A 144,179-nucleotide genomic window follows, 5' to 3' on the forward strand; every position below is an offset into this window, starting at 1 on the left:
ACTACTTGGTGTGAAATTAATTTCAGTGAGACAGTTTTCCTTGCTCCCCCACTTCATCTCATATATTCTCAGAGCCTACTTCCTTTCTAAACTATATAATGTAAAAAGTATGCAGTTGACTTATAGCCTTTGAAAAAATTGAACCTGCAGGTGAAATACAAATGTACAAGGACTTAAACATTTATGGGAGAGAGAGAGGGAGAGACTGAAATACTTTATCGTTTTATTCTTCTTTCATCAGACCAGTCGTCTCCTGAAGCCTTGGGAAATCACAGTGCTTTGGTACCTGGAGAGAGGTGAATGCAGAGGCATATCTGCAATTTTTATTTCTGGTGGGCCTTTCTTCAAGACAACTTTACGATCTTCCCCATGGCAAAGCCTTTCACTGTGATTCAAAAACAGAGAGTCTTCCAAAGGTCCGGCGTGGATCCCACATGCTTCTGCATGCTAAGAGAAAAAAACAATCTGCTGTATATCACACCAAAAATCACTTTATTAGATTAAGATGGAGGTTGCCCAAGAGTTTTTCTAACTGTTCCTGTCAAGAAGGAAGGTCTAGTGGGCAGAACAGTATCCCTTTTTTAAAAGCAGTGTTCTCACTGGAATCTTCCAACCAACAGGAAAAGCCAGCAGTGTGGGCTGCAGACTATAAACTTGGGAGTCAGATCCCTGACTTTTAGCTTCATGACTTTTGTGTCCTCATACAAGTCATTTACCTAACATGAGACTTCATTTCCTCAAATGTAAAATGGGAATTATTAAAAGATTCTTTGAGTGTTGAATAAAACATTATATGTGAAAAACTTTTGGCAACTACTAAGTAAAATAGTTATATAGTATGTGGCTGCTGCTGCAACTGCTGCTGGATAGATAACAGCTGCTTGAAGTTATTATGGTAATTGTACATCTATTTCTGATTCTTTGATACTGCTGAACAGCCATCTGGCCTGGTCTTGGGGTGCAGCTCCCGCTCTCCTATGCTGTGTTCTCATTTTTATGTTGTTAAATAGCTATATCATCTACTATAGGAAAAATGGTAAAACAGAAAGAAAGCATAGTTAGCATTTATTCAGTGCACATTCACTTCGTTGTAATTCTCATTTAATTATCACTTTTACTCTGTAAGGTAGAATATTCCATATACCAGTTGCTAATTATATTTTTTAAGTTGTTAGCAACACTGTCAACTAAATTGCAGACGTGAAATAACAATGAAAAAATTATGCTCACATAACTCTAAAGAGTAAGGTCAAGACTAATAGAAATGTTTTGATGCATTGAAAACAATTCTTCATTGCTGACTTCAACTCAAGTTTATACCCTGTGGTTCTAGTAAATGAAAAATATAAAGTCAGTACTAATATGGTCACCATGCTAAAGCTATTTAGAACATTGAAAATGACTTGATAAGCCACTAAGTTACATGAAATACAGCCTAATATTAAGATATTAGGAAGTCTTCATAACCATATGAATTTGATGTTTGTCTGTTGAGTCGTGATTTCCTTAGCTTTTTGTTTTCAAAATATCAGATAAAAATACATATAAAATAATCATCTCAAGGCAAATGGCAGCCTTTGTTTATTACATTGTATGTGTGCATTTTATAAGAAAACAATTGAGCCATATTTTATATTTTGTCATATATTAAATAATATTCATATTTTGCGATACCATCTGTGTTGGCAAAGTATATTCTTATTCAACATGAGTTGCTTATCCATTAGAAATTTGGAAATTTCTAGGAATTCCTTTCTAGGAATTCTAACATGAAATCTCCTCTTATTGCCTGATTATTACAAAATATTATATTTTCCATTGAAGAAACAATTTACCTTTTCACATGTGAATGGTCAGCCTGAACTTGGAAAATGTTTTGAAACTATTGACTACTGAATAGGAGCATTGAGTGGGCAAGGAGCCTTATTTGTAAATCTAGCCAAACTGTTCCCATAGCTCTCAACCTGAGTATGCAGTACAACTGTAAAAATACATGCTCTGTAAAGAACAGACTGGCGGTTGCCAAGGGGAGAGGGGATGGGGAAGAGTTGGACTGGGAGTTCGGGGTTAGTAGATGCAAACTATTATATATAGAGTGGATAAACACAGAACAATAAAAAGCACAGGGAACAATATTCACTGTCCTGTAATAAACCACAATGGAACAGAACATAAAAAACAATATATATATATATGTATAACTGAATCACTTCGCTGTACAGCAGAAATTAACATTGTGAGTCAACTATACTTCAATTTAAAAAAATACATGCTCTGTACTGTAGCTTTAATATTAATGGCGCCTACTTCTGATGAACTTCTTAGCAACTGTGAGAAGGTAAGACATACGTAGGGAAAACGGTAGACATATTTCTGAAATCTTTCGGTTTATCTATTTTAAGTTTGTAATTGGGTTGTTTGAATAGATATTGCTATTTAACTTTTGTTTGCAAGTTTATGTGAAAGCACATCAGTTTTTGTCAGAATGGTGGTTGCCAGGGCCTGTTGGGAGGGAGAAATGAGACAAAGGGTATAAACTTTCAGTTTTAAGAAGAAGTTCTAAGGGTCTAATGTTCAGCATAGTGACTACAGTTAATAATACGGTATTGTATACTTGAAAGTTGCTGAGAGTAGGTCTGAAGCATTCTCAATACAAGAAAAAAAAGTGAACTGTATGAGGTGATGAATGTTAATTACCTTGATTTTGGTAATCACTCCACAATGTCTATCAAAGCATCACATTGTATACTTTAAATATACACCATCATATTTGTCTATATTCCTCAATAAAGCTAGAAAAAATGAAAAATACATTTCAAAATAGCTTTTGTAGAGTTATATATATCTATTCACAGATAAATAGTATAGTTTTTTTTTTTATTATGAATACTTATAGGAAAATACCTTCAGATTCACATTCCTGAACTGCATGTTTTGTTTCCAAGGCATTATATAACGTCTTGGGATCATCCCTTGCTTTAATGAAAACCGTGGCAAATGAATCTCATCACACCTGAAGATTAGGAAAGCAAGAAGAAAGGATATCTTTTGAGCTAAATGCAATTATTTTAGCATCATCCTAGGAAATGGAAACAGTTGTGTTGTGTACGTGAGTTTCGGACCCCCGCAGCTGCAGGACAGAGCTGTCACTGTTTGAGGTTCACCTAGTAGATAACCAACCCATTAAATCCGTGAGTACTACCAAGATCAAGAGTCCTGGCTGGGTATCTGTGCTTGTAACTGCATGCTGTCCTTTGCAGTTTGCTCATGTTCATTTTGGCCTGATTTTAAGGGGGCAAATAACACACCATGATTTGCCTCAGGCCTGCTCATTGCCTACAGGAATCTCTGGCCCTTCACAAAAACCAGTAATTAATTTAGCTTCTGAATTTAGTACATACTCTACACTCAGGTCAGACTTGCTTTCTCCGCACACATGTTGTTTTGATCAGGAACATAAAGCTTTCTATACAGATGCCAAGGGGGAAGCACAGAATTAGCGTCATCTGTGTAGCTCTCAGATTGAAAACAAACAAAAAAACACCTGAAAACCCAGAACCCTTAAGTCCTCACTTATTAGCAGGCTTATATGAACTCTCATCAGAACCGTTGTTGGTGAGCTTAGGTAAGATAGGACGAGTGTCTTTGCCTGAAGCCATCACTGCCAGTAAAGACAGGAATTCTCATCTAGAACTTCACTAGCCTACTAGTCTAATTATGATGACATTACTGCCTCAGATGTAACAATGTTTTGCTAACTTCACAACAACCCATAGCAGTTACTTTAGCAGTTAATTAAGAGTGTGGAGCTTACAGCTATTTTCAGTGTTTTTTTAATACTCCTTGAGTACGTCATCATTCTTATCATGAACACTTAAAAAATGAGGATGCTTGCAGACATATTACAAATTTGACAGATATTAGAAAATATATTGGACTAAATTATTATTCACAAATAATCACTTTATATTAAGCTGGTTTTCCTCTTTACATACTGCACATTATATGTCCCATTTGTTCCACCATTATTTAGACACAAAGAGTGTAAATCAAACTTGCTTAAATCCAAACCAATCCGATCCATTTTATCCCCTAAGATCTGAGTTATATCGCAGAGTATCTTAGGTAACAAAACTCATTTTAATAAAAAACGGTTATGACTGAAGATGAGCACATAAATTACTAGGTCAGAGACAGGGAGGATTATTACTGTTAATCCTACTAGCCAGCAAGTAGGAAAAATGTTAGGCTGAGCAGGAAGAATGACTGCAACGGACACTGGTTTGGTGAGAGTATTAACTACATACACATCTGGCAACAGTCTGCAGAGACATTCCTAGATCTGGATAGTCAGGAAGGTTTAGAGAAATGTTAATAAGACAAAGCTTTACAGAACCTTAAAAACTGAAGCACTGATTTCTATATATAACATTAGGACGTAATACAATCCAGAAATCTGTGTGGTTTGCAAATATTAAGGAAATAACAACTGATGAAAATAAGCCAGGAAGTGGGGAATGAGGGAGGAGCAATCCACTGAAGATTAAGTAGCCTGAGGCATGAGTGTCCTTCAAAAACTATAACTTCCGCTAGAAAAATCAGCAATATTTACATGGATGTGTGGCATTTAGATTTCTGAATGTTGCTTATCTTTCCTAACACACTATACCTTTAAAATCATCTCACATAAAATAATCTCAGGGACTGTGGTGATCATTTTGCAAGGCATAAAAATACTGAACCACTGTTGTACACCTGAAACTAATGTAACATTGTAAGTCAATTATACTTCAATTTAAAAAATTCTTTAAATAAATAAATAAATAAATGGTTAAAAAGAATCTCAGGGACAATATTTACTTACCTATTTAAAATGTTTCTTTCCTTCATTATAGCAATTTTATGAAAGAACATTTGAAATTAAAAAATAAAATCACTTGAAACTCATTAAGGACTGCCAGAATTCCAATTTTATTTTTGCATTCTTTATGAATAAAAAGTAACCCATTACCATTTTCCTCTTCTTTCCCTGCCTAGATACTTAGCTCCAACTTCAATGATCATGTATTTCAGAAACTACTGAATGACTTCAAGTACACTGCTGCAAAGAACAGTTAATAACTGCTTCCCATGTATTTTTGCTTAATCTATTTTGTAAATTCTAATCAACTCTTGGAACATCTTAGGCAAACTAACTTTATTTCCTTAAATAAAAATGAATAATTTTAAACATCATGCAGATGAAACATTTTTAATACCTAACTTCTTAACATAAGGTAAAAGTCTTAGGCAGGCTGCCACCGGGAATTTTCTAAATGTTATGGTAACTATGCAGGTACAGATCATATTCAGTATTTAATATATGCCTGAGGTCAAAACAAAGATAAAGTTAAGAACAGATACTTCTTTGAAAAGCTTCTGATGTTTATTTACTTCTGGACAAACAAGTAAGTGGGAAGAGCCACTAGTATAAACCTATTTTTAGTCTCTATCATTAAAACTGCCTAAGAGTTCTTAGAACACAGAAAAACTAAATTTGAATGCATTTGTAATAGCTTAACAATTTGTCTTAGGATCTTTTAATGGAATGTTGTGAAACCAATCATAATTCAGTGCAAAGATAAATCAGAAAAAGAAAATAAACTTTTGAGTGCTATGTTATATTGACCTGGACAAAACTGATTATCAACTAGTAATAATTAGCACATGCAACAGACAGAAATTAAATCCTCTGCTATATACTTTTAAGTATTTTGTCAGACATGAGAAAGTTTTAAATGTTCTTATCACATTCATTTCCCACATACTCAATTTTATTTAAAACAAGACAACAGTTTTCTCCAGATTTTTGTGTTTATCAGTGCAAAGTAAAATAAAGCAATCTCAGTAGAAATGGTTTATTACAATGTTATCTTAGAGAGGCTTATTCCTCAAAATGTACTAAAAGATGTCCAAATCGTGCGAATGATCAACCTCAATGGCTTCCTCTGCATCCAACTTTGTTTCTCCATGTCCTTCCTGTGATTCATCAAGAGAGGCCAGGGCCTCATTTGTGTCACTTGCAAAAGTCTCTCGTGATGTATCATCATCTTCTTGAAAATTTAGGCTTTTAATAGCTTGTTTCATCTTTTTTCCCAACACCTGTGTTCTTCTCTTCCTAGCAGCCTTTTTATTTTCATATTCCTTTTGATTTTCAATGTAGAAAATGTCCTACAATAAAGAAACAAACTTTAGTAAATAAGAACTAACATTTATTAAAAGTTTCTTACAAGGCAGACTCTTTACATTATCTCCATTTCTCACAGAAAACAAACATTAGACTTATAATTGGACACAGAGTCCAAGATATTCAATAAATCTTCAATGCAAGTTGAGGATGAAGCTGTGATTCAAACTCAGCCTAGTGTTAGGTTTAGGGTCCACACTACTACCATACACATCCATTTAAAGGTTTTCTAAATGGAAATATACAGTAGGAAAATATTGTTTAGGATTTAAATAAAATATAATTTACCACAACAAAACAGACGTCTTTGGTATAATAATTTACTAACTCTGAAATGCCATCACAACCATATGTGATTACATATGCTAAGAAACCAGCCAGGCCTGAACTGTGTAACTAAGTATGATCATGTAACCTACACAAGAAAAATTCCATCCCTTAAACACTGCTGTAATTAACATGTGAGACTATAAATCTCTGTCAAACACTTTTATCACAAGGCATAAAAATGATATAGTCAGCACATGGATTCTGATGCCAGAAAAAGGATTTCATATCATGAAAACAAGAGAATATTCTAGTATAGGGTTTTTCAAAGTATGGCACTACTAAAACTGCAAGCCAAGCAATTCTTTGTGTAGCAGTCTGCTGTGTGCACTGTACAATGTTTAGCAGCCTACCTAACCTCTACCCACTAGCACACCAAAAATTGTGACCACCAAAAATACCTCCAGACATTGCCAAATGTCCTGAGAAGCAAAACTGCCAGTGGATGAGAATGGTTCAAGTAGAAAATACACTTCCATTAAAACACTACATGGAAAAACAAAACTTCTGGGAATCTTGATACAGATAGATAAATGTAATTTTAGAGGATATCAAAAAAAAATAGGTCAGGGATCTAAAGAGAAGGGAAAAATGACAATGCTAATACAGAAAAGATTCAAAGATTTAAAAGAGAAGCTAGTACAGGCAGGACTTTTTTTTTTTTTTTTTTAGGACACACTTTTGACATCCTATTATATTCTAGGAAGTGACTCTTAAAAGCTGTAGCCAAGCCAGTCCCTATTATATTCTTAAAGTGCATAAGGAGCAAATTCCTTCTTGTTTATATAATACAATATGGAGGGGACTTCCCTGGTGGCGCAGTGGCTAAGAATCTGCCTGCCAATGCAGGAAACACATGGATTCAATCCCTGGTCTGGGAAGATTCCACATGTCGTGGAGCAACTAAGCCTGCCCTCTACTGAGCCTGCCCTCTAGGGACCGCGTGCCGCAACTACTGAAGCCCGAGCGCCTAGAGCCCGTGCTCTGCAACAAGAGAAGCCACTGCAATGAGAAGCCCTCGCACCACAACGAAGATTAGCCCCCACTCGCCACAACTATAGAAAGTCTGTGTGTAGCAACAAAGACCCAATGCAGCCAAAAGTAAGTAAATAAATAATAAATAAATCTTAAAAAAAACACAAAAAACAATACGGAGGATAGTAAGATAAAGGGGGCCCTCTGCTTCACTAAATAGTAAAAGCAGCACACAGAATTAACAGAAGGAGAAGTAAGGACCCCTGAAATGAAGGCGATAAGGGAAAGCTTCAGAATTTGAGAGCTCTGATGAAGAGAAGGATGAAAGTATCTGCTAAAGAAATGAGGAAGGACTGGGGTGGAGGAGGAGGGTACACATTGAGAAAAAAGTGCAGGAAGGACAAAAAAGGTCAATTCAGAGGAAAACGAGGCAAGCTACCAATTTCTGAATGTGCACTTTTATGTTCCAGGCATTATGTTAAGAACTTTAAACAGGTGTTCACTCTTCATTTGCATGAGAACTTTATGAGGTGGGGATTATCCCTGTTTTCAGATGAGGAAAGCGAGGCTCAAGATTAGAGCTAACATGTAAAGGTATAAAGTCTAACCTCATAAATTATTTCTTCAAGTCCATATTCTTAAACCCTATTATGTTGCCTTCACGACAGTGTGATAATTCACAATTTTTTTAAGAGTCTACTTACCTTCAAGTAGAGCAACAGTAGAAGTATTTTCATTTTATATAGAAGCACATACAGACATCTTGATAAAAACAATTCTAACCAGTACAATGCTTGGCAACACTAAATAAAATTATGAAGTCCCCCTTTTCCTTCCAAATAAGGCAACCCTTATTAAAAAGGAATGTCATTCCCATGGGTTATGAATTTAAATAGAACAAGCTGGGGAATGGCCCAAAGAAATGTCTTTGTAGCATGTTGTTAATGTTGTGACAACAAATGCAAACAAAAGATAATATGAGAGCAATTTTTTTCTCCCATCCATATCTCTGTATAATTAACGCAACAAGTTAAGAACCTGAACTGTATACTATTTTCAGAGGGAGACCACTATATCCAGACTTTTAAAAAAATACGGCAAGTTAACTTTTTTTTTAAACGCAGTCAATTTTATTCTCCTTAAACCACAAAATAGAGTCTTTGGTTGTACAAACATCACTCGTTACAGTCTCGCCAGGTGGTCCTGGCTGGGGAGGGGGCGGTTAGCTAGTGGCCAGAACTCCTGAGGGGGACCTCTTTAAAATGCTAGCTGCCAGCTTAAGACTTGAGGCAAGGGTAGTGTTGGAGCTGGCAAGGCCCCAACCCCAAGTCGCAAGAAGCACCCCGACCCTTTAGGAGGCACCATGGCGCGGCGGCTGCTGCACAGTGCCACCTCCCCCGGGGCCCACGGCGCCTGGAGAGGGCCTGCCCAGAAGCACCATGGCCCCCTCTTCATCCTCCTCTGGCAGACCCAGGCTTGGAGACGGTTCCAAGGACCTCAGCTCCTCAGCAAAATCTGGGGACAAGCATCCCGGGGAGATGTTGGTCTGGGGGCTGAGGTCCTCCAAGAGGGTGCGTGATGGGGTGGGAACAGGCGAGGGGGTCTTGGCCAGGCGTTCCAGGGGTCCCTGCTTAGCAAACTGACTTCTAATTATTCTTACTCTTTTTTTTCTTCACAGACTTTGTATTCTCTAAAACAAAACTTAAATTATAAGGCTGCATACCAAAACAAAGTCAAACGAGAAAAAGTTGAAAACAAGCACACTCAGTTCAGTTCTGGGTTCCAAATTCTACAGACTGTGATTGTTAGCAATACAGTGACTAAAAGAACAATTACAACACCATTATTTGGATGGCATATGAAATTACCTATAATAAAATTATATCTGTCTTCAGGTTTTTCCCTCTATTAACAAAGATAGTCAATCCATGTACATACAAAAAATTTGGGGGAAAAAAAAAAACCAGAAAAATCTTAAAAGCCAAAACATTTATAACCCTTTCAACAGACCAACTCATTGGTAACATTTTGGTGTTTTAACACCAATCTATTGTCCTTTCCCCAATGGGTATTCATCCTGTTATTTTTTCATCTATTCCACGTTTGAAATTTTTCACTAATAAAAAGTTAAAGAATAAAGGAGTAGAAAAAAAAATTACATGCTAAGAGACCAGGAAAAGTTGCCATAAAAGAAATCCTGACATTGGCTCTGAAAGGGAAGAAAAAAAGAGGAGGCAGTGCTTTACCAAAGGCACAAGTTTTACTTGAAGAGAGACAATGAAAAAATTGGTCAATACAAGGCAGAGCAGGTAATAGAGATCAGAAGAAATGAAGCTAGAGGCTGAGTGGGAGTCAAATTATGATGGATCTTAAAAGTCAAGGACATTTACCTTAATTTGTTCCTCACTGATACTAGGAGTGTTTTTCAGAAGATTCAAGAAAACTCCACCTGGTGTTCTTCTTCGACTACCATTCTACAAAAAAGAAGAGAAAAATTATCTTGTAGACTCTTCCAGTGAATGGTCAAAGCAACTTTTAGAGTCATTCCTAAGGAGTTATTAAGGTTTACTGTACCACTCCAGTTTAACTGCAACATCCTTCTCTCCAGACTTCCATTTGCTCTATTTATCTTCCCACAACACGTATCACTTTCTAGCATACTTGAAGATACTACATTTATTCTTTGTAGACTGTTTCCCTCCCACCCCCCACTACAACATAAGCTTCCTGTGTCTAAAACAGTGCCTGGCACACAGCAATAAATAATTGTACAAGGAAAGAATGCACCAAAAGAAAGTGAATTTGGACTTTCATCTTCCCAACATTCAGTAGATTTCCATTAGCTCACTGGTTTTATTACTACAGTATTAAAACTTTGACATAGGGAATTCTCTGGCAGTCCAGTGGTTAGGACTTAGCACTGTTACTGCAGGGGGCCCGGATTTGATCCCTGGTTATCAAACTAACATTCCACAAGGTGCATGGCACAGCAAGACATTTTAAACATTTAAAAAAAAGGTAAGATATTGATATAATCTATAACTTTGTGCTTGACTGAATGAAAATCTAAGTACCTGAGACAGTGACACAAACAGGGGTGCCAGCACATTCATGATTATTACAATTTGTTTTGTTAACCTCTGGAATCTATGTTCACAGGATGTTTCCTCACCCAGTGCTATCACTTCTAACTGGTTTCCTTTCTCTCCATTACCACAGCATAATATTGACTTAGTCTCTTGTGATGTTATTATTCAAATTCATAAAGAACAAATAAGAAGGAAGCTATTCAATCTTCATCCTCACCCTGTGGTGAAAGCTCACTTAAATGAGATCTGCAAAACCATTCATTCTATGGGATAAACTGCTACTGCTTGGGATCTGGCCCCAGCCACAGAAGTACTCTTTCTGCCATTCTGGAACAATAAAGCGTTTTTACATTTTTGCTTCCTCAACCCCAGAAGCCTCTTTAGACATTTTGTTTCCTGTTCATCCCTACCATCCATGAAATTTTACTACCCACAGCTATACTCTGTATCTAACTGTACTTTTTACATAACAAGATTTTATTTTATTTTATTTTTTGGCCCCCAAGAATCAGTTTCTAAGAATGCTTGAATTAAATGAACCAAAAGTAACGTTTCTGTTTACCACTGCTAAGTTCTGGGCACTACCATAAGTACTTGATATGCATTATCTCATTTAATCCTTATAATAGAGGATTAATCCCATTTTATAGCTGAGACTGGGGTCTGAGAAGTCACGTATCAATAAGTTAGCCAAATGTCACACCTAGCAAGCAGCACACCCAAGACTGAAAACAAGGCACCCCAAATTCCAAAACCCATATTCTTAAAATCTGAGTTTCCAGGTTCTCACCCAGACTTTTTTAAAAAAATTTCAGCCTCTACCCTTACTGAATCCTATAAGAGATTTGTTGTTGACTGCCTACTAACAGGTTACAATTTAGCTATATTTTTTATAAGCAAAGTATCAATTGCAAAAACTGACCATACTGAATTTTAATATTCTGTTTCCATTATTAGTGAAGGTTTTTTAAAGTCTGAAACACACTGTAATACTTTATAAATAAGAGAATCAACAATCAGAGACAGGGCATTTTTATTAAAAAATCACATGAAATAATACAAAACCAGAAAACAACGAAGCAGTCAGTCTTACCATTATAAAAAGGCCACCATTTTGTTCAACTTCAGCAGTTTCCATCAGAAGCTCAATTGCCTTTTTGTTCCCAATTATCCTCACTACTCGGGCTATCAAATCTTTCTTTGGTTCCTGTAACCTGATAAGGAACAAATGAAATATTATTAATCTCTTTATTTGTTGCATAAAGTTGAGGAAATCTACCTTAGTCTCCAATTCAGTTCCCAGCTAGAATTAACAACCCATTCTAGTAACATCTGCTTTCTGAAATCATCAATATTTAATCTTGGAATCACTGACATGGAAACATTCCTATCTTGGGTCAGCCAAGGAGATAGTAACCTCAAGGTTCCATCTCAAATCTCATAATTGGCCTCTTCACTTTGCCTTGTTGGATTATGGCAGATTTCAAAAGAAATACGCATACACACAGCAAGGGGGATGCAAGCCTAAAAGCAAAAGAAGATACAACCAGTCTACTCTGGTCAAAAAAAAATAACAAACATATACCATGCTTTCTAAAAGTTAGCTCTCCTAACTCTAGAGATGTCTAAGAGCTTTAAAATGGATTGGATTTTTCCCTCATGGGCTCCCTGCCTCAGAACAAGAGCTAATATTTACCAAAGGCTTATTATGGGATAAGCACAATCCTAAGAACTGCATATGCATTATAACTCAGTTAATTCTCTCAACAACCTTACGCAGGGGATATTTTCATTTTACTATTGAGAGCTAAAAACACAAGGAGCCTAAGTAAGTAGTACTTCTAACATCAGAGCCCATACTCCATAGAGATGAAGGAGCATTAATATTATAGAAGCTCCCTATTAGTATACCAGTTCCCTAAGCAGCTCTGGCTTCTTTTGTTTCTTCTCTGTTGTGGAAAGAGCAGCAGACTAGGAACAAAGGGACAAGACTTTAGTTCCAGGTCTGACATTTACTAAATTTTGGACTTTGAGCAAGCCACACAACCTACTGGACCTCAGTTTCCTATTTGTAAAGTGAAGACTTTGGTTTACAAAATCCCTAAGTTCCTTTCTAGCACTCAAATTCCGAACTCCCTCAGTATTTAAAAAAGCCAGTACTAGCATTGACAGGCTTGCCTGGAAAATAAATACTTGTTTTCCTACTAGCTATATTACTCTTGAACCATACCTGTTTTCAAATTTGTGACACTGTTCACTAGTGATTTAGAGCTAATAAAAACTAAACAAAATTTCAACTATTTATTTATTTATTGGCCACACCACCTGGCTTGCAGGATCTTAGTTCCCCCACCAGGGATCAAACCTGGGCCCATGGCAATGAAAGCACCAAGTCCTAACCACTGGACTGCCAGGGAAACCCTAAAACTTTAACTTTCAATATTTCATGTTAAAAATACATGAAATGTAAATTTATCATACATCAAGTAACTCTACTCCTATTTATCCAAAAGAAATGAAAATCCATGTCCAAAGATGTGTACATGGAGTTCATAACAGCATTATTCATAATTGCCAAAAAGTGTAACAGCCAATAAGGATGTGTGCGTGCTTGCGTGTGTCTGTGTGTAAATAAATAAATTGTTGATTCCGGCTACAACATGGACGAATCTCAAAAACACTGATCTAAATGAAAATAACCAGGCACAACGGACCACATATTGTGATTCCATTAATATGAAATTTCCAAAAAATGCAAATTGCTAACAAGAGAAACTAGATCAGCAGTTAAGTGGGAACAGAAACAGGAACTAACTTTAAATGGGCATATGGATATGAGGGATCTTATCGGGTGATGGAAATATTTCAAAAGTACTTTATGGTAATGGTTGTACAATTGATATATTTACTAAAAAAATTAACACTTGAAATGGATGAATTTTATCACATGTACGTCATTCCTCAACAAAGTTGTAAAAAAAAAAGTCATGAATGCTTGAAAGCACTCCAGAAAGCCCACATGATTTAAAAGGATATGTTTTTATCTAAAGAGTTCTATAGCACTCAATGAAAGAGTTGCTCAAAAGTTCATAAAAATCTGCAAAATTATTCTATCAGGTCTACCCAAATTTAAGAATACCCAACTGTATTCATATATAAGTCCGGAGTTCATGCCTTAAACTTAAAAATCTCAAAAAGGAACACCATCATCAGTGTATTTGGAATCTATTATTTCTTACAAATGGATGACAGTTGGTCAAGTGCTCACTTGTAGACAAATTCAAATGCTCACCTGAAAGAAATTTCATCAGCCACTTTCTCTTGAGAATCGTCCTCTGTGATCTCATATCGGCCTTTATAGTTCATTTCTAGTCTGTCTCCTAGTCTGTCTTTGACAGGTCGTTTCCTTTTGAGATGACCTTGCCCATTTTCCTCCTCCTTTGATTCCAATTTTTTGCCATCATGCATATATTCATCTAGCTCTTTGTCTAATTCTTTTGTATGTTCTTGAGATTCCCTCTTAAGTTTCTTAGCAAGCAAGTAATTGTAGGTCTCGGATTGTCTGCTTCTATCAATAGTGCCCTCCATTCCCAAGATACCAAGTTCAGTGGCCACTGCATCTTGATTCTGTTCCTGCAGCACAGCACCCCATATGTTGTTAACCTTCTTCCCACCAGCACTAGACGATTTCTGGCTGCTCTGGCCAAACTGAAAAGGCTCTGGTTTGGGAGGAGTGTTAAAACATTTCTGTCGTTTGCGTTTCCAGAGAGAGCTATCATCATCTGAATCCGAAAAACTCTCTTCACTTGAATCCACGCTCTTAACAGTCCGATAATGTGATACTGGAGCACACACTGTTGCAGTACCCTGGAAGGGCCTCACTGCACAGTCCCCACCTAATGCTTTCTGCAAGTGAAAGAAAATACAATCAATTCCACAAAACACTAACTCTACACACCATATGCTATTTTAAAAAAAATTATTTAGGGATTCAGCTGGACCATTTCGAAGCAGAAATGATCTTCAAAGAGCTCTGAAACCAACTGAGTCCCTGCATTTCTAAAGGTCTACATGAAATCTTTTTTTTCCCCTTTCTTCTTTTTTTTGGCCTTGCCATGTGGCTTGCAGGATCCTCAATCCCCAACCGGGAATTGAACGAGGGGCTGCAGTGAGAGCACCAGATCCTAACCACTACACCACTAGGGAACTCTCTGGAATTTCCATTTTTAAAGCCACAAATTCTTATTTCTATATCGCTAATGCAGCACTTAGTTCTAAGACCTCTTTCTAAAAAATTACCAAAGCTTTTAATTCTCACCTTTAGAAGATTTCCAATCTTTTCAGTTATTCTCAGAATGTCTGAAAATGACATAATTGTTACTAGCAGTTAAAACAGAACTTGTTTTCTTCCTTTCCAAAGATGCTTGCCATGCATTTGGACTCATAAGCTGCCTTTACATGGTTTTGTGACTATGTTCCTTTTAGACTAGACAGTAAACTCCTATGTGTAGAACTCTCTGACAAATTACTTTTAAGACGGCAGAGTCCATAGCATTAAGATTTCTAAGTCATGGGCCAACCTGTGTAAAACAAACTGAAAGAGACTTAAAATACCCTGATACCGATTTCCTAAGACATTTCTATGCAAAAGGAATCACCTTCGCTTTTTCAACTAAACATTAAACAAAGTATTTGTTGAGCTCCTAATATGTGCTAGAAATGGGGGTGGCATCTTTTAATTCTAGAAGGTAAGTCTTCCTATCTTGAAATAATAAGAGCACTAACACTTCTCAGCCATTACTCGGGCTCCACTGAATCCTTACAGGCACCCTGTAACTGTCGTACTGTCATCATTCCTATTCTAAAGGTGGGGGCACTAGGCTAAATACTCGGTTACAGGTCTCACAGTGGCGGCGCCAGAATTCGAACGCGGGCAGCCTGGCCCTAAAGCCTCCGCAGAAGAGCTTGCTACTCCGTAGGGCGGCCGAGACAAACGCCTATTTAGAAACCTAGGAAGCTGACGTAAAACCCAGTGCCACAATATGGCGTGACGAAGCTCCGTTCCATGGGAATATGGAAGACAGGCCCCTGAGCAAGTGATGAACTTCATCCCTGGTCCTCGCTCCCTTTCTGCTCCGGGCGCAAACAGGCGCCACAGACTGTTTGCGGGCCGATGTCCCCAGGTTCTGCATTTTGGGCGAAAAAGGCCACTTTTTCGGAACAACACAGCGGCGCCGAAGCGGGGAAGCCCACATGTTTAGAAATCGAGGAGCGGAGCACGCAAGGCGAGGAAGAGGCAGCCGCCCGCCCGCCACGCGGGACCCGCCTCGCAGAGAGATGCCGGGCTGGATTCGCCCTGCCCGCTGGCCCGCCACTGCCGCCGCCTCCCCGGCTCCGCGCGCCGGGCCGGGGACGCCCGCCCCTCACCCTCCGCGCCGCGCCGGCTCGCGCGCGGGGCCCGGGGACGCCCGCCTCTCAGCGTAGCGCAGGCTCCGCGCTCCCGGCCCAGAGTCGCCCGCCCGCCCCCCGCACTCACCGGCACCTGCAGCGGCCTGTCGCTGGGTGCCACCGTCATGTCGGAATCCGAGTCGGAAAGCTGCCCATCTTCCATGTCGCCGGCCTCCTGCGCCATCTTCGCGCGGCCCGGCGGTCCGCGAGAGCACTTCCGGCGGAGCGGCGGGCGGGTCCGGCGGGCGGTGGCGCCTCGGGCGCCCCCGCGAGGGGCCGCTTGGCTCCCGGCGGCCGGTGGGGCCGTGGTGCAGACGCCTGGGGCGACCCTCCCAGGTGTTGCGTCATCCCTGCAAACCGCTCACGCGGTAGTCGGGGAAAAAGAGTCCCCTGCGGCTCCAACACTCTGGCACCTTTTCTGCCGACCTGTTTCCGTCAAACCTAAAGATGCGGCTCGGTTGGCAGCCGTGAGAGAGTCCTCCCTCCGCCTCACAACCTTCACCTGGACGCTCCGGGCAGGCCTTCCTGCTTCCATTCTTGCTCTTTTGCGATCCACCCCGCAGGTAGCTTCCCGGGGAGCCTTCCGGACGGGACGTGCGGTCGCCGTCCTTCTCGGACCGCACGAGAAGGCCTGAGTTCTCAGCAGCCGGCAGGGCTGCGGGTGTGTGCCTCTGTCTGGTGCCCTCCTCCGGCTCTCCAGCCACGCTGGCCGGCGCTGCTCACGTTGTCGTTCCTCGGGCACACTTTGTCCTTTCCCGGCCCAAGGGCTCTGCAGTTGCCGTTCCCTCTGCCTGGCAGGCCCTCCAACACCCCGACACCCCATTCTTCCACAGGTTATGCTGTCTCGTGGTTCAGGATTCTGATTAAATGCCACCTTCTCAGAGACGTCTTCTTCGCCCACCCTCACCAAAACAGGGTCCTCTACTGTCACTCTCAAACCCTTTTTTTTCCTTCATGGCATCAATAGTCATATGTGTATTTGCTTTATTTTTTGTCTGAGTTCCCCACTAAAATAGCAGTCTTATTCACTGTTGTTTCTACCTGCGTCCAGTCCAATGACTTCTTGTATGTAAAGATGGTCAAGAAATATTTGATTTTTTTTTTTTTTTTTTTTTTTTTTTTTGCATAAAGGGGATCGTATTGCTTGTACCTTTTACTATTCTACAGTCTACTTTAAAAAGGAAACAATATTGGGAATTCCTTGGCTGTCCGGTGGTTGGGCTCTGCGCTTCCTCTGCTGGAGGCCTGGGTTCTATACCTGATGGGGAACTAAGATCTTGCAAGCCACATGGGACGCGAGGAAAAGAAAAGAAAATGTGAGAAATAAATCCCCCACTTGTCCGATTACCAAAGAAAGGACATGGAGGCACGGGGTACAGCGAAGTGAGACTCTAATAAAGGTCTTGCAAGAGCGGATGTCTGTTGGAGGGACAGGCGCAGAGATGATTACAGCAATCCTTTTAGCTCCTATTCCGCAAATCCCTCCCCTGGTTCCTCATTGGCTGAGTACTTACTACAGGGTTCACGCCTTTCCTGAAGGTCGCCTACCAATGAAGTTACAATATGTACTTTGTTACTATTTGATTGGAGGGCTTAGACTTCCCTCATGACAAGGTAACTGTTACCATGTCGCCCTTTGTTCTGTTACTTCTGGCATGAACTTTTGCCCGTTACTTTCTGGTCGGAGCCTTTGGTCACGTCTGCAAACTTTACTCCATTCTTTGCAAATGAATAATCAGACATCTGTTCTCTCTCTTATAGAAAAGAAAAAGAAAAAAGAAACAATATAGCAGTTCATCTGGACCCGTTTCTATACCAGAATATAAAGCTCTAGCTCTTTCTTGTTAATGACTCCCTAGTTGTGCATTGCATGACGGTAGCATCATATTTTAGGCTCTGATGGTGTACATTTAAGGTGTAGCCAGTTTTGCAATGAACGTGTCTTTTTACAGTCTTTTTTTTCTTTTTTAATTATTTCCTTAGGATGTGTCTCTAGACTGTATGGAAAAAATGAATTTAGATTTTTGAAATGTGAATTTAATACCTATAAAGGAATTTAGAAATTATCTGGGCCAATTGATTTTGATAACTAAAGAGAGATTACACAGCTAAGCTATTGAAGACCTGTGTCGTGACTCCAGATCTGCTAATTCTTAGGCAACTATTTTACCTTTTCTGCATAGAATTACAATCCCCCTGGAATTGATTTTTGTGTGTGGTGTGAGGTAGGAGTACATTTTCATGCTATTATTAACATTTTACTATGTGGTATGGGAGGCAGCTAAATATGATATAATGCATATAACAGACCCTCACACTAAAGACTTTCTCCAGTGCTTTCCACTAGAAGTTTTAGAGTTTTACTTCTTACCTTTAGGTCTATGGTCCATTTTGACTTACTTCTTGTATATAGAGTGAAGTAAAAGTCAAGTTTCTGTGTGTGTGTGTGTGTGTGTGTGTGCACGCGCACTCCATAATATCCAAATAATATAGCACTATTTGTTGAAAAAACTATTCTTTCTCCCTTGAATTTCTTTGACACCTTCATTGAAAATTGACTATATATGAAGGCCTAATTTTGAGTACCCTATTCTGTTCCATTGATCTTTATGTATGTCTTTACACCAACGTGACACTTTCTTGATTACTGTAGCTTTATAAGAATTGTAAAATTGTTATAATTGTTAAAATTAGGTAATGTAAATTTGTTCTTTTTTTTCCCCCAAAACTGTTTTGGTTTTTCTAGATCCTTTGCCTTTCCATTTAAACTTTAGAATCTGCTTGCCAATTCTGGTATTTTGGTTGGGATTGCATTGAATTTATAGTTTAATTTGGACATTGGGGAGACTATCTTAGCCTGGTGCCATTGAATGCTGGAATCATATACCGCTAATCAATAACTCTTATTCTAAATTCTGGGCTCATTAAATCACTAGATAGGTAGTATGTACCCTGGGATAGAATGCAGTGATTAGAGGATGTGAATGGTTAGTCCTTTCTGAGAATAATTTTCACCATCAAATAATAAGCCAGCATTTTAGTTGCAGCATCATTTTTTTGGTTTGCTCGATTACTATGAGTCTGCCCAGAGCAATAGTTAGTGTCATTCGCCATGTTCTGACAAATCAGTTTCTGAGTTTACAATAATGAAATTGTATCCTGGGTTGTGGTGATTTCTCCAATTTACTGCTGCCTTGGGGCAAGCATGCATTATCAGATCACATCCCTCCACCTTCTGGCCAGTTATTGCTGAAGAGTGAAAACAGCTAGTGTTCACTGAGGACTTCCAAGCACAGGTCATTTTTACTTATGCTGTGACTCCAGAGTCTTTGCTATAACCACCCTATGATGCCTTTGATAAGTCATTTAAAAAGCAGAATTGGCCACTTGCTTACTTCTCCACTTTTAATACAGAATTGGCTCAAAGTGTCCTGAGTTTAGTCAGTACATTTAAATTTCTGTAGGGCTTTGCAATTTTTATATATGCTTTCATGTATGATCCATTTAGTTCTTTTTCAGGTGTGAAATGTGCTTTCATATGATTCATTTAATTCTATCTCTTTGTGCTTTGCCCCATCAAAATTCATTGTTGGTGATTTTTCGTGACCTCCTATTGTCAGGCTAAGTGAGTTTTGAAAAAAGAAGATGGAAGAGGAGTGCAATCCCTATTTTCATATAGGCAGTTGCTGGTGTCTATCATCCCAGAACTGGTTTAGAGAGACAGCCATGAACCGCTCTTCTTATTGAAGAGAAGGAAGTTAACATTGTCTGAGAGCATTATGTGCTGCTTCTAAAATGTAGTGCATCTGTAAATGTCTTTTCATTTTTTGAATCAAATGGAGGGGAAAAGAATGGAAGGATGTGGTGTTGGGATATGTGTGCAAAGAACTTTACTGGCAGCCCAGAAAGTGAGGAGAGTTAAATTCTCCATTAAAATGTCTGAGAATTAAAATGAAGGAAATTAGTGCCTCAGTCCTAGGGGTGGATGGAAAAGAGTAGTTGGGTTGTTGATAGAGATTACCAGTGCTGTACAGGGTATCCTTGCTTTCTACTGCCGAGGTGTGTTTATAGGTTCATTTTTTCATTGATGTAAATGGATGTGATCAGCCTGGTAGGATGCTGAGAATTGTGGAGCCATGCAAGGATGAGTCAGAAATGGTCCTCACTTTAATGGGGAAAAATATAACCTTTTCAAGTGGAAGCATCATTCAGGTATCTCCAGCACTTACTAAGTTTCTAGGTAGGTGCTTGATACATGCCGATTTCAACATAATTTGTTGAAATAGTTTGTGTCATAAGAATGGAACAGATAAAGCTCAAGCGTGAATACAGAGATGAAAGGAAGGGTTTTACAGATGGAGAAAACAGCAAAGGCAAAGACCGTGAAAGGAAAGCCCAGGCTTTGTATAGAAATATGCAATGACTGTCTGGTTGCAGTGTGGAAAGCCACAAAGCAAATATTGAGAAGTAAAATTTTGGAAAAGTAGGTTTGGAATCACTGAGACATCTTATTAATTCAATAGATTTGAGTGTGTGTGTGTATTTTTAACTCATGCCCAAATCACGCTGAGTGAGATGTTGCTATTTCCCTCATAAAAGGCAGGCCCTACTGTGGAATTAGATGGGAGATGGGATGGTGAGGGATGGGGTGGGGATGGAAAGAATATTGCAGGAAGACAGAAGAAATGGAGCATAAAGGAAATTGATCACAACTGTCTTTGTTCTTCAAAAGCAAGAATATACCCAGGCAGGCTATTTAGAGGGAAGTACCACAATTTAATATTTTTCATTAATTAGGGAACTCTAATTTGTAATTTAACAAAGCGGCAAAACAAACAATCTTCTCTCCACCACCAAAACCCCCTCTCCTTTGGCTACTCCAGGAAACAGCAAGTCACCATCACTTGGGAACTGGTTAGAAATACCGACTCTCAGACCTCAGTCCAGACCGAAGGAATCAAAATGTGCATTTAACACCATGGCCAGGTGATTACTTGTACATTACAGTCCGACAAACCCTGATCTAACCTACTGTATTTTAGAGCCAATATTTTTCTGGAAAAAAAAAAACAAAAAAAAACCTAGCCGGTGCCGCTGTTCCCGGCATCTTTCACCAGATGGCAGTAGCCCGCTCACTTCCTCCCAGCTTCAGCCACATTGTTTCAGGCCGGGGTTAAGCTCGGAACTGCTGCTGCTGGCTCCTGCATGGCGACGGCGGGGGGCGTGCCCCGTGGGCGGGGCGGGGCCTGCCCAATAGACTCCTCGGAATAGGGGGCGGGGCCCTATTTCAGCTGTTCCTGGGGCCGCAGGCGCCGTGGACGTCCCTGGCTCAGCATGTGGCGCGTCCCTCGTCTGCTCTACGTGCAAGTTGCAAGGAAGAGCAAGCTCTCGGGACCTTGGAACAGGCCTGCCGCCTTCATGTCCACTCTGCTCATCAATCAGCCCCAGTATGCTTGGCTGAAGGAGCTGGGGCTCCGCGAGGAAAACGAGGGCGTGTATAATGGAAGCTGGGGAGGCCGGGGAGAGGTATGTGGGCGTCCCGGGCAATCTCTGCGGCCTCCCTTCGCTCCGGGAGGCCCGACAGGCACTGCCCAGCTCGAGTCCCCGCGGACGCTGTCGGCGGCTGTGCTGGGTGGGACGTTTTGAAGTCCGCAGTGAAAGTTTCTTCGCATAGAATGTCTTAAAAATACCCTTAGGTTTTAGGTCTTGTGTATTGCAGGGACTCGAGTTCATTTTGGAGCTGGTTGGGTTGAACTTCCCACACACGCTTGGCGGTGGAAATTATCCGAATTTTGTGCTTGACTGTGGCTCCTCACATGTGACGTGCGCCACAGGTAGTTCTACGTATAGTTTTATCTTTTCTGAAATCCTTTGGAATGCAAGCTCGGACTTGCTGAATATCCTGTTTTCATTGGGCTCTGAGCTTCCTTGAGGGCTGGGTTTTCAGCATTTCTCTGTTTCCAGAGCCTGACACCCAGTTAATTTTCAATAAAATGTTTTCTAGACTAGGATGGGAAAGTAAGGTTATTGTCACTCAGATTTTTCTTTTTTTGGAGAGTTGTATACAAAAGAAAGCTTTTACAAGAAAATGTTATAAAACATCCTGACAGTTTGTTGAATGAACCTGCTTTGTTAAAGGAAACAGCTTTTGGTTTTCTGGGACTTTAGGAGGTGCAGGTGGTTTTAATTGTTCCCCAAATTCCCCCTCCCCCGTTGGTGGTTTCATCCCGTTTTTCCTGTGGTATCCAATCATTAGATTCATGGATAAAATACCCTCTCCTGAAAACCTTTTTAAAGCTACACCTGGGTTTTTTTCTTTCTAGTTGATGTCTCCAGTTTGTGTGGACACAGGCCTTTCCCATGGTTGTCTAGCCTAGGTCATTTCACCTCTGACCAGAGGGTGGGCAGAGTAAGGGAGAGAGGAAATAAGTTAAACTTGTTACTTTGGTCTCTAAGTGGAAGAAGGGGCAAAATTACTGATTACATTTAGGCTTTTGTTTAAATGCCTAATATTTAGAAGGGGAAGATGGGTTTTTCAGAAAACGTGGTTCTGAATGTTCAGGTCAAAAATGAAAGAGTTGCTTGTTTGTAGCAAGTTAATGTAAAGATTCTGAGTTTGAATATTGTATTTTAGTCTTTTTTTCCCTTCCCCCAATTAGCCTGCTCCCCTAATTTGGGATTACATTTCTATTTATGGTGGCCCTCTTTTTGTTTTAAGGTTATCACCACCTATTGTCCTGCTAACAATGAGCCGATTGCAAGAGTCCAACAGGTAGGTGGGGTTTTTTAAAAATGCAAAATACCCACAGGGAGTTTGTGTCAGTGATGGGGAGCAATACAAATTTACAAAGTTAAAGAATAATGTTTCTTTTTAATGTAACTTTTAAGAATGTTTGGGGGAGACCCTCTGCTCGAGGGGGTGTGTATGCCCCAGAAAAGGTGAACCCTAGAGAGGACTCGGGAGGGGGTCCCTTGAAAGCCATGCTTCTGGATCACCTGGGAACTTTAGTTAGAACCAATGTTCTGACCTCTGGGTTGGAGCCTGAGGTTCTGAATTTCTAATACACCTAATTGCTCACAGATGAGGCTCCTGGACCTTGCTTTGAGGAGCAAGGTTTTAAAAAGCACAGATTCTAACTTACTGAATTCCAGCAAGTTTTTTGAAGTGTAGGCTGTGAAAATCATTTTAAACCACAGATCGTAGGTTTTAAAGATGTAGGTGTAAAATCTCAACCTGGAGATTTTACAATTCTTTTCCAAAAATCTGTGTTCTTCGAAGATCATCACTGCCTTTTCCTTTTCCCTTTGTCTCCCTCTAAATCTTTATTTAGGCCAGCATGGCTGACTATGAAGAAACTGTAAAGAAAGCAAGAGAAGCATGGAGAATCTGGGCAGATGTAAGTATGGAGGCCGTGGCACGATTACCTACTGTAATGACAGTGAAATAAGAGACATCTGATGAGCAGGCCAGTGCCCCTTTGCTGAAACAGGAGCTCCTGGGGGGCTGCAGTTATCTCCTCTGCTGTCATCCTAAAGCAGTGCCTTTTCCATATTTGGTCTTCAGTAATTGGGTAATTTTAAAGGGAATAAAACTGTTGAAGTAGCGTAAACTTGATCTATGAACATTTTATTCTGCAACTGAAGTTACCTGAATTTATAATTAAGCAAAGAGAAAGGAATATCTATGCTAAAAATACGTGTATGCTCCTTCTCTCTCTCCCTGCCAATTTTTTTGGGGGGTGGGGGGTATCTTAGCATTAGGTCGACACTCTTGGTTCAGAGGGCAGCGGTGGCAGCAGCACTTCTTACAGGGCCTGGGCTCCAATTCCTCAACAGTCTGATGAGGCTTTGAGGCCGGTTCTGCCTCCTTTGTCTCTGTCTCCACCAGGAGTTCTGTGAGCAGGTGTGGGAATTTTGACTGGAGCTGGGCTGGGTCACACTGAGCTATCACTTGATAAGGGCCTGGCTCCGGGAGGAGGAGAGAGTAAAGAGCTGGCCTAGTCTGGATCTTCCAGGCCTCCCTCACCTCCCCCACCCTGAATATATCCCTTTCCGTCTTCCAAAGATTCTTGGCCTGAAGCTGTAGGAATATCCTGGATGGTTAACCCAGCTCTGCCTCTGGATACGGTACTTCACCTTAGTGTGCTTTGTCTTGTAAAAAGGGGAGACCAGGTGTGCTTACCTCTTGGGTTATTGTGAGGGTTAAATGAGTTAATCATTTAAAGTGCTCACAGACAGGGGCAAACCTCTCTCTGAGTTTGATTTCTGGAGCCACAGTGCTGCTGGGTTTGGGGGTGCTGAGCCTCCATGGTTTTCTCCTGAATCAGTGATTGCTGTGGGGACTTGGGGAAGGACAGGCTCTCCAGGAGAGCCCTGGATTGGATACAAGGTTATTGTCAGCCAAGAGGTCATCTGTGTGCAAAGCAGGAAGAACAGCTTTCCTTTACTTTAATTCTGGCTGTAAATTATGCTCAGAGTTCCATTATATACAATCAGAAATATCCTTGAACAAAGAAAATACAACTTCCAAAAGTAAGCAGTGTGGTAAGTTCACCTTAGCAGGATAGAGAATTATGACCAAAGCAGTGCCAACTTATTTTAAATCAGCTGGTTCTACAGCTGGGGGTCTCACATCTGCAGATACGGAGTGCTGACTGTTCTCTGCCCCTGTGTAAGTGACTTGAGCATCCACAGGTTTTGGAATCCGTGGGGACCTGGAACCAATCTCCTGTGCATACTGAGGGACAATTGTACTGTTTTGTTTGTTTGTTTTGTTGTTTTATTTCTTAATTAATAGGCTATATTTTAGAGCCATTTTAGGGTGAAACTGGAAGGGAGGAAAATTTTTTGTTGCATTCTAGTTTCTTTGGCTGCTCTAATAATTAAGTCAACATACAACAGATTAACAGGGGAAAAATAAATTTTAATTTTGTATGAGGGGGAGGCACAAAGATATGAGACCCAAAGGCAGGCAGGTAATTGAGGCTTATATATTGTCCTGAGCTAGGAAAGGGATTGGGGCCTGGGGCTTCAAAGAGGATGAGGATTACCTAATTCTGACTTTCTTCTCAGCTCTTGCTGCTCTTACTAATTTTTTCCTTGGAAGCTGGAGGCAAAAAAAAAAAAAAAAAAAAAAGCCAGGTTTGAGTGATCTGGGATGGAGTGTAGTTTAAACCTTGAGTGGTGGTTCTAATGTGTGGCCAGGGTTTTGAGACTTGATCAATTACTGAATCTTGAACAGTTTGAATTATATTTCTCTCTGTTGCTATTTTTGTGGTTCAGACAGCCACCATCTCTTGTCTGGGCTCATGGTTTTCCTGCCTGAGTCTTTTCTCCTTGGGTTCCATTTTCTATACCACATCTAGAGTAGTATTTTAAAATGCAGTGATTTTCTCCTCACCATATAAAACCCTCTAGTGATTTCCCCACTGCTCTTTGGAGCCTTTACATGGTCCTTTGCAGTGTGGTCCCTACTTTCCTCTCCTGCCTCTTTGAAGTCTTTATAGTTTTCCAAAATGACCATATTCTCTTGCCTTTTAGCCTTTGCATACGTTATGCTCCCTGTCCCCCCTAATTTTTCTCTCCTTTCTCTACCTCTTCAGCTGGCAAACACCAATCATGCTTTAGGTCTTAGGTCTCAACTCTAAACTTCTTTAAAAAGCCACCTTCCTCGCCACCTCCTTGCCCTCAGAGAACGCTAGGTTAACACCTGTAGGTGATCGCTTGTGCAGTCTAGCTCTATCATGGTGCTTACCACATGATATTGTAATCTCCTGTTTATCATCAGCTCTAGGGAGTGTGAATTGTAGCTGCCTTGCTTCCCTCATATCCCAGGGGTTAGCACAATATCAGGCACATACAATATGTGCAGTAAGTGGTGGTTGAAAGACTAATAGAATAAGTATGCTAAGAATAGCCACTGAATTGGCCCCTCAGAGTTGAAAGTAACCAATTTGCTAAGCTTATAAATGCGTGGGCTACATTCGATTGAAACATTATTAAACCCATTCCATGCCTTAGAAAATACATAGGATCTGTGCTGCTTCATGTAACATTAAATTTTTTGGTTACTGCTTCCAAAAGTGTGAGTATATCTTAAAAATGACAAATGTTGCAGACATATAAAATGTGGAGAATGAAAGTCTGTTATGCTTCCATATCCCAGAAATTACAACTGGTAACATCTTCTTATATATTCCTTCAAATTTAAGCAAAAGTTTACTTACCATATGCATTATCTTGCTATTTTTTATTGTCCTGTTATGGCTCCTAAAATTTTTTTCTTATAAATCTACTTTATTCTTTTTAGAGAGTGTCCAGTATTCCATTTTATGGCTATTGCATAATTAACCAATCATATACTGATGGACATTTAGATAGTTTCTGTTTTCTCTACTGGAAACAACACTGCAGTAAATGCTGTTATACCTCTACTTCTGCACACTTATGTACATGCTCAATTTCTAGAAGTAGAACTTCCAATTCAAAGGAGGAGGGGACATTTTCAATGTTAATAGAATGCCAAGCTACCCTTCAGAAAAACTATACTAAGACATTTGGGGTACATTTGGGAAGGAGAGAGAGCAAAGAAGAGCCCTGAGCTCATAGTCAAGCTCTGGGAAGCCTTCTCTGTGAGGAGGGTGTGGCGGGACTGGCTCTAGCCTGGGGGGTGGGAATGGTCCTGTTAGTTGCCTTTTGAGGGAGAGCTGGAATTAATAATCAGTAAGAGCTGAAAGGGAGAGAAGGGGTGACATCATAGTTGGCTAAAATATGTCTCCATTCATGCATCACATCTCAAACTTAATATGGTCCATCCTATACTCTCTACCTCCACCAGAAACTCCTGATGCTGCTTTCGAGTCATCTTCATCCCTGTAATTCTACTTCCATCTACCTAGCTATTCAAGCCAGAGACCTGGGAGTCATCCATAGTGCTTTCATTTCCCGTACCTGTTCCACTCGTGTGTTCTGTCCATTCTACTTCCAAAATAGATCCTGAATCCACATTTTGTCTCCTTGCTTCTACTCCTTTCCCCTCCAATTTATTCTCCACCCATCAGGAGCTGATCTTAGGAAAGGTCAAGCAGATCATCTTATTCTGCTTCTTAAAAACCATGAAGACTTCCCATTGCAGTAAGATTCGGACTGCTTAAAGCTCCTTTTAGCTGTAGGCATAGTGTCCTTCCCAGTCAGCCCCTCACATATGACAGGATTTTATTTTCCATGGATCTCTTACATGTTTTTCTTTTCCTTGGGAAGAATATTCCTATGGTTGATTTTTCCAACCTTAGATTTCACCTTAAATCTCACCTTGGAGATTTGGGCTGACAGCCTTTTAAAGTAATGTACCCATTTATTCTCCAAGCTTGCTGTTTTCTCTGTCTTTGTTTCTTTGGTCTTGATAGCCCTTGTGGCAATTTGTAATTATTTGTTGCCTTTCCCCCACCTCTGTTATTAGCGCCATGAATGCTACTAGATAATAACTGTTAGCTCCATGAGTGCCTCACTTATTTTAGCCCCAGTGCCTAGTATTACTGTAGTCACATAGTAGGTGCTCAGAAAATATTTGGTAAGCGACTGGTATGATTTGAATGGATTATGGAATACCAGCTTTATAAGTAAGCTTAATTGAGGGTTTGGACATGCAATCAGTTTGACCTATATGGAAACATTACTGGGAATCATAAAGGTTTACAGGTATGTAAGGTATTCTGAGCTTTCTGGAGTCATCCCCAAAACTTGTGTTCAATCTGAATTTCTCTCTGTATTTGGCATAGTCCCTTGCTCACCAAGAATGTATCATCTGGATATTTTTTTGGTCTCTGGTATGGGTTTTAGGGCCTGCCATGTCACTTTTTTTTAAAGTACTTGATTCTATTTTATTTATTATTTGTTTTAGAAAGGACTTTTTTTTTATTGGAGTATAGTTGCTCAATATTGTGTTAGTTTATACTGTACAGCAAAATGAATCAGCTATGCGTATATATATATCCCCTCTTTTTTGGATTTCCTTCTTATTTAGGTCACCACAGAACACTGAGTAGAGTTCCCTGTGCTATACAGTAGGTTCTCACTGGTTATCTATTTTATAGATAGTATCATGTCACACTCTTGATGGGATCAAAACAGTTGTCTTTGATGTGCTTGTACTTTGTTCTCTTACAGCCCATTTATCTAATACTGTGTTATAGACGTGAGCTTATACTTTGAATCAGACACTAAAATTCCATCCTTTTCTTAGGTTCCTGCTCCAAAGCGAGGAGAAGTAGTGAGACAGATTGGTGATGCCTTGCGGGAGAAGATCCAAGTACTAGGAAGCTTGGTAAAGTATTTTTGTAGTAAATATACAATTCTTTGAGTGAGGAATAAGGCTATCTTATACTTCTGTGTTTAAAATTGTGACTTTCAAGAAAGTAATTTAAATATTTCAGAAATCTTTTCTTTAAAGAAAAGATTAACAAGATAGATATGAAAAAATAAAGGCAATTCTTGGGTTTTAAAATTCTTCACAAAAATAAGAATGGACTTTCTGAAGTTTATTACCATCACAAAACAAAATATATTTTGCTTTCCCACCACAGATTTAATGTTTTAAGTGTGAATTCTGTTGGAAAAATGCTGCTTGGTTTTTTGTATTTTAGGTGTCTTTGGAGATGGGGAAGATCTTAGTGGAAGGTGTGGGAGAAGTTCAAGAGTACGTGGATATTTGTGATTATGCTGTTGGCTTATCGCGGATGATTGGGGGACCCATCCTGCCTTCTGAAAGTAAGCAGTGAAGTCAGTTCAGCTAAGAGGTTTTTATTTTATTTTATTTATTTTTAAAGTTTTGTACTCTAATACAGAGAGCTCCAAAAAATTCTCTGGCAGTGAACAGTTTGCAAAAAAGGAATTTCAATAATACAAAAATATGAAAATTAATTTCTTTACTAAGAAAGGCAGAACAGATGAAAACATCCAGTTAAGTTGCTTAAACTTTTTTTTTTAATTTTTAAAGGTAACGCTGAGTGTTGGTAAGTCCGTAGGTGAGACAGATACTTTTTTATAGGGACTTTTGGCAACGTGGATCACCCGTCTGTCTGGAAAACAATTTGGAAAAATATCTATCCAGAGAACCTTAAATACTTAATAGCAGTTTCCAGAATCTTGAGTGAATAGTCTGAAGTGTGACTGAGGTTCATGCGTGAAGATCTTCACTGTCCTATCAATGGGGAACATTAGCAATAACCTAGAACTTCCTAGGTGGCGCAGTGGTTAAGAATCCGCCTGCCAATACAGGGAACACGGGTTCGATCCCTGCTCCAGGAAGATCCCACATGCCGCAGAGCAACTAAAACCTGTGCGCCGCAAATATTGCACCTGTGCTCTAGAGCCTGTGAGCCACAACTATTGAGCCCATGTGCCACAACTACTGAAGCCCACACACCTGGAGCCCGTGCTACACAAGGAGAAGACACTGCAATGAGGAACCATGCACTGAAATGAAGAGTAGCCCCTACTAGAGAAAGCCCATGTGCAGCAATGAAGACACAACACAGCCAATAAATAAATAAATAAATACATTAAAAAAAAAAAAAAGAAAAGAAACCTAGATGTCAAATCATATGACAAAAGTTGAGCAAATAATTTTTACAGTCTATTAGCGGGTATTAAAAAATCATGAAGATTGCTTTCCCCAGCCCCAAATTTTTTAGGAAAATTGTATTTACTTATTTTTGAATTATTTTAATGTTTTTTGAAGAGGCGATGTATTCATGTCACAAAATTAAAAAGGAATTAAAGGGTAAGGGATGAAATGTTTCTCTCCTCCCCATGGAGTACTCCATAGCATCTCCACAGAAATATTGAATGTTTCTTGTTTCTTGTGTAACTTTTTAGAGCTTTTATTCATGTGCAGGCAGACATAAACATTAGCAAACTGTATGTTCTGTTCTCTACTTTTTTCCCTACTTAATGTGTCTTAGAAATTGTTTCACATTATTCCAATGAGGTACGTCCTCCTTCTTTTTTTATGATTGTCTGTTGTAAGGATGGCCAGTTCCTAAAAGACGGATATTTAGGGTGTTTTCAATCTTTGGCTGTTAAACTGTGCTGCAAGGACCAAGCTTGTACTCAATGATGAGGACAAGGAAAAGTCCCGGGGTAGAAGTCTGCCAAGGTAGTGACAGTGGTTGGTTGTCACGGCAGAAATGTTAATAGTTGTTACTGTCTTCTTTATATTTTTCTGCATTTTCCAAAGTTTCCACAATGGGGATTGTGTTACATTTATAATCAGGAAAAGAAATTTTAAAAAAATCATATTTTCCTATTTTTTCTTGGAATATTGGGCAAACTCCCTATTTGTAGAAAGAGGGGATTCTTTTCAAATTTACAGTTATTGTCCTTAATGAGATACATAATAGCGATTGTCATTAGTAATTGTATGTCATTGAACAATTTTCATAGGTTTTTCCCGTTGAAAAGGTAAACTGCCAGTTTGGGGAGATATATATGTGCAAGCAAGTAACCTTTGATTTTTACCTCCTGTGATGTCTCCCTCACCAATTAAAATCCTTCTCAATTGTTTACACATTAAAAAAATAGATTATTCATGTATGCAGAAGCTTTCGGGTAACTTTGACTTCAGTAATTTGATACTGAGTGTCTGCCAGGTGCAGGATGATCTAATAGGTGATACTTGGTCCATAAGGCATAATCCTTTCCCTCAAGAAATTTATAAACTTTTAGATTCCTTACGATTCCTTACATTTTAGAGCAGAGAGGGGCAAGTGGGAGGTAAGCAAAGGGATAATTACTATGTAGCGTGGTAAGCGCTATGATGGGGGTGAAGGGCAGGATGTGGGCCCACGATGTGACTGTAGGGGCAGTCAGGAAAGACCTCCCAGAGAATGTGATCCCAGGTGAGGCCTCAAGGCAGAGAGGGGTGGAGTCCTCAGGCAGGGGTGGTTTTCAACTGGGAAGAAGCCTGTGTGAAAGCTTGCAATTGGAGAACTTGGCTTATTTGGGGAACTGTGTTACTTCAGCACTCCTGGAGGGCACAGTATGAGGGGAGAGATGGGTGGAGAGGGAACCTTGAGAAGGGACTTTTCATGGAGTTTGGACTTAAATATCTTGAGGGCAGCTCCTGTACTGATCTGGACACTGAAGCGTGGTAGATAAGAGAGGGATGTTGTCAGAGCTACACTGGCCTCCCTGGGGAGAAGGATAAAGCCAAGGAGGGGCAAAGAGGAGGAAGAAGCCCTGTGAGGCTGTACCAGCACATCATCTCCAGGGAGATTAGGGTTCCTAGACTAAGGAATGGCCTGGAAATAAGGTGCAACAAGTGGTGGGTTCCCTGCTTTTGTGAGCAATGTGAGCATAGCCAGAAAGGTGGGTGTTGGCAGTGTGGCCTTCCCAGTGCTTTTAACCAGGTTTTGTGAACCTTCAACACTCCTTGCTCTGGTTCTTCACTGCTCCAGCTGCCTTTGATTAAAATAAGGACCTTGTGGGCTTATGGTGCTTTAAAGTTTAAGTTTAAAGTTAGTCTATAAAATACGAATGGTTTAATTTGTATTTTCAGTTTTCCTGTATGTATATAAAGATTTGTGCAATTCATTCATTCAACATTTATATAATTATTGTAACTTTTTCCCCCTGTACATGAGCCACTTTGTTTTGAATTTGGAGAGGTTAGCTGAGGGCCTCATTGGGCAGTGTCAAGAACGCGGCTCTGAGAGTCATGACTTCTGTGTTGCGGTCATGCTCTGCCCTTGGTGATCACATCACCTGTGACACGTCTCATCTACTCTGAAGTTTCCTTGTCTCCCAGATGGGACTGACACTGCCTTGATCCACACAGAGTTCCACGCAGAGGCATAATGGATATCCTCATGGTTTATAAGATAGTGTGGTAATAATGACAGCTTTTGTTGTGTGCCAATTGATGTACCAACCTCCCCCAGCTTTGTAAAGTTGGATCTTTGTAAAGATCCACTACAAGGCATCTGCAATCCCCACTTGGTTTGGTGCACCTTTGTTCTGAAAGTAAAAGGTTGCAGACTTTGTTCTTATTACCTCGACAGGCATTAACGTGCTTAAGCATGTTCCCCCCTTTCCCTGTCCTCAGGACCTGGCCATGCACTCATTGAACAGTGGAATCCTGTAGGCCTGGTTGGAATCATCACTGCGTTCAACTTCCCTGTGGCTGTGTATGGCTGGAACAACGCCATTGCCATGATCTGTGGGAATGCCTGCCTTTGGTAAGAACGGCTCATTTTCTTAGCCAATAGTTACGTTGGTAAAAGTAGCTGTTTGGAGGTACTACTGAAAGTATTGCAAATGTACCGAAATGTTTTCTACTACTATTTCAGTTAACATAGTTAAGTCACACCTGCTAGTTGTGAAATGCTGATTTTTAATTATGACATACTTTACCATTGGTAAATTTATATTTTTTGACCTATTTTTTGACACAGCCTTGTCCCCTGTTCCTTCCAGTTATTTCCACCCCAAGTAGGTGTACTGTAATTCAGTTCTGATACTACCTGGAGTCAGTGTCAGGCTCCCTCTGTTTAAGGGCTCAGTCTTCCACAAGACTGCCTCTGCTTAAGATGCAAGCTGCAAATGTTCCCAGTCCTCAGGACGTCTGCAGTTCTGACCAACAGTCTACAAATTTGGAGGTTCCCATGAACCATGGGTTTCAGTAATTCATTAGACTGGAATATTTAATGACTGCAGTTTTATTGTAAAGGGTACATATAGGGCATTGTCTGGAAGAGTCCCAGACGCAGAGCTTCCCTGTCCTCTCCCTGACACATCACGTTCTTAACCAGGAGGCTCCACTGAGCTTTGGTGTCTGTCCAGAATTTTTATGGGGGTTTTATTATATTGGCATGATTAAGTCATTGTACATGTGATTGAACTTAAGTCTTCATCCCTCCTCCCCTCCTCATGGTTGATCTTTCTGGTGACCAGCGACCAGCCCCCATCCTGAAGCTACCTTGGGGGTGCCCCGCTAGTCACCTCATTAGCATAACAAAGACACTGTCACTCAAAATTCCAAGGGGTATTGATACAGGCTGTGCCAGAAGCTGGGAGTGAAGACCAGATACAACCTTTATTATACTATACTACACAAACAGGAAACTAAGTGAACAGGTAGGAGAGGAGAAAAAGAGCTTACGATAAGTCACAATCTTCTTTTAAAAATTTGATTCTTTTTTTAATTCAATAAAAATTTGGTAGTGAATTCCCAAGTGATTCTGAGACACTTGACCAATATTCCCATCAATGCATTAAATGTTACATCGCTACAAAATATGTGATAGTAAAAGTTAGCTGGAAAAATGTCAGTGTTTATAGATGACAAAACAGTTGCTTGCTTTCAGCTTTCACGTTCAATGGAGGAACTTAGATCAGGAAAACCAGGAGAATTGTCTTTGCCCCTTTTGCATCTGTCCCACTAATGTGTACTGATCTTAATGTTGTATTCAGTTGAAGGTACTGAAAGACTATGTGAAAGCAAGGGCATACTTGGGAGGATTAATGATTGGGCACCATGTTGCCAGAGGCTAGTTGTGTAGTTTTCCTCAGCCCTCTGAAAGTTCATGTTGATTGATTTCTTTTTTACTCAGTTTCCATAACTAGCAGAGGTTAATGCAACAGTTCCTGTGGTCCATGCAGCAAGCAGGTTCAAAATTGCTTGGTGCCATTTTTCTGTGTATAGAAGTTTTACAGTTCCTTAGGTCCCAGAGGTACCAAGCTGAAGGATGAATTTCTCTTTCAGTTACTAGGCTCAGTTGTTTAATTGGAGAGAACTTTTTCTCACAAAGACTTCTGCTTGAAAATAAAAGGCATTTATGATTCCCACCAAATTAAGCTGGCTTTTTGTTTTGTTTTTTAACCCTTTCAAGGAAAGGAGCTCCAACAACTTCCCTCATTAGCGTAGCCATCACAAAGTAAGTATGTGTGACTTTCTTTTTTCTGGGTGTGGAGGAATCTTAAAAGGGTGATTGATAGGCACTGAATTTTTAATCTGACATGCAAGTGTCATGTTTATTTTAGCATGGAGTTTGGATAAACTCTTTCTTCTTTGGTTGTAATAACATTTTTATATCATTAGGCAGTTTACAGAGCTTTTTCAGAGCCATATCGTTTAAGTCTTGGGAAACATGCCACATACTGATATAAATGTTGAACTTGAACTCTTGAAACTTTTTTTTTTCTTTTTTGTCACTTGCAAAATAAAAACAAATCCAGTGGAGAGGAAATAGTCTTGCAATTTAGGGGCTCTATGCTATAACTATTCAGCGTGTTAATGGTCTTGATTTCTACTCACCTAATACTTTTATTGCTTTTGTTTAATAGACCATTAGCAAAGCAGGAAGAAAGGGTTATTCTATGATTCCACTGATGTTTCTAACACTATCTAAAATGTAGTTCATCTTGGTTTAAAAAAATTAGTTTTGTTTATTCGTATTTGGAAACATGACAACTCTGATTAGGTCATGAAATCAGTGTTACTAATTTATTCCAGAATTTAGAGAATGTGTAGAAGAGACTGCCTTCCCATGTAGGGTGACAGTGGGCCTTGACTGATATTCCAGTGTTTGCATGGTCTGCATTCTCTGATTTAAAGAGTTGTTGGTAGAGAGTTTGTGATGGATTCTGTACATAAGAGGGTCCTTAATGTTGAGGATCGTTTAGGAACACTGGCTTAGGAAGTGAAAAGTTGGCTAAAAAACAGTAGTATGTGTTAGTATTTACTTGAAGGGAATATGTGATATTGAGGAAACTATCTTTCAAGGCAAGGGTGTTCAAATTAAATATTAAGAACTGATATATAAAACACATAAAAATGATGAGATTCCCCAGGCAATTTTTAAAAATAATCTTTAAAAAAAAAAAACAGCAAAAAATAATTAATGTGGACATAGTGAACTGACTTACCAATTGTTGTTAAGTAGCTGATTAAATTATTATTAATTTTGGTATTAGTTCTAAGTTATTTTTGCTTTGTGCTTTTAAATATTTATTTATGTGCTTTAAACCTTTGAGGGGTTTAAGCTCTTCATGGGAACATGGGCTGATTCTTTTTTTAGATAATTGAGAATATTATCTGATTTTGTAATGGAAGACAATAAGTAAAATGATGCTAAATTGTGGTGGAATTAACCAAGGGTGCTGCAGCATCCACTGGGAGTTCTTACATTCAGACTCATAAGATGACCATGTATCGTACCTCTGTCTGTTCAGAAGGCTATAGGACAGGAACATAGTTTGCCCGGAGAATAGCATTAGGTATTCCTCTTCATTCATCGTCATTGTAGCAGTTTATTCAGGGCAAAGGAGTTGAGATCTACACTAGACAGGCGTGGGGGTTGCCCTGGCTTAAAAGCCTAATGCCCCACAGGAGCCGAAATATCTTGTAATAATTCTGTATGCGTGGCTTTCAGCCACCCACAGGGGACATGCAGTTATAAGAGTTACTGTGCTCAGGGAGGGGCAAAAGCATGAGGTTCCCAGGTCATTATTCCAGTCCAGGTGTGGTGGACCAGTCAGGGGTCGTTTTTACCATGCGCCATATTATCTAGGTAGCGTTGTTGACACTCTGCCATTTATCAGGTAACCTGGAAAACAAAACTAAAGAATTAACCCAGTCAGATTCTTATGCATTAGAGGAAAAAGGTTTAGCTGACTTGTACCCACAGGCGCAAAGCAAAATCCCTGCTCTTCAAGAGTGGTCAGTCTACTTGTACAGACAGTAAGACAGTATATGTACCCTGAGTCCCTGGAGAAAATGGTCCAGCCTGGCACCTGGTCTCAGACATGATAATTACAGTGTGATCCTTGATTAGATGGAGGAAAGAAAACTGCGGCAAAGGACATTTTTGGGGACATTTGGAGAATTTACTTAGGTATGATTATGGTATCTTTTTTATGGAAGTGGGTATAGGATTTGGATGGTTTTGAAATTTAAATTAAACAAATTAAAAAGTAGCCAGCAGGTTGCGATGTTTGATCAAAAAAATTCTTGCCCTATTTTGGCCCATGCTTCTCAGGAAGCTCAAAGTCAATGAAAGAATCCTCTTTAAGAGATATCAGAGTTACTGGAGCCAATATTACAACTCAAAATCAGATTTAAGTAGCATTAAACAGTATTTCTTATTTTGACTCTTAACAGCCTAAGTTGTGAGGATACTAATTAAGAAAAAGCTGTGCTTGTCCACAGTGCTTTAGCCTGGAGTATGCTATTTCCTGATTAAGAGGTTGATGTGAAGCTGGTGGACACTTGTCCTGACCTTCTTTGGGGTTCTGCAGGGCAGTCCAGCACCCTCAGCTCTGTCTCCTCAGCATCGTCTCTAGGTTTGGGGCACCTCTTTCCCTTCTCATCTCGACCACTTCTCTGGCTGGCTCTGCTTTGCAGAGATGCATCAAAACCTCTCAATGGAGGGAACTCCCTGGCGGTCCCATGGTTAGGACTCTGAACTTCCACTGCAGGAAGCGCAAGTTTGATCCCTGGTTGGGGAACCAAGATATCCCACAAGCTGCGTGGCATAGCCAAAAAATAAAACAAAACAAAACTCTCATTTGCTAATGGAAACTATCTTTCATTTTCTTCATCTTTCTGGGTTTTATTCCATATTTCCCTTTTTATTTCTTTAACATTTTAATAAATTTGTGGTGAGAAGCCAAATAAAACCTGAAAATGTCCTACGATCGGTCAACCATCTAGATATGTCTTCATAGTTTGCCAGAAGATACTTGAGAACAGTGATCACTTGAACTTCCTGACCAATGCTTTAGGTCGTCGTCTTAGGTTTTTTTTAGGAAAAAAAAAAAGAGTTCTGCTTTTCTGCATTTAAGTGTTTGAAAACCTCAACTTTAGTATATAAGGAGAAATCTAAGCCTGGGGATATTTGCGGGATGGGAGAGAAAGTTGAAAAAGAATGTCAGGTATTTGGAACTTATTATTTTTCAAAAAATGGTAAGAAATTAAATCACTCCCTTCCTTAGTAATTGTTTTTTTCTTTTCTAGGATAATTGCCAAGGTTCTAGAGGACAACAAGCTGCCTGGTGCGATTTGTTCCTTGACTTGTGGTGGAGCGGATATCGGGTAGGTCAGTAGGCCCAGAATGTCTTTCTGCTGCTAGGCTGATCAACTAGAATCATCTTTACTAGAATTTCGAAACCCTGTAGAGCTAAGGAGGTGAGAGTGGTTTTTTGGAATCATTATCGCTATGGATCTCACTGGGCTTTACTTCATTAAGCTGTGGCCTCTGTAGGAGGATGAGTGAGAATTGTCTTTTTCATTGCCCAGAACTACTGTTGTAAGGTGTTTATATCCTAAAATAACACACTGCTGTACCGGTGTGCAGTCTGTGGCTTCCTGACACTTGGTTTTTCAACTGCTCACTTCCAAAGCAAAGCTGTGGAATTACGCTCTGGTGTCTCACTCCCCACCAAGGACCTAGCCTCTTCTCTGGGTTCTTCAGCTGACCAAAGAAGGGAACCCTGGAGACACAGCTTCTGATTTATCGTTTTTTAAAAATCGTCCTGTAATTCATATACCATAAAGTTCTCTCTTTAAAAATGTACAATTCAGTGGTTTTTAGAATAGTTACATTGTTGTGCGACCATCCCCATTAGCTTATTCCAGAACATTTTCTTTACCCCTGAAAGGAACCTGGTACCCATCAGCAGTCACTTCCCCCTCCCCCTCCCCCGACAACCACTAGTCTACTTCCTGTCTCTATGGATTTGCCTGTTCAAGATATTTCATATAAATGGAATCATATAACATGTGATCTTTGTGTCTGGCTTCTTTCACTTGGCAGAATATCACGACCTCTTTCAGCTGGAGTGGACTGTACTTTCTCTGAACCATGGTGAAAGCTGGTTTTACCAACCTTGACTTTGATTAGGTGACGTTTCATAGGAGTCAGGTTTTAGAACCCTTAACTGTTGTGGTTAAAGTGTTAGTCTCCTTCCAGCACTTTGATCACACTGTTGCACTTACTGGGCAATCTCAAAAAAGAGGAATAAATAACTCCTTTTTTCAGATAAACGAGAAAATACTAGAAAAAACAACTCCTATATGAAGAGTACATAGTGAAATATTACCCAAATATCATGTAAAATATGAATAGTCTGTCCTTTGACCCACTCTGTTCTTATACTTTGGGCATGCAGTCCTTTGTGTTAACCTTGGAATAGCTCAGGTAATAACAGTAGTGTGTGCAGGAGGGCTTTAAAAACAGAAGCAGCTCCTTTGAGCATCAGTGCTTATGTGTGCTGTGCTGACCTGGGGAAGCCTGCACGCACAGTCTAATCAAGCAGTTGCAGCCCTACATTGGTCTGATGCTGTGGCTGTCTTGCTTGGCCCACACCAAGCCCTGTGAAGCACTGAACTGTGAGCAAGGGGGTTCAGATCAATGGTGTCTGGTCTACATTCCTTAGAAACAGCTGGAAATCCTAGCACAGCCTTTGTGAGTCAGCTTCCATGAGGGATACTTAGGATATTTCCCTGTAGTTTTTAAACTTTTAATTTTTAAAGGAATCTGTTTTAAGAGACCGCAAAATAACTGAGATGCTTATCGAGGAACTGCTACGGTCGTATTGTGTCATATTGTTCAGTCATCCATCAGTTGAAGAAGGAATCTTCCTTAACAACGTCCTCGAGGTGATTTCTGTTTCTGGAGAGCTCACAGAATGGGTTAACCCATTTTGCTGTATGGTGCTCCTTGTGAAAATCTAGTTCATGTTCATGAAAACCTTCCCTTATTCCCTTGGGATGGATCCTTGTGTCTTTGACTGACTGCCTCTCCATGACAAGGGCCCACGTCAGAGTTTTCTGGCCTGGAACTGTCGAGCACCGCCGTTGCTGGGTTTCTTTGCTTGAGTGACTGTGTATGTTCTCTTGCAGTACAGCAATGGCCAAAGATGAGCAGGTGAACCTGCTGTCCTTCACCGGGAGCACTCAGGTGGGAAAACAGGTGGCCCTTATGGTGCAGGAGAGGTTTGGTGAGTGTTGGCTTTATAATGAGCATTTTTTAATTCCCTCAGTAATGGATGTGAAAAAAAGGTTGGGTTTTTTTCCTTTTGACCCTTTCCATGAAGACACCAGCCATGTTTATTTGAATGTCCAAGTAAGAGGAAGGGTGCAGTTAACAGTCGGTTAATATTAGGGAGATAGCAAAGTTAATAGCATAATTTGGAAAAGGATGGCATTCCCTCCCTGACTATAGTAGAATCATATCAAATGTATTTATCAATTTCTTTCAGACCGGTTTGGCAAATAAAAACAGAAAACTTGCAATTTTAAACAGGACCAGTGAGAGTACAGGACCTAGAGTGAATGTGGTGTAGAGGAGTTATATCTGTTCTTCCCTCGTTTATAATTCATGCGTATATGACTGAAGGTGTTGTTAAGACATAGCTTTGTATGCTCCACTTTATGGCTCATGAAGGAGGTTTTCTAGGATAATATTTACTGTCAGTTTTTGCTTGTTTTGCTGAATTTAGACTCTAATCCTAGCATAAGATGAGACTTGAATAGTGAATCTGTCGGCTATTTTGCTGTGTGGGCATTGCTTTTAAGAAGGAAGTTTACAAACTTTTAGAGCTTATAAACAAGGTCGGGAAGGTTGCAGGATATAAAAATTAATTGTATTTTTATACGGTAACAATGAGCAATCTGAAAATGAACTTCATAAAACTATTTCATTTACAGTGGCATCAAAAAGAATAAAATTCTTAGGAATAAATATAACAAGTGTAAGTCTTTCACACAGAGTACTGCAAAGCATCATTGAAAGAAATTTTTTTTTTAAAAGACCTAAATAACCTGGTAGCTTGCTGAGCGGTCTCAGACCTAGATAAATGTAAAGAACTCCCTTTTTCACTTTTTGGAAACAATTTAATATTACTACCCAAGATCAGTACTGCCCAAGTGATCTGCAGGTTGAATGCAATCCCTTTCAGAATGTCACTTGGCTTCTTTGTAGAAATGACAAGTTGACTCCAAAATTCATATGAAATGAAAAGGATCCCAAATAGCCAAAACAATCTTGAAAAGAAAAACAAAGTCAGAGGACTCACACTTCCCAATTTCAGAATTTATTACAGAAGTATAGTAATCCAGACTATGTGTACTGGCATAAAGATAGAAGGATCAATGGAATAGAACTGAGAGTCCAGAAATACACCTTACATTTATGGTCAGGGGTGCCAAGACATTTCAGTGAGGATAGTCTTCAACAAATAGTGCTGGGACAGCTAGATAGCCAAATATGTATGTTTGAAGTGGGACCCCTACCTATCCTTATACACAAAAATTAACTCAAAATGTATCAAAGACCTAAAGGTAAGAGCTAGAACTATAAAACTCTTAGAAGAAAACATAGAAATAGGTCTTTGTGATCTTGGATTGGGCAATGGTTTCTTAGATATGACACCAAAAGCAGAAGCAACAAAGGAAAGAATAGATAAAATAGACTTCATCAAAATTAAAAGCTTTTCTGTTTCAAAAAAAGCTTTTAACCATCAGAAAAGTGAAAAGAACAACATACAGAATGGGAGAAAATATTTAGAAATCCTTTATCTGATAAGGAATTTGTGTCAAATATATAAAAAACTCTTACAACTCAGTAATATAAAAGACAACCCAAGTAAAAAATGGGCAAGCATTTGATGAGGTTATTTCTTCAAAGATAAACAAATGGCCAGTAAGTATATGCAGTGGTGTTTAAGATCATTAATCCTGCTTCTCCTACTAGTAGATACCGTCCTACTCCCTTCCCCTTCTTACTCAAAGGGGTAGTTTGTAGTTCTCTCATGTAGTATCATTAGCAGGATTACAGTTTGTAAATGATGCATCTACCTGTCTTAAGTTGTGGGTGCTCTTCCTGGAAGGGGTTGGTGGTTTTGGACGTGGTTAGGGGACACATAGAGAATTGGAAGGATATAGAAGGTACAGCTGGAATTGTTAGATCTTATGGTAATACTGTGTTCTTGGTAAATTGTCATACAGTATTCCACAGTGACTGCACCATTTTATGCTAACTGTCTGGAGTTTTGGGGGATGTAATTTCAAACTTAGAGAAATTCTGAGACTAACACAAGGAATTTCTATATACCCTATATATTCCTATATAACCCTTTTACCAATTGCTTACATCTTGCCCCATTTTTAAAATCACTTTCTCTCTAGCAACACAAACACACACACATGCATACACACATACTGTGAGAGCATATTATTTTTGAACCTTTTGAGACAGTTGAAGACATTGTATTCCTTTACCACTAAATATGTTTGTATATTTCCTAAGAACAAGGACATTTTGACATTGATGCTCGTGCTATGTTCTTTTCTTGACATTTTTTTAAATTGAGGTATAGCTGATTTATGCTCATGCTATGTTTTAAATCAGAAAGTAAATTAAAACAATTGGGATAAGCTATGATTTGAGGCCGTGTAGCTGTGTGCATTAAACAGTGAAATAGGCATTAATTTGTGTTAATACATCTTTTAAAGGGAGAAGTTTATTAGAACTTGGTGGAAACAATGCCATTATAGGTAAGGCTGCTTTTTCTTTTTTGTTTGTTGTCTGTTCAGAGTGTCTTCTAGTAGCCATCCTGAATGTACAGAACTTTTGTAAGAACTCATCCCTTCTATGTTGTGTGTGTCTAAGATCTAATTGCTGTGTTTAGGAACTTTACGTGTGAGACAGGACACAGTGGTTTGAAGGCAGAGATAACGAGGAGGGAAGTGTTTGGAAAATGTTGCCTAGGACTTAGAACCGGCATATGAGACCTTCTAATGTGGCATTGTTTCTTGTTTTCCTTCTCCTGTTTTTTTGAAAACTGGCCACATGTTTCTCTAGAATAAATAAGTAACTCTTATGTAACCTGCTGTTTCCAAAAAGATTAGTTTGTCTTCAGATGGAGTATTGAGTGCTTTTATATTGGAAAGGAACACTTCCTTAAGGCAGTTTATCATTTACCTAAGTCTTGGAGATTAATTCTCCTTTTCACTTCTTTGACACAAAAGGGAAATAGTCTACTAGTGTAACTTCTGGATAGTAAAATGAACACAAGTTGGTTGAGACTTGATAGACTCATGAATTTTATGATAAAAACTTGCTAATTGTATATTGCTATCATTATCATCATGTTTAAATGGTTATGTGAGAGTTGATTAAAAAAAATATAGTTAGCATTTATTGATCAGTGGATATTTTGCCAGGCACTGTGCTCAGTTGTTTCATATGCAGTATGTCATTTAATCCCCACAATAATCCCATGAAGCAGATACCTTTATTAATCTCATTTGACGGTTACACTCTGAGGCTTAAAATGATTATGTGCCTGAAGTGACAGTGCCAGCATTTGTATCCTGGTAATCAGACCCCAGAGCACAGCTCTCTTCCTAAAACTCCTTGCTATTGTCTGTTAGTACCCCAGATAATATTATCCCATTTTATGGATGAGGAAACTGAGGCTTAAAAAGGTAAAATAACACAACTGAAAAGTGAGGATGGATAAGAACTCTGGTCTGTTTGGTTGTACAAACCACCTTCTTAACCATCATGCTAGTCTGAGAATGCTGTTAGACTGGACAGGGGAAAATTGAAGATGTAAGAGGGAATTGGGACTGTGAGTTTCTGGAAGGGAGAGAAAGAAAGGAATTATAAGTAATACAATGGACTAATGGAAGGGTAACCTTGTAAAGACTATGCTAGTTTTTTCTTCAGAGGGCAGAAGAGGAGAAGGAAGGAATAGACAAAGTAGAGAGGAGTTTGAAAGTGACTTCACATTGATCTCTTCAGAGTTGCAAAGGAAGCAGGAAAGGGCCTTGTGTGTGATCACTTTGAGATTTTTTGTGAAGTAGAGGGTGAGGTCGACTGGAGCAGGAGTAAAGGGCTTGAGGGGTTTGGGAGATTTGAAAAAGCTTCTGTAACGGGGGAACAAGAGGCATTTAAGGGAACGGACTGATGCAGGTGAGGGTGCAGAGGTTGTTGGGAGAGCTTGGTTTGATGGTGGTAATAAATCAGAAGGGTCCCATTGGGCTCTCTATGGGCCCAGGGAAGCTGCCATCTAAATGGGCCATGGGCCTGAGACTGGAGGCAAGTAAAAGTGACAAAGATGATGGTGGTCTTAGAGAAGAGACCACACGAGGGTGCAGAGGAGGCTTAGTGAGCATCAGAGACTTCTGAGAGGTGAAAGATGAAAAGGTCAGAGGAGGGAGAGCTCATTGCTCTATTCTCATATCATTTTCCCTGCGAGAAAAGTTGCCTCTGCAGTATGAACTTGCTTATTTTACAGGGATAGTTCTGATGTTCTTATTGCTTTTCTAAAGGCATCATCTTATACCATTTATTAAAGTACCTTCTCTGCCAACTTCACGACAGTGATGGGTATGTTGCTTCTTCCCTAAGCTTTTGAGGATGCGGACCTCAGCTTAGTCGTGCCCTCAGCTCTCTTTGCGGCCGTGGGGACAGCTGGCCAGAGGTGTACCACCGCTAGACGCCTGGTGAGTGTGTCTGTATGGGCACGTGAGTGTCCTGCTCTTCCAAAGCCACTTTTTAACACACTGTACTGTTAAGGAGGTGTTGTAGAAATACTGCTAGAAACATGTATTCCCTGGATGTGGATGGCAGATATGTGGCCCTACTGCTGTGTCCTGTGCTCATGGCAGGTGCTGCTGGTCAGCCAGGGACTCTGCCTTACCTCCGCCCCAAGCTGCATGTGGTCTGGCCCTCAGTAATTGGAGTTGGACTTGGGCAATGAGACCTGCTTTCAGTCCTGCACCTAAAACAATGTGGACAAAGTCCCATGTCACTTAGAGACTGAAACAAGCTAGACATTTGAAAAATTCGAAACTATTTGCTAAAAGGTAGACAGTCTTGGCTCCCTTGTAAAAACATTTTAAGTAGTAAAATATTTTTAAAATTTTTAAATTTTTGGCTTTTAAGTCAAGCCTTAGATTTCACTTGATGTAGTTCATTGGAAAGTAAATGTATGTGTGTTCTCTCTATATAAACGTATGTCTGCACATGTATAAATAGGACACATTAAGTACATATGAGGAGAGTGGTTTTGCTTCAGTATTCAGGGTTTGGGAAGTTTAATCTCCACACTTAGATTTGAGCTGGATTTTAAAATGTTTTTGTATGGGATACAACCTTTATTTTCATGACTCATGCTACTGAAAAACTATGCCAAACAAGTTTGATTAGGTAGAAAATTTGTCTATATTTGCCTTTTAAAAAATTATTATTGTTGAGTTTTCCTCCTATAATTAAAAAAAACAGTTTACAATTGAATTATGGAGGAATTGGCTTTGGGTTTTTCCTATTACCCATAATGAGTGTGAACAAATTCTTTATAAGGTTGACATAATCTAAAATAATTAGAATATTATAAGAAATACAGGGAAATTGTCTTTACTTTTGCCATAACTTCGTATTCAATGCATTTTACAATGAATGAATATCCATCTTTCCTTTCTTTTTACATTACTCAGTTGAAGTTCTTAAAAAAATCTAAGCTATGATATTCATAAAGTACTATATTTATAATTTATTAAATTTGTTCACCTTAAACATTTATAACATTAAGACTAAGGAAACAGGGGTGCTCCAAAAGATTATAATCTTATTAATTACATGCTAAACTATGAAATGACATGAAAGTCAAGCATTTATATGGTCAACTTTTTTTTCCCTTTGTGTCCTGGAGCAGATATACACAGTCATAGCCCAAATCAATTTTTGTAGGGACAGTAGTGGTATGTAGAAAAATCCATTCCAGTACTACCGACCTCTCTGTGATTTATCATTGGCCCTCTATCCATGGTTCTTCCACATCTACAGATCCAACCAACTGGGAACCGCGGAATCCTGTAGCGTTTACTCTCAAAAAATATTTTTATACAGGTGGACCCATGCAGTTCAAACCCATGTTGTTCAAGGGTCAGGTGTATAAATCAGTAGTATTAAGAAAAAGTGTACATTGTTAACAATTCTGTGCATTTATTTGTGCTATTTATATGTACTATTTAATAGTACCTTTATATGTACTAATTAATCCCTTGAATATTTTTTTTCGTTTAGTTTTTACATGAAAGCATCCATGATGAAGTTGTTAATAGACTTAAAAAGGCCTATGCACAGATCCGTGTTGGGAACCCATGGGACTGTGAGTATCTGATTGACCTCAAAAGTGTTTCTTTTTGACAGCTGGTGTTACAAGAGCTTCTGATTTTCTACTTACTTTTTTTTAATCCCCTTTCCTGAAATGCCCGAGGGAATACTAAGCAGGTTATTGGGCATTTGGGGTGATATGTCTGCTCCCAGGTTCGGATCTGAGTGTTCGATGTGGGCTGGTGGGTGAGCTTGGCAGGTGGCGCTGAGATGGGATGAGTTTGAAGAGCTTTTCCCTCTTCTCTTCCGTCTTCCGAGCTATTACCATCCTCCCTCAGACGGGGTTGCAAGGGTCACCTACCTGAGTTTTCTGCTTCCATTTCTGTCCTCCACAGTAACCAAAGTAGTTTTTTAAAATGTAATTAGATAATTCACTCTCTTGCTTAAAACACTCCTTGCTCTTCGACTAAAACTTCGATGCCTTTTGAGACCCTTTTTGCAAGCTGACAGTCTTCCGTGCTCTGACCCTTGGCCACCTCCCCGCCCACCTTCCGACTCTCTCTGCACCATTTGCTCCATTGCTCCCTGAGCTCCAGCTTCTTCAGCGTTCCCTCAGTGCTCTGGACATATCAGGCTCTGCCCTGCTAGAAATGCTCTTTGCCCAGCCTCTCCCGCCTCCTCACTGAGGCCTACCTAAATCTTCCTCTTCTTCTGTCCCAGGGTCACGTTTAATGCTCCAGTGTCCGGCCCCCATACGGAGGGAGCATCGGCCTCTTCCCCTTAAATTGTTCACCGACTGCTGGGCCTGTGAAGTTCTTAGAGAACGATCACTCTGCAACGCATAAGCAGGGCCTATATTTTTACTGCCGTGCTCCGATGAATTGAGAGCTGTTTCCCTAGATTTGGCCATCCATATTTCTGTACAGAAAGCTTAGGAGGACCCAGCCATCCCTGCTTTTTTGCTTATTTTCTGTGGCTGCTTTTGTGCTACATTGGCAGAGTTGAGTAGTCATGGCAGAGACCACATATGTCATGCAAAGCCTTAAATAGTTACTGTCTGGCTTTTTGCAGAGAAAGGTTGCTGACTCCTGCTCTAAATTGAGGAGATATATGAAGGGATTGGTCTGTTCATTGGGAAAGCTGTTATAATAATAAAATGATGCCATTTAGAGTGAAATGAAGAGCATTCCTTTTTCTCTCCAGCTAATGTTCTCTATGGGCCACTCCACACCAAACAGGCAGTGAGCATGTTTCTTGGAGCAGTGGAGGAAGCAAAGAAAGAAGGTGGCACCGTGGTCTATGGTGGCAAGGTAATGACAACTTGAGATCAGGAGTAACAGGTTCTTTCTTTACCTTTCGCACAAGCAGGGCTCTGGGTAAATTGATGAAGGGTCTCTGGGCCACCTTTCTTGTCTCTATCCCTTTTATAACAGGGATACATATTTTAAAGAATGACAATGTAACATGCATGGAACATTTATGGAAAGACGCAACTCAGAGCCAAGGTTGCCTTTGAATTGAGTCCCTGGGAATTTGTATGGAAGGGAGACCTCTTTTTCATGGTGCAGTAGAAGACTGTATTCACAGCAGTTTAAAATCTGCATTTAGTAGTGATTTTTAAGTCATTTAAGGCAGGGAATCAAAAAAATATATATACCAAAAACATTTTAATTTAACACATATTATTATTGTCGATGAAAAATTAGTTGATTTAAGAAAGAAATGGAAAACTTTGAGTCAACTGTGGATTATAACCTAGGAGCGGCATCTCAGAAAGCTCTGAGAACTGTTTTGCCTTTTAGACGTTAAGGCAGTTATATGAGTTTTTTAGACAGAGGGTTGTACATTAAATGACATATCTTTGACAGTTTACTCAATTTAGATCTAAGTGTCATCATGGCCCCTTACAAGATAAAGAAGGAAAGTTAGCTTTGTAAGAGTTGTCTTGATGGTGCTAGTAGAATGTTGCTCTTCATGGTTTCGCAGGTGTTCCTGCTGATGGGGAGGTTTGGTTTATGCGTAATACAGATACACAGTGCACAGTGTGGGGAGAGAGGAGGCCATAGGGCAGAGAAACCTTTTGATGTTTAAATTTTTCTTGTCTTGCCATAAAATATGAATTTCGTTTCACACCATATTTGTTTGATTCTTGAGATGTAGATCCAAGACGCTTTCTTCATGTACGATAGGAATTTGTCTTCATCCTTGAAGAAACTATACCTGTAATTTATTACCTACAATTTAATTTCACTTCTTTAAAAATCACTGAGAACTGATTCTCTTGCAGAGCTCTCTGAGGGCAGAATCCTCCCTAGGCTCTTAACACTGACATACCCACATCTCATTGGATAGAGATGTGGATGCATTTTTTACTTTTTGTTACTTATTTACCTTGAATTTTTTTAAGCATTTAACTTAATCTTTAGAAGTAGCTCTTTTTTCCCTTTGTGTAATATTTACTTAAGTTATATAATGCAATATGGTATTATAATAACAAATGCAGTTGCCATGCACCGGGTTGGGACTAAATACAGATGACTCTTGGTAAACGTACAGCTCAGAGGGTGAGAACAGAATTACACAAGCACACTGGAGAGTTGACCACCAGCCATGCAGCTAGCTACAGGCATCAGAATATTTTATAGAAGTTAAGGGGAGATGAACTAGCAGCTTGGTTATGTGGAGGTTAGGTAGGGGAGTGTCTACAGTATACCCTTTTAGAGCTTTGGGTTTGTGTGTTAATGTGTATTAGTTTGCTAGGGCTGCCATAACAAAATATCACAGACCGGGTAGCTTAAGCAACAAATTTGTTGTCTCATAGTTCTGGAAGCTGAGTCCAAAATCAAGGTGCTGGCAGGGTTGGTTCTTCCTGGTGAGGCCTCTGTCCCTAGCTTGCAGACAGCCACCTTCTCTCCGTGTCCTCACATGGTCTTTCCTCCTTGCCTGGAGAGAGGAGGTCCCTGGTGTCTCTTCCTCTTCTTATGAGGAATTCTTTCTATCTGATTAGGGCCTCACCTACATGACCTCATTTACCTCCTTAAAGGTCCTGTCGCCAAATTTAGTCACAATGGGGGGTGGGGGTTAAGGCTTCAACATAAGAATTTGGGGGTGTGGATGTGGGCACAATACAGTTTGCAACAGAACGGGTATAGATTACCTCTTTAAAATTACCTGAAGTTAAAAATAACCACCTGTAACAGCATTTTCCCACTGTAACTTGGTTGTGATGCATGGCACAGTTCTCTATTCTTGACTCCTTTTTCTCTTTTTTTTCTATAAGTTAGAACAAATAAGAGGCAGAGGAAATTTTCATTCATGATGGGAAGTTGTTTTGGAGAAATAATTCACTTATAAATGGTGTTTATTTTTTTCCTCAAAAGTATAAGCAAAAATGGTATCCTCTAACGCCAAGAACCAGGAAATAAATTGCTCATTGGGCTTATTTCCTTTCTCTATTGCAGGTGATGGATCGCCCTGGAAATTATGTAGAACCGACCATTGTGACAGGCCTTGACCACTGCGCGTCCATTGTACACACAGAGACTTTTGCTCCGATTCTTTATGTCTTTAAATTCAAGGTAAAAAATGGATTCCTTCTCTCTTTTCTGTAGTTTAACGTTGAAACAAATGAGAAGACTAGGAGAAAATAAAGGCATATTAAATTTCACCCAGTTAGCCTTGAGGGTGGTTTTAGAAAGTCACTCCAATTAGTAGAGATTTGAAGGTTAAGGACAAAGTATGATGAGATGAATACTATAAACAATAGAGCAGGTTAAGCTAGCTGCCGGGAGAGCTGAGACAAGCAGAGGGTCAGTGCTGAAATTTATGGAGAATGTGGCCCTCATCACTTGTATCAGCTGATTCGGAATGGTGTGGACTATGAAGTCAGCTTCTGCACAAAAGGGACCAGGCAGTTTGATAGACTGACTGCTGAGTATCAGTGGACAAAATGAGAAGATACAAGGGCAATCTACAGGCATACAGTTACAACCTGTATCAGAGAACAGGCTGTGGAGGTTTTAACAGATAAAGGTAGCTAGAGGGTCTCCTTCCCAGCGTGTGACAGGCCCCTACCTACCATGCCAGCAGATGTCTAGAGACTGAATCAAGGCTTATCTGTGCCATGATTAACAGTTAAAGGATAATGAGTCGTATACCTTGTTGCAATTATATGATTACATTAATTAAAATCTTGCTTTAATTTGTTTATTGTTTCACATAATGTGACTACAAAATGTAATTTCATGTTTTTTTGTGTGTCTGTGACTATAGTTTCTGAGCAAATCATTTAGCCTCTCTTGCCTAACCTGTACATTGGGGATAATAGAGAGCCTGGGTCATTGGGTGGGGATTAAATACATAAATGCATGGTCAGTGTGTTATAGTAAGAGCTCAGGAAATAATAGCTCTCACATGTAGTGGCTTGAATGGAAGAATGTACTCATGTGTTTTTCTCAAAATTCAATTAAGGGGCCGATCCCACAAAGCCCTGTACAAGAGAAACAGAATTAGGATGGTCTTGACTCTTTCCTTTTGTGCACTAAAATTATACTGGTAAATTTCACAAAATGAGTTTACCATTAGTGAATTTGGACCTGAACACTGTGTATCATCTAACAGCTTCCAATGTCTGTTCTTTTAGAATGAAGACGAGGTCTTTGCATGGAATAATGAAGTAAAACAGGGACTTTCAAGTAGCATCTTTACCAAGGATTTGGGCAGAATCTTTCGCTGGCTTGGGTATAACTGTCTATTTTAAAAACTTATATAAGTCTGATTTGTGTGGTGAATGGACCTTAAAAAAAGAAAATGAAACCATAATAGGTGAAAATCTTTTTTTTTTTTTTTTTAAAGCAGTGAGGCTCTTAGAGGTTCTGTTTGGATTTTTTACTTATTCATTTTTGTATATTTGTTTTGTGTGCGTGTGTGTTTTTAACTTTTCTGTATTTTGCTTTCACTTTGCCTCCCTTTTTACACACAGACCAAAAGGATCAGACTGTGGCATTGTAAATGTCAACATTCCGACGAGTGGGGCCGAGATTGGAGGTGCATTTGGTAGGTAGAGAATCCTTTCTCCTTTTCCATGTTGGACAGTGTATTAGTCTGCCAGGGCTGCCATAACAAAATACCAGACTGGGTGGCTCAAACAATAGAAATGTATTTTCTCATATTCCTGGAGGCTGGAAGTCCGAGATCAAGGTGTTGGCAGGCTGCCTTCCTCCTGTCTTTGCATGGCCTCTTCTCTGTGTACACACATCCCTGGTGTCTCTTTATCTTCTTATAAGGACATTAGTCCTATTGGTTTAAAATCCCACCCTTATGACTTCATTTAACTTTAATTACCTGCTTAAGCCATGTTCTAAGAAATTGGAGGTTAGGGCTTCAACCTATGAAATGGGGTGCAGGGGGAACACAATTTAGTCCATAACACGTGGCAGAGAAAAATCACTAGTAGCTTTTAGAAAAGTTCGACTAAGATACTGAAATAATAATCTTATCTGGTCTAACATGCTCGAGAGAGCTTATGCTCTATATTCAGACTTATTGTTGAAGGTCCTACATTTTATTCTCAGATGCAGCATCACATTAGAACTGGGGTCCTTAATCTGAATTATGTGAACCCCTGAAATGGCATCTGTTTTCTTGGAAGAGGTTTGAAGACCCCCAAAAGATTGATTCTCTGCTTTAAAGCCAAAAAATTTCACGTGAAAAATTCTGGTTTTTATTTGCAAAGTGGGTATGGTAAATATTACACATTATCTTTTAGATAAAATACTAAGTTATTTTCATTGGGCCCAGCTCCCCTTTTCTCTTAATAAGCCTAGGGCTCTTGATGCTTAAACTTAGTACTAATAGTAAAAGCTTTTTTAAAAAAGGGCTTCCCAACAATTATATATGAAAATTAAAAATTATCCAAAATATAGTAAAAACAGATTGCCTTGTGTATACATATATAAAAATGCACAGAAACAAAACATACATTAATACCTGTACAAATTTAAGTGATTAGAAGCTTCCTTTTATACGTTTTAGAGCAAAGAGGACAATTACTATTGAGTGTAGAGACATTGATAAAGGTTCCTGGTTTCAGTTTAGCCCTTTACCTCTGCCTTCTGCTTTTGAGTGAGTGTCTGTCTCTTCTGGAGGCCTTCAATCCCTGTTTCCAGCCCATGCCTTCTCTCTCTAATTGACTCTTTTTAATTTCAGCCTTTACAGTTAATTTTTAAAGTTTTTTTGAAAAGTCTTATAATGGAAAAAGCAGTTCTGCCCCATACTTTTCCTCTTCCTCCTCCTTTCCCAGAGATTCTTACTGAAGAAAATTGACCTGTGAACTTACTTCAGTTTTCCTAAGTAATATGCTGTAACTGCTCTCTTTCACAACTTTAGACATTATGTACTGACCCTTTGTTATCATAGATTAAGTGTATTAAACCCTCCCTCTCTTTTCCTATGAGACATTATTACACAGGGTGAGGTCTAGAGGAAACCAGATACTAAGTATCTGGCTCCTAAGTCTTCTCCCAGTGGAGTCACAGAAGATGTTCTTAATTTTTCCTGCAATGGATTGTGACAACATGTGGGAAACATTGTCTACCAGGAAAGCATGGAGACTCAGTACCCAAGGCTTTTACTGGGAGTTGGTCACACAGGCACCCTCCGCCTAGTGCACCCAAATTCCAGGCTCCCAGAAGGAAAGTAGGTATTTAACATAAACCACATTATTTGCCCAGTGAGACAGTGTAGGGAACTGTTTAGCCTAAAGTTTCCAGAAGCCAGCAACATTGTAAGCAGACCTGCTAGGTCTGCTTGTAATTTTTTCTCAGACTTTGGAAGCTATAACTTGTCTTCTGGTTTCCATTACTGTGGTTGAAAAGCCCAATCCACTTTGATTTCTGATCTTTTTCCCCCCATTTCAAAAAATTTTGGGTCTATTATTTATGTCTGATGTTTTGAAATTCTTCAGTAATATGCCTCAATGGAGACCTTTGTAAATATTTTCGTTAGACAGTCAATGGGCCAGTAATTGGCCTTAACATTGGGACTCACAGTTTTTAGTTCTGGGAAATTTTTAATAGTTTTGTTTTGATAGTGTTTCTTTGACAATTTTTTCCCTTTGATTTTTCTGTGTTTTAATTTCTAGAACTCCTATTATTTGAATGTTATCTCTTGAAGGATTATCTAGTAGTGTTATTTTTTCCCTCTTATTTTCCATCTTGTTAGTCTTTTGGGGGGGATTTCCTCAAACTTTTTTCCTAATCCTTCTATTAAGTTTTTTCCCTTAAACAGTACCCTTTTCTTGTTTTAAGGAATCATTATCTTTTTGTAACCTTTAAAAATATTAGTATAACATTAAAAAATTTTATTACAAAATCAGTTTATGTATACAGTAGAACATTATATACAGATAAACATAAATGGGAAAATAAAATTATATTTCCCCTGTTCAGAAGTTTCTATTCTTAATACCTTGGTCTAATGATAGTTTTTTTTAAGGTTTTCTTCTGCTTCCTGACATTTCTGGGTTTTTTTGTTAATTGCTTTTACTTTATTTTCCAACTTAGTTCCGTTTTTCCTGTTTGTTTTGGCCTCTTTCATTTATTTGTTTGCAGAGGAGATCCTCTGGCTACTTGTAAGGTCAGGTGGCTCTGGTCTCCTGGTGTCTTCATTTCGTGATGCTGAGTAGGAGCCCACACAGAGGTACTGCTCAAGATTCATGAGCTGCTTGTGTGTTTCTCTAGGAGGAGAGAAGCACACTGGCGGTGGCAGGGAGTCTGGTAGTGACGCCTGGAAACAGTACATGAGAAGATCTACTTGGTAAGAAAAGGCTTTGGGAAAACAGTTTGGCCTCACAGCCTCTGGAATGTGCTTCTGTACTCTTCTGCTTTCTGCTCTGTGTTTGCGCAGTTTCTCTTGATTTTATGTTTCTAACAGTCCACAGCTGTCCGCTCCCAGAGCATCCATTTGGTACTGTTACTTTCCCACCCATCTGCTCAGCTTCAGCTAGTGCCCAGCACCTGACTGTGAAACCACCTCGGTAGTGTTTCTGTCGAGAGGCAGCACAGGCGCGGGACACGTGGGGTCAACCAGCAGGAGAATGTGGAAGAGGCCGTCCTTTCAGTTTTTCTCCTTGGGTGCAGTTACCACCCTTGCAGACTGCCGGGCCGGTAGGACATGGCGGTGGGCAGGCGGGCTGTGGGCCTGGCTGGTGCGCTGGGGGATACAGCTCCGGGAGCAGTGAGCGCAAGCTTTGAAAGTGGTTTGAAAGTGGATTAGCGTGTTTGCCCAGCACAGGGAAGCTGGCAAGGGAACCTGTTGCTGGGAGGTTGACTAGGAGCTGCTTTTTATTTGTTTTCTGTTTTCCTTCCCCCTTGGGTAGAAATCGCTTTATCCAAGTGCAATAAAATGGGATGTGGGTCAGGCCCATGTCGTGTTAGGTTGTAGAAAGAGCACGGGGTGAGGAACCAAGTCACCGAATCGTTTACGGCTTCTCGCTGGCAGACCTCTCGGGGAGGGGGTTTCCTGCACCTTTGCTCGTTGTTTCCTCAGCAGCTTCATGTCTGTGGGGGATTTTTTCCCCACCAGCTTCATTGAGGTATAATTGACAAATAAAATCGTGCTATAGTTAAAGTGTGCAACATGATGGTTTGACATACACATACATTGTGAAAAGATTCCCACAATCAAGTTAGCACATCCTTTACCTCACAACGGTGCGTGTGAGAAAGAGGGAATAGTGTGTGAACTCTTTAAGACCCACTCTTAGCAGATTTCAGGTATACGTCAGGGGTTTCTGAGGTGCTTTGGCTGTGGCTTGTTTAGGCTCAGACACATGCATGCTCTTTGCCTGAGTCCCGTTCGTTGACGTCAGTTAAGCTCCTTTTACCGTTCTTGTGTACTTGAACTCTAGGGCACTGAGCGTGTAGCTGCAGCCCTTTTGGAACCCATTTTATGGAGACACTTTCTCTCAGGAGCAAAGCCAGATGGCTGACTAAGAAGGGATCTTTTATTTTCTAAGTTATTATAGTTTTATTTGTATCAGAATGGGAATATCTGTGCTTTTCTTCCTAATTTAGTACCAGTTATTGAGACACATAAAGATGAAGTTATAGTCCCCATATTCTTGTGCCCAGAAAACCATGACTAACACATGCTGTCTTTCCAGACTTCTGTTTCTCCTTTTTTTTTTTCTTTTTCTTTTATAAAACTGGATCTATACTAACGTTTTTTTGAATCCTAATTATTTTTCTTCACCAACTTATAGCTTGAACATTTGATCTTGTTAATATATGCAGATCTCTACATTTTTTTTAATGGCATAAAATTTCCTCTATTACGTGTGTACTATCCTTCATTTAATTTTGTTCATTTTTTCCCCCCTTAGTACCATCAACTACAGTAAGGACCTTCCTCTGGCCCAAGGAATCAAGTTTCAGTAAAGGTGCTTTAAATTGGCATTTCAAGTCTTTCAGGCATTGTTGCAGCTTTTTCTTCTGAAGAAGACAAAGATAATTAGTATTTGCCTTGAATAAACGCATCGTTTTGAATTTGACAGTGGCTAATCCCTTATGCTCCCGAAGCCTAAATCAAGAGACTCATTTTTTAAAAAATAGAGATTTTCATGACATAGCCAGCCTTAAGTAATAAAAGATGAGATGGATTTTTATGTTACTAGTAGTTAGTGATTTTTTTAACTTCAGCATTATTTTTATAATTTAGAAAAAAATAGTACATGCCATGGTAGGAATTGGGAAAAGTACAGAACGTAATAGATAAGAAAATAGGTCTTGGCGGTAGATGCAGGAATGTCTCCTGAGCAAGTAATCAGTGGTGAGTATTGATTCACGTCACCCTCCTCAGCATGTATTGGAAAGGGTGTGGTTGAAGGGAGTGTCCCTTGTTGAGGGAGGACCACAGCACAGTATCCCTGTGGAACGGCTTGCCGTTTAAGATGTCTGAGGGCATTCATCACCATCACAGCTTCTCTTGCTCAGGATGGCTTGTGTCACCACAGAAGAAATTTGTGGGGTGGACGGAGATTTCGCTTCTGCCCTGCCTAGGACCTGCACCTGCAGACTGCTGTGTGGAATTCTGTGCAGAACACGTCTGCATTTCTTACGCAACCTCAGACCATCTTCTTTAGCTGTTAGGCTTCTGTAATTGCCCTTAGGTTTGCTCTCAGAGAATAACCAAGTGTGTAGCAGCATGTGTTCCCAGTGAACTCGGCACAGCTCACTCTCTCTTTGCTGGGAGTCCACTTCTCTTGTGAAGCTGCCCGGGAGCTCCTGGAGTGGTTCAGCCCAGGGCCCTGTCGCGCTCACTCTGGCTTCTGCAGTTCTGTCTTCCCGGCAGCCTGGGCTCCCCTGACGGGCAGCAGCCCCCAGCCCCTCCACTCCTGCCAGACTGGACTGGGGCAGAAGCCTCAGAAGAAGAAGACATTTGTAGAGGACCTGATGTGTCAGGATATGTGCAGAGATTTAGACAACGGGCAAAGAGCTTGGGTGTGAGTTATGTCAGAGAAGCAAGCAAATGAAAAAACCAAGCAAGTATCAGTGTATCAGGGAAGGAAAGGTATTCATAACATATTCCATGGCCCAGCCGTGACTACTGTTCACCTAGGCGTGCTGTTGTCCACCTTGAATATTAAGCCGAACATGGTGATAGGCCTTTTGAGAGCATGTTGGCAGGAAACGTTCAGGTTTTGATGGTGGATCAGAAAGGCCGTTAATGTTCTATAGTGGAAAATCGATAATGCCTAAAATTACAAAAGCAAGACATAGCAACCTAGGCTTATAAAGACAGGTAGCTAAGCCTGTGAACCACGACTACTGAGCCTGCTCTTTAGAGCCTGTGTACCACAACCACCGAAGCCCGCGCGCCTAGAGCCTGTGCCCCGCAGCAAGAGAAGCCGGCGCACCACACCGAAGAGTAGCCCCTGCTCACCACAACTGGAGAAAGCCTGCGTGCAGCAACGAAGACCCAATGCAGCCAAAAATAAATTTTAAAAAAAGGGAGGTAAATTCTGAAGAAAAATCATTGCTTCGGGAAAGGGCAAATCGAGGGGTGGAGCATGGAGACAGGAGGGATTATTTTCCATAGCAAGTCTTGTGGAGCTATTTGACTCTTTACATCAAGAGAATGTATAACTGATTAAAAATTAAAAACAACAACAAAAAATGTCAGAGAATCAGATGCTTGTAATCGTACGTTTCCTGATCCCCTTTCCCCCACCCCCTCTCCCCAGCACACACACATCCACGCCAGTCTTCCCATTATTGACCTAGGGACTCTTATTAAACATCTCATGAAAGAATTGTGCTGAAAGCCAATCATGTTTTGGAGTTTTCTTCTATGTTTTGAAGTTCAGAGTAGACTAGATTACCTTGTATTGATACATACTTTTTAATATAAGCAGTTGCTTAAGATAGTTACACAGTTTGGGCATTTGTTTAAAAAACCTTACTGTGGTTTTTAAGTCACAATGTTAGGTATTGTAGCCCTGTCTCTAGTGTCAATAAAACTGTCTGAAGAAAGTAAAGCAGTATTTAAAATATTGAAACCATGTAGTAATTGGCTATTTTCGTTTTGTGAAATTGAGATTTTTGACTGAAATTTTTTATATCCTGTTTTTTCCAAGCATACTATTTTTTATCAAGTATTCCGAAACACAGGCTGTGTTGGTGTTTTAGTTTTTCAATGCTTACATCTGTCCCTCCGTCCTCCTGTGTATTTGCTAAAGCCACGCCATGGTGGCCAATTTGGAACAATAACCTCCAGTATGCTGGTGAGAGGGGAACCAGCAGGTCTAATCTGAGGTATAGAAGTCAGGTTAAACTGATTCTGAAAGCTTTCTTTGAAACTAGTTCACAAGTTTTCTGTGTGTTTCTAGGACAAGGACATTTTTTGTTAGGATGTTTTAAAAAATTTTGCCTTCAAATGTCCCTCTTGTTTTTTTTTTTTTTTTTTTTTTTTACTGACTTAGTAAGTTACATTTTAGTACTTTTAACCACAGAAGTTAAAATGTACATGTGTACGTGTTATTCCTGGCCATGTGTTTTAAGGTACTGGCAGTCCTGTACTGCTGGTTACTGGTTACACTGAGCCCCTTGTGACCGTCTACCCCTCCCTGCCTGCGTCCTGTGTTGTAGCCATACTGCCAGAGTTCCCAACTCCCACGCTGGGCCTGTGGCTGTGCTTAGTGTGTCCACTATATGGGACGGTAATAATACCCATCCCAAACAATTGTTAAAAAAATCGCAAAAGTAACCTGATGCCTGGCAACGGTAGGAGCTCAGTAAATGTTCGCTATTGTTATTAGGATGTTTTCCATATTTTGCACTTTTAAATATTATCTTCTATTTGTTTTTGTTTATTTAGCTGCGCTGGGTCTTAGTTGCAGGACACAGGGTCTTCCTTACTGTGTGTGGGATCTTTAGTCTTGACATGCGAATTCTTTGTTGATGCATGTGGGATCTAGTTCCCTGACCAGGGATTGAACTTGGGCCCCCTGCCTTGGGAGTGTGGAGTCTTAAGCCACTGGAAGTCCCTTGTCTATTTTCCTAAGTGCAATTTCGAAGCATTTTTCAGGTTTTTGAAAAGTGAGGTTCTTTGAGATTTTTATTGAGATCACAAATTTATAAATAGAGAACCAATTTACAGTATTCATCGTTTTTTAAATCTAGGTATATGGTATGTATTTTGAATACAAATATTTAACAATTCTTAGCAAAATTCTTTTAAGTTTATTTCTATATAGTTTATGATTTTAGTTATTGTCAATTGAATTTCTCTCCTTAAGTGTAAATTATTGCAGAAGCCATTTATTTTCCAAGGTAGATTAGGTATGAAAATACGAACACAGATTTAGTAATTCCTCGGTGTTTGCTATTTGCTGGTTGAAGGTCTTTTGACTGGCAGTTCCACATCTGCCAGGAATCAGATATCAAATTGTCTTCATGGTGTTGACCTGTAGGTGGTGCTGTTGGTCAGAGCAAGCGCCTCAGTTTGGCAGGGGAGCGAGTTGTGTGGACTCTGGTATCCAGGAAGTCACCATGGAAAAGGTTTTATGTTAGGCAGACAGATGTGCTAAGCTCAGTGCCCCAGTTTTCTGAGAGGCTTTCCATTCCAACACTGTTGGTTACCTGCCTTCCCTACCTTCCGTCTGATTACACGGATCATCTCAGCTGCAGTTGATTACGATGCTTAGGTAAAACATGAGCCCTGAAATGTCAGAGAAAAAAATGGCTATAATCACAGAATAGTGTCTTTTAAATTAAAAAAGCGTTAAATACGTTATATTTGCCATCCACCCCCCCTTCCCACAGTGAGGTTACTCCATTTTTAACAACTCTAGGGGACATCGTGTTATACTATGGGCTAGGCACTTTTCAAAGCACTTAAATATAAACCCATTTAATTCTCATAACAGTTCTACAAAGTAGGTATTATTATGATCCTCATTTTACTAATGAGGAAACAGGTACAGAGAGGGTAAGCAACTTTCCCCAAGTCCCACCGCTGATAAATGATGGGGATTGAGATTTGCACCCAGTCTGGCCCCAGAGTTAGTGCTCTGCTGGTAGCAATTGCAGTTCCTGAAACTGGAACTCTTACAATGCCCACCTTCCTGACCTGCCTGTTTCTCCATCGCCGATCTTTCCTTTTTTTCTTTTGTGTTGTTCTTTATTTCCGACATAATCACAAACTTAAACATGCAAGCACAGTACAAGGAATCCGCCCCCCCCCCCAAACTATGAGAATATGTTGTTGACCTGACTCTGCATCAACTCCAAATACTTAGCATATATTTCCCACAAACTACATTTTCCTGATACCATATACAAGCATCAAAATAGGGGCATTGTTAATGTTACTAACATTTTAATTCTTAGATACATTCATCTTTTGTTGTTTGAGCCAGTAGAATCCTTTATAGCAAAAGGGGCCAGGTTGTCATATCTCCTTAGTTTCCTTTAGTCTCTCTCCTTAACTTTTGTGGCCTTGATACTTTGGAAATTAGGGACCACTCAATTGGTAAAATGACCCTCAACTTGGTCTTTCCTCATGATGAGGTTTAGGTTGTGCGTCGTCTTCAGCAGTACAATGCAGAAATGATGCTGTGTTCCCCTAACTGCATCCTATCAGGTGGTGCATGATGGTATTTTGCCTATTACTCATGTTACTATTGATATTTTGACTAGAGTGGTGTCTGCCAGCTTTTTTTCATTGTAAAGTGTTTCTCCTTTGTAAATTAATAAGTCTTTTGTTGGGGGGCACTTTGAAACTGCCTGTATGTTCAGTTCTCCCTCAAACTTTCCATTCATCCTCATGTCTCTCCTATTTTCCTTTTTTATCCAGTAAGTTATAATTAATTTATTTCATTACTTATTTGGATGCTCAACATGCACTTTGATGTCCCTGATTTGACTAGCAGGATTCCCTTCAAGCTGTCTTCTGTGTTCTTTGGATGTGTACCCATTCTTTGGGTGCTTTCTTGCTGTTTGAACCAAGATGTCCCAGGTCATCCTTGTACTTTTGCTGCTCCAGCCCTGAAATCAGCCATTTCTCCCAGGGGCCCTGATTCCTTTTAGTCAAGAACTGTGTTTAGAAGCCAAGATCTGGTGTAGGTATGCCTATTGATGTGAAGATGTCACTGCTCCTAGGTCCTCACAGAGGACAGAGCTGGGAAATATATGTACAGTTGACTCTTGAACAACACGAGTTTGAACTGCGCTGGTCCACTTACACTGGGATTTTTTTCAATGTCATTACTACATACTGCAAAATCCATGGTTGGTAGAACCTGCAGAATCAGAACCTCACATACAGAGGACCGACTATAAGTTTATACGTGGATTTTCAATTCCACGTAAGGTCTGTGCCCTAATGCCCATGCTATTCAAAGGTCAACTGTACACACAAGTATGTCTGTATTTACTTCTGAATCTATCTGCTTATACTGAGAGCCAGGTGTTCACATCAAAACTTGTATATCCAACCAAACCTCACAGAGTTCATTTTAGTTTTTTCCCTTCCGGTATTTGCAACTCTTACCTCTGATAAGAAACTGCCACTCATTACTGGAATGACCATTATTGGAATAACCAACCTCCCATCCTTCTGAGGACACCTTCACCTTCTGGTTCTGAGGGTGCTGGTCTCATCTCCCACATGGATGTCCTTACCCAACTCAGGCATCCCATGCATAGCTACCCCATGTGGGGACAGCCTTGTCATCTGCCTAATGGCTTTAGGACTGAACTGTTCTGGAAGAAATGAGGTAGAGAAAGAGGAACTGACCTTTCCTTAAATGTAGAATTTTGAGTCAGAATCAGAATGGTACTTGACTCTCCCCAACCCTGCCTGTTTGTTTTGGAGCTGAGATGCTTGGGCTTCAGCTGGATGAGTGGGTGGCATGGGTCTGGGAGGTAGAACACCTGTGTTCTAGGCACATCTCTGCTTCTAAGGGGCTGGATGCTCTTCGAGGAGTAAACTGACCTCTCTGTGCCCTAGCTCTTTCATCTGTAAAATGAATAGGCTGTACCAAATCTGAAGTTAAAAAACTAGTGTCCCAGTGGGTAAGACTCCGAGCTCCTGGTCAGGGAACTAGATCCTGCATGCATGCTGCAACTAAGACCTGGCGCAGCCTAAATAAATAAATATTTTAAAAGCACTCAAAAGAAAAACAAACTGGTATCTGTGGGCCAAAATTGGCTAAGTGCTTGATTTATACTTGGGAGTTAGCTTTCAGACAAAATCAAATGTAAATTTCTTTAGATGGAGGCTGTGCACGCCATTTCGCCAGCATGCCGTTTAGCCACAGGTGGGCCACAGCTTGGATGACCTGTCCCAACTTCACACATTTCCTTCCAGCCCAAGGATTCTATGGCTTTGTTAGGCTCTGATGAATCAGGCTTGCCCCAGTCTAACCCTTCCTGGCTAAAGACGGTGTTTCTACCAAGAAGAGTGAAACAGCTTATAGACTTCCAGTCAGGGCCCTGGTATTGTTTAGGATATGATATTAGCTGCTCTAACAGACTACAAACAATGAAGGCTCAACAAGGTAGTTTCTCGTTCCTATTTAACAGTCCAGGTGTAGGTAGTCCAGGGTGGGCTGGTGACCCCAAGGTGCCTGGGCCTTAAGCTTCTTCTCGTTGTTTTCTGTTTGGTGAAAGATGGCTCATCGCTACCACCTATGTAATTAGGGGAGGCCACTCCTCCACTTTAGGGTGTGACCCAGAAGTTGCAAGCCTCATTTCCACTCACATCGCATTGGCAGAACTTAGTCACATAGCACATACTGTACAGCTGAATGGGAGGTTGAGAAACAAACCTTTATTTTTGGGAGCCGTGTACTCAGACAAAACTTGGGTGTTCTATTATGTTGAGAGAGGGAGAGAGGACAGAATGGATATTGTGGGAAAATTAGCAGCTTCCACCACAGTATTTGTTAAAAAATACTCTCCTCTGCCCACTGTCTGGAATAGCCTTTGCTGCATGTCAGCTGCTTCCTATGCTATCTGATGATCAGCCAATTAAGAATTCATTTAGATTCTGCTATCATTTCCCAGGGCTATCTGTCATTCACCCCTTTGTAAAAAATAGAAGTAATCAGCTTCTGAAAGTAGCCAGTCAGAGAAATTTCAAAGTTAGGACAGAGTAGGAGGTGGAAGAGATAAGTTTGGCCAAATGAGACAGTTGGAGGTAGGGCTGGCAAAGACTGAAAATCCTGAAGGGAGCCAAGAGGCCAAATGGAAAGAGTGGGTACCTGGAAAAGTCAGTGCTGGTAAGAGAGAAGTGGGAAATGGAGAGAGGCTGGGTGGGAACCAGGCGTGAGCTTCCTCTGCTCCATTTTCTACTCTGACTCAGTGGATTCTTTTTTTTTTTTAAGAGCTTTTATTGAGATACAATTGACATACAATAAACTGCATATATTTAAAGGTACAATTTGATATTTCTTATTAGTAATGTATATATGGCAATCCCAATCTCCCAATTCAAACCCCCCAACCCCCCCACCCTACCCCCCACCCCCCGCTTTCCCCACTTGGTGTCCATATGATTGTTCTCTACATCTGTGTCTCTTTCTGCCTTGCAAACTGGTTGACTTGTACCATTTTTCTGTATTCCGCATATGTGTGTTAATATGATATTTGTTTTTCTGACTCACTTCACTCTGTATGACAGTCTCTAGGTCCATCCATGTCTCTACAAATGTCCTAATTTCGTACCTTTTTATGGCTGTGACTCAGTGGATTCTTAATCTGTTGCATCGGGGCTGTCAGAAGAGCTGGATTCGATTCCCAACTCTGGATCATGTAACGTTGGGAAAACCACGTCTTCTAAGGCCCTCGTCTTCCTCTGTAAAAATGGGCTTAGTCTTTCTACCATGCTTCTTTTCCCAGCACTATTGTAAAATACAAATGCAATATTGGATACAGGAACATTCTGTGTAAAGTGTAATAGACATATGGTGTTATTGGTAGAAGTGGTGAAGCTCCATGCATTCCGTGTGGAGCTGGTCTAAGCCTGTGTCAGCCCAGGGGCACTGATTTAATGAAGCGAGGCTCAGAGGTCTGAACCAATGGAGGTCACCCCTGATTGAAAGGTCATTCCTTTGGCAGGTAGGGTCTGGGGGAGACCACATAGTCTTGGGTGGGGCGGGGTTAGCCCCTATTTGGCAGGTCCGGGACCTGAGCTGTTAGAGTAGACACCTATCTGGAAAGGAGGAGGAGGAGATGGGCATGTCTCAGGTGTATGATCAGAGAGAAGCACATTAGGCTGGGTGTGGTAGGATCTCCAGTGCTTTGTCTGATGAGCTCAGAGTCCCTTTAAGGCAGTCTTAGCCCAGGACTTTTGAGAGAAACCCAAGAACCATGGCTGGAACTGGTTTGATCTTGGATTGAAGAGCGCCAGATGCCATACCAATGAATCTCTCTCCTTTTGACCTGATTTGAGCTGGTGAACTCATATTCAGATTGTTTGGCTTTCATCTGCAAAAATCTTCTGAGTGGAAAGAGGAGACAGTTTCTCCAGTTTAGGGATCATTCAAGTATGCTATTAAAATGAGGACATTCAGCTGTGAGCCAGGAAATGCACTTCACTCATGATCTCAGACAGAGCCTGTGAGCCTTGTGCTCTGTGAGAGGATTTGCCCGTGTCCTTTTTTGGGGAGGAGATGACACATTACCTTATCTTTTCTGGGGATAAGATGAGGGGACAGTATCTCAGGGATGCATTTTGTTTCATTTAGAATTGCAACTTGGAGAATCAGATGCTAGTTTTACACTACTCTCAGAATTAACAGCGTTCATTTAAAAATAAACTAGTAGGAATAACCAAGATGATTCATTGAAGAGTTTTCTTTCTTGCCTTGAAATAATGATCTGCCCCAACTTAAAAAAATTATGCCTAATTATTGCAATATTTCCTGTTGTTTTAAATCCAGACTCCAGCTACCCCCAAACAGAGAGATCAAATAATTTTAACCTCTTGAAATGGAAAAGAACCTCTGAGGAAAAAGTACCAGGAAACCTACAGCTTCTGGACTGTGGACCCTGTGGGGATGACCCATTGAATTTTTATCCTCGCAGTTTGCCCTGCGCCAGGAGTCAGACGAAGAGATGACATCCTGTCACCTCTGCCCACCTCTGCCGTCCACCTTAGCTGCCAAGTAAACGGCAATCATTGCAGTGTCTCCCGGGAACGCAGGTGCCTCCTGGCCTCACTGCCTGTTTGTATTTTTTGGCCTCTACACGTTTAATGAGGGCTTTCCCGTGACCACACGGCCTCCTTTTCTCCTTGAGGGATTTCATTGTATTCCTGCTCAGGAAAGCACAGAGCCACGCTAGCTGCAGCTGGTGTGGCTCTCCCCCGGGCCTCCCGAAAGCTTCCGCCCTGCAGAGGGAGCGCCCGCGCCCCACCCGCCCCACCCCCCCCACGATGTCACGGTCTGTGTGCTGCTAAGGCTAAGTGGCTGGAGTCACGACATCCCCTCAGCCCTGGGTCTTTACAAAGAACCTAGTCAGTGTGCTGCCCCCTTTCTCCCCCAGCAGGATTCCTCTCTGTAAACTGCATTCTCTGAAGAAGGGAAAAGCCCAATTGTTCCCTCTAAGTTGCCTAAATGACTTGAAGGGCTTGGATGTTTAGTAGCTTCCAGAAACAAAAGGGGCTTTGTAACTGGACAGATGATTTCCTCCAGCGAAGCCTCCCTGGCTGACCTTTGTTTACCATTAAGCAGCATAGTGCCCTCCTGTCTGTGGCTCAGAATCCAATAATCACTACAGGAAATTCGCTTCAGGTTATTATTGGACTTACAAGATCCACTTCTGTTTTGTTATTTTTTTTTTTTCTTCTGTGTTCCTTAACAACAATAAGGAAGGTTACAAAAAGTTTATATGATCATCCTCACCCCAGTGTGAAACTGACTTCTCTCTCTCTTTGCGCCCCTCCCCGCCCCCTGCCATGCACCCGTAATTGTTAATGTCTGTTTCCCTCCAGAAAGGAAAGCCTTGTGAGGGCAGGACCTTGCCTAGCTTGTTCAAGCTCTTTGTCTCTCCTGGCACAGCGTGGAGTCGGTAAATGTCTGTTGAAGCAGCACATAAATGGATGCTTTATGGAGGTTTTGGCTTCTGTTTTTTTGCTTTGTTTTGTTTGAAGAGAATCCTTTTTTGTTTTTAAGTTTATTTATATATTGGCTGCGTTGGGTCTTCGTTCCTGCACGTGGGCTTTCTCTAGTTGCTGAGAGTGGGGCTACTCTTCATTGTGGTACGAGGGGTCATAGTGGCTTCTTTTGCTGTGGAGCACGGGCTCTAGGTGCGTAGGCTTCAGTAGTTGCGGCACACAGGCTCAATAGTTGTGGCTCACGGGCTCTAGGGCACAGTTTTAATAGTTGTGGTGCACGGGCTTAGTTGCTCCGTGGCCTGTGGAATCTTCCTAGAGCAGGGATCGAACCCGTGTCCCCTGCATTGGCAGGCGGATTCTTACCCACTGCGCCACCTAGGAAGTCCTTGGCTTCTATTTGTATGTGTGGGGAGAGAAAAAAAAATTCCTCCTCCCTCTTTATGTTCTTTCACTGGGACCTGTGAATTCAACTGCAAAAAAGATTAACAGGAAAAAAGAAAAATTTCATTTGATACTTTAATTTTTATGTACACAGAGGCCTTACAAATGAAGTGAAGACCCAAAGAAGCAGTTACTGTTGGGGGTGTTGCAGAAAAGAACTGATCCCACGAGAAACCAAGCACAACACTCAGAGAGTTGGAGAACTCAGGTTTATTGAGCCGGCGGACCCAGGCGAGCGAACGCTCCAAAATTCTGGGGGCCCCGTTTCAGGGGAGTCTTCTCCTTATATAGGTTAAAACATACAGCTATAATTGGTACAAACGAATTGGCTACAAATTACTATAGGTCACAGGCAGTTACATAGCGGGGGAGTTGCCATGGGTTACGCACATAGTAGGGGGTCCTAACAGCAACTTGTGGGAGCCGGACATTCCATTCCTATCAGGACTAAGGTCCCAATTTGCATTCTCACATTGGTTGCTGGTTGAAGTTAATGGTCACTTAACAAGTCTATGTGCAAAGGGTCTCAAACAAAGGCTTGGGGGGGGGGGGTGGGTGCCTGAGAGGAAGACAGTCTTCCCTTATCTGATCACTCTTAGTCATTCATTTTACTGTTTCACTGAGAGTGGCGAGCAGGCTTTTGCAAGATAGAGGAGAGTAAGCAATTACAAGCATGGAAGTTTCACTTTCCTCATCATTCCCTCCTCTTGACGCCCTTTAAAGTTCTTACAAGGCGTCAACTTCTTGGTCATCCAGGCCCAGGGGCTGGTAACCTCTCAGGGCTAGGAGGTGTGCGGTGGCCCCCCTATCCAAGGTGGCTTCAGCTAGGCTGGAAATTATCCTCATGAGTAAGGGCAAGAGGCAAGGTAAGAGGAGGCAGGTCCCAAGGAGGAGTAGAACTATTTCCACAAGAGTTTTAATCCTCCTAAGTAAGAGAACCATCCCCCAAATAGCTCTCCGATATTCCATCCCTTCCAAGTCTGGATTGGGGCATGAACTATTTTAGTCATCTTGTTGATTATTATTTTCCATAACCTTGCCCTTATCATTATCTGTAGACAACAGTTACTGAGACTGAACTTCCCATAGATGCCCCCCTCTGCAGCCAGTAAGTAATCTAAGGCCAGATGATTCTGATAAATAGCATTACACATCTTGGTTTATTGTTTTATCAATAAAATAAATTAAGAGCCTTGGCCATTTCATTAGTAATGATTTCAACTACTGCCTGGAGCCGAATAATTCTGTTAAGCATGTAAATTGGGGTTCGGAAGCCCCAGGACCCATCTTTTGCCCAAGCCATGTGGGGATTTAGTGCTTTTCTAGATATGAGAAGATGCAAGGGTTGGGCTCCTAAAATCAGCTCCTGAAAACATCGAACTATCTAAAGACCTGTTCCACCCATCCTCCAGAGCACAGAGTGCCTCATTTCTGGTCTCCACCCTGAATTCCCTTCAGGGGATGTGGAAGGTCAGTAGCTGCAGCAGCACAAGGTGATTTAGTCCTTGTACAGGCAGATGGCACGTTCCAGTTTGTAGTTGACAGGGGCCCCTCATGGTCATAAATTCGACCATGCTTTGGGAGGCATTTTATGACCATTTTGTCCCACGGTGCTAGGAAGGCTCATTCCTAGGTCTGATGAAGAGCTTGCCGATAGGCCACTCAATGTGCCAGTACTGGGCTAGGTCTTTATAACAAAAGCCAAAGCTCTCTGGACCACCTGTATTCCTAATCTGTTATGGTCCAGGAAAAATTCCCTTTTGTTGCATCTTCCCATATACAGAGTTACATTATTACAATCATTGATCACATACAGAACTATATATTTGATCAATTGCCCCAAGTAGCCTAGTCATCATTATTTTTGTTGGCCAGTCACACATTTGGTAATACGAGAAGCAATAATCTTGAAAAGCAGGCAAAATACAAATAATATAGCTAGTAGCATCAAGAGTTACCAGTAAATACTTAAACCACGAGCTTCCCATGCCAAACCAGTTTTGAAGAGGTCAAGACTTCACAGTGGGTTGCAGAAATCTGAACAGGTATTATTAATTGGCCAGGCAAGGGGATCCCCGAACAGGACTATAATTTTTTCTTTTTTTTTTTTTTTATAGCAAACTTCCTAAGGGCCCTCCAAGTAGAGCCTTGGAGGGGAGAAACCCACCAAGGCAACCCAAAAGTACTAGTCATAGGTAATTGGCCGCAAACCCAACAATCAAATAGATTTTCAAAATTAGCATAGGATTGTGCCCATGATAGGAAAACATTTGAAAGGTCCAAGAAGTCAAGAAAATATTATAAATGTTCATATGAGTCAGGTCCAGCATCTTGGGCTAGCTGTCTACTTCTGATGTCGGCTTCTTCTCATCCTAGTGTGAGTGTAGTTTCTCCTTTGATAAATGTCCTTCCATCTAGGTTGCAGGTTGTCCTTTAAGTTACATCCTTTTAGTATCCATAATCCCCTGGTTGCAGGTTGTGGGGCATCTTGTTTTCATCCAAAGATAAATTAATGAGATAAGCTTCAGAAACAAACTTAAGAGTGTCCTTTTAAAAACTTAGTTGGATTTTACATTACTATAGCGCAACAGCAAGGAACTTTCCAGGGAGTGAATCTTAGTAAATACAGACCTCCATCAACAAAACTGGCACTTAATATTTATTGAAACATAATCTTCTCTCTAAAATTACCCTCATTTTTACCTAATATGACCAGATTAAGGCTAATTTGTTTGCAAAATAAGTCTGGTCTCAAAAGAAACTTGGCCTGATAATTTATGTAACTATAATTGATCATATAGGCTTTTTGCTTTGCTGAATCTTTTATAAGGAGTCTCAGACTGGACTTCTAAAAGACCTCTCATTGCTAGGAAAGCCATGTCAAGGGCTTATCACAGATTTTTGCCTAACAGATGTAGGTGAATCCCTCCCTTTTCAGGTTTCCCAAAATACCTTGCATCTTCTATACCTGTTAGTGAGGTAGCCTTCCTAATTTATCTGATAAAGCTGCTGAGAACCTAAGAGTTTCCAATGTCTAGAGGGAATAGATAAGAGAGAAAAGATAAATGTTTCTATCCTGCTTACAAAGGTATAATTTACCAAATTACTGTAAGCCAGAATTGGTTTGAGGGGAAGGTTTTCCTTACACCTGGAAAACACAGATTTAAACCAGTTATTTTTAGATAGAAACCATAAAACTTATAACCATATTCACCAGTTTTCTCAGTCCTATTGTAACATTCTTTTTGTTAACAGCCTATGAAGCCATCAGGTTTCTCATTAGGATTCTTCAGTTTTTTTTTTACCCCATTCAGCATTATGGTCTGAAAGTCAGAAACTTGTATTTATCCAAAAATCCTTTTTATAAATCTTCTTGAAGAGGAAGCACTTTCCAAAGGCATCAGAATAAAACCAGCATCATCTTAAAACATAGGGCTTAAGAAGGCGCATTTAAAATCTGATTACAAGGTCAATCAATTTGCTTATTGTTGTTTCATACAACACTTTACGATAATAACTAGAATTATGACCAATAACATTATACCAGGACATACCAGAATTTTAGGAATTCCATATAATTTTTAGAATATCTATATTAATAGATTAAAATCAAACATTTATTACTTCTTATGTAATTTAATGTACCAAATGAACCTAGTTTATATCTCTCTTTGGGATGTTTCAGGGGCCCTTTGAAACATCTCAAAGTTAGCTATAGGTGAAAAGGATTTCATCAGAATTTGTTTTAGGAAGTTTTGTCCAAAATACCCAAAAAGGGTCCAGAACACTCTGTCAGATAGGCTCACAGGTAACTGAAACAATAGTCACTTAGCCAAAGTAACAAGAACAGATCACTTAAAAGGTAAGGAAACTTAAAATCTTTCATCAAAAGGCAGTTCAACATTTAAAGAAAACTTGTCCTCTTATCAGAGAGAAAAGCCAAATTCAAGTTTTGCACCAGCTTATTTTCTAAAGTAATTTATTCAACTAAATTTATCTAAACTTAGTCAATCCTGATCATGCACAAAACTCTTTTCTCGGGGTCCACTTTCCACAAACCTTATCACTTTCTGTATCATTACTTTATCTCCCATTCAGTCTCCCATAAGTCAGACCTACTTTCTTTTCTCTTAATAAAATGTAGCTCCATTCCTCAGGCCTTCTTTACTGAAAATATACATCTTACTTTCCTTAAGCAACCATGAACTGTCTCTTGTGACAGCATTCTGTAGATTGGTGAACATAAATACTAGTGATATTTTCTAAAAACATTTGCTTTCTTCCCAAAACGTGGCACCAAGCATATTTATCAATAGTCCTAAATATCTTTTTGTCTCTCTGTAAAGGAAGCCAATGTTTAGTAATTTATGTTTTAGTATCTTATTTTATTTGGGAACGATCCAGCTAGTCAATAAGCTTGCATCACTTAATTTAGGGCAACTCCAGAATTTCAAGTTACCAGGATCTGGAGAGACTATTTTAAGTAGATATTCCTAAAGCATAATTCTTGACAGGGTTTTCTCTATAAGCTTTTATCTCTTTTATATTTTCTTTCCTCAGAAGTTTTTTTACATCAGGTTACTTTCCATGCTAACAAATTTATAACAGATATAACAAAACTTTATTTAGCTTATATTACATCTAGGCACAATAAAAATTTATATAAAAAATTATACTTAATGTTGATGACTCTAAAACATGTCTATATTAATCAAACCAGCAAGCTTAAACCGTATTCAATACTAGATATCAGTTTAGTACTGAATTCTCCAGATGTCATGAACCTGAAATTCATTCTGGCCAGATTATTTTCTATTTCTGAGTATTTATAAGTGCTTAATAATAATTTTTTAAAAGGCAATTAGAGCTCTTTCATGAATTCTTTTGGCAATACCATACACCTACAATGAACACATAGATACATACGAACACACAAACACAGAGGCCTCATAATTCTCATTCTAAAATTTCAGTACTGAGTCGGGTACAACATAAAAGCCATCAGTCAAAAGGGGTTGGATTTAAATTGGCTTCTAGCAGATGGAACAAATCGAGATCACCTATCTAGATGGCTAAACCCTTTTACTATTTGCAGAAAAGACACTTAGGATTTCTATTTATCTTTTTGGCAAGTCAAGTTTTAAATTATTTTATTTTAATTAATTTTTGCATTCAAAATGATAGCAGAGATAAGTGTTCCTTAGATGACCAGATAAGACATTTACCTCTCAAAGGTACAAGCAAGTTCTTCCTAAGATGACTTTGTTGCCCCTTTGTTGACACGTGTAATTTCTTTGGCCAGGAAGGAGAGGGGCGCACACATAAAGGGCCTTGTCTTAGGGCCTAATAACCTAGGTAGCACTGATGTCACCACTCCTGGAAAGCCCAGTATTCCCAGACGGACAGCACGATTATGTGCCTCCCTGAAGATGGCCCTAATCATTAAATGTCTCAGGGAGATGGAGCTGAAAGGAGGCGGTCCCTTGTAATGGGGTTTGCGGAGGAATAACTTCAGGTGGGGCTCTGGAGGAGGTCTGGGGTGGTTGACCCTCTCGAGGGCACTGGGCAGGCGGAGGAGCAATATGTGTACTCCTCGCCTAAGTGAAGAGCCTGAAATCCTTGGGGAATCAGGGGATTATGAAGGAAAGCTGAGAGAGGAAGGCAGCCTCGTAATGAGAATCCAAAAGTATACAAGAACATGTCAGAGTGTACCGCTCCACAGGGACCGGCCCAGGGGACCTAGAGAGAGGTGCAGATCTGTCTGGCAAAAGGGGCAAGTCTTTGGGGGAAAACCTAATTTCTCAATAAGTCGGCTCAAAGAGTCAGCTGACGGAAGGGGTGAGTGAGCCTTAAAATTTTAAGAAAACTTTGGTGGAGGGCCCTAGGGCAAAAGGGCCATTTGGACGTGCACAGTTGCTAAATCAAATCAGTAACGAATTCCCGCCTGTGTCAGTGATGCAAAGACAAACAAGGATGGGTATCCCCTCCAAGGAGAAGACCACTCAGGTGCCCACCTGGCCGTGTCCCCGTGGGGAGCTTAGGTGCCTCTTAGCTTTGGCGGGTGGTGTAGAGTCCCACTTGAATCTGACTCGTAGAGAGGGACTGGGTCCCCCAGAGACAGATACCGCCCTGAGCCGTATGAGGTCACCACGGAACCGCAGGTTAAGGCCCACTCGGACTCCGTAGCCACGAAGGCCGTGGAGCCACACAATCGCCCTGGAACGAGGACGAACCAGGGCGCTCACTCACACACACATTCACACCAGAGTTTATCACAGTGCCTCCCCTCTCTGGGAAGGTCCCTGACTGGTGGTCTTCTTACTGAAGACCATAGGAGGTGATCAAGCTCCTCTCCCGTCCGGAGACGGGACCTGACTGGGTTCTGTGCCTGGGCTTAGTGCCCCCGGGAATCTTACCTGGTCCTGTGACCAATCCAGGTGAGCTGGTCCGCCTCTCTAATGAGTCCGGTCGGGGCCCGGCCGTCCGGAGAGCCGGAGAGTTGGAGCTCTGGTCCGACAGAGAACCCGGAATACCGTCAGGTGGCATGCCTCCTCTTTCATCTCGGAGCTCCTTCACCCCGACCCAGCCGAGCCACCGGTCCGGCGGCTCAAGGGGCCGGCGTGGTTGGAATCTTGCTGGGGCCTCCAAAAATGTTGCAGAAAAGAACTGATCCCACGAGAAACCAAGCACAACACTCAGAGAGTTGGAGAACTCAGGTTTATTGAGCCGGCGGACCCAGACGAGCTAACGCTCCAAAATTCTGGGGCCCCGTTTCAGGGGAGTCTTCTCCTTATATAGGTTAAAACATACAGCTATGATTGGTACAAACGGATTGGCTACAAATTACTATAGGTCACGGGCAGTTACATAGCGGGGGAGTTGCCATGGGTTACGCACTAACTAAGTTGTCCTAACAGCAACTTGTAGGAGCCGGACATTCCATTCCTATCAGGACTAAGGTCCCAATTTGCATTCTCACATTGGTTGCTGGTTGAAGTTAATGGTCACTTAACAAGTCTATGTGCAAAGGGTCTCAAACAAAGGCTTGGGGTGGGTGCCTGAGAGCGAGACAGTCTTCCCTTATCTGATCATTCTTAGTAATTCGTTTTACTGTTTAACTGAGAGTGGCGAGCAGGCCTTTGCAAGATAGAGGAGAGTAAGCAATTACAAGCATGGAAGTTTCACTTTCCTCATCAGGGGCTCACGTTCCATTTTAACAAAGGGCACTGAATTGTGAAGAAGTGACAAGATGAAGGCAATGGGGTTTGGGCTTCTAGGGGTAGTAAATTGTGGGGTGATGAGTATATGGGGAAAACTAATGGAAGACAAGGGTTATCTAGTTAGGGTTAGTTTATGCAGACTCATCTGGGTGCCCTCTTCATCTCTGGTGATAAAGGTTGTTCTTTCCTTCTGGGTGTGAGAGAGGAAGACATCTTCACAAGTCAAGTTAAGCTTTTAGGTAGACAGGGGACGGGCAGAAAGCTTTTCTTGTGTCTGCTTTTTTTCAATTGCCTTCAGCTCAAAAGAATCCTTCTGCCAAAGGGGCATATTTTGGGGTGGCATATTGTGATCCCTTTCACGTATTTGGTAGAATTTGGATGTGGTCGAGACTGCTTATTTCCTAATCCAACGTCTGTCCTCTCCCTCTTGTGATGGGTGCATGATTGCCTAGAATAAAGACAAACAGCATCTTCTAGTCTCTTGCAGCAAGGTGTGGCCATGTGTGAAAATAGTTTGGGTTCCTGAAGACACAGGTGCAGACATATCAGCTCTGGACTGCCAGCCCCGAGGCTCTTCTGAGACAGAGAGATAACCTTCTATCTTGTTTAGGCAGTTGTAATTTTGGTGTTTTGTTTATTACCTGCAGCCAGACCTAATTGTAACTGGTATGTTAGTTTAACATTTGCATTTCTGAGGGAGAGATTGGGATTAGACATCTAAATCTAGCTGGGATGATCATAGAAAACCATGCCAGTTAGAGGTGTTTTGAATCTTATGACAGCCTCAGCTGAGGTTATTTTCTTTGGTAATTTATTTCATATTTATCCACTCACCAATGTGGAGCATGTTCCCTCTTTCCTTCTTAGCCATTGGATTACACATATTAACAACAAATCAGTACATTAAATGTTGATATATTGATGTATCCTATTAGGCTGAAAATAGCTATGCATCTACAGCTGGCAACAAAACAAGAAGTCTGATAAGCCCACCTTGGTATTTTTCACTCTTAAGCATAAGGAGAGGGCAACCATTTTTTTTTTTTTTTTTAAGATTTTCCCCTACTATATTTATGTCATTGGAAGCAATTTCTGTTTCCTGGTAGCCTTTATAGGATTTGAATTTCTTTATTGCCTAGTCTAATTTAGCTCATATGAATAAGAACTTCTTGACAGTGGCATGTTTCCTTATTTTGTAAACTAGCTCTTTCCTGTATACACTGATTGTGTAAACTATGTTTCGCTCACATTAACCGTAAAGGAAAAAGGAAATCCTTTTTTTCAAGGAGGGGTGGCTGTGGTGACATGCAGACAGTGGGGAGGGGGCAGTCTGTGAGCTATATCTCTAGATGAACGGGTTGTGAGCCATGGCTCTGTGAGAAAATGCTTTCCCTGCAGTTTTAAGTGAATAATACAGTTTTCCCCCTATAGGAATTGCCATTAAGCTTGGACAATCATGAAATTGGGAACTTTATCAATGTAATTGGAGTCATGAGACATTAAAATAAGAACTTTTAGCTCTGCATACCCCTGTCCCCAGAGCAGTTTGGGTCATCAGGCTGGCCGTATTGGGAATTTTTATTGTTAATCTCTCTTGTCTGTTCAGTTCATGGGCCCCTGCCACAGAAGCTGAGAGGTTGGAGGAGCAGGCTCTCCTCCCCTCCAGCAGGAAGGAGTTTGGCGCATGTGACAGACATTCCAGAAGGAGGGAGGTGAGGCCGGTGTGGCCAGCCTGGAGTGAGGCAGGGGGTGTGGGCAGGACCTGTGGCGCACACTTTCATGGGACTGGGAAGAGAGCTGGAATTCTGTCCCACGGAGACATTAGTTATATATGTAGTTTTATTTTTTTTAATTTTTATTTTTTTATTGAAGTATAGTTGATTTACAATGTTGTGCCAATCTCTGCTATACAGCAAAGGGACTCAGTTTAGTTATATATGTAGTTTTAAAAGCAAAAGTGGAATAATTCTGTGTCCTTAATCATTTGTAAGTTATTCTTTTAAATTATCAATACCTATGTTTTGGGTCCAGAGTCTTTTTGCTGCACCAGTGTCCTTACCCAGGTAGTCCTGCCTGTTTCTTGCTCCCTGCCTTTGTAACAGAGAGAAATAGACTAGCTCTTCCTAGCAACATAAAAGAAAAATTGCCACTTCCCTGTACATGCATCTATGAAATTAGTTCCCCTGGAACTGAGTAAAAACCCCCCAAATGGACATTTTCCTGAAAGGAAAAGATTCTTTTTTTGTTACTGGCCTATCTCCTGCCTTCTCTGAAGCCCAGAGAGAGGATAAAATTGTATTTGTACACAGTATTAATACCATTAGTTAAATTGTAACACCTTAAAATAACGTTACCTATCTACTCTTATTTTCTTCAGAATCTCACATAACCTAACTCGATATTTAGTCAGAGGATGCCCTGATTTCTCCGAGAAATTAACATGCCCCTCTGGCCTTCAGCTGGTAGATCAGCAGGGCGTTTGGGGAGATGGTCTGTTTACTTTGCATCACTACGTTCTTTTTGATCATCACTCTTTTCAGTTGATAATCACTGAAAGGGCCACAGGGGCTGCGGCACGTGCCCGTCTGGGACATGAGTTGCTTTCAGAGTTTCAACACTGAGAACCCCAATATCCAGTCCTGACTAGTCAAACTTCATAGGCTCAAGTGAAAAAGACAATGTTTTGAGAGGCAAGTACCGCCAAAATGATTGCCCTATTTTGGGTGGTACTTAAGGGCAGGCTTACCCAAGACAAAGCAAACAAATAAAATAAGCCAGGGACGTTTTTATAGGTGGGTGATTTCCCAGGGTTTACACAGGTGTCAGAGAAGAGAAATTCTTTTCAGGTTCTTTGCACATTGGAAAGCTTTCCTTGGTTGACAGCGCGAAAAAAACACCTCCACATTCTCACACACCCAGTCTGAGGGGAAAACCACCCACAGTCCCCACCCAGCTGGAATTCCCCTCTTGATCCACTTTTTGGTGAAACCTAAGATCTGAAATGTGACAGCTGCTTCCAGCTATAGTCTCATGAGCCCAGTACATCCCGTGGTTGGTGTGTGTTTGTGGGGTGGGGGAGGGGCGTGGCCACATACACTGCAAATCTAGACCAGACTGAGGTTTAGAGGATTTAGGACCATTGTTCTTGGCAGTTGTTTTCCTAAATTATCATAAGGAAAAAAAATCAAATTAACACCTATAGGTTTTTGCTTTTAGTGCATTTTCTTTGTATAAAACCTAAGCTTCCTGGTTGTCTGTCGCATATGGAGGGAGTAAGACATTTGAAATATATATTATTAAAAAAAAAAGAAAAAAGAAATATATATTATTAAGCAATCTGAGGCTCAGAAAGAGGACAAGAAACCTGCCATTTGTTTGATTCAGAATCTAGGGAAGCTGTGGTTCCCAAATGGGTGCCTGTGGGTGCAGAATTTGAATGGATGTATAGAAGCCAGAGTGTGGATTTTCTCCACTGAATGGCTTCCAAAAGAGCAGGAGACTCTACTTAGTTGGTATAATTCAGAAGCAATGCCCAATAACAGGAAACTCATCATTAGAAAAATCCAGAGAGTTTTCACTGGCCCTAGGAATCTTGAACAATTTAATGGATTTACTCCCAGCAGACTATAAAGAAATGGGAAGTTTGGACCCCTGGAACTCCTGTGTGTGAGGTTGGAATGAGGAGTGGCTTTGGTTCCAGGGCAATCCCAGTCTCAGAGGGAATTAGATGAAGGTCCTTGTGCTGCTGCAGGGGCCAAGGGTACCTGCACTGACCTTCAGAGCTGGGGCCGGACAGCAAATGGCAGGTGAACTCAGTTCAGCCCGAGATGTGATGGAAGGCCTGGGGCAGCCCTTGTGTAGCTTTTGCTGCCAGGGCTTTCAACTCTGTAGTCCCTTCTCTGAAAAGGAAGCTTTTTATGGAAATGTTTACTTTTAGGAAATAAACTTAGGGTGTTGAGACATGTTCCCAAGCCTACAAAGAAAAGCCTCACCCAGTAATACAGGACTATTTACCTGATTTCTCCTTCAGAACTTGGCCTCACTTGGTCCTAGATAATGAAAATATATTTCAGATATGCTAAGATTTGAGGGAACTAATGAAATAGTAGAGTTTACTGATGTTGTGGTAATAAAAAGGAATAGTGGACTTCCCTGGTGGCACAGTGGTTGAGAGTCCACCTGCCAATGCAGGGGACATGGGTTCCATCCGTGGTCCAGGAAGATCCCACATACTGCAGAGCAACTAAGCCCATGCGCCACAACTACTGAGCCTGTGCTCTAGAGCCTGCGAGCCATAGTTACTGAGCCCAAGTGCTACAGCTGCTGAGGCCCGCACACCTAGAGCCCGTGCTCCACAATAAGAGAAACCACACCGCAATGAAGAGGAGAGCCTGTGCACAGCAACGAAGACCCAGTGCAGCCAATAAATGAATAAGTTAAAAAATTAATAATAGAAAAAGGAATAGTGACCAGAGATAGAGAACAGACTGTGGTTGCCAAGGGGGAGAGGGAAGTGGGATGGGGAAAAAAAAAATAGTGATCATTTCAATTATCCCATGTTATGGGCTTGGGAGTCATCTGGATGTGTAATTTTTTAGATTGCTCTATCTAGGCTTGGGAAATGATCTCCTGATTTTGGTTCTAATATTACCTGTGCTTTGTTGGGCATCTGTTGAAACTATTATAACTTCCTTTCCTTGGATGCTGTTTTCCCAGTGAAGCATGTGCAGTTGTCTGTTAAAGACAGTGTTGTGAACTTTGAACAGTTTCTGAAGATGTGGAAAATGTGAGCTTAGACAGGAGACAGCCTAGCATAGTGGTCAGCAGCTTGGCTTCTGGAACCAAAGCATCAAATCCCTGGCTCCTCTACTAACTAGCCATGACCTTTGAGAAATTACTTAATTTCTCTGTGACTCAGTTTCACTACCTATCAAATGGGGTGGGGAGAGTGTGGTGGCCACTAGGATGTGCTTTGCAAACCTCCATCTGCAGAAAGCATAACTGACCAAGGGCCCCAGCTGCTATGTTCTGACATCCATCACTGAGGTCCACTGAGGCCAGGCCCCCACGGCTGCTCCTAGCCTACTGAGCGTGGCAGAGATATGAAGGCAGATCAATCCTGGACCACATAGGGCTCCTTTGTTTGCCACTTTGGTCTAAGGACTCCTTGATGGCTTTGCCAGCCAACCTTCATGAAGTTTCCAGCCAACCTTCTCTCTATCTCCTCCCTGGATTTAGACTTACATCGTGGTCTGAGGGCTCTCCTGGCCTGGTTCAGCTCCCAGCCTTCCTCCCAAGGTGACAGTGGGGACTGGTTGGCCTCCAAGCTGCGTGCCAGGTGCAGGACACCTCCCTGCTCTGATGTTGGCACTCACAGGGCTGGAAGGAGTCTGAGTGACCCACTCAGAGAGGGGAACCCTCTCAGTGGGGTGCCTCTGCTCTCTTTTCTGCTGAGCAGACACTGCCCAGCTCCCTGGCCCTCACTCTTTCCTCTCCACAGCTGTTCCCATTTCCTCTGCTCCTTTTGTCTAATCATATTCTGTTTCCCCACTACTTTATGGCCTTCATACAAAGAGCCAGGCCTGGTCATCAGAAAACCAGAATGCTCTTTCTCTTTTGATAAACCTCCAAAAGTTGTGTTTCTAGTTATTCTTCAGGCTGTTTCTTTCTCTCTCTCTCTCTCTTTCTTTTTGTATTTTGATATATATATATATATATTTTAAAATTTTTATTGAAATATAATTGATTTACAATGTTGTGTTAATGTCAGGTGAACAGCAAAGTGATTCAGTTATACATATATGTATTTTTTTTTACATTCACTTTCATTATAGCGTATTACTGTATACTGAACATACTTCCCTGTGCTATACAGTAGGTCCTTGTTGGCTATCTATTTTATATATAGCAGAGTGTATATTTTAATCCCCAAATCCTAATTTAGCCCTCCTACCTTTCTCCTCCCCTGCCCTGGGCTGTTTCTCTTTTTAATTGTTTGGTTTACTGTCTCCTCTTTATCACCATTGCTTGCTTTCTTTCAACTATCAGGGTCTGAGATAGTCTGGTTGCTTGAGAATTCTGGAGGGTTGAAATCTGGATAACTGAGGTAATGTAAATGAATTATGTAAGAGTAGAAAATAATGGAGCAAATGAACAATTTCATTGTTATCTTGGAGATGTAGAGACTTTTAAAGCTCAAAACAAAATGCCTCAGATGCTTGGAATAGAATCTGGAAGTTTAAATCTTATGTGTTAGGACCAGATTCATATGGGATTTTTAATACCAGTAATACATGAATTGATTTACATTTCCCTAAAATCCAAAAAATAATAATTTCAAAATACTATGTGGATGTCAGTTAGTTCTTATGAAAGATAACTTTGTAATGAATTTGTTCCCCCCTTAATAGCAGCTTTATATGTGCATTAAACTTCCTAATACTGATGCAAATTACCAGTGGCAACACTATAATCACAAATACTGGTCATTGAATTGAACTTAAACTTCAGATCTCAGTAAAATCATAGGATCATTGCACTAAATGGATTTTGAAAGGCTATTGGGCCCAACACTTTGCCTTTAAGCAAAGGTGAGTTGGCCCAACAAGATTCAAATCAAACTTATTTCAAAGTTTCTGGAAAAGGTTTGCATAACTTGAGGCAAAATGTAAATTCTTAAGCTACTGTTATATATAACAAAAAATGCAAACTGAGTTAGTTATTAAACAGTGGTCATGTTAATCTTGTCTGTGTAATGGCTGGTTTGTGACATATTTGATGGTTAATGAGATGTGATATAACATGAAGTCTACAATAATTTTAATTTTGAGAGTCTTTTGGAGTTAGTTGGTTTTTTTTTTTCCTACTGGTTATGAGATTTTTCAAAGCATTACAGTCTGGATTTACAACAAACTTATGAGGCATAGCATATGGTAGAGGCAGAGGCTGGGATTTTGAATCAAAATACCTGGATTCAAGTGTGTTTCCCTGCCATTCAGTCCCTTGGGAAAGCCATCTAGTTTCTCGGAATTTAGATTCCTTATCTGTAAAATTTTAATACTAATGTGGAAATGAATTTTTTTGGCCAGATTTTTCTAGATTTGAAGGCATATTATACGAAAATGAGCTTTGTAACAAGTTGCTGTTACTATTTGTGTGAGGAAGACAATGTTCATATAATTTGTGAACTCATAAGGAGAAACCTCAGGTTTGTTCTTAACTACATTCAGTTAGGAGGTGCTTGATTCCAACACAAGTGATCCTTAATCAAGTAAAAAAAAATCCTCAAGGGGGACATATGCATATTATATTCCTGGTAGGCGAGGCTCAGGCTCGCTTCCCACGCTGCCGTCAACAGCAGCAGTGCTGAGCGCTCGGTGACCCTGCTCCTGAATCACTGTGCCCATCCTCTCGCTCAACAAACCTGCAGAATTGTGAGTCTTTATCTTGATTGCACGCAATGTAACTAATGCTGAAAAGATAGGGAACTTTGCCAAACCTCACTGTTTGTAAGTCACAGAAGAAAAATTTGAATGTAGAGATTTGGGTTCCAGAATCTATGCTCTCAACATTTGGTAACTGCCTTTGAGCCCACAAGTCACTGGGTTTAGGAATGTTGTTGTCATTGGTATATCTCTTCTTCCAGAACTTCTGGGAGTATCAAGAATATCAATGTCCGTTGGCTGGGCCAGTTCTAATCTAAAAATGCAAAATTCTTCTTAATGTTCTACTGGATGAATGGCACAAATTTCCATGGATTTTACTTGACATTGTAGGGGAGGAAAAACTTTTCCTCTACCTTCTTAGGTTCAGTCTATGAGACCTGTGAATTAAAATGATAAATGGCAGCTTCACAGGAGAAAGGCTATACAGATTTTACTGATGTAAATAATTTTATATGTATGAAGGATTTCGCAAAAATGAAGTGAAAACCGCAAAAAAGCAGTTAGACTTGGAGTCTTATATACCTACCTCAGTAGGAGAAAGGGAGAGAGAAAAAAAGGCATTTAGGAGAAAACAACTTTAGGAGAAACAAACTTTAGGAGAAGTTTTGGAAAGATAAACGGCCCCTTAGGAGGCTAGATGAAGATATGCTAGTCTTGCAACAATGTCTGTTTGGGTGTGATTAGATTAGTGTTCTCAGGCAGGGGGTTTATGACAATTGAGTTCTTTTGGGAGGCTCTGCTTTTTGGTAGATAAGGGATTTCAGGGACTCAAAAGCCTTCAGTGAAAAATAATTCTTATGCTCAAATGGGATGGCATATTGTGATCCCTTTTAGTATGTCTGACTGAGAATGAAGTTCTCAAGTTACCTGATAAATGTGATATTTAGAGTTATTACCATTTGGTGCAATCTACGAAGACAATCTTACTCCCTTTGTAGCTGGTAAGCAAATTCCTTGTAGGGGGGACTTCATCTTTGTGGAGGCAGTGCATGGGGAAGCCCCCTTGGGGACAGAAAGTTGGCCTCCAGGCTGAAGAGACTGGCTGGCTGGAGGGGCTGCTGCCTGTGGCGTGTGCTTGGGAAGATCACATGTTGTGAGCAAGGACCTCGGCAAAGGGCAGACTCTGAGAGATCGGGGCAGAGGAGGAGGAAAATGTTCGCTAGCACAAGTCTGGACAGAGCAGGATGAATGCTTTCCCTGGGACCCCTCAAATCACCACATTTATATCAGTACGTTTATATGTTCAGAAACTTGTACTGGATCTTTTGAGGAAACCGATGAAGACAGCCATATCCAGGTCACCAGCACCCACAGTCACAGAACTGGCAGCACAGGTACCAGGAGAAAGTAAAAACTGGGGGCAGTAAACCTGTCAAACAGAAAAATACATTCTTTTTGAGCAAAAACTAAATATTGAAAAAAATAATAAACCACGCATGTGATGGTTAATTTTGTGTATCAACCTGACTGGGTTAAGGGATGCCCAGATACCTGCAAAAACATTATTTTTGGGTGCGTCTGTGAGGTTGTCTTAGGAAGAGATGAGCATTTGAATCAGTAGACTATGGGAAATAGATCACCCTCCCCAGCATAAGTGGGCAGCCAGTCCTCGGGGCCCAATAGAATAAAAAGGCAGAGGAAAGGCAAATTTGCTCTCTGTTTTTGAGCTGTGACATCCATCCTCTCCTGCTCTTGGACACTGGAGCTCTTGGTTCTCAGGCCTTTGGACTTAGACTGAATTATATCACTGGCTTTTCTGGTTCTCCAGCTTACAGACAGCAGATTGGGGGACTTCTTAACCTCAATAACCACAAAGTAAATCTCTTTTATATCTGTGTATATCCTATTGGTTCTGTTTCTCTGGAAAACTCTAATATAATGCAGTAGGGCATATAATAGACCTTAATAGATTCCAAAAGGAACAGTGTCATCCAGACTATGTTATCTGACCATCATTATTGATAAAATTAGGTATCAGTAACAGAAGAATAGCTTAAATGTCTCACGTTGGAAACCGAATATTATTAATCTTAGCTTTAAAAAGAACTCATAAATTTAAAAAGAACCCCAAATTAAGAAATATTTGAAACTGAAAGACATGAGAGGCGAGGCAGTTGCAAATATGGACCCTCATGGACTGAAGTCAGGTTGACCTAAAGTTCTGAGGTACAGGAAGGCCAGAACTGTCATGGGTGTCTGGACACTAGAATCAGCCTTTCGTTAGAGAATTCTGAGGCCTTGTGTTCAGTATTTTACCACCAATAATGTTGCAAAGTCTCTACTGAGCAAGTGCACATCTACATGCTTGCAATACCTGCACTTTTCTCAAAGGATGTGTTGTGCTTGAATTGTCACTTGGGATCTTTGGGAACAGTTTCGGTTTACACGTGCTGTCCTAGTGAAGTTAATAATAGCACCACCTTCTACTCTCCTGAGTGACATGGTAGGGATGATGAATTATGCCATCACCCTCGTGATCAGTCATCACTTAAGCTGGCCATGATCAGGAGGTGTTAATATTTTTGTATTAAATAACGTATTCGTAAAATTGCTATTAAGATTTTTTTGGTAATTATTTTGTTCTCGTGTAATTGCTCCAGTGCTGCCGTTTTGATTGATTTGTTCCTCTCCTTTAAGTCTTTGTTATCAAGCTTTTTTCCCATGGGAAAGTTGGAATGGATGAGGAAAGCAAACTGTGGGAGACTTCATTTGTCCCCCAAATGAAGTGTGTTCAAAAAAGTTGGAGTCATATTTCTCTGAGGTTCACTCCCCATTGTGAAGCTGACTTCCTCTTTCAGTGCATTCTCATTTCTGAACCAGAACAGAAGACATCTCAGGACTCTTAACATGTAAATTTCACCAGAAATTTATTTTCTTTGATGCAGGTGCAGTCTATTTAAATTTCACCACATGTGTAGAAGAACAGAAAGGAATACAAAGTAGAACAAACTGACCTGATTCATCATCTAGGGGATGAGAGCCTCTCTGTTCTGGGAGCCAACGATGGAGTAGTTTGAAGGACCTCTGCCTCTTCTTTAGGAGCACAAACATTTCCTTATCTCCAGAGATGCTCTTAGTTTATCATCTGCTTTAGACGTGCACTACTGAGTTTACATCAATGAAATTTCTGGTTTGAAATGTGTTCTGGCATCCTTCAATGAACATTTTAATCATGCTCTGTATTGATGATGGTTTAGACATACTCTTGCCATTAATAATTTGGGAATAGGCATAACAGTGTATCGTGCAACAATAAGACAGGTCCTGGGTCACATCCTCAGGGCTGAAAGAAATCTGGGATGGGCTGAAAGGATGCAGGGCCTGACCTGAGCTGAATGCAGTGTTGGCTGCTTCTTTCTATTTTTCATACCACATGGACTTGGACTCTACTTGCTATGAATGTTCCTTTACCTTTGTAAAGGAACTCATGGTTCACAACCAGCACCCATTTGGATTTAACCATTTTACTCTGTTGTAAGTGAGAGGCACTAGATTCCTAAACTCACGACCAGAGATTTTAATTCAGGAGATCTGATGGGGGTCTCAGGATCTACCTGCCTGGGATTCTGTGGTTGGCATTCCTTGGACCACAGCTTTGGTGGGAGGGCCAATGCCTTTAATTCCATCATGAGTTAATCCCTGGAGGAGTGCAGAGTTGGTAACTAGAACAGCCCCATATCGAGGAATCCCTCCTCAGACTGGGCCTGTGGTCACAGAATCAGATTGAGAAAGAGAGGCAGATGATAGCACTTTTGTTCTGGCAGGCCTGTGCTTTTTCCAGGCCCAGAGTAAATTGAGGAAAGCTGTGCACCTGTGACAGCTTGAAGGTAGATGAAACTTACTTAGAAAAACGAGCTGCTTCGAGTGCTTCAAACCTGGGCAGTGTTTGTGTCCTAGCTGTTTAAATTAGGGTCTCACCAGGGAATTACAGTGTCTAGTTATACTGTCTGGTGCTATGTTCGTTAGTGGTGCCAAGTTCCAATAAATAAATAATACTATCAAACATGAAATCGTTTATGGGATCCTAAGTGCTTAATGAAAATCAAATTCATGGAAGGAAAAGCTTAGTTCCATGCTTGTTCATTTTCTCAAACCAGGGTTTAGATAGTACAGGTGTATATGAATAAAAACGTCCACATGGTGAGCTCCCAGATTTGAAAGGAAACTGAATCGTCTAAAGCAAGTCCCCTTGGTCAGTCCTAGTTGTTTGACATCCAGAAAATTATTTAACCTCACTGTCTCAGGTAGTGTTTGTGAACTTGGAAGCAGAGGATGGGAGTGACTTACTTTGTTCTATATAAACACCGTGGGTTGATTTATTAACATGTTTCCAAATGTCAGGAAGTCTCTCATATGTGAAAAGCCTGATGGTACTGGAACAAAGACTATAAAAATATTGATTTAGAAATAGACACACCTCCTCTTTTTCCAGGAAGACCATGTTCCTATTTCTATACATTCACCTCAGTAGCAGGTGTAGTCATGTGGGAATATTTACTTGGAGCAGAACCAAACATAAAGCCGGTGGCCTTTTGCACAAACCTATTCAGGCCATTAAGGTTGCTCATCTCAGAAAATGCAGCCCTGTGAGTGGCATTACCTTATTACAGTTTTGCTCCATTTTATAGCTTCAGGGGCTTTACAGGTGTCCTTATTTCATATTCATCACCACTTCCCCAGATGACATTTAGCAAACTTTTCAAAAATTGAAGTATAATTGACCTACACTGCTGTGTTAGTTCCAGGTGCACAGCATAGTGACTCAATATTTCTATACATTACAAAATGACCACTGTAATAAGTCTAGGCACCACCTGTCACCACACAAAGTTATTACAGTATAACTATAAACCTGATGCTGTGCATTACATCTCTATGACTCATTTATTTTGTAACTGGAAGTCTATACCTCACCTTTTTCATTTTTTCCCCCATCTCCCTCCCTTTGGAAACCATCTGTTTGTTCTTGTGTCTATCTCTGTTTCTCTTTTTTTAAATTTTTTTTCTTAATTAAAAATTTTTTTTATTTTCTATTTTTTACCTGGATTGGGTCTTTGTTACTGCACGCGGGCTTTCTCTAGTTGTGACAAGCAGGGGCTACTCTTTGTTGCAGTGCGACAGCTTCCCTCATTGCAGTGGCTTCTCTTCTTTCAGAGCACAGGCTCTAGGTGAGGGGGCTTCAGTAGTTGCAGCACATGGGCTCATTAGTTTCAGCACTTGGTCTATCTCTGTTTCTGTTTTGTTATACTTGTTCATTTGTTTTTTAGATTCCACATATAAGGGAAATCATATAGTATTTGGCTTTTCTTTGCCTGACATTTCACTTAGCATAATACCCTCTAGGTCCATTCACGTTGTCTCAAATGGCAAGATTTCTTTTTTTTATGACTGAGTAATATTCCATTGTGTGTGTGTGTGTGTGTGTGTGTGTGTGTGTGGTGTGTATACCACATCTTATTTATCCATCTATCAAAGGGCACTCAGGTTGCTTCCACATCTTGGCTATTGTGGGTGTGTATTTCTTTTACAGTGTTTTTGTTTTCTCTGGAAAAATACCCAGGAGTGGAATTGCTGTATTGTGTGGTATTGGTAATTTTGATTTTTTGTGGAACCTCCATATTGTTTTCCATAGTGGCTATACCAATTTACATTACCACTAACAGGGCACAAGGGTGCCCCTTTCTCCACATCCTTACCAACCCCATTCAGTAGGCTGCCTTTTTGTTTTGTTGATAGTTTCCTTCACTGTGCACAATTTTTAGTTTGTTGTAGTCTCATTTGTTTATTTTGTTCCTCTTGCCTGAGGAGCTATATCTGAAAAAATATTACTAAGACCGATGTCAAAGAACACACTGCCTGTGTTTTCTTCTAGGAGTTTTATAGTTTCAGGTCTTACACCTGAGCCTTTAATCCATTTTGAGTTTATTTTTGTGTATGGTGTGAGAAAGTAGTCCAGTTTGATTCTTCCGTGTAGCTGTTCAGTTTTCCCAACACCATTTACTGAAGAGACAGTCTTTTTCTTGCCTCCTTTGTCGTAGATTAATTGACCATATAAGTGTGGGTTCATTTCTGGGCCTTCTCTTTTGTTCCATTGTTCTATGTGTCTATTTTTGTGCCAGTAACCATACTATTTTGATGACTATAGCTTTGTAGTATAGTTTGAAATCACAGAGTGTGGCACTTCTAGTTTTGTTTTTCTTTCTTAAGATTGTTTTGTTTATTTGGTGTCTTTTGTGTTTCTATTTTAGAATTTTTAGAATTATTTGTTCTCATTCTGTAAAAAATGCCATTCTTACTTTGACAGGGATTTCATTGAATCTATAGATTGCCTTGAGGATTATGATCATTTTATCAATATTAATTCTTCCAATCCATAAACAAAGTCTATTTTTCCATCTGTATTATCTTCATTTTTTTTCATCCGTGTCTTATAGTTTTCCAAATATAGGTCTTTTACTACTTTGGTTAGATTTATTCCTAGGTATTTTATTCTTTTTGAGGCAACTGTAAATGGAATTGTTTTCCTAATTTCTCTTTCTGATAGTTTGTTGTTAGTGTATAAAAACACAACAGATTTATGTATATTAATTTTGAATCCTGCCACTTCACTGGACTCATATATTAGTTCTAATAGCTTTTTGGTGGTGTCTTTAGGATTTTCTGTACATATTATCATGTCATCTGCAAGCAGTGACAGTTTTACATCTTCCTTTCCCATTTGGATTCCTTTTATTGATGTTTCTTGTCTGATTGCTATGGCTAGGACTTTCAATACTATGTTTAGTAAAAGTGGCAAGAGTGGGCATTCTTGTCTTTCTCTTGATCTTAGAGGAAATGCTTTCAGCTTCTCACTACTGATATGATGTTAGCTGTGGGCTTATCACATATGGCCTTTACTATGTTGAGGTATGTTCCCTCTATACTCACTTTGTGCAGAAGTTTTTATTATAAATGGATGTTGACTCTGTAATGACCTATATGGGAAAAGAATCTTTAAAAAAAAGAGTGGATATATGTATATAACCTATTCACTTTGCTGTACACATGAAACTAACACAACATTGTAAATCAACTATACTCCAATAAAAATTTTTAAAAAATGGATGTTGCTTTTCCTGCACCTATTGGGATGATCATATGAATATTATTCTTCAGTTTGTTAATGTGGTATATCCCATTGATTGATTTGTGGATATTGATCCATTCTTGCATCCCTGGTATGAATCCCACTTGATCATGGTGTATGATTCTTTTAATGTATTGTCAAATTTAGTTTGTTAATATTTTGCTTAAGATTTTTGCATTTATGTTCATCAGTGATATTGACCTATAATTTTCTTTTTTTGTGGTGTCTTTGTCTGGTTTTGGTATCAAGGTGATGCTGGCCTCATGCAATGAGTTCAGAAGCACTTCTTCCTCTTCATTTTTTTGGGGATAATTTGAGAATTATAGGTGTTAACTCTTCTTTAAATGTTTGGTAGAATTCACCTGTGAAGCCGTCTAGTTCTGGACTTTGTTCCTTGGGAGTTTTAGTATGGATTTAATTCTATTACTGATAATCAGTCTGTTCATATTTTCTATTTTTTCCTGATTTAGTCTTGGGACATTGTATATTTCTAGGAATTTATCCATTTCTTGTAGATTGTCTATTTTAATGGTATATAATTGTTCATAGTGATGTCTTATAATCTTTTGTACTTCTGTGGTGTTGGCTGTTACTCCTCTTGCACTTCTGATTCTACTACTGGGGCCCTCCCTCCCTCTCTCTCTCTCTCTGATGAGTCTGGATAAAGGTTTATCAATTTTGTTTATCTTTTCAAAGGACCAACTCTTAGTTTCATTAATCTTTTCTATTGTTCTTTAGTCTCTATTTCATTTATTTCTGCTCTGATCATTATGATTTCTTTTCTTCTATTAACTTTGGGTTTTGTTTATCCTTCTTTTTCTAGTTCTTTTAGGTGTAAGGTTAGATTTTTTTATTTGAGATTTTTCTTGTTTCCTGAGGTAGACTTGTATCACTATAAACCTTCCTCTTAGAACTGCTTTTGCTGCATCCCATATATTTTTGGATTGTGTGTTTCCAATTTCATTTGTTTCCAGATTTTTTTTTTATTTCTTCTTTGTTTTCTTCAGTGACACATTGGTTTCTTAGTAGCATATTGGTTAGCTTCCATGTGTTTGTGTTTTTTTGCAATTTTTTTCTTGTAGTTCATTTCTAGTCTCAGACTGTTGTTGTTGGAAACTATATTGATATGATTTCGGTATTTTAAAATTTATTGAGACTTATTTTGTTGCTTAGCATGCAACCTATCCTGGAGAATGTTACATGTGCACTTGAAAAAGAATGTATTCTGCTGCTTTTGAATGGAATATTCTATATATATCTATTAAGTCTTTTGATCTAATGTGTCATTTAAGACCAGTGTTTCCTGATTGATTTTCTTTCTGGATGATCTGTTCATTGATGTAGATGGGGTATTAAGTCCCCCAAGATTATTGTGTTACTGCCACTTTCTCCCTTTGTGTTGGTTAATATTTGGTTTATATATTTAGTTGCTCTTATGTTGTTGCATATATATACACAATTATTATATCTTCTTGTTGGATCAATCTTTTTGTCATTTTATAATGTCCTTCTTTGTCTCTTGTTACAGTCTTTGTTTTAAAGTCTGTTTTGTCTGATATAAGTATTGCTACCCAGCTTTGGAATCCCTTTTTCCATCTCCTCACTTTCAGTCTGTGCGTGTCTTTAGATCTGAAGTGAGCCTCGTGTAGGCAGCGTATGTCTGGGTCTTGTTTTTGTAGCCATTCAGTCACTCTGTGTCTTTTGGCTGGAGCATTTAGTCCATTTACATTTAAAGCAATTATTGGTAGGTACGTATTTATTGCCATTTTGTTAATTGTTTTCTGGTTGTTTTTATAGTTTTTTTCCCCCTTTGTTCTTCTTTTGTTCTCTTCCCTAGTAATTTGATAACTATCTTTACTGTTATGTTTGGATTCCTTTCTCTCTTTTGCATGTGTGTTTCTATTACAGATTTTTGGGTTTGGTTACCATGAGGCTTATGTATAGCAACATATACATACATAAGTGATTATTTTAAGTTGATAATCTCTTAAGTTCAAACACATTCTAACAACATTGCAATTTTACCCCCTCCCATGCTTAACATTTTTGACATCATATTTTACATCCCTTTCTTTTGTGTATCTCTTAACTACTTATTGTGGACAGAAGTGACTTTACTACTTTTGTCTTTTAACTTTCCTACCAGCTTTATAAGTGGTTGACCTACTACCTTTACTGTATGTTTGCCTTTAGCAATGAGATTTTTCTTTTCATAATTTTCATATTTATAATTCTGGTCTTTCCACTTAGAGAAGTCCCTGTAACATTTTTTGTAAAGCTGATTTAGTAGTGCTGAGCTCTTTTAGCTTTTGTTTGTCTGTAAAACTCTCTCTCCTTAAAATCTGAGTAGATTGCCAGGTAAAGCATTCTTGGTTTTAGGTTTTTTCTTCTCATCACTTTAAATGTATTGTGCCACTCCCTTATGTCCAGAGAAATTTCTGCTGAAAAGTCACCTGGTAGTCTTATGAGAGTTCCTTTGTATGTAACTAGTTGCTTTTCCCTTGCTGCTTTTAAGATTCTTTAATTTTTGCCATTTTAATTGTGATGTCTTGGTGTGGATATCTTTGGGTTCATCTTATTTGGGATTTTCTGTGCTTTCTGGACCTGGACTTCTTTCCTCTCCCAGGTTAGGGAATTTTCTGCCCCTTTCTCTCTCTTTTTTCCTTCTGGGATCCCTATAATGCAATTGTTAGTACATTCAATGTTGTCCCAGAGGTCTCCAACTATCCTCATTTTTTTGTTCACCTTGAGTGATTTCACTACTCTGTCTTCTAGTTCATTGATCTGTTCCTCTGAATCATCCCATCCACTGAATCTGTTGATTCCTTTTAGTGTAGTTTAAATTTTAGTTACTGTATTCTTAAGCTCTGTTTGTATTTTCTTTTTAGTTTCAAACTCTTTGTTAAACGTCTCACTGTATTCATTCATTCTTCTCCTGAGTTTGTCGAGCATCTTTATGATCATTACGTTGATCACTTTATTGGGTAGATTACTTTGCTTAGTTCTTTTACTGGGGCTTTTACTTGTTCTTTTTTTTGGAACATACTCTGTCTCCTCATTTTGCCTAATTCTCTTACATGTTGGTGGATCAGTTACATTTCCTTGTCCTAGAGAAGTGGCCTTATGTATAAGACATCCTATGGGGCCCAGCAGCACACTCCCTTCTGGTCACCAGATTTATATGCTCTAGGGTTGCCCTCTATGTGGGCTGCGTGGGCCCATCTGTTGTGATGTGGCTGACTACTGTTGGCACCCTGGTAGGCAGTGCTGGCCCCTGGTCTGGTTGGCTGCCAGGCCCTGCCTCATACCAAAGCTGCTGGCCTGCTTGTGGGTGGAGCAGTGTCATGGCATTGCTAGCTGTACATCCCAGGAAGGCCTGGGGCTGGTGCTGGCCTATTGGTGGACGGGGCTGGGTCCAGGAGCAAGTAGCTATGCAGCCGAGGGTTTCCAGGGCTGGTGCTGACCAAGTGGTGGGCAGGTAAGTCCTGGTGCTAATAGGCTGGAGAGAGGACTCCAAAATGTCACTTTCCAGGACCAGTGTCCTTGTCATAGAATAGGCTTCTCAAAATGGCTGCTGTCAGTATTTATGTCCCCAGGGGGAGTCCCATTTGCCTCCTGCCACTCTGGGAGGCTCTTCAAGATCAGCAAGTGGGTTTGATCAGGCTTCTTTCAGATTATTGCCCCAGTGTTGGGTCTCCGAGCATGTGAGATGTTGCATGAGCCCTTTAAGAGTGGAGTTTGTTTCCTATAGCCCCCGGTTCTCCCGAAAGTAAGTCCCACTGGCCTTCAAAGCCAGATGTTCTGGAGACTTGTCTTCCTGGCGCAGGACCCTGGGCTGGGGAGCCCAGTGTGGGGCTCAAAACCTTCACTCTTTTGGGAGAACCTCTGCAGTTGTGACTATCCTCCTGTCTATGGATTGCCTGTCTAGGGACGTGGACCTTGACTATACCGCATCTCCACCCCTCCTACCTGTCTCATTGTGGTTCCTTCCTTATATCTTCCATTGTGGAAAATCTTTTCTGCTAGTCTTCAGGTTGTTTTCATCAATAGTTGCTGTGTAAATAGTTGTAATTTCTATGTGCCCATGGGAGGAGGTGAGCTCAGAGCCTTCCTACTCTGCTCTCTTCATCTGAAGCTGGCAAACTTTTAACCTTCATTTAGGCTCCATGCAGAAATGGAAGAGTCTAGTTCTTCTCTTTCTTTCTTTCTTTTTTTTAAGAACTTTTATTGAGATACAGTTAACAGACAATAAACAGCATATATTTAGAGTGTACAGTTTGGTATCCCAGTCTCCCAATTCACTCCCCCCCAACCCTCCCCGCTTTCCCCACGTGGTGTCCATATGTTTGTTCTCTACATCTGTGTCTCTGTTTCTGCCTTGCAAACCGGTTGATCTGTACCATTTTTCTATAGTCCACATATATGTGTTAATATATGATATTTGTTTTTCTGGAAGAGTCTAGTTCTGATTGGAGCCAGTCATGTTCTTTCCTTCCCTGGCTAAATCCTTCTGGAGACTACGACTTGGCATAGTTAGAGTCCCACCCACTTTAATACTTTGTCCCTCAAATGGAGAAATGAATCAATTGCTCAGAAAGGTTTACAGTTGCTTTATATGACTGACAAATTTATCTCACTTTTGGATACCTGTTTTCATATCATTTGTTCTTTGAAATTAATGATTATTCCTAACATTGAAAGCACAAGGAAAAAAGATCAGGAGACTTGAGGGGGCTCAATCCCCTCAAAAAGTGCATAGATACTGTTATTTTTTTTTTTTATTAAACTTAATTTAAAAATCCATTTAGGCAGTAGGATCATATAGTCACACGCCTTCAGGACAGACTTGCCTTAAGTTGAATTTCCTGTTGCAGCATTAGAGAAAATAGTGTTAGAGGAAAGCATCAGTATTACACACTGCTCATTGTTCATACAAAAGGATGTATAATCCACTTGAAAATCTCTTTTAAGGTTTCCTAAGAGTTAAACAACAATGACAACAAAGGATGTGTATGGTGATAAAGAGCTTATTTTCTCCTTTTATCAAGATTGCCAGTCAGATTCTGCTCATGGGGAGGCATTTGAGCCCAGATGGAGTCTGACTTACTGGGTTTATTCCCCCCGCCTTTTTTTTAATCAACAAAATTAGTCACTTTTAGTTAAAAGAAACATTACAAATAAGTTTGCAAAATTAAATTTCATGATTAAGTACACAAAAAATAACATGCATACTTTACATTGAAATCCACATGCAAAGTTACTTGATTACAGGACAGTAAAAGAAACTGGCAAAACTGAGAATTTTCTGCGGCAGCTTTTAAATATATTTGCAACCTAAAATCAAAATCATAAAATTAAATTTAAAGGGAATTTAAGAAAATTAGATGTATACCTTAAGTAGTACTAACAAGCTAGAGCCCATACCTATTTTAGTTATCAAACGTTAAAAAATTTATGGGGAGATACAAGTAGAAATCACCCAGTATTTCATTTCTAGTGAATCCCTCTTCCTCCTTGTTATTTATTTTTCTTTACTCCAGGGTGGCTCCTGGATTTACACAGCATTTTATTCTGTTCAGAAGCCACTTGGATTTGATCGTGCAGTCAGTGCTCTGCCTTCATTTTTCTTCTGTCAGAAACTACCTCTCTGGAACCACTGCCTGACAAATAAATTGGGTCACATATGTTTGTCTGTAAAGCCAGCAGCATATCACATCCTCCACACAACGTTACACAGATCGACTGTGTCAGAGCTCCAGCATTATCATGTGACTGTTGCTCTTATTTCTTCATTTAGCAAGAAATGGCTTAATTTCCCCGTGGGCAGCTTTCACCCTTGGATGGGAATTTGCCACAGCCTTAAAAAGGAGGGGACGTGAAGGGGAAGAGAGACAGATTGCTCACTCACAACTGTTCTCTCCTGAAGTAGTCAGCAGAACCATTCAAGGCCAAGCAATCTAGGAAGTTTCTTCACGCCCCCCTGACAGCTGACTGTCTCAGACTGACTTCCTAACTGGGCATCCACTTAATAAATGGTGTTTTAACAAGGCCAGTGCTGATGGGGAGGCAGACTGGAAACTGTGACTATTTTTTCAAAGGGCAACTCGAAGAGCTAGAGTCCTTATTCAGTCTAAAATAGCCCATTCAGATTTTAATCTTTAAATAGAGAATAAGTATTATCATAAAGTTTTGTTCTGGGTTCAACCACACAAACTTCCCCTCACCAAGGATGCCCCAGCTGAGTGTCTACCCTGGCAATGGCCTTGATTATAATGTTATTCCTCTGTGGCCATCTACTTGGTGGCAAGTACTATTGATTGGGACCTCTTCTAGCATGGAGGAGAAAGATTTCTCTTTGGAATAGATGTGTGTTCTTAATATTGATCTGCCTTCCTTGTCCATAATGTTTCTGCCTTACTTACCATCATGGTGTCTTCACTAGACACCACACTGCTTCTGATCAAGAAGCTCATTTCACAACACAAGAATTGCAGCAGAGGACTAGTGCCCACAGAATCCACTGGTTTTTACCACATACTCCATCACTTAGAAGCCGCCGGCTTAATAAGACAGTGACGTACATGGCCTCGTGAAGCCCCTGTTAGGCTACCAGTTAGGAGAGACACCCTGAAAGCATGGGGTTCTATTTTACAGGATGAAGAAAGAAACCAACATATGTGTGCCTCTGCTATAGGCATGGGTCCAAGAGTCAAGGTTGGAGTTAAGAGTAGCTCCTTACACTATTACAACTAATAATCTACTTATGGGATTCTTGCTTCCTGTCCCTGCAATTTTGAGCTCTACTGGTTTGGAGGTATTGGTTCCTAACAGACAAATGTTTCTATTGAATTGCAAGCTAAGACTGCCAAATATCTATTTTGGTTTATTAATGCCATTGAACCAACATGCAGCCACCACCAACCACCACCACCACCAACAAAGTGGGGTAGGGGGGAAGAAGAAAGAGAGACAGGGTCTGGGAATCAGACCCTTCAGGAATAAAGATTTGGGTCACCTTACCACTTAAAGAATTGTGACCAGCTGAGGTTCTTTCTGATGGCAAAGATAAGATGAAATGGGTAGTGGAAGATGGAAGAAGATTATAAATATATCTTTGTGATTAGTCACAGAAATAAAGACTATAGCAGCTATGCATATTTTCTGCCTTGTTTTGTGTGCATATGTATGTGCATGCATTTGTATGGTATGTGTATTATAAATTTGTGTATAGTAACAATTTTCTTCTTTTCTCTTTTCCTTCCCTTTAATTTTCTGTACAGGTTTTGTTGGAGGCTAACTTTACAGTTTAGTCACTAGCGAACAGAATATTCAGATGTCCCCGTGACCAAATTAGAGGAATAATTTAACAGTTAATTTATTTTAATTTTAATTTTATTTTTAATTAAAACTCTTTGGGGAGCTTTGAAGAATTTCCCATTCTTGGTCCAGTTACATACAGAAATGGCCCCTGGAGTTACAAGACCAGGAGACAGTGCTAGGCGCCGGGGAGAGGAGAAGGAGGAGGCTGGCAGTCCTGGGGAAGGGGCCACGCCTTTCTTCGCAGGGGGAGTTAGGGCAGGTGCAGGGGCAGGGTCGCCTCTGCCGCTTCAGCTAGTTGGCAGCCTTCCTCACACCCTCCCTGAGGGCAGGGGATGGGCCACTGGGATCTCCCTGAAGCAGGATGTGCGCCCCATCCCCATAACCACGCAGAGCTGCAGGGTAGGTGCTTGCCTTCTCCGCAGCCCTGGGGGGTGAGCTCTGTAGCTTGGCTCAGACAGGCAGGCGTGGGCCCTCCTTCCTCTTCCTCTCCCTGTCCTCCTGTTTCCCAGGGTTCCTGGTCCAGCCTTTAGGACTCCATCTGCATCAATGCCAACCCACCTATGCAAGGAGGACTGGGGCCTGCACTTTCTTCCTTGGAAAAGGGGTCCAAGAGGGCAAGTTCAGCCTTGGTGTGGGGGGCTCGGCAGGGACACTGGATGCCTCCTTGGTGCTCGCACAGTTAAAGATGGGCAGGTCTGGATGGTGAGGACGTGGGGTGGGGGATGGTCCGCTGGCACCTTCAACACTTTGAGGCTTCTCCTCTCCACACCCCTACTCTCTGTAGCGGAGTGGCTGGTGCAGCCAGGACTCATTAAGGCCCTGGGGCAGGGGCTCATCGAGGGGGCGGTATGGGGATCAGAGAGGGTGGTAGGATGTGCAGGCCCCTGGACACTTGGGAGGACCGTGTCACCTCCCCATCCTAGAAGAACTCCTTAAGTTGGGGGCTGTCCTTGAGTGCCGGGATGTGCACTGTGAAGCGAACCAAGTCCTTAGCCCCCTTTGGAGGCTCTTCCATCACTAAGGCTTTGAACCGTCACACACCTGTGCACGGGGAGGGGCGGGACCCAAGGGAAGCAGGGAACTCGTGGAGAAAGCGGAAGAAGTTGGGCGGAGCATGTAGACCAGGTCTCCAAGCAGCTTGTGGAAGTTGCTGTATCACAGGGATGGATACCACCAATGTTGGGACTTTGCATCTCATCATTTTCAGGTGAGAATGAGACTGTCTTCCTTTGTATGAAGTAGAGTTCGTCTCATCACAAACAGAGTTGTGCTTCTTGTTGTGGGAGCGTTCAGATATCTATAGAAGGGCTGTGTAGGGATGATGCGTAGCCCACGAGGTGGCTGGTAGCCGGTATTAAGGGATTCTCTCTTAGCGTAAAGCCCTGCCTTCTAGAGTCTGCTTTGTGATACTAAGGGTGCAAGTCTTCAAACCGTATTGTTTTGCCAGCTGCTCTCTATTAGATTCTGCTAACAAGGGGCCCTAGGGAGAGCCTGTGCGGCTGAATGGGAAGAAGGGATTGCTCCTTCCCGTTTACTCCCTCAGAGCTCAGCTGCGTCCTGTTGTAGGGAGTGCCGCCTTACCCTCACTTCAGCTTGGCACTGGCAGTTTGTTTCTGGAGCAGCAGCTGGATCCAGTGTGCAGGTGACCCAGCAGTTGCAGAACCAGCCTCATCCCGCCCCCTCTGAGACATTAGCGCGGGCTGAGGCGCCCCGCGTGCAGAGCGGAGTTTCAGCTCCACCCAGCCCCTCCCCAGCTTCTAACCTTGGGTAGTTTCAGGTCCTCGGCTCTTGCTCCCTCCAAACCCGGGTTTGCTCCTTCCATGCTGTCTGTGTGTTCTGATTCCCTTTACTGTCGCTCTGGGCGAACCAAACTTGGGTGTGCTTGCCTGCGTGCAGTAAAGCCAGTCTACTGGAACACTGGTTTGTGGTGAAGGAAAGTGCAGTGTTTATTGCAGGCCAAGGAAGGTGTCCAGGAAGCTAGTGCTTAAAAGGCTCAAACTCCTTGAAGGCTTTCAGGGAAAGATTTTTAAAGACAGGGTGAGGGAGGGGGTCATTGGGTGTGTGATCAGCTTGCGGACATTCTTCTGATGGGTTGCGTGATGAGGTAATCGGGAGTCAAGGTCATCAACCTTCTGCTTCCAACCCATCTGGGTTCTCCGTGCTTGTGGGCAGCATGCAGTTAATTTCTTCCACCTGGGGGGGGGTTTCAGTATCTGCAAAACAGCTCAAAGGACATGGCTCAGAATATTATCTATAGCCCTTGAGGAGGAACTAAATGTCCTTGACTTTGTTTAATGGCTAAAGTATTATTTTGTCTTGCTTGACTGTTTTCCCTTATTGCTGCGTTCTCTCACTGCTCTGATTAAGTTTACTCTCTAGAACGCGGGGACGGCCTAGGAGCCTGAAGTTTTTCTGCACAGAGGAGGCAGGCAGAGGGTGTGTGTGTGTGCTGGGGGTGGGGGGAGGGGGTTCTGTTCTGGGAAGAACCCACAGGGCCCTGCTTGGTTACAACACCAAGTTGACAGTTTTCTTCTTAATTGAAATATAGTTGATTTACAACGTTGTGTTCATTTCTGATGTATAACAAAGCGATTGCTAAACATATGTATACTTTTTTTTATATTCTTTTCCATTTTGGTTTATCATAGGATACGGAGTATAGTTCTCTGTGCTATACAGTAGGAGCTTGCGGTTTATCCATTCCATATATAATAGCTTATTTCTGCTAACCCCAACCTCCCACGCTATCTGTCCCCCAACACCCGCCCCCTTGGCAACTACAAGTCTGTTCTCTATGTCCCTGACTCTGTTTCATAGATATGTTCATTTGTGTCATATTTTATATTCCACACATAAGTGATATCATATGGTATTTGTCTTTCTCTGACTTTCTTCACTTAGTATGCTAATCCCTAGTTGCATCCATGTTGCTGCAAATGGCATTATTTCATTCTTTTTTATGGCTGAGTGGTATTCCATTGTATATATGTACCACATCTTCTTTATCCAGTCATCTCTTGATGGACATCCCATGTTTAGGCTATTGTGAATAGTGCTGCTATAAACATAGGGGTGCATATATCTTTTTGAATTACAGTTTTGTCTGGATATATGCCCAGAAGTGGGATTGCTTGATCACATGGTAATTCTATTTTTAGTTTTCTGAGGAACCTCCATACTGTTTTCCATAGTGGCTGTACCTACTTACATTCCTACCAAGTGTAGGAGGGTTCCCTTTTTCTTCACATTCTCTCCAGCATGTGTTATTTGTAGAATTTTTAATGATGGCCATGCCTTTATTTTTTTTTTTTTTGAGCTCTTTATTGCAATATAATTGCTTTACACTGTTGTGCCAGTTTTTGCTGTACAACAAAGTGAATCAGCTGTATTTATACATAGATCCCCATACCCCCTCCCTCCTGCAACTCCCTTCCACCCTCCCTATCCTACCCTTCTAAGTCATCACCCGTCATCGAGTTGATCTCCCTGTGTCATGCAACAGCCTCCCGCTAGCTATCTATTTTACATTTGGTAGTGTATATATATCAGTGCTACTCTCTCACTTCATCCCAGCTTCCCCTTTGCTCCCCATCCCATGTCCTCAAGTCCATTCTCTACATCTGCATCTTTATTCTTGCCCTGTCAGTAGGTTCATCAGTACCATTTTTTTAGATTCTATATGCACATGTTAGCATACAGTATTTGTTTTTCTTTCTGGCTTACTTTGCTCTGTATGACAGACTCTATGTCCATCCACCTCACTACAAATAACTCAATTTCATTCCTTTTTATGGCTGAGTGATATTCCATTGTATGTATGTGCCATATCTTCTTTATCCATTCATGTGTTGATGGGCATTTAGGTTGCTTCCATGTCCTGGCTATTGTAAATAGTGCTGCAGTGAACATTGTGGTACATGTGTCTTTTTGGATTATGGTTTTCTCAGGGTATATGCCCAGGAGTGGGATTGCTGGTCATATGGTAGTTCTATTTTTTGTTTTTTAAGGAACCTCCATACTGTTTTCCACAGTGGCTGTACCAACTTACATTCCCACCAACAGTGCAGGAGGGTTCCCTTTTCTCTGCACCCTCTCCAGCATGTATTGTTTCTAGATTTTTTGATGATGGCCATCCTGACTGGTGTGAGGTGATACCTCATTGTGGCTTTGACTTGCATGTCTCTAATGATTAGTGATGTTGAGCATCTTTTCATGTGTTTGTTAGCCATCTGTACGTCCGCTTTGGAGAAATGTCTATTTATGTCTTCTGCCCATTTTTGGATTGAGTTGTTTGCTTTTTTGATATTGAGCTGCATGAGCTGCTTGTGTATTTTGGAGATTAATCCTTTGTCAATTGCTTCATTGGCAAACATTTTCTCCTATTCTGAGGGTTGTCTTCTTTCTTGTTTATGATTTCTTTTGCTGCTGCACCTGATTTTGACTTAGGATCTAATAACAAAAAATAAAAAAATAAAATAGGCAACATCACCAAAGCAAAAATAACAACTAAATCTAGGAATGATGAAGTGTCTTCTCTCTCTTGAAAGAGTCAACTGTAGTAGTTGTTGGAGAAGCCACTAAAAAAGTGGCTCCTGGTGCACAACTGGCAGCAGTGTTGTTTGTTGGGGCAGAGGAAGGAGAAGTGCAGTTTTAAGATCTGAATCCCTGCTGAGAGTCTCAATATTTTTAATCAACTTATCTGATTAAAAAAAGGTTAGAATTGCTCATTATACAAAATTTAGAGGATGTATAAAAGGCCAATGTATGTGTGTGTGTGTATGTGTACACACACATGCAGTAATTTCTTCATAAAATTGGATACCGTAGTTTTATGCTTACCCTTTTTAATGATTTTATTGAAATATAGTTGATTTACAATGTTGTGTTAATTTCTGCTGTACAGCAAAGTGATTCAGTTATACATACATATATATATTCTCTTTTTAGATATTCTTTTCCATTATGGTTTATCATAGGATACTGAATATAGTTCTCTGTGCTATACAGCAGGACCTTGTTCATCCATTCCATACAAAATAGCTTACATCTGCTAATCCCAACCTCTCACTCCACCCCTCCCCTGAGCCCCTCCCCCTTGGCAACCACAAGTCTGTTCTCTATGTCCATGAGTCTGTTTGTTTCATAGATAAGGTTCATTTGTGTCATATTTTATATTCCACATGAGTGGTATCATATGGTATTTTCCCTGATTTACTTCACTTAGTATGATAATCTCTAGTTGTATCCATGTTGTTGCAAATGGCATTATTTCATTCTTTTGTATGGCTGAGTAGTATTCCATTGTATATATGGAATACTTGTGTCTTCTTTATCCATTCATCTGTCGATGGACATTTAGGTTGTTTCTGTGTCTTGGCTATTGTGAATAGTGCTGCTATCAAACACTGAGGTGCATGTATCTTTTGGGATTATAGTTTTGTCTAGATATATGCACAGAAGTGGGATTGCTGGATCATATGGTAATTCCATTTTTAGCTTTCTGAGGAACCGCCATACTGTTTTCAATAGTGGCTGCACCAATTTACATTCCCACCAACAGTGCAGGACGGTTCCCTTTTCTCCACATCCTCTATATGCTTACCTTTTTAATGGTATTTTCCATGCCATTTTTTGACAATATCATTCTGAATAGTGACATAACTTAAGTGCTCTACTATTGAATAGTCTCTATTATTTTGCTGTTAAGCCAAGAATATTCTTATATATAAATCCTTGACTAGATCTCTGCTTATTGCTGTGGTATAAATTCCTGGATAGCAGATTACTAATTCAGTGAAATTTGAACCATTTAAAGCCTCTTTGCACAGCTGTAAAATTTCTCTCCAGAGGTGGCTGACCCACTCTTGAATCTCTAATGGGTTTTAACTATAAAGCATTGACATAGAACTTTTATAAAACTGGACTGTCAGGCATGCAAACATTTTAAGAAATAATGCATATGGTTCCTATTAAGAGTATACAACTTGCCTCACATGGTGATGTGCTTTAGAAACATTATGATGTTTAATTCTCACAATGACACTTTCTCCTGGTACTTTTATCCTCATGAATAAAATGGGGGGAAATGACAGTCACATAATTCATAAAATGAGGACCCAGGAATCAAGCACTGGTTTTCTGATTTCAAAGTTCATTTTTCTTTCCCCTATATCATTGCCATCCAAGAACTTAAATCATCTTTTTGGAAGTGAATACTTGGGAAGAAGGAGGTATGGGTGAGTTGGAAGTAGTAGGGAGGAGGTAAAAAGCAGTTAAAAAGCATATTGTCTTAGTTAAAAGAATTTACAAACTGACAAAACATTCAGTGTTAGCAGGGCATTATAACCAACGAGTATTTATTAAAAGCCAGGGGTGCACCAGGCACAATTCTTATCCAGTAGGCTAACAAATACAAATGATGTAACCAATTCACTTATTAGCTTATCTGATTAAACAAAATACATTTCATAGAAATGATTATAAAATGTGTTATAGATAAACAGAATATCTTTTATATTACAGATATTAGGGTATCTAAATAATTATTAATAAAAACCAGCCAACCCATATGGTAAATAGAAGTTAGCAAACCACCGGTTATGTATTTTAGTCAGCAAAAGAGAAAAGCATGCTATCATGCTGAGATGGGTTTCAGCATTAATTACAGACATCTTATTTTGAAACAAACACAGTCCACCTACAATCTTAAAAATGCAGTGTTTTTCATCCTGTATCAAATTGCTATTATACTTTTTGGTCTAAAGATTAGTTTTGGTCTCTAAGTTTAATTTAGTACTTTAGTCTCATGTCTCACAGATTCTTGACCTGGGGTGGGTGAGAATCAGTCCTATTAATTATTAGTTAGAGGAACAATACAAAACCTAAAATGGGATAGGGAAGGGAAAAAAAAACTAAAATGTTATTTGTTTGAAGCAAGTCTGTCCATTAGGACTTTTTTTTTTTTAATTTTCCCCCTGCTTTTTTGGAGAGTCATGGTAAATTCTTTAAAGGACCGTATTGAGTTTGTTGGCACGTGATATATCCTTTAGGTTGAAGGCTGGTTAAGAGGGGTGTACAGGAGAGGACAGGCGGGTGGGTAGGACTGAAAAGGCTGGAGTGGAGTATGTCAAGTATTGCCGACAGTCACAATAACCTGCTGGACCACAATCATCCAGGTGTCCGCCAGGCTCTTCCTGAGACCTCCAGAGATGGGTCTGTCTTCTTCAGGCAGCAGCACTGGAAACCTCCTCAGAGTCGAGGTCAACTTTTATTGCACAGGAACCCAAGTTATTCCCCTTAGCCTCTTTCCTGAGCCGGTGACCTCCAAGGGCAAGTGTGGCTGGGGCTGCCCGTCCGCTCGCTCCTCTGGCCAGCAGGGAGCGCTCCACCAGAACGCCTGGGGAGCACCTACTTCAAGGAAGTGCGAGGTATTGCGTTGGCCCGAGCTTCTGGCCGATCAGTCCCCATTCTCAAGCAGCTTTTGTAAGCTGTTTTGTATCTTGAAACAATAAGAGAAGAGCTCCTGTTATTACATAGAATGGAGTGTATTAAGGTCATATTTGCTATGGTTTATATGATGGTTGAGATTAATCTCCTCTACCTTGAATAAAAAGCCACACATGGGTTAAATTTAGATCAGGCAAATAAATGCATGAGCATGGCACAGAATTCTGTTTGACAAACCACTTTAAAATGAAAAAAGATAGGGCTAAAAATGAAAGTGTGGCACAAAGATGAAAATGTCAGTAGAGATGAAGAGAAACAGAACAAAAGCCCTGGCAGCAGCAGGTGTGATCCAAATGCATGCAGAGACAATGGAAAACCGGGCTTGACAAAGCCCGTGTGATGGTCTGAATCAGACAAACACCACAAGTAGTGTTTAACATTATATCCTATTAGATGTAACATTTCCCAGAAGACTGAGAATTTCTCAGGGACCATGCCTATCTGTGGATCTCAAGACCACAGTATAGTGTTGGGCATTGAAAATGTGCTTGGTGAAATGTCTGTTGGGCAAATGAAATTTAAAGTTCCAAAGAATACCACTGTGTGCCAGAGGGAACGAAAGAGAAAATTACCACCCCCGCTCTCTAGGGCAGCATGGAAGCCAAATATTTCTAAGCATTTCATCAAAAAAAATTTTATCTTCAATTCTTAGCAACTGATATTTTAGAAAGGAAAACAGTTTTGGTTGCTATCCCATAGCTTCTCTAGCTTGATTGAGGAGACACTGGAAGATAGATTGTGTGGGACTTTGTCACCTAATTAATCTGTTGGTGGCAGGTGAAAAAGAGTAAGGAGTTAAAAAAAAAAAATTCAATTTCCCACAAGGATGACTGAAAGGGCAGTGAGGCCATGAAATGGGGAAGTGACAAGTGGGCAGATCAGGAGGCTGAGACATGACCAGTCCCTGCAGGAGAGTGGAAGGAAGTTGCTGGTATGGAGTAGAATGAGCTGGGACCTGGCTCCGACTTTCCCATAGCGCGCAGCCACTGTCCCCATCACGCGCCGCTGTGTCCCTGCCAGCCTGCCTTTGGCGGGCAGGGCGCAGACAGAGCAACAAGCACATGGCTATGGCGTGGCGACTGTTTTTATGCTAAGATTCCTGTGAGCAATGTAGGCAACTTTTGACATTTTACAACTTTGATCCCTGCATTTTGACCCCAACTCCCCTCTTTCCTGCTTCTGCTTTGGGACACAGGTTTCTGTTGGTACCACAGTCCTCCTAAACAAGTAGCTGGGCTCTGTACAAGATGTGGCCAGCTGTCTGCCTGTTGTGGACAAGCTCTCCTGTTTTCCAAGTCTGTTCACCAATACAGTGATTCAGTAGGAATCATCTGCCAGGCCTTGGTTTAGAACAGAAGCTTGAAGACTCTTTTGCTCTCCAAAATTCAGTGGTTAAATGCTAGCTAAGCCATTTAGTATTGCAGGACAAGCGCGGTCTGACTCACTGGTATGTCATGTTTCTTCCCAAGTGAGCATAACTGCACTGTTATGGAAAGCCACCAAATACTGGGCATTTGTGGCAGCAATTCGAATTGAACAATTCACTCTAAACCTTTCCCTTAAGGATAAGGGTCAAAATGAAGCAGGAGAAGGGAAGGGACAGAGGTGCTGAAAGGAAAAATAAATGTGAACTAGGCTTAACTAAGATATTTCTGGGTGTCTACCTTCTGTTCACCCGCCTCTCCAGTGGCCGTATCCCCCAGGCCTAAGGCTGGATTCTGAGGCAGTAAAGCAGAGGAGTTCCAAGCACCACTCTGAATGCAGACCTCGTTCAAACTCCAGTTCTGCCAGCTTTCTAGGTGTGTCTCCTTGAGCAAGTTAACTTGAAACTTTGATTCCTCTGTCAGGCGGAAACGGTGACATGTATCGCACAGAGACTGAAGGCAAATATTTTATGTATGGCAGCAAGCGGCCTGGGTGGAGCTGGGGCCGCCCTCTCTGGTTGGGCACACTCCCTACGGTGCCTCGCCCAGAGCCCCGTGTCAGCAGACGCTTACGATTGGGCCCTATGGCACAGAGAATGATTTCTAACCGAGGAGGAAAACCACAAGGTCCACCAACCAGGAAAATGAGGTTGAAACCTATTTCTTTGTGGAAAATCCCCTGGCTGTATTTGGTCATTTAGGTGGCCTGTGGCACACCCATGCATGTGTAACCCCTGCCCTATGTCGGTCGACAGGCATGACCGTGACTGCCCCCAACACTGGAAAGAAAGCTTCACCTTTTCTAATCTCATTATGTTAGCCGCAAGCTCTTGGCACAGGACCTCCACATTTAGCTGTACTTGTGACCCCAGGCCGGATGGTGCCGTGTGTCTGCAAGAACAAAGAGAAAAATTACTGTGGGCAGGAATGGCAAAGAAAGAAGTAGAATGAACACATTTTAAATGTATCTGAACAGAAAACTAGGTGATAATAGAATACAGTGTGCATTTAACTTAAATCAGAAAGGCCCTGCAATAATCCTCAACTCCAGACTAGATGTTTAGGGGACTAATTCTTCAAAGCTCAGCTGGAAATCTCTTAAGCTATTTTTGTTTAAGTGGCTGTGTTGTGCCTTGGCCTCCAAACAAAAAATCAGACAATTCTCAAGCATGCAGTTTCTTAAGACTCCTTTCATCAACTCCTGATACCTTCTCTCTGCCCACAACAGCACGAATTAGCAAGGATTATTGTTCTTCTCAGTCATATACGTACTATATTTATAGGAGAAGCAACCATTTACACGAGAACCTTCGTAACGTTTAGGAATGTCTTTTATCAAATTTCTGTTGACATGTGAGACTTTCGTAGCTCCTTCTTTGAGATCCGTCATATAAATGTACTTGCCCTTGTCCAGTAATATAACCTATGTTTTCACTATTTACCATCTGACTGTTAAAGGCAGGGGCTCTTACTTTGGGGTGCACTGGGGTCCTTTATCAGCTAAAACTGTCAGAAATTAATTTATGTATTTATTATTTTAATTTTTATTAGAGTATAGTTGCTTTATAATGTTGTGTTAGTTTCTACAGCACAGCAAAGTGAATCAGCTGTACGAATACATATATCCCCTCGTTTTTGGATTTCCTTCCCATTTAGGTCACCACAGAGCACTGAGTAGAGTTCTCTGTGCCACACAGTAGGTTCTGACCAGTTATCTATTTTACATACAGTATCAATAGTGTATATATGTCAATCCAAATCTCCCAATTCATCCTCCTCCTTCCCCCTTGGTATCCATACATTTGTTGTCTATGTCTGTCTCTATTTCTTCTTTGTAAATAAGATCATCTATACCAATTTTTTCAGATTCCACACATACGCGTTAATATATGTTTTTCTCTTTCTGACTTCACTCTGTATGACACTAAGTCCATCCACGTCTCTACAAATGACCCAATTTTTTCCTTTTTATGGCTGAGTAATATTCCATTGTATATATGTACCACATCTTCTTTATTCATTCCTCTGGAAAAGTGTAGGAAATTTAGAGATGTGTATACATTTCCCTGGAGAGCTGCTCTGAAACCATTGATTAGATTTTCATGTTAAGGTTAAGAACCATGGTCTGTATCTCCTCTCTGTTTCTTGGTTGTAACTTAAGCTGTGAAGTTTTTAGATGGCATTGACTGGTCTAATTTATTTTACATAGGATCTATTTTTGAGACATAAGTACTTGGTAACTTATTGATGATTATATCAATATTAAGAAAGCAATCAGATGTTTTTCACTGAGTAGTACTGAAACAGTTTTTTCTTTATCCTTGATCCATAGTATCAAAATCTTAGATCTCAAAAAGGAAACAATCTAAATCTTTTGGTTTCTAAAGGAGGGATCTGAGATTCAGAGGACTGATTTATCCACATGAAATTCTGACAATCCACAGGCTGTGAAGGTACTAACAAAACTGATACAATGTATACTAACAACATTATAAAGCAATTATATTCAAAAAAAGAAAGAAAGAAAAAAAAAAAAAGAATGGCTCTGCACCAATGAAACAACCAGATTACAGATTACAAGTGTGGATTTACCTACCTGGGCAGCATGGATGGATGACCCTGGAGGAAGTAAGATACTGAGGAAGTTCAGGTTCTGTTACTTTATTAACAGACCCTCCTGTCATGGGTATTCCCTGACCTCATGTCATATGTGACCTTTGTGATTTTCCCTTTAAATGATTGTTTTTCAGATGGTACCTCCTTCTGGGTTATTTAAATAGAATAAATATTCCACCTGCCTTCCATTAGTGGAATTTCCCCCTCATCATCATCAAGTTAATTAAATAACAGGACATGAGGTTCATTTTCCTAATAAAATCAACCCATTATATGATGGTGAACGAATAGTTTGCAATAATGTAGAGTCACCTCCTAGCTCTAAGTGTATTATTAACATTTTGAACAACATGGGAGAGGTTAAGGGCAGGGTATGAAACTATCCCAAACCATTCATTAGGCTTCTTATTAGTGGTTCAAATGTATGTTTATGGTTCAAAAATAATCTGTCTCAGCATCCGCATAAACCATAGGACAAGACTTTTAGGCTATGGTTAGAGTGTAAAGAAAGGCCCTAGAATGGTATAGTGTAATAGTTCTCAAAGTGTAGACCCCAGGCCAGCACCAGAAAACTGGAGAATGGGCCCTGCAATCTGTTTTAACAAGCCATCCAGATGATTCTGATACACACTGAAAATATCCTGACGCACTTCTAGGTTGTTCCTCATAAGCAAGGAACCACTGGTAGACTAGGAAGCCTGTGGTTTTTGTAGTCATATAGACCTGAATCCTGATTTTGTTACAAACTTTAAGACATTAAACTATTTCTCTGAGTCTCAGTTTCCTCACCTGTAAAATGGGAATAACAGCTATCTCATAAGGTAATGGCAAAGATATAATGAGAGGAAGTTGTTTGTATATGTGTGTGAAAGTATCTATTGTAATAAGAGTCTCTAGCACGTGGTATGTACTCTGCAAAGAAATCTCTACTCTTAAAACTCCGGCTAAAAGTATGCTTCTAACATGGAATGATTTATTTTACTTTTTAGAGAATGTGTCAAAATCCTCATGTAAATGTGTTTAAAAGAAAGACCGCTACATCAATAGATTTAATTAGGTTAGGCATGTTAAAAATACTGTGGTAGAAAATCTTCACAGACACATTCAACTAGTTACGAGTCACATGGATCTTTACAGTGGTCAAGAGTTTTGTAAATAAGTGAGTTCAGGTAAAGAGTTATATATGATGAAATGTGCTGAGTTACTTGAATTTCTTTCTTTCTTTCTATGAATGTCTTGACTCACTGCCATTTCATGAAGATAAACTTGACTATTTTAATAAATGGGCCAAGGTCACAACTGAGTCTTAGGATAAGAGAACAAGATAATATGAAATTAGGCTTGTTTCTTGCCTTATCACTGGCGACACTGTAGCAACTCAAGAACATGCAGAGTCAAGTCATTCATTTATTTCTAGGACCCTCTTACTCTTTACTTCCCATGTATACACTTAACAAAATGCCTCATACAGAATGTATCCTCAATTAATGCTTGCTAAGAAGGATGTCAAGCTCAGGCCGAACACTATACTAATGTGACTAGCAAGCAGAAGACAGCACTGGAGGGGACTGTCTTACTCAGTCTGATGGGTGTCCACAATGGAGGTTAGTGACCCCAGCCGCTCCTCCAGAGAATTAATTCTGTATCTCATGTAGAAGGTCGAGATGATTAGTGCACAGACACTGGAAAGGGATAAAAGAGAAATTCTCAGTAGGTTAGTGGCCAGGACCTGATTGATGTTTATAAAACAATAAACTCAGAGGCAACACGGTACGCTTGAGGCAAGGTATTTTCCAAAATGAGAGACACTAAAAAGTCTTTTTTCAACAGACTGATGCTTGCACCAAACTTTAGAACTAGAAGGATGTTGAAAATTCTCTATTTCCTCAATTTACAAATAATGGTCATTCAGTAGTCTCACTCAAGGCCAGCCAAGGCAGATTCCCAAGCTGGTGCTCCTCCTCCCACCAGGTACTGTCGAAGGCCCTGGCTAGCGAGTGTCCAGTCTTATGACTCACAAATTCCCTGCTTTATCTGGATGCCAAACTGGGCGCATCCTCTAGGCTGTTGTGAGGAACAGCCTAGAACTGGGTCAGGCTATTTTCAGAAGAACAACTGGTTACAGGCGAAAAGCAGAGAGGGAAGTTAAAAAAGTCAATGCCTAAGTTTTCAACAAAGGAGATGACGTTTTAAAGTTGTTTTGGTCTCTATCCAGAGGACATGGGAGAGATGGAAAAATAAACAAGAACAAAGATGCTTCATAATTCAGGAAACAATTTCCCAACAAAGAGTATCTACTTAGGACTTAGCCTTCTGCTGGATCTGGCATATTTTGCTTTTCCTTCCTTCCTTCTATTTATTTAAATAAGCAGGGGATGAATATGAAAATGTGACCTAATTTTAAGAAAAAAGGTACTGAAGTAAGAGACAGAAATTGCCCCCCTAAAGGCTTGGGCCATATTAGAGGCAACTGAGATTCACAATGGCTCTTGGTAACGTGATGCCATTATTCCTGTAGTGAAATGAATCATTTTCTCAAGTCATTCATAGTAAGTACATTTACTTACACAATTGCATAGAATATAAGAATATGATGGAGAGTTGGACATTTCTGAGACTTTACTCTGGATATGATTCCAATGGTTTCTGACTGACCTGCTGGGTGGAAAACAAAAAAATTACTATCTTAAAATAATATATCTCCTTCACGCAGCAGTATCCCTATAGGGAAGAAGTACTTGAGAGACAGAAATATTTCCAGGTAATAGAAATCAGAGAAAATACTAACCAAAGCCTTAGGTTCTCATTTTAACCAGTAGTTACAATTTCTTCCCACATGTTTCAATCGATACATATTTGTTGAGAGCCTTCTCTGTGCCAAGCATTGTGATGGAGTGACTGGTGAAAACTACAGACCCCATCCTTGATCTCCTACCAGTACAACTGGTAACCAGTTATGACAATAATTAGTAAATAATAATTAAATAACTTGAGTTTTACTGGTAATTTCTGAATCACAGACTCAAAGTATTCAGAATAATGAAAGGTCCTCCATGAAGGCTATTCACCTTTGTATCCCCCACAGTAAAGCAGTCATAAAGTGAAACATGAGGACCCTTTGAAAGTTACAAGCAGATACCCAGTGCCCCCAACCACCCCGCCAAATAATCCATTCCTTACCATGCCCAGGGAGGCTCTTGGCTTTTCCTTCAGGTACTCTGTTCACAAGGGCATCAGCCCGAGTTGGTTTTGCTTCTCCCTTGGAGACATTCAGCACTGTCTGGGACTCTGTCACGTGGAAATCTACCAAGATGAAACGGAGCTGGGTAGGTTTTCTCCCCAGTGTGTTTAAACACACAGGATCAAACCACAAAGCAAATCAATCCCTTAATATACATAATGGCCAAGAAAATAAACGGATCTTCTCACAAGCTGGTTGAGTGGTTTGGGGATGAAATCCAATGTTCACGCAAATAAGGAATGAAATAATATAATGGCAGTCTGTCCTTATCCCACTGACTCATGGGGACGATTCAGCTATAATAATATTACTAAAGAAGAGGTAAGAAAATACTGCATGTTTCTGTCTTTCAACCACTCCAATATTATGTCTATTTAAGAGACTTTTTTTTTTTTTTTTTTGGCCACACCACGCAGCTTATGGGATTTTAGTTCCCTGACCAGAGATGGAACCTGGGCCCTCCGCAGTGACAGCACAGAGCCCTAACCACTGGACAGCCAGGGAACTCCTAAGAAGACACTGGTTAAATGTGTATGAAGGGAAATGGATTTTTACCACACAGGCAATTCCTTTCCCTTCAACTTTCAAACCACCCTTTGTTTAGAGTCCCTTCTTAATTGTTAGCTCAGAAGATGTGTTGTGTTTTGGTTGGTTCTGTTTTTTGTTTTTGGTTGAGACAGGGATGTTTTGTGGAGAATTTTGTGGAGAATTAAATTTCAGGAAAGATACAAAAATCTCCCAGACCTCGAGAGTTCTCAGATTCAGGAGTCTGAGATCCAGAACTGCTGTATCCTTCCATGTCTTGCCTTCTTTGCCGTACCACTCCATCCAGATCTGAGAATTCATCGTTGAAATCCTGAAGGGAAATAATGAAATGAAGAGAGGCTCATTTTCCTTTATTCAACAGACAGGACTTTGTTACCTCCAGGCCTTTCGCTTAGGCCTGACCTATAAAATACAGAAAAGAAGGAATGATGACCCCATACTACTGGGTTTCCTCAACAGATCACAGAGTATCTGTTACTGATTTTTCTGAGCAGTTAGAATTCTGTCAACAAACAGTGGCCAACTTGTTTGAAACAACAAATGTCTAGGAAAAAAACTGGAATGCTGATGACTGAAAAGCTTCCAGGAAAAGCTGGAGAAGTCTTCATTAGCATTTTGTAATGCAAAAAAGTGACTGAAACAGACATATACAAGACAAAAAAGTAGCTAGAAAGTTCTAAATGCATGTTCTAAATGCAGAGATTTTCTCAAATTATAGTTTTAGAAAAGGTATTGGACACAGAAAAGGGAAAATAGCTTTAGCAAATTAGACACTGAAAGGAAAGTTTCAGCTTTTTTCTTTCCTCAAACAAATCAAAACAGGGTCGGTAACGTTACTTCTAAATGACAAAAGGGTGAGAGGCGTGAGGAGTCGGGAAAAAGCAGGATGTTTTTACTGTGTATCCCACTTGTTCCCAAAAGTGCTTAAGAAATGAAGAAACAAGAGGCGTCACTAAAATGTCCTGGCGAAGATACAATTAGGCAAGCTTTTCACAATTTATTTAGCTGCCAAGTGAAGAAGAGGAGACATGTCTTGTAAGCAAATTAGCAACCTTTCATCTTCAACTAGCTGTCTCTGATCATTTCAACAGTCATTTCAACTTCATGCAAGAATTTATAGGGGAAGGGAAATTAAAAAATTTGAGTCTTGTCAATTTAATAATTATTAACTGAATGCCCACCATCAATCAGGCAGTATGCAAAGCTCCACATACACATGATCACACCTAACCTTTACAGCCACGTTAGCAGCTTGGCATTTTAATGGATGAAGAAACCTGGCATTTTACTGCATGAAGAACCTGAGTCAGAGCAGTTAAAGAGCTTGCCTGATGGCATAGCTCAGCTGGGTGGAACCCAGATTTGAAACCAGGTTTGATGGATTCCAAATTGTGTTTCATTCTATTTTATACTATTTCTCACTATTTTTTAAGGTAGATTTTTTAAAAAACAGATAAAATTCACACGCAGCCGAAAAAAGAAAAAGAAAAAAAGAGAAATAAAACTAATTTTTGTATATTGATCACATATCCCGAAATATTGCCAAACTCCTTTATTAGTTCTACTAACTTTTTTTGTGTGAACTCAAAACAAGATTCTACTACACACCTATTAGAATAGCTACAATTAAGATGACTGACTATGAAAAGTGTTGACAAGGATGGAGAAAAAGTGCAGTTTTCATACACTTCAGGTAGAACACCTGGGCAATGCTTTCAAAGTTAAACATACATCTACTATATGATCCGCCATTCCATACCTACATATTTATCAAAGAGAAATGAAAGCATATGTCCATAAAAATACCTGTACGTGAATGTTCACAACGGCTTGATTTGCAATAGCCGAAAACTAGGAACAAGTCAAATTATCCATCGACAGGTCAATGAAAAAACTAACTATAGTGGCTTTTAGAATAATCGCCTTGTTGTACAAGCATCACCACTGTCTTATTTCACAACATGTTCACCTCCCTCTCAAAAGAAACCCTTTACCCATTAGCAGTCAGTCCCCATTTCTCCCTCCTCCCATCCCCTGGCAACCACTAACGCATTTTTCTGCCCCTATGGATTTGTCTACTGTGGACATTTCATATAAATGGAATCCCACAATATGTGGCCTTTTGGGTCTGCTTTCTTCCACTTAGCATAATGTGTTCAGGGTTCATCCATGCTGTATTATGTATCAGTAGTTCTTCCTTTTTATGGTCAAATAATATTTCACTGTGTGGATTTATTATTACATTGTATTTAGCCATTTATCAGCTGATGGATATCAGAGTTGCTTCCACTTTTTGGCTATGATGTATAATGTAGCTATGAACATTCTGGTTTAAGTTTTTGTGTGAACACGTTTTCAATCCCTGTACTTCTTAGCAGTACTCAAAAAAAGATTTGCAGATGTTGAAACTCTGGGCTCATACCACTTCACCAAAGGTATTAAAACATTTAACAATTATCAATTTGGGAACAACCATTTGAACAACATGGCTAGGACTCTCTTGGGCTTATATTATACCATCACAGGTACAAATCTTGTACAAATTGGGGGAGCTACTTCCCATTAGAGATTTACTCTATAGTCAAAAGCTCTAAGGAAATCAAAGAATCTCTGCCTTTCACTTGGGCATTCCAGCTTTCTTCTTTTACCATTATTTCTGGGTATCCCTCCTCTTCTCTACTAAGCTGTAAAGTCTTTGAAGGCAAGAGCTAGGTTTGATTTTTCCTGGTGTCCTTATGGGTACACTAGCATGGTGCCTTGAACATAGAAGACATTCAATGACTTGTGAGATGAATCATGCCCTACCCAAATAGACGGGTGAATCCCTCTAAAACAACACTGACAAACAAACAGAGCAAGATTTGCTGAATACCTTCGTGGACCAGTAACTGGCCAAGACAGCGCACTATCATGTTTCTTTTCTTTTGCAGGATGACTCTTCAATTACCTGAAAAACTTTATGACCTGCTCTGGTCCCCTCTTCTTCTGGACAGAAACACCTTGTTTCAACTTTGCCTCAAATACTATGGTCCTAAATTCCTCTGGCACACTGGTCATGGTGTAAGGAGAAGTGTAATTGTGGGACCTACTCACTTTCTTTTGCATTTAGATAGTTACGTAGGCAACTTACTAGAGGCAGAGATGAAGGGCGGTCTGCCCGGAAACTGTTTTCAAGAGAAGATGGATTGGGACTGTTGCCAATACTTGTATTCTGAAATTATCAAAATAAAATTATTTTTACAACATGAAAAAGCCAGATCAACTACAAAACCGTAAGAAATACAGAAGGGACAGCAATTGAGGCTCAGAGATGCTGTACTCACTTCTAAGTGCCCACACACAGATTTCAGTAATTTGTAAGTTGAATCTCTGGAGAGTAAGGAGACAAATATGTACTGAAAAACAAAATAATAATTATTAACAGATACTGCGTAACTAAAAGTGAGAGTTCAGTTAAAAAATTTATCTGTATATATATTTTTTCATTTTCAGACAACATAGACTATATACAGAGTCTATATTCTCATTCCACTCACCCACACATTGTTTTTATTCCATTCCTGGAATAAAGTGAGTATATTCTCCCACAACAGCAACAAAACTATCAAACCCAGCTTAAATAATATAGAAATGTAGAGCAAAATGAAAGCTCCGGTACCCTGACACTGGAGCCCCAAACAAGCGTGGGTAGAAAAAGACCTGGATGGTAAAGAAAGGCCAGTTGCATCTGCCAGGTCCTCTTTTTAGTCTCTCTCCCTCCCTTCCCCACCTCCCTTTCAGAAGGTATTTAACAGTTCCCAAGGGTCTGCTTTCTCTGCTCTGACCTAGATTTCCATTGAAAACGTCCCAGCCACTCTAAGCTCATTCTCTTTTAAGCCACTTCCAGATTCTTTCTTGTACAAATATGGAGATTTTCTAGTGGACGCTTATAAGTAAGTTATGGGAAAGAAGTCAAGTCAGAGCTAGATGAGTAATTTGGAGATAAATAACATATGGAAAAATGATTTTACCATAAACCATACGTTGAGAAATTAAAAAAGAGCTCACTCCTCGGCCATCTATTTGGGCCACAGAATCTTCTCACACCCCCTTTCCCAAGTTTGTGATTATCCTCTTGCTCACCCCGTGAGAGAACTTGATACACTTTCCAAGCAAACACCATATTCCAAAGTAGTTAACATATGGGTTCCGGCATTAAACAGACTGAGCTGCAAATTTTGGCTCTGTTACTTACCAAGTGGGCGACACTGGGCAAATTGCTTACTTAATCCCTCTTAGTTTCGCTTTTCTTAACAATCCCTATCCCCAAGAAAAGCATTGTGTGTGTGCCTGGCAAGAACTACCTGTTGCTTGTTAGCTATTCGTATGAAAAAAAAAAGAAAAATCTCAAAACAGATATTAACATATTTCCTAGCTCATCACAATAGCCTCTTTTAACCTTTCCTTCTCTTTCCTTCCCCTTTTAAGTTAATCAGTATGGTTAGAAATGAAATGTAGCTTTTATGCTTTCATAGATATAGTAGGCAAAATATTAAAAAAGAATTTTAAGTGAACCATGAGTAACCATTCCACTCCCTCTCTCTTGCCAAGCTGAGACAAACACTGCTCTCCATGCAAATATTTCAGGTTGCCCATGTCTGGGATATCCCAACAGTCAATGACAGCTCCAGAACTTCTGCATCGAAGAGGGGTAGTTAAGGCAACCTGGAAGCAAAGAGGGCCTAGGAACTGGTCCTCAAGCTGCACTTGAATAACAAGCCCAAGTTTTCTATCTTCAGGTTGGCTCTGTAGAGGCAGCAATGGAGGTTATGTGGAGGCTGGCCACCCCTGCCCCAGGGACTCTTCATATCACATCACCCTGTGAACAAGGTGGTGGTGGGGGGGGGTTTAAATAATAATAAAGAAATGAAATATATTCCCTTTAGCCTGACCTGACCTAACAGATGTTAGGGAAAGGGAAGTTGGGAAAGAATTTTATTTTTTTGACCTTGGTCAAGCAAGTATAATCAAGTCAGCAGGAAATTCGAAATTGGCAACTATTATATTAGAATAAATCACCTCGTCGGGGAAATAACACCGTACAAATGCCTAAAGGCTGTAATTTCAAAAATTAGTCTTACAGAGTAACTCCTGATTCATGGTATTATGGTTCAGGGTCTTGGTCCTTGACAAGAGGCCCCTAAGGCAATGAAACCCACAGCAGGACAAAGCAGGGTGCCCACACCTGCTGCATACTCACCCGGTCTGTGACCGTTGCTATAATCAGGGCATTTGGCACCAGAAGGGCAGTTTTGGTTTTCTTTATCAGGGTTACCGAGAAAGCCGGAATAGAGATCTGAAACAGAATCACTGAGTTAACATGGGTTCACGCTTCACAGAGCAGCACTCCAAATCTTCACGTTAAAGGAAAAATAAAAGATAAATCAAAAGCAGCCGCAAGCTCTCCAGCCTCCATGAAGAAAAGCATATCTTAGTGGCATAGGTGTGTCACCGAGATCTCAACGTGGATGTTTACAAAGCTGGAGGATAAACCTGGATCATCAAGTCTACTGAAGGGTCTGGTGGGAAACCTGGGACATGCGAATAGAATGCAAAATATGCACTCATTTTAAAGGTAATCCCAGGGCTCTAAAGAAGTTACATGCTCGTGGTCATCCACTTTGAGCTCATCTCCACACACACTGCTCTGCTCTGTCCTTAGGGGAAAAGGCTGAAAAGCACTGGTATAGTAGACCCATTTTTGGACTGGAAGTCTGGGGCCTGATTCTCAATTCTGTTACTATCTACATGACTCACTCAACCTTGCAAACTATCCTTTCTGGCCTCAGTTTCCCAACTTACAAAACAGAGATAGTCTTACCTACTTCCCAGGATTTTCTGTGGATTAAATGAGATAATAGATGGAAAATGCCTAACATTCAATAAAAATGTCATTCATTTCCTCATGTGTCTCATAAAAAGAGGATGGGTGAAATAAAATAAATCCAAGTTCTTTTCTGGTTCAAACAAAGAATAACAACGACAATTACAGCAGCTACTGTTATCAATACCTATTTACAAGATGACAATTTCTTTTAATTATGACAGTCCTATACTGTAGATATTCTAAGAGATAAGGATGTTTGTTTAGAGAGGTATATGATTTTCTCAAGGTCATAAATAAGTTACAAAATCAGAATTTAAACCAATCTGATCCAAAATAGGGATTCTTTTTCATACAATGTAGTATAAGAATGTACCAGACGCCATGAAGAATAGTAGATATTCCTGATATTTTTATGTTATAGCCCTTCAACCAGGTTTGATCTTGAAGGAAAATGGACCACATCACTTTGATCCCTGAAAAGTCACCCTCATTCCTGGTAACAAAAAAAGGGCCTGAATCCCTCCACAGTTGCACATACTCAGGCGAACATCCAGTTTGTAAAAATGCTTCACATGTTCTGAAATAGATCAACAAGGTCAGTGGGGAAGAGGAGGGACTTAAGTGAGTACTGCCAGCTTGAAGGACCGAAACTGAGCTTTTAATTGTCTTAAACTTTAATTTAGCATATCTGCATTCATGTTTGGGTTTATGAGATGGGAGTTGTTCTACTGCCCCTCCAAGTTCCAGAGGGGAAGACTGTGAAGAATGAGGGGCTAATCTTAATTAGACACTAAAGAAAAAAAACTTATTTTGCTAAAGAACGCTACCCACAAAACTTTTGAAGTTGGGGAGCTAATTCAGAAGGGATAAATTGGGATTACTTTGGGAAAAAGAGTTTAAGATCTTCCAGGATAGATGATGATATAAGAATGAGTCTAATTTCGTTTCTCAGCAGCAATGCAAACACACAGTGATAAGGGGCTGTAAACTTGGATTTTCGCAGAGTGTAAGGCATGGAACACCCTTAAGAAGGAGTTTTCAATCAATGGCTTCATGAGTATAAAGTGACAACTAGATAACATTTGAGAAATAAAGCATGCGTCACTTCTCTTTTTGAGCCTAGATGGAATGTGATACATGCCTTTAATTTTACCAGCATCTGAAAATACACAAAGGCTGACGAAAAGGTTCTGATTAAATTAAGGTTACACTTAATTAATATTTTTCCAGGGTAGCGGAAAATTCCCCCTCCTAGAGCAGACTGTTTGCTTGCTTTTAGTTCATATTGGATCACATTGGACCAAGGTCTGTTGGCAGTGAGCCAATTCTGCCACAGGGCTGAAGCCCACGTCTCCTTGACACCACCCTCAGTGGGGAAGGATGTGCAAGTCACTATCATGGTTCTTACCTTCCCACCCTGTCCTGTCTCTTAGATTAGACACAGCACATGCAAAAGCAGTCTCACGTGTCCTTGTCTTTAAAAAACCAGGTCACTGGTTTTAGATTTTTTTGGTCAGTTCTTTCTTAGGTAGAGGCAGGATTCTGAAACCATTGCTAGAATCATATTAGCTTGAAACCACTTACTGGCTTTGTGAATTCCCCATCTCTCAACAAAGGCTAATTCTTTGTTCACTAATGTTTTCAACCCCTGCTGCTTTGGTCAGAGGTGTTGGCTCTGAGAATTATCTTTATCCCACGGAACTGGGGATCAGTACTACCCAGTCCCCTTCTCCACTCCATGAGCAAGTGCTTATAATCCAGAAATCTAGAAATATGGTGCAATACTAATCAATATTGCTTTGCATTACACTGATTCAAATAATACTGTGAATCTAAATTATGTTGACCTACACATAACTCTGTACAATAAAAATTACATGTTCGATGTTCATCTGCTGACTCAACACCCAAATAAAGAATTTCCATTATATTTGTTAAGTGGTCTTTATTTATAAGACTTCCAGTGGCTTTAGGGAGAATATTTAAAGAAAACATATCTACCAGTCAAAACAAAAGGAGTTTTTAATCAGCTACTTCATGAGTATAAAAGCTGCTTATTCATAATCACGAATCAGAATGATTAAAAACTCACCGAGGTCACGCAAACCCCAGGTGTTTGACTCCTTGTTCTGGTGGCCTGATGTGACATCACAACTCCAAGGGAAAGAATGTCAGTGGGATGGAATTAGTTTTTCCCTTCTCATGCTCAAGTCCCAAGGGCCTCGTTTTAGAAGGCGGTGCCCTGGGAAAACTGCCAACTTCTTCAGGCTATTTCCCTTAATGGCTCAGGTATCATGGGCCTCTGCCCCCCCCAAATCTGTGTTTAGTGACAAGGAAAAGATGTCAGTCAGTGTCCACTGGGGACTGTGGGTATGGGACTCTCCCAGACTAGGCCTAAGATGCTCCACATCCTGCTCATTTTGTGCTGGTGACAAAGTGAGCTCTAGTAAGTATCTTATTTATAGGCCTGTTTGCCTAGATATCTCTGATGGTAACTGTGTGAATATGGTGTGAAATTCGAATTTCTTTAAAGAATTGTTTTGGGTTTAATGTATGTCTTTGAAACAAATTACAACACATTCTCCGTATGAAGAACTGGTGACATCTTGGTAAAAAGGATAAAGGATTTAAGGTAGGATTGCGGGAGACATATATGTATATAAGGAATGAATGAGAGAGTGCTGTTTAGGGAAAAAGAGAAGTTCATATCATTTAGAGGCATTTAGAACCTGTAGTATTTGGAACTACAGTAAAGGAAACTTGGTATAAAGGTATAATAATGACACAAATATTTCTAAACACTGCTCCATTTAAAACAATTAATAGTCACCATTTCTAAGAAAATGCAGGATTAACTTTCTTTTTAAAAAATTATACCAACCTTAGTGTCTTTCCCAAAGACCTTGGAATGAAAACAAATCCAGTTTTCTGATACAAAGAGCTTCCCTTGGTATAATATTTCCTTCTGTAGAGCACAAGTAAAACCTGGGGAAATATATACAGGTATTACATCATTTAGAATTTCCATGTAAAGTGCAAATTGTGTATGTATGCTGGTGACTCGGAGATGGGCAGAGATAATACACTCACATGCTCAAAGGATTTTAGTCATCTTTAGTGGAATAAAGCTATGGAGCTGAGAGTTTGTTTTTTAATTCCAAGTCTTACAAACATCAGTGTAAACATTAAAATGGAAAGGCAAGTCTATCATTGCAGATGAGGGTTCAAGAATGACGTCTCAAAAATCTCCTCTCTTTGGGAAGATGTGTCATCCTAGTGCTAATGTTGGCACTGCTGCGCTTTCTTCCCTGGGATGGTCACTAATGACTCTTCTGAAATAGACGGTCTCATGGTGGGGAGAGCACATGAGCCACACCTTCCTGTTTGGAGATGGTGGCAGGAAGCCAGCACGTTGCCTTAGCATTTGTGTACTGAGGGAGGCTGGAATGGAACCCTGGGCCCAGGATGCGCTCAGCGGAGCAGAGCAGAGCAGAGCAGGTGCTGAATGGCGTGCTGGGCCAGGTGTTTAGGTGTTGACCACTGAGTCCTCCACAGTGCAGTCAACATGTCTGTCCACCTAGGTCTGTGTTGTCTTCTTCTAGTGGCCTCTCTTGCTCTGGTCTTGTTATCCTAAAACGCAGCACAATCCAATCACAACGCATCTCAGCAGTGAATGTGGAAGGTGAGGATACTCTGGAATCCCCTTGGATTATTCCATAGCCCATGGAGGGAGTCAGTTTCCCATTCTACTCCCTCGTCTTTCACGGTGCTGGGTGAAAGCTGAGTGAGGCTGGTGTTATTGTTACATCCTGACTTTCAGAAACCTATTGCCCTTGGTGATTCAGTCCCCAGGCTCTTTCTCCCTCCAAACCAATCAGCATCTTTTCAAAGTCAACCAGGTCAGAACTTACTTTGCCTCAGGGGTTCCTCAGTGGGGACATCCAGAAACAGCTTGTGGAAGTGTGTGTTTGCCTTGTCCTACAAGGACGACAAAACATAGGTGTCACCTGTTCTTGTCACACATCACAAATTTTAACTTCAATTTAAATTAGGTAACAAATCTCCCCACCCTTAATTGAGAATCTTTAGAAATTCCTTCTCCCTGATCTTATAGTCTCCAACACAACTCTTCAGTGAAAAACAGAGGAAGGCAGGACACAAAGATTTCATTTCCCAACAAGATTAGTGACTTGCTGACTGGACATATAATATCCACAATCGTGAAGCAGCTGGTGGTCAGCCTTCTGCAGAAGTGGCTCGATGAGGATGTCCCCGATAAGAAATGAGATAAAATTCTAAGAAATCTCACCAGGTAGTGGATCCCAGTGAGTACTCTCAGAACAGGGTAGTGGTTAAAAGCTCTGTATCAGATAACCCTGAGTTTCAGTCTTGGCTTTACCTCGTCTGTGGTATGTGATCCTGGCCTAGTTACTTCACCTCTCTGGGCCTCAGTTTTCTCTTCTGTGCCAGAGGTAAAAGAGTACCTGCCTCAGAGGGATGCTGTAAGGCTTAAATGGGGTAATACATCTCCAGGACCTGCTACCTTGTCACTATGACTATGACTGTTGTGAAGGTATTTCTTTAACCAGTGTTGGGGGGTTGGGGGGAGGTAGTGACAAGTAGATCTCACACAGAAAGACTTAACTCTCCCGGGTAGCGGAAGGCCCGAGAGTCCCAAATGCTGCAAATCACTTCATTTTCAGGGCATCTGTTCCCAGTTGTGACAACAATGTGTAGACAGCAGTTTACTGCCTGTAAAATGCTTTCACAAATGACCACTCCCAGCCCCACGATAATCTGGGAACGGACGTCCCTGTTCCACAGTTCAGGACCCTGTGCCTCACGGATACTGAGTGATTTAACTGGCTCCACACAGCTACTGACCACTCTTCTTCAAAAGCATCCTAGCAGGAAGAGTCTTCTGGGCAGAATAGAGATACCACAAGTTGGCCCTTGAGATGTATTATCCAAACTAGGAATGGTCTCAATGGCAGAAATGACCCTAGTGTTGCCATAAAGAAGAGCTGCAGACAGACGGTCCCCTCAAGTCAACTCTTTTGTATGAACACCTCACATAAAGTAGGTTAGCTTATGCTGCTTCCTTGGAGTACATCTTGCATCCAGAAAGCTTCCTTGATTAAAGCTGGGTGTTCTATCATAGCTTTGCCAAGATTTTCTTTTTAATGGCGACAGTGAGCATTGGTTGCATGCTTCATTTAAAAATATCCTGGGCCATGATGTCTTCAAAAATGTGAATAAAAATACAATTTTAAAAAGTTAAGCACGGATCTAAATTAAAGGCGACATGGCAAATAAATGCAATGCGTGGCTTGATTGGATTCTAGAGAGGGGGGAACAAAAAACCTTTATAACGGACATTCACTATTGGGACAACTGTGGACATCGAAAATGAATTTTACGTTAGTACTATTTTTGTATATTTACTGGGTGAGCCAACCGTTTCCTGTTCTAGTTCTCAGGGACACATACTCGAGTATTTTAGGAGTGAAGTGTCAAAAGAGCGCAAACGGTTGGCCCCAGTAAGTACGTTACCCTCTGGGACACAGAACCAGGCTTTGTCACCTATCGGGGTGTATTTCGGAGCAGACCCCAGATGGCTCCTGGAGAAGAACCGTGACCCTGTTCCCAGGTTCTCCTCCTCCGTGCGCAGTCAGGAGGCCTTCTATTCACATGGGTGCCTTATCCGACTCTTTAACTGTAGTGCAAGGATGTCACGCCTCTCCTGGTCTGGGCTAATTATTAGACAAGCACGTGACTCTGGATTGGCCCCTGTTCTCTGGGCACTTGTCAGAGTGGAGAGGCACAGTGCAGGACGCACCAGCGCTCAGCATGTGCTGCCACGTCAGCTGTGAAATACAATGTTGACGACAGCTGGCCTGAAGGAACTGCAGCTGCCCCTTTCTTCTCGATTCGCTAAAACCTGTGTTGGTCCTGACCCTTGCGCTCCCTTCCTCCCTTGGCTTCCACACGTCTATTGCCCTCTGAGACGATACACGTCTCATTCCCAAAGTACCTGGCTGGAAGATGAGGACTTCTTCCTTTCAATCTTAGAGTCACTCTTGCTTTCTGTTTTACAGTCGTTCTTCTCACTTGCTAAAGAGGCACCATCAAAACTGGACTTCGACCTGAGGAAAGAAAAACCAGGGAGTCTTGTAAGGTGAATTTTGTACATGACCCATTAATTTTATTGTAATACATCTCGATTATTATACCAGCTCACAAGAAAGCCTGTCATTGGTTTTCCTCTTCTAGACATCAGTAATCCCTCAGTACTCTGAGGGCGTTTACCCAGAATGTGATGTGGGAGACCGGGGTGATTTCGGCAGGCTGTGGTCCCAAACTGCAGAAACCATACCTTAAGGAAGTAATGATTGAGCTGTGAAAGTAATTATATCATCTCAAAAGTATTTTAAGCAGTACAAAGAGGAGTACTGGAGGCCGATTATTGAGACTGCAGCTGTAGTTCCATCCAGGAATATTCCGGTTTCAGAAATCTGTGAATACTTAACAAGGGTTAATTGAGTGAGGTGATGTGTTAAATGCTCCGGGGCACACAGGACAGTCTTCATCCTTAAGGAGCCTGTGTGCGCACCAAGCATCTTATTAAAAAGGCAGTGCCTACCACAGGCGTTAGGTGGAGGTACAGAGACAGTGAGTCCAACAGGAGGAAAGAGACGAGACCAACTGGACAATGTGGGCTTAAGATCTTGGGCCTAACAGGAACTGGGTATGAGGAAAAGAGAGACAGAACATCCCAGAGTGGGAAAACAGAAGTGAAATCAGGATAAAAAAGAACACGTTTGGAAGTCCTTCCTCTGTTCTCATAAGGGCAGAGGTCAGAGCTCCCGGGATTCTTTCCAAAGTGATTCTAGTCCTGCCTTTCCATTTGAGTAGAATTTGCATCTCCAACTGTACAGCAAAATACAGCCATTTCAAAGTGGAATGCATGCATGACTTTTAGAGGTGTATATATAAACAAGTTTTATGATACAATTATGTAGATTTTTTTCTGTTTAGTGTGTGTGTGTGGGGGGGGGGGGTGCCTGGCACATGAAATTCATGATTCTGCAATAGGATTCTTTAGAATAAGGCTCAGTTGAAAACAAGGTTTGGTTCACAGTGAATTTAAGAAGACTCTTAAGCAATGTGGGTGGCATACGGGTGTGACAGAGGGACAGAAATGAAATTATAGACATTTTGGACTTTGGTTTTCTCAGCTGTGAAGAGACGGACTATGTGATGTCCCAGGCCTCTGCCAGCCCCGACAGTCTGAGTCCACCAAGCTCAAACCACAGGTGAAATACCTGTCATCAACTCAAGGCACAGAGATTTGGATTCAACTACTGGCCACTGAAGCAATTTACAGACATAAATTCCTTTGGAATTCTAGGAATTACTTTTTTAAAAAAAACTATGGGTAAACATTTGTACTATACCTGAAAATAAAATTGCTTTTATACATGTCTAGTTACCTATTATTTATATTAGCCACTGATTTGAATTTATCACCTCTGATTCAAATTCATAAATGTTAATAGTGCTGTCAAGGCAATGATCAGACCTTTCAAATAACTATAGGCTATAGGCAAATGTGACAAAAGGGCAGCTGTGGCCTTGACTCCAAGAGGCACAAGCAGAAGGGCCTGTCTGCACAGCACTGGCCTCTGAGGTAGGGGTGGGAGGGATGCTTATTTACACACATTATTTCTTTGCGTCTCTTCGACTGTGTTAGCCTCACTTCGTACAGATGATTATGAGCAGGACCTGAAGCCTAGTGCAAAAGTTTTATTCAAAAATTCAGAATTTCCAGACAGTGAGAGCAGAGCCTTCCACCAAGTGCAGGGCTCTCTGCAGCTACACAGATCACATGATGGTGAAGTTGAACAGGCAGGCCCTGACGACGGGTGAATTATTTTCATGTGAAGCCCGGGGAAGGTGGAGTTACACGTGCAGTGCATTTACAGCGCCTGCAGCAGCCAGTCAATACTGGTGAAAGACACAAAACAACAGGCTTGGTGCCTTTGTTTGGTGAGTGAGGCAGGATGCTCTGACGGGAAACGGCTATAGAAAGAACGGTTGAAAGTGAGCTGCATCAAAACAGGCAGGCAGAAAAGATGGAGAGAGAACTGGGAGTGATACTCAGAAAAGAAAAAGCTGGTGGCAGAGTGAATGAAGACTTATGCTTGGTCCTGAATGAGGTATAGATTTGCAGAGAAGACGTGGCCTGGGTAGCCAGGAAGGAAGGGAAAAGCAGGAGTTATTTAACCATCCTTTAGCAGAGGCCAAAAGACCTAGAAGGTAGCAGTTCTGACAGTTCTGGTGAGGGGAGGAGAGCTATTTATTACTCCTCCCCTTGGTGCAGATAAACGGCCACAGTTATCTGTAACTGACCGTTGGCTTAACCATTGTCTTTTTTTTTTTTTTTTTTTTTTGAAGGCATTTTATTATTATAACCATTGTCTTTTAAAGGCAGAAAAGCAACTTTTAAGTTCCTACTTCTTCCTTCCATGTGAAAGAAAGCACATAACTGGTGCCCCTGAGAGTGAGGGGGACCAGAGCTCCACATCTCAAACAGCCTGTCCCCTCACAGCCCCATGACCAAACTGAGCCTGGCTTCCAGCACCGGCCCCAGGAAAAGGGCAGTCCCGGGAGGTGTGCACAGCCTGCCCCGGGATCCCAGGCAGGCTTTCCCTCTGCTCTTTTCCGTGGCTGCCAGGGAAGTGAGACAGCAGGTGTGCACACCCACAGGCTGAGCAGATAATCCCATCTGGGCAGGCTCATCAGCAACCCTGCCAGCCTCTCCAGGTGCTTTGTAACTCCAAGCCAGAGTGCGGGCTACCCTGGCTTTATCTCGCAGCCAAATCAGTGCTTTCAGAAAGGGGCAGAAATTCTGCAGAAGTCTGCGGTGGGAAGGAGAAGAAAGGCTGCTGGGAAGAGCTGAGAGAGGAAGGCAGATGCACGGGCCTGGGTATCAAGGAAAAACCCCCCGCTTCTTTCTCAGGGGTGTAATTTGCCTGTAGATCTTCACTCGTAACAACTACCATAAAACCAGAAACACCAGCTCCTGTCAGCAACCCCCCGCCCCGAAAGGCCAAAAGAACAGAGAGGGTCAAGGTGAGGACTCACCGCAGGGAAATGATTCTCTTCTGGTCTGTGGACTCGGCCTCACTGGGTGGAGCAGGGGACAGGGCTGCCGGTGACCTGCAGACCTTCTTTTTCTCCTCCACACCATTCTCAGCCTCTGAGCTGGAGAAGAGAAAACGCTTCACCTTAGACATCCAGAGTGGGGAGGATGGAAAAACGATGGCGTGACCTCGCTTTCCGGAGAGTGAGATGATCTTCGATCCCCTGAGACAGGCTGAAGTCAACAAGGACAGCGGTGCCCTTTCCATCCCTCCATTCTACCCCCTCAGCTGGTGCCCCAGGGGAAGGAACTCCAGGTCCTGCCTGCTTCAGATACACGTGCAGGTTTACGTGCCGGTAAAGGGCTGACTTTGCGGGGACTTGCGGGCTCCCTGGTCTGCGGCCTGTGGGCCTTGTGCTGCCTGCCTCTGCCCTGCCCAGCACGGAGGTGGCTGGGATCACCCGCACAAGAGCTCACGTGTGGCCTTCTGCCAGCTGGGAGCCTTCCTGCTGGGAACCCTCACAACTTCTGTTTGCATTTACGTCACCTGTCACTTATCACCTTTTGTTGTAGTTATATAGGTCCTGGTTTGGGTGGTTGCTAATTTCACCAAGCGCTTCTCTCTGCTGTTACAGTCTCGAATCCACACCATCACCACCCAGGCTAGGTGGGAATTAATTACCCCCACTTCACAGACTAGGAATCTGAGGCTCTCACACAGTGAATTTCTTGCCTGAGTTTGCAGAACTAGCACCTGTCTGAATTGGGGTTCAGACTCAGGCCTGTCCATCCAGGAGGCCTTTGTGCACACACCCATTCTCATATTTTCTTTCTTTGCATCCATCCATCCCCCCAACCATGCATCTATCCTCTCAGCCCTCTTACTAGCTTTTCAGTGTGGAAGCCCCAGGCTGGGGTGAGAATCTCTTTGGTTTTTATACTGACCACAAGGTCTAGGATAGTGCTGGTATATAATCACACTCAGCAGGCTTTTGGAAAACTAGGTCTGACCTTGGTGAAAGAGAGAATAGAGGGGACAGTGAGTCTGAGGGTTGGCACGCTGAACCACTAACGGATGGAGGACGGCCAGTGAGGTTGACACAGGTGAGCTTCCTCAGTCTCGGGATGAGGAAACCATTTCGCCACGGGAGGAGAGGAGGGAACGTGGCCAGGGAGAACACACGGTGGTAGCATGGATCAGACCTTCTTTGGTGTCAGCCTGCACAGCAGACGACTTGAAAACACACTTCTAGACCGTGAGAACTCCACAGTGGCTGAGTGTAGGGGAAGACAGCACTGCTCTGACAGTTTAGCTAATTTTTAATCCTAACTTCCCACCCATTTGGTACCTTCACCTGCAAATAACCTCACAGGCAGGAAATGTTCCTGGTTACTCGAACCTTTGTGGTTGCTTCCTTGACACTTTTCTCAGCACATGGAAATTCCAGCCCACACTGGGAGCCCTACTGTCGGGTCAAAATGAAAACCAGGTATGTCTGACAAGGTATCCCAGTAAAATTCCCTACGAATGGTGATACTCTCATTTCGCAGTGAGCATTTCTCTTTCTCTAGGTAGGTTAATATCTGAGGACATAGGTCCAACCTTCTATTTCTTTAATTCTTTTCAAAGTACTTAAAGCACTTACATACATTAAAAGGGACCAGTCCATAACTGAATTGCATTATGTGATAAAAGGTGCATGGAAAGCCTTGAAACGTTAAAAGGAAAACACTGCTTTGGTTTAATATAGATGATTTATTTTAATGTCAAGTTTAATTTATAGACTCTAAGGATTTTAGAGCTGTTAAGGGATCTTCAAGCATATCTCTGCCTTTTCCCTCTACCCCCCAAGACACACACATTACTCCTATTCTTCAAAAGCATAAGAAATCCACTCAAATGAACTTATTTACAAAATAGAAACAGACTCACAGACATAGAAAATAAACTTACAGTTACCAAAGGGGATAGCCGTGGGGGCGGGATGGTGGAGATAAATTAAGAGTTTGGGATTAATAGATTCACACCACCGTATATAAAATAGATGACACGGACCTACTGTACAGCACAGGGAACTGTATTCGGTACCTTGTAATAACCTATAATGGAAAAGTATCTGAAAAAGTACATGTATGTGTGTGTGTGTATACGTATCTCTGAATCACTCTGTTGAACACCTGAAACTAACACGACGCTGCAAATTAACTATGCTTCAAGGAAAAAAATGGTTAAAAAAAAGTAAATCAGAAAATCTCTTCAGAAAGTCTCCACAGGGGGCCTCCTAGGTGGCGCAGTGGTTAAGAATCCGCCTGCCAATGCAGGGGACACGGGTTCGAGCCCTGGTCCAGGAAGATTCCCACATGCCGCGGAGCAACTAAGCCCGTGCGCCACAACTACTGCGCCTGCGCTTTAGAGCCCCTGTGCTGCAACTACTGAAGCCCATGCGCCTGGAGTCCATGCTCTGCAATAAGAGAAGCCAGGGCAATGAGGAGCCCGCGCACCACAACGAAGAGTAGCCTCCACTCACCACAACTAAAGAAAGCCCGTGCACAGCAAAAAAGACCTAACACAACCAATAAAATAAATAAATAAATTTATTAAAAAAAAAAAAAGTCTCCACAGGAGCCTCATAGAAATGGGATACGGTGAGGACTGCACTAACAATGGGAGTGTGCTTAGCTTTAATTTGGATGCATCAGGTTTAATAGTGTTCAGTGGCACAACCTTGTGAAAGTGATACTACAATTTCTATGTGTTTCTAACAGGCCGCTGGCTGGACTCTGGGTTTGGTTGGGGTCACAGCCAGCTTGTTCTTAAGCTGAATTCACTCTGATGCTTGACCCGGCCCCACCCCCTTGTCCAGTGGAGCCCTACTTCCAAAGGTCCGTGTACCATCTATTTGGCACCCGGCTAACAATTACGAGTCGGCTACAAGGGAAGACTGTCAACGTTTTGAACGGCAAGAAAAGCCATGGTAACTCTGTCCTTGCACTTTGGTTGCTGAAGTCTTCCTGCGGAACACAGCCACATCTAGATAAACAGGGGCTCTTTCTTCTCTTAAAATTATTTCCAATGTCTATCAAAATACTCTATAGAATGTTTCTGACCCATAGTGCCCTGTAAAACATGTATTTGGAATAATATTTGGAAAAAAGTAAATAATTTTTTCAAAACGAAAAAAAGTTTCCATAAACGTCAAGTAAATTAAACACAACAAACAAAAAAAGAAAAAGAAATCCACGTGAGAATCCCTCTTTAAGAAGGGAGATGAAGTATGTGTGTAACTTCAATAACCCACCTCAGCATTCATTCAAATATTTACTGAATTCTTTGCAGGGTCAGATTCAGACTTGGAGGTGGTGCGGTAGCTGTCCTACACAGCCCCTCTGTGGACTCAGGACGAGCCACGCCCAGCCAGGAGCACTCATAAAAAGGTGCTGTCTGTCTGGATGTAGTCCTACGGACGCAGAACCTGGCAGAGAAATGGTGCCCCTTGCTCTGGGCAGAAAGAGCCCAGCACCAAGGTGCAGAAGAAGCAAAGTCGCTGGATTTCAGCCCCTCCTTGCCCTGCCCTTCTTGGCCAGGCACTTCTGTGCAATGCGGGGCACTCAGCCTTCCCCACGTGGGTGGTCCTGATGCAGGGCCCCTAGCTTAGCACTGACAGGACTACAGACCCCGCCTCTGGGTCAACCCACCCAAACAAGGTCTTTCAGTACAGAGCATTCAGGTATGGGCAGACACCTTCTCTTCCCTAGACTGGTGCCTGGTCTCCAGCACTGGTTCTCCCCTCGGAAGGCCCTCCCCAGGGGGCACGCGCACCACAGAGCCTCCCAGCCCGGTCGCCCCAGCTCTGCTGCTGCTGGCTCTGTAACTCACCAGGCTCCTCCTCAATTAAGGATCCAACCAGGAGACTGAGTTCCTTAAAAGCAGGGACCTTCCATTTTTTCCCCACAGCACTCAGCTCAGCCCTTTGCCCATGGTGGTCATTTATCAGTGTTGACGGATGTGGGATTAATTCTGTAGCATCCAAAGCAGAAATTCATTCATTCATGGAACAATTTAATTTTAGGTTTTTGTTTCCTCAGAGATGCTACGGAAACTCAAGCACGTTTAATTCCCAACACAGGCGAGATGATTACTGGAGGCACCCCTTACCCCTTTACCGCAGAGGCCTTACTATCGGCAGCAAACTGAAACTGCTAGAGTCCAGAGAGCAGAGACCTGCTTACGTTTGAGTGAGAAGGGTATAGAAGAACAGACCACTTCCTCAAGGCCTCTCGGTAACTTTAAAGTGACTGTCAGTGAAGCTGAACTCTCACTGACAAGGGAGATGAAATAACAGGTCTCACTTAAGTCATGAAAAATAAAGAAATCAGTTGGGTGTGGGGTTTTTTTTTCTTCTGGTTTTGTTTGTTTTGTTTTTTAAGCAAAAAGGTAAGGCCCTTTCAAGGACAATGACTGAAAGGGTCAACTAAAAAAACCCCAAACCAACAATCCTCTTCTTTCAATAAATGTTTACATAAGGGTCCCTGCTGGCCAGGCAGGATGCTCCTAGCTGAACAGGGGAGAGAGAGAAATGAGTGACAGTTTCAAGGAAGCATAGAAGCAGCAGACGATGCTGGGAACACAGGATCCACCTTCACCTGGCTTTTGTAGGTTATTTCTTCTCCTACCTCCAACCCAATTTAAGCATCAGTTACGGGCCCTGAAAACTTCTCAGCAGGAATTTCAGTGAGATAGACACATTTACACCAACCAAGCCTGACTTTACCAACTAGGCAACAGCACTTTTATTGCCACCTAAGAAGTGCTGGTTTCAACAAGACACTGCCACACACTGTTACACAATCTATAAATAAAAAACAGTTTGGACAATCCCTATCAACAGTCCGATATTCCTCACTTCCTAGACTTCATTAGTCTGATGATGACTTGATTCAGATTTCACAATTTTTCAGAATTAGAATTCTTACATGGGGGTCAACTATCATTCCTCCTGAAAAAAGTCTGAGTTTAGAGTAAACTCCACCCTCCTCTCTCCTGTCATATCCATCCCCCAGGCCCCCTGCCTCTCCTGCTGAGGATGTGTTGTACTCAGGCATCATCGCGTGTAAGTGATGATTAGGTTCAATCTCAGGTGAGTGATTAAGCTGTATCTCAGGGAAATGCAAACAAGTGCCTCACCGTTGTTCAGTCCAGGAAGCTGTGTTCCTTCCTTATTACAGTGATAAATCCGTGTTTGTGTACCTTCAAGTTAAATTAGTCTAAGCTTAGGCATAAAAAAGGTCACTAAACTCCTTTACGGTGGTACCAGCGAGATAGTTTTACACCCACTATCATTTAAAAAATTTCCTGATTATCATTTCTCAAAACCACAGCCTTGACCAACAAAGGTTAAGAAGTGACTTGAAGATAGGATATGTTTCACCAGAGGATCTCCAGAAGATAAAATCCTGGAAATGGGATGGTCATGATTAAGGTCAGGTCTGTGAAAGTGGAGTAATGCTGAAACCCTGTACCGAAAAGGAGGCTGCACCTGGACTTGCCAAGATCTGTAGCCTCAAAGACTCTTGTTTTTGGTGTGCCGCCTGCTTGGTGGCTCCCTGGCCGGTGGCAACACTTGGAGAGCAGAGAGGTAGGCAATGGGGACAGAGGAGGACTCTGGGGACTGCAGGGCAGCAACCATAGTACAAACAGAGACCACACAGTAACCAAAAGCAGGAAGCAGAATGGGGTGCAGAAGGTGCAGGAGCTGATACTGGAGACCAGGACCACTCCAAGACTCCGCCGCCTCTCCAGCTGCAGAGTGAACTCAATCTCCCAAATAAGCTTTTTCTAAGTCAGGAAGAACAGTCTTTCATTTACAATTCTGATATATGTGTATCTTTGGAAACTTTACATTGTATTTACTGACCTATATGTTTATTTCTGAATAGGAACTAGAAGCACAACATCACAATTCTAAGCCCTAACCCTGCCTTTTACGCTGGCCCTGTTTCTCTCCAGAGGCACCTCCTGTTCCCAGCTCCTGTGCGTCCTTCCAGGGAGTCTGAACGCACAGGAGTGTATTTTTTAAGCACAAGTGATAGGGGGCTATTCTACACCCACCCCTCCCACCCCCCCGCCTTTGACTTCCGGTATCTTGGTGCTCTTTTCCTATCAATACCCACAGAGCTTCCTCATTCTCTTTAATGACTGCATAGAGTTTCACGGTAATGGCTGACTTATAATTTAACCAGTTCCTTACTGATGGGCATTTAGGTGATTTCAGTCTTATCACACAAACACAGACAACATTGCAAACAATGTCCTTGCATGTTTATTATGTGTGAATATATCCATAGGATAATTTTCTGAAATGGAACTGCTGTGTTAAAATGTACACAATTTATAGTTATTGCCAAATTGCCTTCAGTAGAGGTATTGTGACCCACACCCACAACACGCAGCAGTGTGTACACATCCTCACCAATGTGTTACACTTAAAAAACAATTCAGAGTGCCCCGCAGAGTACCTAGCACACAGAGTAACAATTTTACCCAGGACTAGTATTAAACTTTTTTTCTTTTTCCTGTTAAAGTTTTTGATCTCTACAAATGGGAGAAGTAAAAAAAAAAAAAAGCCCCATGATAGTTTTGATTTACATTTCTCTTCTGATGAGTAAAGTTGAGTGTATTTTCATATATTTAAGTGCTTTTTATTTCCTGTTTTGTAAATGAGCTATTTGTATGTACATTTTGCCAATTTTTCTAACAGGCTGCTGATTGAAACATTTAGGGGAAAACAATTCTTATAACTGCATCACCAATTCCTGGCAATATCCTAGAATTGACTTTTTAAATAAATAAACATTTAGAAATGTTAAATGGATATCAGGGGCCAGCATAACGTTAAAATAAAATGTTAATGACAAATTTATCTTTTTTCTTGACAAGCTTACTGACAGATTTAAAAAAAAAGGAATGCCAAAAACATAGTATTCTTTGGTTTCGGCAAAACCTGTGATGAAACCTGACCGGCTTCCAGTTCAGGGTGGAGAACAGCTGCTTGCCTCTCCTTTCCGAGGCCTGTTAAAATGAGGATTTATAAGAGACGTCATAATCCTGCTTAAAATAATTTAGGTGGGAGACCATCAGCAGAAGACTGATTTCCCCAAATTTCTGGAAAATGGAAAGTAGAAAGTAAAGTACAATATTAACTCATGCCGCAAAGCAGAGGAAGCTGTATTTCAGAATTTGGGTATGAATGGAAGATAACAGAATAGTAATCTGTTTGTCAGAGTGCAATAAGGTGCTATAAGAGGAGGATATAAGAGGTTGCCGAAGGAAGAGACACAGATGTAGAGAATAAACATACGGACACCAAGTGCGGAAAGGGGTGGTGGTGGCGGCGGGGGAATGAACTGGGAGACTGGGATTGCAATATATACATTACGAATAAGAAAAAAATATCAAATTGTATACTTCATAAATACATGCAGTTTACTGTGTGTCAATTATATTTCAATAAAAGTTCTTAAAAAAAAAGCTGCTGAAAGCATGAGACTAAATTAATGGTGTATGTGGGATACCTCTCTGCCCAGCCCCCACCCTCCCCCACCCCCATCCTCAAGACACAAATGGCAGACAGTCAGCTACTCAGCCTGTGAGGAAAAAATACCAGAAGGGCTGTCAATTAAAAAACTGGATAACAGCTGCAGAAAATCAGGGTCCCTAAGAAGGGGGCTGAAACCCCAGAGGACATCCATTCTCTTCCTTCCATTTTGAATAAAGTGGTCCCAAGCTACATACCAACTCCCTATTCATATTTTTCCAAAACTACTCTAATCCCTTATTCCCCCTCCACCCCCCCGTCCCTCATTCTTAAATATAAACGGACAGCAAAGAATTGCCAGACCCCTGAAGAAGATCTGAAGTTGTAAAGAACAGACCAAGGTAAACCAACAAAAAAGTAAAACCTTTAGGAAACTGACTTCAGAAAACAGAAGAAAACAAACCAGCAAACAAGAAAAACAAAAACCCAAAACCTAATTAATATCTTCAGAGGGAAGACAGAACTCACAAAGCAGATCACAATATGATGGAAAAGAAAACCTTCCTTGACGCCTCCATTCTCTCAGAGTCCGAATCCTTACCAGCCTATAAGGCACTTCATGCCCTGCCCTGTCCGCCCCGCCTCATCTCTCCCACCCCTTTTCTCACTCCGCAACTTCCACAAGAAACTGTGCATGGCTACTCCCTCCGCCTGGAACACTGTTGCCCCCCAAAAGCCTTGTGGCTCTCTCCCTCCTTTCCTTTCCTTCACGTCTTTACTCAAATATTATCTTCTCAATGAGACCTCTGACTTAATCAAAGGGTTGGAAAATAGCAACAAGATACAGGAATTCAAAAAGAGAAAAGGAGGGAAAAACAAGACATGTTTAAGCCAGGCACTTTTATATCAAATGAATAGGAATTCTAAACAGGAAAAAAAAAAAGAAGGTATTAGTAAAGAAAAAATAGGAGTGGTAATAAGGTGAAAGAGGGCAGAGGGTACTAATTTCTTATTCTAAAAAGTCGGGAGTCGAATTTAACAAGAGATTTAGGTCACTGGGTTATTTAAAGAGGCAAATGGAAGAGAACAAGTGATACGCCTATTTAAAATAGGGAGTAGGAAGAGAGGGAAGCAGGGAGTTAGTATAAGTGAGTTGACTTATGTTCCACCAAAACAGGAAGTTGAGAGAGGAAGTTTAGAATTAGTAAGCAAGAAAGAGCGGGATGCATATGTTTTTATAGATAATGAAGTACCACCACCACTAAAATCAGGCACAGTTAAAAGTTATTGGGCAGGCGGATGAAAAACCTATCTGTTTTTTTCTAGAGTAAGGCAGCAGAAAGAAGCAAATTAAACTGTCGCAACGTTTGATTCCTGATGAGAGAGGGCTGCTTTTAGACTTCATTTGGTTGGCGGTAGGGATTAATTGAAGATTTTTAGACAGGAGTGAAATGATGAGGATGAGATACTATTAAGTGCCCACCTCTTCCTGTACATACATCATGAGAGGCCTGATGAGTTAGGTGCTCCTTGAGGTCTACATGCGCATCAGTGTCCAAGAATGGGGGTGAGGCGGGGGTGGAGGCTAGAGGCAGTGAGAAAATGGAGAGGCAGATGGGGGACGAGTCTGAAGGCCTGAAGCAGACGCTGCACTGGAGAGATAATCCAGAGACAACACCAGAATGGGTGGGAGAGCAGGAATTGGAGAGGAACATCCAAGATAACCCAAAGGTTATCTGGGGAATGGAGAAGATTAGCACTGCTGTGAATTGTTACAGGGAACACAAGCGAACTGTAGTTTGGTGGGAGGGATTTTGCAAATCTAGTTTGAGATATAATAGAAATACATTGTTAGCAGGTAAAAAACTGTATATGAAAACCCAAAGAGCCCAAAGAACAGCAACAAAAAGAGATACTGTCTTAGCACAGGAAGGAAACTGGAAACAATTCTACTGAGTCCCAAGCAGATTGCATAACAGAGAGTGATACCTAAAGCTCAGCTGGAGGAATGGCTTAGCACAGGTCACCAACTGGCCCCAACATGCCCCTTTAACCTGGTCCCATGGACAATCTTGTGACTCATTTCTAGCTTTATATTGACTCCAAATTCTGCTTTCCTAAGTCATTGCTTTTCTTCCCAAGCCTGAGGTAACTCACGTAACTTCAAAGAGTGTTCAAATATCATGACTCTAATTCTGAAGGATAGAAACCCAACTCAAGCTGGTTTATGTTTTTTTTTAAAAAACCACCCACAAGGGCTTCTGTCACAGCTTAAGATGAAGTCAACAGTAGAGAACAGCTGCAGCTGCAGACACGTCCCCTCAACCTCGGGAACACACAGCAGTGATCTCCAGGGTCTCCCTCTCCAAGTCTTCTGAGATCTCAATGCCCCATTCATCCTCCTAAGACACTGCCTCCATTATGTCATGCCCCTGCTGGAGAACCAACAATGGCTTTCTATTGAGCATCAGAGGGAGGTATCTGGATATAAGTCAAGACCCTCCAGAGTTTTGTAGTCTCCCTCTACTTTCTAAAAAGAGTTCTCTATTCCAGCCATGTTGGTCTTCTCACCATAGCCTCGCTTACCTTGTATTTCATCCTCTCTCTGTGCATGGCTCTTGGCTCTTCTAGACTGGACTGTCCTCTCTGGTCCTGCCTAACTACCACAACCATCCATTGTTGCATGCCCAGGACATGTCCAGTTACACACCCTCTTGATACTAGCTTCCATCTCTTTACTTCCAATGTCTGGATTTAAGAAATTATGCAAGTAATGCTTATTGACTGGACAACTTGAGTATATATGGGGTTCAGAACAACAATCAGCATTTGAAAAAGGGCTTGGGCTTAACTTTTTATCTCAAGACCTATGTAGAAAACTCCTTCCCAAGTGTGATTTACAAGTCCTGTTGGAAGAGGGACATGCTGAAGGTGGAAGAGGGGGAAAAAAGGCTGTCTTTCCACTTCCCCTTTCACTGAATCAGCACTGTGTGCAAACTTATCTTTCAAACTGATCGTTAGTTGAGTAATAATTGGAAACTATATGGAAACTTGAATAGACTGTCTTTATTGTTGGAAAAAAAATAATCCTCAGCAAAATCATAATCAAACTAAATAACTTCTCAGCAGTGGTATTTTGAGGCCAAGCACAATTGGAAAACAACAAAAGAAAATGACAAGAAAATGCATCAAGGAGACAGCAATCGACTTTTCCAATTTCCAGGAAAGGTAGATGGATGCTGCTGAAGTTCCATTTTGTTATTTACACCCTCAGCATGTAAACAGGATCTTGTATAGTGTGTTGCTCAGTGCTAACAAAGTTTCTAAAAAATATATATCTCCTTCAAACTAATAATCTTCTCAGGGGCAAGGACTTTAAATGTTTTTTTGTATCTCTATATCTCTGATCCTTTTTTGAAGGTGTTCTTCCACCAGCAACTGCTGAATGTCAGAATAAGCCACTTTCATACACCTAAGATACATTAAAGGAAATCTATTTAATTAAGGCTTTTGGCCAGAAGGAAGTGTTTGGGAAAGACCTATATATTTATAAGTGTAATGAGAAACTTACCAAAACAGAAAGATAATAATGCAAAAGGCTAGGGCATGAGAGCCAGGAAATTTTTTTTTTTTTTTTTTTTTAGAGGAAGTACAATATTAACAAATCTTCAGCCATTATGGCAGATATTCAAAATATCATAAACATCAAATAAGACTGAAAAGTACCTCAAGTACACATAAAAAACAAAACCCACTGTCAAAACAACCCCATTAAAACCCAGAATAAAATTAAGACCTTTATTTGGGGTTTTTCACAAATAAGTGGAATCCGTCGCAGAGATGATCAATTTGGAACCTCATTTTAAAGGAACAGAGGGTCATGAAGAGCACAAAACTGGGAGGATGAGGATTTCAGGCAAAAGTCCTCAAAACTTTACAGAATGCAAAGAAGCATTAAAAAAAAAAAAAAAGAACAAGCAACTTGTATATCAGGAATGCCAATAAGAGGGTATTTGTAGTACAAGAACCTGGGAGGTCGGGCATATACCCAGAGAAGACCCTAATTCAAAAAGACACATGCTCCCCAATGTTCACTGCAGCACTGTTTACAACAGCCAGGACATGGAAGCCACCTAAATGCCCGTCGACAGAGGAATGGATAAAGAAGATGTGGTACATATACAATGGAATATTACCCAGGCAAAAAAAAGAACAAAATTGGGACATTTGTAGAGACATGGATGGACCTAGAGACTGTCATACAGAGTGAAGTCAGGAAGAGAAAAACAAATATCGTATATTAATGCATATATGTGGAATCGAGAAAAATGGTACAGATCAACCGTTTGCAAGGCAGAAAGAGAGACACAGATGCAGAGAACATATGAACACCAAGGGGAGAAAGCAGGGTGGTGGGGGGTTCCGGTGGGATGAACTGGGAGATTGGGATTGCCATATATACATCACTAATAAGAAAAAATATATCAAAGTGTACACTTTAAATATATGCAGTTTATTGTATGTCAACTATATCTCAATGAAAGGTCTTAAAAAAAAAAAAAAAAGAACCTGGGAGGTGAGTAGAGCTAGAAGGAACCGAGTGTACGAGGTGTTGTCCTCACAGCTGCAGGGATGAGGGCACAGCTGAGCAGGAGTTCGGAGTTTGTGAGAGATTCACAGAGCTCCGCCATGGTCTCCTGGAATGAGGCTCAGCTTTATGAAAACGCTACTGCTGAGAAAGATTGTTGTGTATTTTCTGACAGGTGGGTACTGGAAGAGAGTCACGTCAAGGGGACCCAAGTTAGAGGTTCTCTTTCAGGAAGGAGAAGGAGTGAGGACCAGGTGGTACTTGGGAAAAGGAGAAGAGAGGAGGAAGAGACACCCCAGAGGGATAGGGCCTCAGTAAAGTGCACGAGCAGAACAGTCCTTTGTGTTCACAGAAATTCCTTTTGAGTTAGACTTCCTTTCTCTTGTTATCATACCTACAATAATAACTTCTATTTGGCGAGAGAGACAGAATGTAACATGCCAGAAATACATGTATTTAGCCAGAAGGGAATATTTTACCTATTAATAGCGCACTAACATTTAAGGTTAAAGAAAGCAATAAAAATACCCAAGGCCATTAGAGGCCGGCTTGGGAAGAGAGAAGGGTTTGCTTTCGTTTTGAGGAACCCCAGTCTCCGTGGAGACAAGCTTTGCTACTTTGGCCCTTGGCTGTCGTGGGAGGTGTCTGGACTTGAATATGGGAGATAGGAGCTGGCTCCCACCACCCTGGCTGCCATCTGTGATGACTTAAGTGCTTTCTTTCCTCTTACACCCTTCATTTCCTGGAACTCTGTCTTTGTGTTTCATGTGGGAGTGAAAAAAAGATCAAATGCCAGAGAGCTGAAAGACCAAGGTACACAGGCACTGCAGCAGAGTTAACAGTTGCCACAAGAGTCCAAAATAGCACCAGAGAGCCATCCAGAAACTTGTCTTTCGTTTGTTTCCCCCACTCAAAGCTGGCAGTACCACCTCCTTACGGTCCTGTGCTCTGATCTCCTGGCTCAGAATTGCACGTGTACGAGGACAGCTCAGGATGTGTCATGTAGGGATCTCCCTGAGGTCAGCTTTACGCCTTATGCCACATCATCCCCAGTGATCAAAATGGACATGAGATCTTATGGATGTCATCAGCACACATGAAAATTCTCTTTGCGTGAATGCTAGGTAGTATTATTGAAACTCAGGATTTCCTTTCTAATGAAAAATTAATGGGACTCAATTTCTAAACAAGAGAGATACTATCACTTTTTAACAATGGGATAACTCTACATTAGAGAAAACAGTTTTCTATAAAAAGCTTTGGTTTAACCAAAACACTTCCAAACTAGATACACTTAAGGAAAGAACAGTTCATGCTACCCTATAGCAGAAAATAAGAGTACATTTTAAGTTATTTCAAAATGGAATGAATTCCATAATTATATCATATATATGATATATCATATCAGAATATTATTTATATCATAAAATATAAAAATCACACATGATATAATATCATTATATATAATGGATATTATATATATCAAAATATGGAATAATTGTAGTAGTAAGAACTTTATTGAAATGTGTATTCCAGTATTTTAATGACAGCTAACTTTCACAGGATAGAAATAATTAATGTAATTTATACATGATAATTAGTACCTCTTTCAAGGAAACAAGCAGTAAGTCTAATAAATCTTACATCTGATATCCTTATTGCCTGTCCTTTATTTCTCCCACTACAAATATGCACTTTCTTTACCTGTGTTTAAAAAAAAAAAATATATATATATATACACACACACACACACACATATATATATATATAAAGCTTTGGAAAACATCTCTTCTTGGCCCCTTCCCTCTTCCTTGCCACGCCTTCCTACTGGATTTTCCAGATGACTTTACACTTGCATTGTTGTTCTCAAAGAGCATTCACACCCATACCGTGATACCATAAAGCCCTCATGCCAACCTTATGATGCAGGTATGTAAGAGAGGTGCTATCCATATTTCACAAGTAAGGAAACTAAGATGAGAGCGTTGAGCGACCAAGGAGTAGTAATCTAATTGCTGTCATACTTTGACTATCTGCCTCCTACACCAAACCTAGTCAGACACCAAGACCTGTGGATTTGTATCTCCTTAATATTTTACAGTCATGCCCCCTCCTGCTCTTTCCCAGCTCTCCTGGGTTAGCTAGGGTCCTCAGTGTCTCCTGCCTGGACCCCTAAACCTCCCCACCTCATCAGAATGATATGCAACACTTCCTCCTTCCATCTCACACCTCCTTCCGTCTGTATGGGAGATCATTTTGCCCCGTGATCTTTGAAAAGCCCAAATATGATATGATATTCAAATCACCTTCCCAACCCCACCCCATTTAAAACCCTTTTGGTTTTCCACCGCCTACTGGATAAAGCTGACGTTGAGTTCAGGAGGCTTTCTGTAATCTGGAACCTCCTCACTGGCATTTAGGCTCTTGCCATGTTTTGCCCACTCCTGGGCTTGGGCTGCCCGAGCCCTCTCTCTTGGCCCCAGCAAGCAGCGGTCATCGTCCAGGATTTAGTTCTGGCTGGGGCCTTCTCCTATCCGAAGCCTTCGCCAACCCTCTTTGTGCTCTGAGGACCAACCCTCCTTTATTTAATGTTTCTCCCTAGTACCCTAAAAGGTACAACTGCCATAGAAACTGTATGCTTTAACACGGGGTTTGTTTAAGAATTATGAATAGACCACTCTCTGCTCATCTTGACTCTCCACAGACCACAAGCCCTGGAGGGCAGGGTCTGGCTGGGTCTTAGCCCGTCTCAGCATGGGATGGGGGGCAGGTGCTCAACTCATTTCCCTTAAGTATTTCATGTTCCTTATACCAGAACTAGAGGCCAGGCATGCCGAGTTCTAGCCCAGAGCCCTTTTTAACGACACCAGATCTTATAAATAGCAACAGGAAGGGATATACTCCATTATGATTTCCTGGACTTGGAAAGACTGGCACAGGAAAGGCCAGAGAAGTTTTTTGCTGGGGGCTGGGTCATGATTTGGCAAACTTAGACTAAACTAGTCAGGGGCAGTTTCGGTGAGGCAATGGCCTTCCCTTCCAATCCTGCCAGACAAAGGTCTGACAAACTGATTTGACAAGTGTTGGGGGCAAAGAAGCAACACTTCCATTGAGGAAGCTTCACCACTTCTTCCCACCAAACTGGGTGAAAGGTAATGGAGTCTGCCTTAGGAAGGCCAAATGAGCTGTCCGTGCTGGGAGGGGCCGTTACACCTTGGCTGGCTTTACTTTAAGAGTTCAAAGGGCAACGCTTGGTTATTGCAGATTCCAAGAAACAGAAAGAAAACAGAATTGCTTTTCTTTTCATTTTACACCTCTGAACTGAGTAAGGCTCAAGGAGAAGAAGCAATTCCATGATCTGTGGCTTGCTAAGAGCAGCCCGATGCGTGGTTTCTGGGAGTGGTGTCTTCATAAGGAATGTTTATCATATTTCAGTGTCTTAATAGAAGCCTGGCTTTCTCACCTCCATACCTGGTCCTCCCTTCCACAGCATGTGTTTCAGAGCTGTGCTGCACAGAGCTGCTCTCTGTCACGTCAAACTTGATTTTAGAAAACATGTTTTTTTTTTTCATTAAAAAAAATTGGGGGTAAAAGAGCTTAGAAAAATGTATGCATTTCTATTTGACCAATGAAGCTAGGTGGCGTCCACAAGAGGAACAGTGGCAATGTTTGAAGATCACGCATAGATTTCATCAGAAAAATTCAGACTGTCAGCGTCTTGGAATTAATACTTAATTTACATCATAGCTGAGTAATTGAAGGTGCCCACTTTCTTTCATAAATGATTCCAAAAATCCCCAACCACCTACTATGAAACGTTATGACACAGAGTAGGCAGAATGATTATCTATCTACTCATGGCCCATCTCGTTTCACCTGTATCTCTGCTCACTCCTCCCACCTCATATTTATTTAAAAACAAATCCACATATTATCTTCACATCTGTAATTATTGCAATATGTAGCTCTAAAAGATAAGGACTTTTTTAAAAAAAGATAAACACAATACCAGTAACAAACTTGAAAAGGATGAGCAACTGTGATTAACTTAAAAACATGTGAAATCTGGCTGTTTTCTGGGAAAGGTATTAGCATCATGAATTATTACTGGAAAACAGCAGGGAATGCTACCCTAAAAGATGCCAATTTGATATAATGATTTTGAGCTGCAGGCACCTGAGAACAGCAAATGCAGGGAGGGGCTTTCTCTGAATGTCCCACGTCTGCCTAAAGACAGATCCTCCCAAAGGAACTCAATTGTCGTAAATCCCCTTCCCAAGTTTCATCAACCAGGGAGGACTGACTCTCATCACAGAGAGAAGACCAGGAGCTCACACCACACCTAGACAAACTCTGTCAAAACTATCACACCTCCCCTTTATTCTATGGGCCCTTCATCGTTCCTAAAAATCATGTACTCTCCCCTGAGAGGCCTATATCCTCTCTCCTCTTTCTTTATTAAGATGGATTTTAATCCTAAATTCTACAGCCACCTGGAGTTATTCATTTTCCCCCAGGGAATCTCCCATGTATACATGAGATATACATGTTAATAAACTTGTTTGCTTTTCTCTTGTTCGTCTGTCTTGTATTATAGGGGTGACAGCTAAGAACTCAGAAGGGTAGAGGGAAAATTATTTTTCCTGTTGTCCAGTATTTATTTAGAACTGCAGTGGACTAAATCATCTCTACGACAGAACTAAATATCTGAGCATCCAACATGGGATTTGGGAGAATTCGCATTCCCTGTATTAGTCCACATGGCTGTCGCCAGCTTGGCAATAGAAGGACCACCTTGGTATCTACACTTGCTGGGGGTGCCTTTTCTCTTGGGAGCCTAGCTGCTCTGGCTACTCCGGGGAGAGGAAGAAACAGACATGACATTCCCTAATCTCAATAGCTGGGCCAGATTAGGTTTTCTTGGGGGTGAAGGAAAAGAGATTTGAAATTACATGAGTCAACTAGTTGAAGCTAGTTGTAATTATGAGAAGAGCATATCCGACTGGATGAGCTACCATAACTCTAGGTGGGATGATGGAGCCACACCGGTATCCTGCCTGCGCCTCATGCAGCAACTGCTCCTCTCCAACCTCCCCCAGCTCACATCCAAAAGAGAGTCTAGAGAGAAACCCGAGCAGAGCAGACACAGGTGGTGATGTGATATCGCAACTGTCCGTTTCCTCTGGCCCATCAGTACTAGGTGTCAGTGAAGCCTTGGGCTGTGCTGGCAACCGAGACAGTCTCGGCTTTCCCACAGACACGCTCGTTTGCCTTTGAGAATCTGCAGGGTTAAGTCATACCTCCTGAGCACAGAGAGTGTCAATTCTGTACCCACCTAAAAAAGTAAGCAGTATGTGGGTCTGAAACAAAATCTGGAGTACTAGGTGCAAAGATCAGTGCTCTCAAAAGTATTAGAGTCTCAGAATTTGTCAATCATAATTATACACCACAAATGGTACCTGCCCCCCATCTCTGCAAGAGGTTCTTGCCAATTCTTAGAACAAAAACCTATAGAATTCTGTTCAGGAAAAACAGTTCTTATGGAACAACGATTCCTACCCTCTCCCTGAATGGCTTCAAGAACCAAACAGGCAAGTTACCTTAGAAAAGACACTGAGGAAACATTTTTCAAAGCTGGAAAGACAGTTTGTCTTTTTTTTTTTTTTGGCACATAGGCTTAGTTGTTCCGTGGCATGTGGGATCTTCCTGGAGCTGGGATCGAACCCGTGACCTCTGCATTGGCAGGCGGATTCTTAACCACTGCGCCACCTAGGAAGCCCCGACAGTTTGTCTTTAAGGCAGCTATCTGCATAGCATGGCTGCCCAACAGTGCGAGATCACGGGTAGGGCCCCCTTTCTGTAGTGTGGCCCCCACGTAAGTCAGGGTTTGGGAGGGGGCAGGTGTTAGAAGGCATCTCTAGCTTTTACTTTTATGCACATGACCACACTGATACATGAAGTAACTAATGACATCTTTCCATCACAGCTGAGACAGCCGGGTTTACAGAAGGGAGACAGCAAGGTTACTGTGCAGGAAAGTCATCACTGCGTCAGTGTCTCCACTGGGACAGCAGTAGGTGACTGGGTAAAGGGTATCTTTGGAGAGAGAAGGGAAGAGGGATGTGAAAGAGGATATGGGAGGACTCTGTGCCCTCCAGGTTTTGCCTGGACCCTGTTTTCTTTTAGCAGGATTCTGGTTCAGGATACAAATATACAGACTGAAACAACACGTACCAAAACTAAGACTGAAAATACAAATTAGGCTGAAGAACTTTTCTCACCTCCAGGACGTGTCATTTTAGGTGTGCTTGAGCCATACAGTTTCTGGTAAGATCAGTCTGTGAACTCCACAAATTAGTGGTCCCAAAGTGGGACCTAAAGGACCTTCTACTGCAGAACCATCTGGGGTTGGGGGAGGGCCCTGTAAAAATGCACATTCTTAGCCCAGCTTCAGACCCCTTTAAGTCTTATACCCATTAAAATCTTGAAACTACCGAGCAGAGTGTCAACCAAGCCAAGATTACTGAGCCAAGTAGAAAGTAAGTCAATTAACTTTTGTTTCTTTCACCCAGCAATTGTACGATGAGGACTGGGAAAGAGTGGTAAATTTATCAGCACAAACTAGGACTTCTGGAAAAATAATCCCCCTGAATTTGAATATGCAATGCTACTTCAGGAATGAAGTTTCTATATTAGTTAAATGCACTATCCAAAATCAAAATACAAACCGTGTTTGAGTTTTCTTTGGGAGACACAATTACTGGTGGTTTTTCTTTGATTTTTTCTCTTTGATCTATGGTTTTCAAGGTTACTACAATGAGCATAGATGTTAATTTGTTTAAAAGTTCTTTTAAAAAGAGAAAAAGGAAAAGGGATGACCTCAGATTCTGAGACACTAATTACGTGCAATATCTTAAACCAGAGCAGATTTCAAGTAAACATTTACGGAGGGATTTTTAAGCAGGAGGCTTACAAGAAAATCTAGAAGACATAACACATACATTTGAAAACACCTTGGAAATGCATCTTAAATAGGGTTTTGAATGAGCTTGTTTCAAAATTATGAATGATGTAAATAATCAGGTAAAGAAGACGGCTGAATATGAGATTAGGAGTTAATACGCTAAATTTAAATCCAATAGCTTGACAATATATCATGACAAGCTATGAGTCTATCTTCTGTCATTCAGATTTAGGCTGGATATTCTCACAGGCTAATTCTTTCAGAAGAATCTTAGAATCATTCTGTAATGTTTTCTTAAGAGAATCATTGAGATTTTGTTTGGTTGCACTGAACTTATAAATTTAAGGAATGAAGCTATCTTTATAATGTGAAATTTTCCTTCTAAAGA

General features: G+C 41.0%; 4 protein-coding genes across 9 annotated transcripts in view; 1 reads left to right on the forward strand and 3 right to left on the reverse strand.

The window, feature by feature from the left end:
• Positions 1–211: 211 nt before the first annotated feature.
• Positions 212–3,659, reverse strand: SPMIP10 (sperm microtubule inner protein 10). Its single transcript, XM_057725539.1, has 3 exons — positions 3,574–3,659; positions 2,905–3,013; positions 212–447 (listed from the first exon to the last, which is right to left on the reverse strand). Exons 1-3 carry the CDS (start codon positions 3,657–3,659, stop codon positions 238–240), a joined length of 405 nt encoding a protein of 134 aa, XP_057581522.1. The 3' UTR covers positions 212–237.
• Positions 3,660–4,952: 1,293 nt separating this feature from the next.
• PHAX (phosphorylated adaptor for RNA export) lies at positions 4,953–16,274 on the reverse strand. Its single transcript, XM_057736366.1, has 5 exons — positions 16,154–16,274; positions 13,910–14,523; positions 11,711–11,831; positions 9,919–10,002; positions 4,953–6,210 (listed from the first exon to the last, which is right to left on the reverse strand). Exons 1-5 carry the CDS (start codon positions 16,247–16,249, stop codon positions 5,941–5,943), a joined length of 1,185 nt encoding a protein of 394 aa, XP_057592349.1. The 5' UTR covers positions 16,250–16,274; the 3' UTR covers positions 4,953–5,940.
• Positions 16,275–20,948: 4,674 nt separating this feature from the next.
• On the forward strand, positions 20,949–82,818 carry ALDH7A1 (aldehyde dehydrogenase 7 family member A1). 5 transcript variants are annotated; one of them, XM_057736323.1, is made up of 21 exons: positions 20,949–21,051; positions 21,375–21,591; positions 22,784–22,837; positions 23,397–23,462; positions 28,307–28,387; positions 28,707–28,830; positions 32,168–32,300; positions 33,954–33,998; positions 35,898–35,957; positions 37,079–37,156; positions 38,966–39,063; positions 41,579–41,620; positions 43,482–43,576; positions 45,159–45,243; positions 46,392–46,498; positions 48,650–48,766; positions 49,831–49,928; positions 50,170–50,243; positions 52,928–53,003; positions 54,571–54,627; positions 82,800–82,818. In XM_057736323.1, exons 1-20 carry the CDS (start codon positions 21,044–21,046, stop codon positions 54,623–54,625), a joined length of 1,713 nt encoding a protein of 570 aa, XP_057592306.1. In that variant the 5' UTR covers positions 20,949–21,043; the 3' UTR covers positions 54,626–54,627; positions 82,800–82,818. The 5 variants fall into 5 exon arrangements, with proteins under 5 accessions (XP_057592306.1, XP_057592300.1, XP_057592290.1 ...); XM_057736317.1 differs by lacking the exon at positions 82,800–82,818 and adding an exon at positions 55,181–56,365; XM_057736307.1 differs by lacking the exon at positions 82,800–82,818 and having other exon boundaries at positions 54,571–54,738.
• Positions 82,819–99,200: 16,382 nt separating this feature from the next.
• GRAMD2B (GRAM domain containing 2B) overlaps positions 99,201–144,179 on the reverse strand; it is a 59,712-nt gene continuing 14,733 nt past the window's right edge. Inside the window, exons 2-14 of one of the 2 annotated variants that reach the window (XM_057736358.1) lie at positions 124,707–124,826; positions 121,594–121,705; positions 119,471–119,537; positions 118,441–118,544; positions 114,933–115,028; positions 113,017–113,088; positions 112,824–112,904; positions 109,892–110,003; positions 109,087–109,209; positions 108,474–108,561; positions 107,484–107,588; positions 104,088–104,181; positions 99,201–101,858 (exon numbers count right to left, since the gene is read on the reverse strand). In XM_057736358.1, the coding sequence (XP_057592341.1) occupies positions 101,817–101,858; positions 104,088–104,181; positions 107,484–107,588; positions 108,474–108,561; positions 109,087–109,209; positions 109,892–110,003; positions 112,824–112,904; positions 113,017–113,088; positions 114,933–115,028; positions 118,441–118,544; positions 119,471–119,537; positions 121,594–121,705; positions 124,707–124,826 (1,216 nt within the window). In that variant the 3' untranslated portion in view covers positions 99,201–101,816. Of the gene's footprint in view, positions 101,859–104,087; positions 104,182–107,483; positions 107,589–108,473; positions 108,565–109,086; positions 109,210–109,891; positions 110,004–112,823; positions 112,905–113,016; positions 113,089–114,932; positions 115,029–118,440; positions 118,545–119,470; positions 119,538–121,593; positions 121,706–124,706; positions 124,827–144,179 lie in introns of both variants that reach the window. The other variant, XM_057736352.1, reaches the window with a different exon arrangement.

Source organism: Hippopotamus amphibius, chromosome 1 (assembly GCF_030028045.1).
Source record: "Hippopotamus amphibius kiboko isolate mHipAmp2 chromosome 1, mHipAmp2.hap2, whole genome shotgun sequence".
Taxonomy (NCBI): domain Eukaryota; kingdom Metazoa; phylum Chordata; class Mammalia; order Artiodactyla; family Hippopotamidae; genus Hippopotamus; species Hippopotamus amphibius.

Excerpts from the sequence above, each read along its gene's own strand:
- SPMIP10 (XM_057725539.1), bottom strand. The coding sequence starts at position 3,659 with ATGGCTTCAGGCAAAGACACTCGTCCTATCTTACCTAAGCTCACCAAC. Across the intron at positions 3,014-3,573 it reads TCATATAAGCCTGCTAATAA|GTGTGATGAGATTCATTTGC; the intron begins GTGAGGACTTAA and ends CCTAATCTTCAG. Across the intron at positions 448-2,904 it reads TCAGGAATGTGAATCTGAAG|CATGCAGAAGCATGTGGGAT; the intron begins GTATTTTCCTAT and ends TTTTTCTCTTAG.
- PHAX (XM_057736366.1), bottom strand. The coding sequence starts at position 16,249 with ATGGCGCAGGAGGCCGGCGACATGGAAGATGGGCAGCTTTCCGACTCG. Across the intron at positions 14,524-16,153 it reads ACAGGCCGCTGCAGGTGCCG|AAAGCATTAGGTGGGGACTG; the intron begins GTGAGTGCGGGG and ends TTTCACTTGCAG. Across the intron at positions 6,211-9,918 it reads TCAGTGAGGAACAAATTAAG|GACATTTTCTACATTGAAAA; the intron begins GTAAATGTCCTT and ends TCTTTATTGTAG.
- ALDH7A1 (XM_057736323.1), top strand. Across the intron at positions 41,621-43,481 it reads TGGAAACAATGCCATTATAG|CTTTTGAGGATGCGGACCTC; the intron begins GTAAGGCTGCTT and ends TTCTTCCCTAAG. Across the intron at positions 49,929-50,169 it reads AGAATCTTTCGCTGGCTTGG|ACCAAAAGGATCAGACTGTG; the intron begins GTATAACTGTCT and ends TTTTACACACAG.